This window comes from Onychostruthus taczanowskii, unplaced genomic scaffold (assembly GCF_017590055.1).
Source record: "Onychostruthus taczanowskii isolate IOZ18803 unplaced genomic scaffold, ASM1759005v1 scaffold30, whole genome shotgun sequence".
Taxonomy (NCBI): domain Eukaryota; kingdom Metazoa; phylum Chordata; class Aves; order Passeriformes; family Passeridae; genus Onychostruthus; species Onychostruthus taczanowskii.
Genome location: NW_024500350.1, coordinates 1,118,207 through 1,240,102, shown reverse-complemented (window position 1 = coordinate 1,240,102; position 121,896 = coordinate 1,118,207). Strand labels below are relative to the sequence as shown.

The window sequence follows — 121,896 nt, the reverse complement described above, 5'->3', positions numbered from 1 at the left end:
CGGGGCCGGGCTGCCGCTAGATGGCACGCGGAGCGCGGCGGAGGCTCCGCGGGGCGGTGCGGGGCGGAGCGGAGCCGCAGCGCGGGGTGCGCGGAGCGGAGCGGAGCCCAGCGGCCCGGCCATGGGCACGGCCGGCAGCGGGCAGGGGCAAGGCTAGGGCGGGGGGGTCCCCGCAGAGCCCCCGCCATGCGCCCCCGCGCAGCCCCGCGCCCCGGCCGCTGAGCCCCGCTCGCTGCCGCCCGCGCTGCCGCTGGGGGGGAGCGGGGCCGCCCCTGCCCGCAACTTTGAACGATGATCACTGTCAACGCGGATGGCAAGATAATGGTCAGAAGATGCCTCGTCACCTTGAGACCCTTTAGGTAAAGTTGGCGTTTCCTTTCTGGCAGCCTCGCCCGGCTCCTGCGGGCGGGGAGCGGCCGGCGGAGCGCGGATGGTGCGGGGGCTGCGGCTCCTGTGGGGCGTGCGGGGGTGCGGATGGAGCCCAGCCGGGCATGGCAGGCATCCAGGCAGGGCTCCAGGCAGGGCTCCAGACAGGGATCCAGGCAGGGATCCAGGCAGGGCTGCCCGCGGGGCAGCGTGCGGCTCCTGCAGCTCTCGCTGGCTGCCGCTCCCCGCTCGCCCCGCCGCCGCTGGCTCTGGGGTTATCGCGGGGCTGCTCGCCGCTGGCTTTTTTGAGAACGGTTCTCGGGGGTGTTGGTCCTTGGGGGGATTCGGCTGCTGTGGTTTAAGCCTGCTGGTGCGGCTGGGGATTTCGAAACGCACCCTGAGCTGGCAGCGGGGCTGGGGTGGATGTCCAGACCTGAACCCGCCGGCTCCGGCACACCCGTACCCACCCATTGCTTTTCCCCCTTGCCTTAACTCCTCATTTTTGCTTCCATACATTCCCTACCCCTCTCCAGCCCTTGCTCTCCGGCTTCTTTGCTTCGCTGGAGACGTGCTAGGGTTGGTCCCGAGCTTGAGACACCCGGGAGATGTTGGGAGACGTTGGCAGTTATGTGGTTTTCCGATGGGGAGAGGGACCAAAACCCCTTAGAGATAGAGGCGAACGTGCCGGGGGACGAAGCTCGAGGTGGGGCGAGCCCAGCCCAGCGACTTCCAGCGCTCCCCGCTGTGTTTGGAGCTCTGGGCTCACCGGAGGGACCTGCTCGCTGCCTTTGTGCTTAGCCCAGGTACCCTAGCCCTGCGTGGGGAAGGAGGACAGGCTGGGCTTGCACCGCTCGCTCGCCCTCGGGTGTGGAGAGGTTTTCTGCCTCTCCTCGGGAGCTGCTGGGCTCTGCTTGCCTGGAGCGATTTCTGCTGCTGGATGCCGCGGCACTGCCCTGGGGCTGGGGAACTTGGCCAAGGGGTGCCACAAAGCGCTGGCAGAGCTGTGAGGGTTCCCAGGGCTCAGGAGCGGAGCAGGGAGTGACTGCGAGAGACACGAGAAGGGCACACTCACCCCGGGGGTGCTCTTTGCCTGGCTGTTTGCTCTCTTAACTGGGTTTGAATTCCACAGTGAGGAGGTGACTGGCTGGAGCATCCCTGTGCCCTGGGCATCACCCCTGAGGCAGGGAACCCCATCTCCAGCAGTGATCTGGGGTCAGGGTGGGCGAGCACAGGGAGTGCATGGCAGGGGGATCACAAAGTCCCGTTAGGGATGAGGATGTGTGTGGATGAGGGGTTTGTGATGGCTGGATGGTCTCTGGTGCCCAGGTGGAGAACTTGCACTGTCCTGGCCGTGTGCCCTGGGCTGGCTTCTGCTCTCCAGCCAGTACAGACCAGTATTGGTGCCACTGGAACCAGCAGGGTTACCTTGTTGTTAACAGCCAGGCTCTCCCTGTGCAAGAGGAAGAATTCCCAAGACCCTCTCCTTACTGTCCCATAGTATCCAGGACCTCTGCACCTCCTCCCTGCTGCTGTCATGCTGAGTGTCACCCCCCTGGCACAGTCCTGTGTCACCTTGCTCCCAGCCCAGCGTGGGTGAGTGTTGGCACTGCCCAGCTCAGCCTTAACCCGTGCAGATCAGCTCTGCTCCCCTAACACCAGCACCCCCATCCTCAGCTGATGTGGGTCAGGGATAACCTCCAGCAGTGGGAGAAGGTCCTGGCAGCCAGGATGGGTCCTGTAAATGGACAGGTTCCCTGCTGCTGGCTGGGCAAAGCCTCACTGCTCCGGGAATCCCGTGGTGCCATGCCCTGCCTGATGGGGATTGGTGCCATCGGCAAACAGCACACAGGAAACCCGATCCTGTGCACCAAAACATTTCATTAACCACCTCCAGACACGCTTAGCAATGCAATGCAGAGCCCTGAGCTGGGAGAGCACCTGCAGAGAGGGAGCAGATCAGTCTGGAAAACCACAGGAATGTCCAAGGGTGGCTCTGACTTCATCCCAGCAGAAAAGGGGGTCTCACTTGTGATGGTGCTGGATCCAGGCAAGAATTCACCCAGGATCCCTGGTCCAGCTCGCACAGCTCTTGGCTCTGTAGTTCTGTTTGCCAGCTGAGAGCCAAAGCCAGGCTTTCAGTGGGATGTGACAGTGCTCAGTGAGAGTTCTCTCTGGTCCCTGCATGGAACACAGTGCCATGGCTGAGCATCAGTTTGACAGCACCACAACCCTGTTGGGCTCCAAGCAAAAAGGGTTTGAGGGAGAGGAGTCATTCATTAACCTGACTTCTGCTGGTAGGAATGGTGGCTCAGCTTTTGGGAGTTGAAAACTTGGTTGTTTAAATAATAGTTGAAAACTATTTAATACTTGAAAACTATTATTGTCTAATGAAAGGTGTTACCTGACTCTGTGGCCCTTGATTTCCCCCCACACCTGTGTAGGATCTCCCTGTGGTCCCAGCTGGGTGTTGTGGCACCATGGGCACAGTCCCAGTGCCACATTCCCAGTGCCACAGTCCCATCCTGCTGGGTGCTGCTGGCCTTCCTCCCCCCACCAGATCCCAGCTCTGCACTCAGACCATCCTGGTCATATCCAGCTTTCAGTTCCATGGGCCAAAATCCTCCATGACTGGGGGATCACTTCCAATTTTCATTTAAGACTTGAGGAATTCACTTTCTTTTCTTTTGGGCTCCAAGCCAGAGCCCAGAACTGAGACCATTTCAGTTTGGGGAGGGTGTGGAGAGGGACTTGGCACCAGAACTGTGCCCGAGTGATGAATTAAAAGTGACATGGGATGACAGGCAAAGCCAGCATGCAGGATAGGGGTTATTTGGTCCTTGGAACTCGAGAGTCTTCAGGGAGTTAGTTTTGATTTTGGGGAAGAGGACTCTGTCCATTTGGACCATCTGGGATCTGGTATGTTTTACCTACTTTGTGGTAAATTTGTTTTCTGTATAAGGAGTTTCCACTCAGGTGAGTCTGGGCCAGGCACTTTTATTCACCTGGAGAACAGGAGCAAAAGTAAAGTAAAGGAGTTGGGGTTCTCAGGCTGAGAGTCCAGCCCTGCACCATCCCTGCTCCCTGGAGCACTGCTCTGTGCTGGATCTACTGATTTCCCAAGGACAGCAATTCCAGTAAGGCTCCAATTCCTCTTTTTCTTTTTCTTTTTCTTTTTTTTTTTTTTTTTTTTTTTTTTTTTTTTTTTTTTTTTTTGAAAAAAAGCATCTTGCATTTCCCCTACTCTCTCTGTAATCCAGTCAAAATGAAAAAGGTTTAGTTTCCTAGGGAGATGGTAGAGCAGAGATCACCTTTGTATCTTTTTCTTCCCTTCCCCTTTTTCTTTCTGCTCAGTGTTCAACGATCCCTCCTTGCCAGACTATAATTATGAAAATTAAAAAGCGCCAACACGGTCTCGCATAATGATGAAGATATTGTCAATAGGAGGTGTGAGAGCAGAATCAGGGCTGAGTATTTGTTCAGGTGGTGCTTTGTAAAAATGCCCCTCGGGGGAGGGGATACCAGGGCAGGGTGGGTTTGTCCCAGGGTGGACCCTGGGCTGCAGGACCTGCCTGGGCTTTGAGCCCCTTCAGCTTCTTTCCTCTCCAGCCTGCTGCTGTCCTCTCCTGCCAGGGAAGTGCCATGGCAGACAGCATTCCCTAAGGGCAAATTCAGCCCTCCAGAGCCAAGCTGGGCGCAGCAGTCCCCTCCAGGGTGTTCCTGAGAGCCTTTCCCAGAGGCAGCACTGCGCTGGGCTCAGGCTGTGATGATGGCAGAAAATGCTCTAACGTCCCCAGATCACCCCCTCTCCAAGCTATTTATGGGACACCACGCTACTCTGCAGCATCAGGGACACTCTGCTGCCTCCACAGTCACCTCCCTGCTGGAGCTGGACCTCAGCTCTCTGCAAAGCCTTCTGCCAGGTCTGTCTGGGGAGGGGCTGGGGTCTGTGTGTGTCTGTGTGCAGGTCCCACAGCTCCACGGTTCATCAGCATCTCCTGGGGAGGGGTGGCTCTGCTCCACTGCTTGCTGCCTGTGGGGCTGTGCCTGCAGCCAGGCCTTTCGGGATGGGAGCCTGGGTTAGTGAGTGCACAGTGCTTTCTGTGTCTTGTAGAAACTGCTTCCCATCCCTCCAGGGGCGGCTCATTCAGAAATAAAGGGACCTGAGCTGGTCCAGGCTGCACGGGGATGTCTGCACAGGCAGTTCTAGTGATGCACTTGAGCATCCCCTCTGCCAGGTGGGTCAGCTCTCCCAGGTGGATCAGCTCTCCCAGGTGGATCACCTCTCCCGGGTGGATCACCTCTCCCAGGTGGGTCAGCTCCAGCTCTCCCAGGTGGGTTAGCTCTCCCAGGTGGATCAGCTCTCCCAGGTGGGTTAGCTCTCCCAGGTGGATCACCTCTCCCAGGTGGGTCAGCTCCAGCTCTCCCAGGTGGATCACCTCTCCCAGGTGGATCACCTCTCCCAGGCCAGCTCTGGCCAGGCTGTCAGGGAGGGTTTGTGCTGGTGCTGAGTGTGCTGCTGGCAGAGCTCCTTAGTGCTGACAAGCCCAGGGTGTTGCTTTCCCCCTTGATTAGGTGGGAGGTGAGGAGGGGATGGGGAGCTGGGCTGTGCTGTGCTGCTTGCCCAGAGCCAGGTGTCTCTGATCCACTGGGAATGGGGCAGGGCTGATCCACGGGGATGGGCAGGAGTTGTCTGCTGTGAGCAAGGCTGATCCTCCTCGGAGCAGGCAAAGAAACCCTTTGTTCTTGAACTGGCTGCTGCTGAGAGCCAGGCTGCCCTGGATGTGGGGCTCAGGTGTGTCTGTCTGTGTGACAGCAGCACCAGAGCTGCCTGGAGGGAGGCAGGGAGCTCGTAGATCCCCTGTAAGTGCCATGCCTTGCCCAGGAGTCTCTCCAGGCAAGGAAAGCCTGGCTATGCTGGCTGGGACAATAGGGAGCTGCCCTCACTGGATCTCCCTGGGGAAGCTCAGCCCTTCTTGAGCTGCTTGACCTGGCACTTGAGCTCTCCACAACATCTCCAGTCACTAACGAGGGCTTTGAAGCAGGTCACTTTATTTGTTAGCCCTTTCCAGCAGCAGATAATTGCACTGCTGGCGTGCTGTAGCCCAGAGTTGAAGGCTGGTTCTCACTCCTCTGCCTTTTAGCTGTGCAGGAATGCTGAGGTGGAAAGCATTCCACCTGGGGCTCCTCTGCCCCTGGCAAAGCCTGGCTGTGCTGTGGCTGTGTGCAGCTCCTGAGCCCTGTGGAGGATGCTGTGAGCTTGTGAAGGAGAGCTGCAGTCTGCTGTCCTCTGTGGTTTGCTTCCCTTTGGCTCAGGGATGCCGAGGCAGCGATGCCTGGGCGCCCCTGAGGGCTCCCTCAGCTCCCTGCCCCACACAGGGTTTATTCACCTGCTGGAAGACAAACCTGTTGTTTCTCCACGCTGGCTGGGGGTTGTCTTTTCTCTTGCTCCTCCTCGAGGTTTCCCCTGGGTCTGAGATCACGCTGCTGCTCTGGGAGCTGTCACAATGACACCTGGCAGTGGCTCTGCCAGGGCTTTTCCCGTGTGGCTGCTGCAGGCTGCTGCACCTCCACGGAGTCCCGGGGATGATGGCAGCAGCTCTGAGCAGTGGAAGGAGGCCAGACATCCATCCCTTGGCACACAGCACTCTGCTTTTCACTCTCTGGTGCACAACACCCAGCTGGCACAGAGCTCTTCCCCTCAGCCCTTCCACCCCCAGAAGAGGGACTGGCTGAATTTGGGCTGAGCAGGAGCAGTGCTGGGAGCTCCTGCCCCTCGCTGGAGGTGACATCCTGCCCAGGGTGTCCCCTGGGAGCCCTGTGAACAAAGCAGTGATGGGATGGCCCCAGGCCACACGAGTGCTGCAAGTCCCTCCTTGTCCCCTTGTGCACAGGGGACACAATGACAATGCCGGTGGCCTAGTTACAGGGGAACAAAAGGCTTTGTGTAAAAAACTAAAAGGGTTTATTTTAGCTCCTTTGGGAGGAAGGGAAGGTAAAGGTCTCTTTACTCCTCTCTCCCAGAGGAACACAGGCATTGTTCATTGTAGTGGTTCCTGTGGTCTGGGTTGTTGGGCTGCACCTGCTGGAGCATCACAGGGCAGCTGAGGTCTGGCTCAGCTTCCCTGCTGAAGATGCAGATCCCACTCCCCTTTGAGTGCAGTGGAGGATTCCTCAAGGCCTGCCCATTGGAGAGGCTGCAGGGATTTCAGAGGGGCAAAACCCCCTGCTCAGTGCCAGGGTTTGTGTCCTGGGCTCGTTGTGAAGGGTCTGGCTGTGGCTGGGGTGAGCTGCAGGTGGGGCTGGGGCTGCACAGATGCTCCCTGCCACAGCTGGGTGGGGTGAGCCACAGGGATGGAGCTGGGACTGTCCCAGACACCCAAACCCAAAGCCTCTCCTGCTGCTGTGCACAGGGATTACCCCAGGGGCAGAGGATGGTGGGGCTGACTCCTCATCACCCCTTGCTCCAGCTCTGCTTTCTCTCCTGCAGGATTTTCGTGCTGGGCATTGGATTTTTCACGCTGTGCTTCCTGATGACATCCCTGGGAGGGCAGTTCTCAGCCAAGCGCCTGGGGGACTCCCCCTTCACCATCCGCACCGAAGGTGAGCGCAGCTCCGTGCCCAGCCTGCCCCAGGGTCTTGGTTTGGACAGACAGCTATCTGCTAGGGAAGGCAGGAGCCTGCCCTGAAATGGAAAATGTAAACCCCCTCCCTCTGAATTATTACAATTTTGAAATTAAGGGGCTCTCAGGCAAAAATATCAGAATAGGAATAACAGTTCTTTACTAGGAAAATTAAAAATACAAATGCAATAGTACAAACAAACAAACCACTGCCAGTGTCAGAGTCAGAACATGCCCTGAGCCCTGTGTGTCAGGGTGGTGGCACAGTCCCATCCCATGGGGGCTCAGCCCTCCTGCAGTGCCAGCTGTGCTTCTGCTGGAGCAGGGATCCTGCACAAGGCTGCAGTTTTCCTCTGAAGCTCCAGGGCTGCTGGAGATGGGCCTGCTCTCCCTCTGGGAATGCAGGGCAGGAGAAAGCTGCTCCTCTGGGAATGCAGTGGGCAAAGGCTGCTGTGCTGTCCCAGGCTCAGATTGTATCCAGGCAGGAATGCTTGGCTCCTGCCCTGGGCGGAGCATCTCCCCATGGGATGATGGAATTTGATCAGCCCTGCAGGGACACTCCCTGGCCATGGACAGCAGAGATCTGCTGGAGGGAGGATTGGCTGTGGGAGAGATAAAGAAACTGCCCAGTGACCAGCAGAGAAATGCCCCAGCTCGGATAGATGGGGACAGGACACACATCCCCATTTCCAGCCCAAGATCCTTGTGTGGTGCCCCCACGTGCATGGTCCAGCTGACGTGATGAGTGCCAGGGATGCAGGAGGATGGTGCTTGGATCTTCCATTCCCACAGATCCTTCCTGGCCCTTTTTGGGATTATCAGGATGGCTCAGGGTCAGAGGGCTCTAAAGTTGGACTGAAATAATGGCAAAAAAACCATTTCTCAGCTCTTCACCCCCTTTCTGGATGCCTTGGAGTGGCTTTTCCCATCCTTATCCTTAAGTTAACCCAGACCTTTGAATCCACTGGCTGCATCCTTGTCTGTCTCTTGTTTCCTGGGAGCAGTGTCAGCACAGCCCTGGAGCTGGATCAACCTAAATCTCCTTTTTCAGGCACTCACACCTCAAATCCTCCACATTCAGGGGTTCAAGTGATTAAATCAAGGTGTGTAAATGTGTTCACCCTCTTGCCTGAGCCTCTTTGGCTCTGCTGAGGGCTGTGAGCACCAGCCTTGCTGGTTGGGAGAGGTGCTGCTTTGCTCTGAGGTGGTGCAGGTTGAATGTTGCTTCTGGTAATGCCTGACTGGTCTCATTTAAAGAAGAAAATAAGTAAATTATGACCTAGGTCCTCTAATTTTTCAAGGTTTTGGTCTCTTAGCTTTCTAACTGGGTAAAGCAAATCCTGCTTTGTTAGAAAGCTCAAAAATTCTATGCAAATCCAATTTTTTCCCCCCTATATTCAGTGGCTTTGTCAAACAAACTATTGCTTCCAGATGAATTGCTGCACATTTGGCTGTTGCTGTGCTTCTTATTGGGGAAGATGAGCTTCATTCACAGCCTCACACACTGGTTTTAAACACAAAGCATCCTCTCTCCTGTCTCTGGAGGAAGATGCTGGAGGAAGGTTGTGTTCTTTGTGCCCAGAGCTTGGCAGGCACAACCTGGGAGGCTTTTTCTCACTCTTTAACACCTGGTTCAGGCTTTTGGGGTTCAGCCTTTCCTATCACACTGTCACAGCTTTTACAGAGGCTGCTGTGGTTCCCACTGTGCTAGTTTTGTGTTCTGAAGCACCTGCTGCCTCCCAGGCTCAGGATGAATTTTTATTTTGGAGTGAAAAGGGGTAATAAAAGCATAAAGAGCCATTAACATTCCTGCTGGCCATGCTGGGATGTTTGTAGGGGCTGGCTGTGCCCCAGGGTGATATAGCTGTTCCCAGGGGTGAGTGACCCCCAAAGTAGAGTGGGACCAAGGCTCAGGGAATGAGCTGGCCAGGAGCTGGCCACTGTCACCTCCCTCTGTCACCTGGGAAAGGATGGGGCTGTGGGGGAGGATCTGATGGCTGGAAGGACCAGCTATCCCACCCATGGCAAAGGCAGGAAGGGCGGTGGATCCTGGGCAGCCTCCCTGGGGAATGGGAAAAGGGAGCCACAGCCTCTGGGGAGGTGGGAACTCCATCCCTGCAGACTCTGAGAGCACACCTGAGCTGAGCTGAGCTGAGCTGAGCTGAGCTGAGGGCAGGGCTGACCCCTCTGTCTGGAGCAATGTGAAAAACGCCAATCACTTGGTTTTAAAATTTTAAAAGTTTAATAACTGGAGCAGTGTGAAAAACGCCAATTGCTTGGTTTTAAAATTTTAAAAGTTTAATAGTAATAAAATGGTTATAAAAATAGCAATATAATTAGAGTAATAAAAATTTGAACGATTGCCATTAGGACAATACGAGACAATAAAAACAAAGAGTTACAGACAGTCTGGGTACCTCTTTCTGGAAAAAATAAGCCTGAAAAAGGACCCACGTTAACAGAGGATTAACCCTTAAAAACAACAGCCTGTTGCAGATTCATACACCTCATCCATGATGCATAAGTTCCATTCAAACAAAGGATTCTGTCTGGTCAGTGTCAACTTCTTCCTCTGAATCCTAACGGCATCAAGTTCGTTTCTTCTGATAATGGAGCAATAAATTCTCTTTCTCGGAAAGATTTAGGTGTCCTGTGGCTGCTATCTGGTGTGAGTGCCTCATTCCTTTCTTTAAAAAAATATTCCACATACACAGTTTCTATTTTAACATTATGTTGTATCCTAAAACTATATTTAACACACTACTTGAGAAAATGAATACAGCATAACTTTCTAACATAACACATACAATATTCATTTTAATATTTGCAAAAAGCCAATCACAAAATACGCATTTTTCACAAGCAGGAGCTGAGGAGGGCACTCAGAGGGCTCTCCTGGCTGAGGGGAGGTGCAGCTCACGTGGAGTGAACATCCACGTGGGGAGGGAGGCAGGCAGCAGGAGTGGATGTGCTGCTTATTAGTGCTGTGAAGTCTCCAAAGGTCTGTTTGAATAACAAACTGGCATTTAATTAACATGTGTTCTGGAGCACAGGGAAGCCCAGGAAATGTTCCTGGCAGTTGTGGTGGCTGTTAAGAACACAGTGCTGGGCTGGAGGAGCTCAGAGGGGCAGGTTGATTGTGCTGGGCTGTGCTGAGCTCTTGGTGTGATGAGGAATGGGAATCTGGAAAGGTTCATGGCCAGTGATTTGGGCAGAGTTCTGGGGTGTGGTCAGGTTTGGCATGCCCAGGCCTGAGTGTTTCCCAGGAATGGGCTAATGCTGCTGTTCCCTGCTCCTCCTGGACTCCTGGAAGGGCCCTTTGGAGCATTATTCATTAACTGATGGGTGTTGCAGGGAAGCTGCCATCATCATCCTCCTCCACGTGCTCTGGGGTATAAATGGGGTGAGCCTGTGGTGAGTGAGTGTCAGCTCCTTCCTGGGGCTGATCCCAGCCCTTGTGGCTGTGTGTGCTGCTCCTTGTTCCCAGTGTCCTGCCAGAGCCAGCTGTGCAGGGGAAGCTGCTCCTGCCCTTCAGTGCCTGCGGGGTTGGGCTGGCTGCAGAGAGCTGGGGGATGTCAAAAAGTCATTTGCTTTAAAATCATCTGCATCCAAAAAATCCTTTGGGTTGTGGATGGATGCTGAATTCATGATCCCTGGTCCAATTTAGACTGGGGCTGTTCCTGTTTCTCCCTGAGTGACCTGCCCAGCCCAGCCTTGAGCCTCAGCTTTTGCCATTCAAAGGGAGACATGAAAATGCCCCAGCCCTGCCCAGAGCTTTCCTGGCTCCTGAACTGGGTGAGCAGCCAGTCATAACCAAAATGAAGACAGATGCGAGGCAGGAGCAAGAACAGGAGAAATGCATAATGTCACAGTCCAGAAGTTAATCCCATTTAAAATTTGATTTTTGTATGTGAATACCTTTCTCAGAGGTTCTCTCCAAAAGCCAAGTTTCTTGTTGTGTGCCAGAAATCATTCTTCAGATGGATTCTCTGCTTGGTGATTCGCTGCAGCAGAGGCTTTGCATCTTAACAATAAATAAAAAAACCCTTCTGAAATGCAAGTTATTTTATCCTAATCCACTGCTGTCAAGTAAACACAGACAGAGGTTCCTTTGTTTTGAAATGGCCACTGAGAGAATTTATTCTGCAAACAAAGATGTAGATAAAAAGGGAAACAGAGAAGTCTATAAATTTTGAATGTGGGAGATGCTTTGGAAAGGGCTCTAGACTCAGGAGATTGAGTTTTCTGTGCCCTCCTCTCTCCTCTCATTTAGAATTTAATATGTTTGATGATCCTTTTTTTCCCCCAAGCATCTTTCTTGCGCTTGTTTTACTGCCAGAGTCAGGGGCCAGGAGGCTGCTGCTGAAAAAGCACCAAATTCTGTAATCATGGTGCTGGGAGGGACTCGGCTGTGGTCCCTCAGCCCGTGGCTGTGCCCCAGGCTGGGTTTGGTGGGATGTGCATCCCGCTGGTGGAGCTTGCTGCTGCAGGGGATTAGCCAGGGAAAATAGGTTATTAAGTGTTAAAACGTGATTAGATGGCTGGAATATTGCCTGCAACTGCTGTAGCTGGTTCAAAGAATCAAAAGCCTTTGGATTCCTCTTGTTGTTGATTCCTGCAGGGTTGGGTGTGAGGTGCTGGAGGAATTTGCTGCAAACCCAGGGGAGGTTTGGGACAGGTCCTGAAATGGCTGGAGCAGAGCTCTGCCCTCATGCTGGTCTGATTTGATTCCAGCTGACCTCGCTGGGACTTTGGCAGAAGCATCTGAAGTGGCTCTCAGGTACCTCAGTGCTTGGGGTCACTCTGCAGCAGTGGCTCTGGGGCTGTTGGGGTCCTGCAATCCTGCCTTTGGGAAATGGGGGTTTGCTGAGTGCCTGGGGTTTGTGTTTGCTGTTCCCATAACTGTTTTTTTCAACTTGTTTTTAAGTGTTTCCTGCTGCTCAGCTGCAGAGCTCAGCACCTGCCTTTCCCCACCCCAGCATCTCCAGCTGTTTTCCTGTGGCTGACCACAGCTGGGCTCCTGTGCTGCCTTTCCTCCACTGCTTTGGGAGCAGGAGTGGTGGGAATGGGATGAAGGAAGGACAAGGGTGGGGGAGAGCTGGTTTTAGAGCACAGGCTGGAGAACAGAAGCAAGGAGAGGTGAAGCTCAGCCTCTACAAGGCTGTTGCACCTTGTGCTGGGTTTCTGAGATGTGTTTTGGGGTCTGATCTCAGGGCTGCAGGATATGGACCCTGATGGGGTGATAAGCAGCTTGTGGGCTAGAACAGAGGTTTTTCCAGTCCTGCAGCACTGGGACATTGCAGCTGGGCAATGGTAACTCAACCTGGAACCTGTCTGGGGGTGGGCAGTGCAGCAGCCCCTGCAGGGACTTCCCGTGGTCTGTGATCCAGCAGAACTGCAGGTCACCAAAGAACAGCTTGAACAGATTGTCCTGCAAAAAGATTTGGTAATTTATGTTCATTTTGGAGGGAATAAAAACAAATGTGGAAAAGAAAAAAAATATAAATATATACATAAATATAATAATATATGAAATGTGGAAGGCTGTCCTTGCTGGCTTGGGGTGTCTTGTCCCACATGCAGACCATGGGGGAGCTGGGCTTCCTTGTGGTGGCAGAATGGCTCTGGTTTGCCACGCTGGGCTACAGGACTGTCAGGAGAGATCCAGAGCCAACAGCCAAGGCATGTTGTGCTGGAGATGGTGTGTAATGTCACCTGGCAGGGATCCTGCTCTGTTCTCCTCACACCCTCTCAGTATTCCAGCTCTGCCTCTCCTGCCGCTGCTGCTTGCTCCAGTTCCTGGAGTCTCACCTGCTTAAAGCGATTTCTTCCATCAGTGAACACAGAAGAGGAGAGAGGGAGATGTTTGGGGCTGTGCAGCACAGCTGTGAGCTTTGGTGTTTGTGGCTTCTGTTTCTCTCCAGAGCAGGGGTGTCGTGGAGGGGTGGGAATTGTGCTGCAGATGATAATGCTGAAGGTTGCTGGGGGTTTTGTAGGGCATTTTCACCATTTCAGAGCCACAGCACCGTGAAGCAACGGGATCTCATGTTATTTCAATGCCTTGGATTGCTCCCTGAGGAGCGGAGCAGCGAGGCCAAACAGAAATGTGAGAACCGACATGATCTCCTCAGAGGGGTCCTGCTCCTGCTCCCGGCTCTGCTGCTTTTCCTTCTGCTCCAGCAGCATCCCAGCTGGGTTAGCATGGCCAGGTAGCATCACCATTTGCTCTCACAGAGGAGGCAGAAAGGTCAGGCTCGGATTTGCTAACGATCAGAGTGAGCCTGAGGAGCTCTGTCATCCCCACTCGCAGTCAGCTGTGCCGGGAGGGCAGGAGGAGGAGGAGGAGGAGGAGGAGGAGGAGGAGGAGGAGGAGGAGGGAGGTCTGTCCACAGTCCTGACCCCCTGTGTGCTCTCTCGTTGCGAGGGCTGACAGCAGAGCAGGGCACAGCTCAGTTCAGCTCCATCCTGGCTGCACTGAGATGCTGCTCAGCCCATGACAGCTTTAAAGTAAAACACAGATGTGTTCACCCTCCCTCTCTCGGGAAAGGTAATTTTCAGGACCTATTTGCAAATTTGGGTTGATGACACTTCTGACAGACCCCAGTCTGCTTCTGGGCAGAGCACACAGTTCTTCTGACAGGAGCTTGGGGTGGGCAGAATACCCAAAAGTTGCTTTGTGGCTTTGGGAATCCCTTTTCCTTCCTGCTCTGGCTGGGGAGATCACCCGGGAGCGAGGGCTTGGGCTGCTGCATCCTTGAGACACGGCCCACAGCCCCGTGGTTCCAGGGATGTTCGTGTTCCCTTTGCTTTTTAGAAGTCATGTGAGTTATAAATTTATCTCGCTGCCTTTAACGCTCAGCGGAGGCGACAGGAGAACCATCGTGCAAGCAAGCGACAGTGACAGGGGAGGGAGGGAGCCGGGCGGGCTCTGCTCAGCAAACGGGGCACTAATTATCCCCAGTTTCTTCCTGAGTGAGTTACAACCCTCTCCCGGGCTGCTGGTGTCATGTTTTGATGTTGTCTGCTGAGCAGCCCTGGATAAGTGCAGCGTTTGTGAGCAGCTTGTCAGGATCAGCGGATGCTGCAGCGTGTCTCGCTGGCTGTGCCCGGGGTGCTGCTCCAGGAGGAGGGATGAGACTCTTCTCAGGGTCTGAATCCAGAGTTTGCTTAGGTAAAACTCCCTCAAAAGACAGGAGGTTCCCCTCTTGTGGGAAATGAATTTGTAGAAAATTTTTAAAACTTGATAGAAGGTTTATATAGTATGTGTTTTTATGTAAATTTTAAGATAAGAAATGTTGACTTAGAAATGTTATGGAGCAGGATAAATATTGTTAAGAGTATTAAGAGTAACACTACTGTTAGTGTTTTTAAAACACCTCTCAGTTACCCCATCTCTAAATAATAAAAAAAACAAACTGAATCCAACAATCCAACACCCTGTCCCATCCCCTCTTCCTGCACTGCCTGGGGGTTGTTATCCAGGCTGCTTTCCCAGGTGCCAGGTGTGGGTCTGAGTGTGGTGTCACCTCCCCAGCACCAGGACCTGCAGATCCTGCACATCCCCAGTGCTTCCCCTTCCTGCTGCTGCATCCAGAGCTGGATTGGGCTCTCCTGGAGCCTGTGGGTGCCAGCCAGGGGGAAGCCATGTGGAGGAGCATGCTGGGCAGCTCTTCAGTGCTTGGGGCTCTCTTCCAGCCTCTCTGCATCCGTCCCTTCCAAAGCCACTCCATGGATCCTCGGAGGCTGGAGCAGCCAGCTGATGCTGCAAGAAGTTGTCTGGTTGGTGCCAAGTGGAGCTGGCTGGCTCTGGGAGGATCTCCTTGGTGAGGAGCTTTGCTGGGAGCTGATGGGTTTTTGATTTCTCCTGGAGCAGCGGGGTTGGCTCCTGAGCTCCCCTGGAAACGCTGAGCTCGGCACCGTTCTCCTTCCTTGTCCAAGCATTGATGGGGAGAAAGGAGTTCAGGGAGGCACCAAAGCCAGGCAGAGCCCAGCTGCAGGGTGAGGGCTTTCTGCCCCAAGCATTGCCTTTTGGCAGCTCCTGCTGGATGCTCAGCTGCCCCAAGGGCTCTTTGAGCAGGTGACACAACGCCCACGAGTGCCAGCAGCGTCACCGTGCTGGGGTTTCACCCCACAGCCAACACAGGGGTGTCCTTAATCTGCAGGTTTCTGGGAGCAGACCATTGTTTTGTCTGGGTTGATTAAAGGCATGTGGCCTCTCCTTCTTCTGCTGGTGTCCCCACTTCAGCCCCAAGCTCTGCATCCATCGTTAGGTGCTCTGTGCTCCGTCCTTGACCGACTCGTGAAAAGGGAGCTTGAAGTGGAGGTGTAAAACTTTACTGCCCTTATTAAATTGGTGTTGCAGGCAGGGAAATGAGAGCCATTGAAATAATGAAAATAAAGGAATCCCTGGGGCTCCACATGACACTGGAGGTTCCTGCCTGCTTCTCTGGGGATGTGCTGGAGGAGCAAAATGCAAAATGCAGATGGGTGCTTTGCAGGGCACAGAGGGGTAAAGAGAAGTGTCAGGGCTGCTGTTGTAGTGGTTAAGGCTTAATCCACCCTGGGAAAATGTCTCTTCCTGAAGAAGTGCCTGTTTCATGCAATTACTGCTCAGAATTGAATGCCTGCAGGCTGCAAGAGAAGAAAAAAAATATGCCACCAAACTTATTGGAAAATGGAAGTGTGAATTCACGCATCTTGAAGTGGGGCAGCAGGGATGAGGAGCTCGGAGCAGGGATGTGTGCTGGCCCCTTCCCTGCTGGCCCTGTGTCAGAGGAGGCAGGAGCAGCTTCCTGCTGCCCTGGCACTCCGTTATCTCCATAAGCAGGGACACCCAGGGAATGATTAAATCAATTAATTGATTTTCTATAGCTCATAAGGAAGTCAAATGGCATTTCCATCAACTTGTGATGAGCCAACACCCCACCATGGCCAGGAGGAATGTTAATGGCTCTTTATGCTTTTATTACTCCTTTTCACTCCTAAATCAAAATTCATCCTGAGCCCGGGAGGCAGCAGGTACTTCAGAAAATAAAACTAGCACAGTGGGAACCATAGCAGCCTCTGTAAAAGCTGGGTTTTCCCATTGATTTATTTGTTTCTCTGGTTTAAACGAGAGAGCAGGGCTCAGTTCAGCTTGAGGAGAGATTAGCTGAGGCTCATCCTGCAGCTCTGCCAATGCCCCCCAGCTCTGGCCCTGCTTTGGGCTCTGCTGCTGCTTGGAGGATCCGGCCCCTGAGCTTGCTGGAGACTGATGGGTCTGGAGGAAGGGATGATTTATTTCCCCCTGGAAGCAAAGTGGCAGGATGCCCAGCACTGTTTGGCCAATCTTTTTGGCTGAAGGAGAAAGGGTGATCATTTTGGAAGTGTTAAATGAGTGAGTTCTGAAGAAATCACTTTTCAGGGCAGCTGTGAGTGTGGTGTGGAGCACTGGATGTGCAGGGCTGGAGGATTGGTGGGGGTGCTGACCCTTCCACTGGCTGGTTTTGGGCTGTGCAAGTGCTGGGTGCAATCCTTCCTTCCCTGCAATCTATGGGGCACTGGCTGCTGGCAGTGCAATTGTCCCTGGATGAGCAATGGAGACAATCAGGAGGAGAACCTAAAATGCTGGTGACCTTGCAGAGACTCCTCCTGTAAACACCAAGAACCCACATGAAGTTTGGTCCCTGGCTCGTGGGTCTGTGGAGTCACTCTGGGGCTGTCCCTGTCCTGTGGGACCTGTGTGTGCTGCTTTCACCTGAAACTGGGGGTCTCACCTGCAAATCCAGGCTCCAGTTCACCCCCAGTCCCAACAGCATCCACCCCAGTGTGGGATGCAGCCATGCCCCAGGAGCTCTGCTGTCCTTTGGGCTTTGCTACAGCAGCTGCCCTGCATCCATCCCTGTGCTGGAGCCCTTGTGTTTTAGAAAGCAATTTAAAATCAATGTTAATCTTGTAATTTGGAAGCCCGTCCTGCAGTGTGAGGTGTTTGAAGCGCTGCAGAACAGCTTAAAATGCAATTTAAAATAGTGCTGGCTGGCAATAGAGAAGCAACTAAAAACTCCCTGCTGCTGCTTTTTTAAAAGAAAAAGTGAAAGGGGGATGAGAAGGAGGAAGAAAGATGTCTTAAAAATATATTAAAACAAATAAAAGCTAAACTGCAGCTTGTGTTGGTGTTGTATGTATTCATCTCTCCTTCCCCAGCTTCCCAAGTCCCCCAGACCATCCCTGGGGGCTGTGGGGGAGAGGAGAGGATCCAGCTCCCTTTACCTGCAGTGATGGCTCATGGCAGGACTCCTGGGACTGTCCCCATGTCCCAGAGGGGACATCAGGTCTCTGGTGTGTGTATGGCAGGGTAAGAAGCAATAAATTTGGGGGGAACAGCCCTGGGCTCTCCCCTGCAGCAGTGAAACGCTCCTGGCGGGGAGTGTGAGTGTTTGTGTCGTTCATTTTCCTGCCTTTTCTTATTTGTATGGAAATAGGGAGCGGACATGTTTGGGTGGAGCTGCAGGCTGTAGGAAATCCTACAGGGTTTCCTTTGGGATGGGAGGGACGGGGCACCTGGAGGGGTGGAAAAGCATCAGGACCCTCTTGTGCATGCTCAGCTCAGGGTCCTGCGGGTGAGGAAGGGAGGAGTGAGACCCCAGAGCCAGAGGAGCTGGGACAGGGACAGCTCAGGGTGCTTTCCTCCTCCAGGAAAGCCCTGGGGCAGCATGCCAGCAGGAGAGGCTGCAGTGTGCAGGGCAGGGGCTGCAGGAGGGGAGCAGAGATGCAGCTCATTGCTGCTGAAGCTGCTGGCCGTGGATCCCAAGTGAGAGGAATGATGGGTTTGTCTTTACAAACAAGCTGTGGGTCTGCTGGTGGATAAAACCAGCACTGGGGGATAAAAGAAACAATGGGAAGGATTCCACTGATTAGTGAATGGAAAATGATATTTGCCTTTACAAATAAACTTTAGGTTTGCTGATAAATGAAATTAGACATTGAAAGATGAAAGAAACAATGGGGAAGAAAACCCCCTAAATTGTGTAAGAATTAAAAATTAAAAGGGAGGTTTATACATTAGAGGGGAATCAGTATCAGGAATTTCAGGAAGTCTGGACCTCTCAAATACCTCAGAAATGGGGAAAGAGGGAGGAAAACTGGGATAAAAAGGGGGCTGCATCCTCCAAAAATGTGGGAGGCCCCAGAGGAATGCCCCATGGCCTCCCCTTTCATTTGAATAAAGTAAAAGGACTCCTCTGTCTCCTTTTTGGACATAAACCTCTGCTGTTTGTGGATTAATTTTCCTAACACAAGGATGTGGCTTTGCTGTTGTTATAAGAGGTGGCTGACTCTCACAGTTAAGGTGTGAACATTGGGTGTATGGTAAGAGAAGTTTTGTAGATGTACAGTTAGTTACTGTAATGTGTCCTCCCCTTTGCATTGTTATCAAGGGATGGCCTTGGTACTCTGGGAATTTGGGAGGGTTTACTTGTTTCCATGGCAGCACCTGACCTCAAATCAATATGTAAAAAAGTGATTTCCACCCCTGGACAATGAGGAAGGAGTCACTGACAGGACTCTAGGAAGGGCTAGAGATATAAAGGGGGAGCATCCATTTTGAAGAGGAGCACCTGGCTGGTAGTCACAGGGGCTCCCAGTGGTGTAATTTTTCCTTATTTAGTCCTTTTGTCATAGTTTTTGTTAGAGTTTAATAAAATTTTAAAAAGTGAGCAGTTGTTTCTCACACTGTGACAGTCTGGGAGCGAGGTGGGCAGAGCAGTGCCTGGCTGTAGGGGTGGCATGAGGCTTCCAGGAGAGATTTTTGGGGCTGAACGGGGTTATTTCCCTCCTGCTGGTGCTGCTTTGGGCAGCAGGGTCCGAGCCCAGGGAAGGGTTTGGGATTAATCAGGGAAGGGCTGCAATTACTGCTGTCAAATGGCTGCACCTGCAGAGCTGTCTTGGTTTGGAAAGACAGGTATGTGCTAAGGAAGGCAGGAGCCTCCCCTGAAATGGAGAATGCAAACTCCCTCCCTCCAAATTGCTATAAATTTTAAATTCAGGGGCTCTCAGGCAAAAATATGGGAGCAGAAATAACAGTTCTTTACTAGGGAAGAAAATAAAAAGATAAAATAAACAATGCAGTAAACCAAAGCAACACTGACAGAGTCAGAACACACCTGACACCCTGTGGGTCAGGGTGCTGGCAGCAGTCCAGTTGGAATTGTGGCTGCAGCCCTCCTGCAGTGTCAGGGGTGGCTCTGCTGGAGCAGGGATCCTGTAGAATGGTGGAGTCTTCCTCTGAAGATCCAGTGGAAGAGGCAGCTGCTGTTCCTCTGGGAAATCCAGTGGAGGAGCCGTGCTGGTGTTCCAGAAACTCCAGATTATGTCCAGGTAGGAATGCTTGGCTCCTCCCCTGGGCTCACATCTCCCAGTGGATGCTGTAGTTCTTCTCAGCCATGCAGGGACATTCCACAGCCTGTTATCAGCAGATGTCTCCCCTGAGAGAGGAGTGGGTGTGGAAGAGATAAGGAAAACTGCCCACTGAACAGGAGACAGCTGCCATACAGATGGCAAATGGAATACATCTTGCCTTGCAATCTGGGACAAGAGCCCTGGGTCAGGTCCTGCCTGCCCAGGTCGTTGGGAGGGCACAGAGGGTCTGACAGGCTCTGCCTGCCCAGGGATGCAGGGAGAGTCAGGGAAAACACCCTGAGGCTGCACGTTGACACAGCAGTGCAACAGGGGAGGCAGAAATCCAGGAGTAAGTGATAGCAGGCAGGTGGGACATGATCTACTTTACCAGCCAGTGGCTTAAGGCTGCTTAATTTGGCTGATTACCAGGGAGCTGCTCTGCTGCAGTAACTCCCAGGGCTCAGCAGCAGATCGATGGTGCTGCTGGAGCTCTGCTGTGTCCACTTCACCAGCAGCCCCTGAGCTCCTTCACGGGCACCTCCAGCTGCGTGGCAGCTCCCTGTGTGCCTCCTGGTGCTCTCTTCCTTTGGGCACTGGCTAAGCAGGTCTGTGTTTTCTCTGTATAACTTAAATTAGTAAATCTGGAGCAGTTTAGTGGCAGATGTGGGTGGATTTGCTGGCAGCAATAACTGGCTGGGAGCTCATGCTGAGCAGTGGGTGCCCTTAAGGGGTGCAGCCACCCTGAGGGACATTGTCCATCCCTGGAGTAGCTTCCCCAAAGGGATGGAGACAGGAGGGGGCCATTGCTGCCCACCTGAGCCTGGCCTTGGGCTCTCTTGTTTGCAGTTAGAGCTGGGTCTCTGGGCTGTGATTGCAATGGATTATGTGTCAGAGTTAGTCCTTGGCTAGTTGGCTCTTTGGTCTTTTAATCTGCTTGAATCAAAATCGATGGTGAAAGTAAATAGAGGAGCATCAGAGGGGGAGGCAATCAAAGGGCTGGGGCTTTGCTCCCTGGGAACATGCCAGCCTGAGTGCCCTCATGGGAGGATGGGATCCCCAGGACAGCCCTGGGTACCACCCCGAGGAGCTGGGCATGAAGTCTGGGTCTGCCTCAGCCCCACTGGAGATCCTCTGGTTTCCTCTGCAATAAATTTTCCAAGACTGTGCTGCTCTTTTGAGGGGTTTAAGTAGCCTGGAGTTGTCCTTTAAAGGAGAAAACCACAGCAAATGATGCTTTAGATTGAAATTAATTCAGCTGGTATTTTCAATGGACATAGGCAATATCTCACTGTGTCTGAGCTCCAGTACCAGCAGGGGATTTGCTGTTGTGGGATGGCCAGGCAGGGCTGTGACACATCTGAGAAGGGGGGGGACCAACAGCCAACCAGCCAGGTTATGGATATTGGGAATACACAGTGGGATTGCATTTTAAAGGAGACTCAGGGGTGCCCTCATCACTCTCACAGCTCCTGAAAGGTGCCTGTGCTCGGCTGGGGCTGGGCTCTTTCTCCAGGCAGCACTGACACAACCAGAGCACACAGCCTCAAGCTGCACCAAGGGAAATACAGGTTGGATATCAAGAAAAAGTTTTCACAGAAAGGGTGATGAAGTTCTGGCATGGCTGCCCGGGGAGGTGGTGCAGTCACCATCCCTGGGAGTGTTTAACAAAGCCTGGATGTGGCACTGGGGGCCAGGTTTTAGTTGAGGTGCTGGGGCTGGGTTGGATTCGATGATCTTGAAGGTCTCTTCCAACCCAGTGATCCTGTGAGTTCTGTAAAGGTCAGGGAGATGCTTTGGTGCTGTTCACATGGGTCTGTGGAAATGTGGGTTGAGGCTGTGCCTTGGTCTCCCCACAGGAGGGCATGGGAGGCTTTTCCTGCCCTTGAAATAACTTGGGTTTGGGTGTAAATGTGTTTTTTTCCCATCTTCTCAGCACGGAGCTGTTGCTGAGCAGTGTGAGACACCCTGAACAGGATGGGGCTGAGTGACCCAGGGATGGGAGCTGCCATCAGGGAGGTTTCAGTCTCTCCAAGTGGCAAAAGGGGTGTAGTGATTTAAGCCCAGATGGAAATTAAGCACCACAAAGCCACTCTGTCAAACCTCCTCCCCCATCCCTGTGGAATGGGGAGGAAGATTGGAGTAAAACTTGTATGTTGAGAAAAGAAAAGTTTATTAATTGAAAATGAAGTTGTGGTGGTTTCAGTGGTTCAAATATTCAGAAATATTTCTTCTGAAAATACAGAATAAGTGGTTTACTTCTTCTGTATTTTCAGAAGTAAAATACATTAATATAATGATATAATTATAAAAAAAAAGGAAACAAACAAGTGTAACAAAGAGTGCAATTGCTCACCACCCACTGACTAATGCCAGAACCCCTTCCTCCTTCTTCCCCCACTTTATGGGGGTGCCTGACCATGATGTGTAGGGTGTGGAATATCTCTTTGGTCACTCTGAGTCCCCTGACCTGGCTCTGCCACCTCCCAAGCACCCCCAGCTTCCTCACCAGCCTGGCAGAGTGAAAAGCAGCAAAGGCTGTGGCTCAGCGTGAGCCCTGCTCAGCAAGAACAAAAACATCTCTGGAAAATCAACCCTGTGCTCACCACAATTCCAAAACACAGCCCCACACCGGCCACTGGGAACAAAATTAACTCTACCCCAGCTGAAACCAGCACAAGGGGACATGCCCCAGAGTGCTCTTTTTATTTTCCTGTTTATTTTGGACACCTCAGCCCAAGCATCCCAGAGCCTGGGTGACAGGGTGACATCCTCTGTGCTTGGGAAGTGCAGGATGGGGAGGGCTCCCACTGTGATCAGTGCTGGAGGATGCTCAGGATGCCAAAACGTGGAAAACTCAAGGAAACTCCTTCCTGTCTGCTCCTTTCCCTGTGGCACAACCTGGGATTTGCCAGTACCTCTTCACATCACCCTCACTGGTCCCAGCCCTGCGCTGCACTGCCCAGCAGGGTCTCCCCTGCGCTAGATATTAGGAGGAAATTTTTCACTGTGGAAGTAGTGAGACACAGGAGCAGAAAAGCCGTGGATGTGCCATCCCTGGAAGAGCTCAAGGCCAGGTTGGATGGGGCTCTGAGCAACCTGATGGTTGGAAGTTGTCCTGGCCCATGGCAGGAGGGTTGGAGCTAGATGACCTTTAAGGTCCCCTCCAACCCAAACCATTCTGATAACGTGAAGGAATGGCCAAGGAGGAAAGGAGATGCTCCTTTCTCAGCTGCTCTCCACTCCTGTATGGTCAGAGAACTGCAGAAACACAGAATATCCTGAACTGGGAGGGATCCACAGGATCACTGAGTCCCACTGAGCCTCACCTTTGAGTTCAGGTTGGCACACGCAGCAGAACTCCCCTGACTGCTCATCCTGGCTCCTGCTCTGGAGATTCCAGTGGCAGGGGGTGACGCCTGCTCACGGCTGCTTTCACTCCAGGCAGGTATTTTAAAAACAAGTGCATCATTAGTGAATTCCCTAGGGTTTCAACCCATCCAAATTTGAGCATATTGGCTGTTGACTATTCCGCTGGTTTCACAGAGAAGCTATTCCTTCTTCCACAAGGCAGCACCCTTAGGGGTTGCTTTCCTTTTTTCCCCTGATTTCATCCAATTACTTAGCTATGTGCTCTTCAGAAGCCCCATAAATAATTCTCCTCCCTCCGCTGTGTTTACCAGCGTGTCTCATGAAATCCAGTAAGATATGATTGATTGCAATCATTATTTCCTAGTGCTGCTATGAAAACCTCTGTCAGTTCAGTGATTGCCTGGAAAGCGTGGCTGCCACTCAGGAAAACTGTCAAAACCCTGTCATACTTTAACAAACTCCAATTAATCTATCAGTTGGGTTTACTTGTATTTGCTGTCCCATCATTGCTGATTATCAGGGGAAATTAGAATATTTTTCCTTTCTAATTAGCAGCATAGCAGCTTTGTTTTTTAAAAGAAAGTGTTTTTCAGCACTGTTTAATTTTTCAGAACCATTTTACTGGGGCTTTGCACTGTTAAGGTGGGTTTGGGTTTATCCTGGCTGCCTGCAGTGCTGTGGGTAAAGTCTCCTTGGGGATCTTCATCACTGGCTTTAGGGAGAAGCCTGAGCTCCTGGCCAGGATCTTCTCCATCCTCTGGATCCCCGTGCCTGGCTCAGGCAGCTGAGCAGCCCTGGGTGGGAGTCTGAGTCTCTGTTCCAGGTTAACAAATTAATCCTGGCTCTTGCATTTTTAAAAGAGTCGCTTCAGCACTTTTCCTCCTTTCTTCTGGTTTTAATGAGACACACTTTCCAAGAGATGTAATAATCATTGCCAAAAACGTCAAGTCGTTGTTAGCTTCCTTAAGCTGCTGGAAAAACAACAACAACAAAGACCAGGAACAGAAAGAGAGAGGTGTTGATGCGGAAGAGCTTCGACTTCATCTCCGAGTGCCAGGGGAGGGCTGGGGAGATGTGTCCTGCCTCAGCTCTGCTTTCTGGCAGGCTGCCCCAAAAGATAGTGCAGGGAAAGCTGGGATTTTTTTTTTTATTACTATTTTTACTTAGTATTTGGGATTTTTAAAAAAATTTCTTTATTTGAGAAGAAATATCTCGGCTCGCTGTTGACAGCAAAGCTCAGAGCTCTGCTCTCAAAGCATCCTGCAGTGGCTCAGAACCAGCTGGGAATTGGATGGTGGCAGTGACAGCAGGGGAGATCTCAGGGAAATCCAGGGAAGCCACTGGGAATGTCAGGGGCCAGGCTAGTGGTGGGTGCAGAGATGGAGCTGTGGCTCTCTGGGATCCACAGGCAAATGGATTTGTGCCCTGGTGGGAATATCCTCATCCCTCATTAGTGATTTGGGAGCAGAGCTGTCTTGTCAGCTGTGCTTCTGTGATGAAGCCTTGGAGCAGGCGTTCTTGCCTAGACTGCCAGGAAATCTCCATCTCCACTGCCTTCCCAGGCACACCTTTGTGTGTTCCTAGCAAACTGTTACAACCTGACCCCCCCAAACAAGCTGGGCTCCAAATCCCCAGGCCAGGATGGACCCACCAATGGGAATCTGGGGGTTGTGGTTTTAGCCTTTCTTGGCAGCTGTAGGGTTTGGGTCAGGTCTTTTTCCTGACCTCCAGCCTCACCCACTGCAGCACAGGAGCATTCAAGAGGGATCAGTAATCATTGTCTCATGCAAAAACCAAGTTTAAGGTCTAAGCTCTGACCTGCTGATCATGCTGGGGTGTCAGAGCAGGAGCAAATTCTGAGCAGAAATCCCTGTTTGGGGGATGGTCAGTCCTGGGATGGACAGAGGGTTCTGGGGGCTGCAACCCATGAACCCAGCCCAGCTGTGGGAGGGATGGCACTGGAATGGGTTCCATCTATGGACAAATAACTAAAGTGGATTTTCTGATTTAAGCCCATGTTAGAGTTCTTCTATTTCCCTTGGCTGTGCCTTTTCCTGATTTTCTCAGCTGTGTATGAGGCAGCCCTTCTCAAAACAGATCTCCAGGTTCCAAAATTCAATTTTTTTACCCCCACCCCCCCATAGCACCTTTTAATTGCAGGCTCATTAGTGCTGCTGCTCTTCAGTGGGACAGGCTGTGACTGTGGTATCACCCAGGGGACAGGGTGACCTTCCTGGTGGGTTTGACACAGGTGGCTCCTGCCTTCCCAAACCCAGCCAGGAACCTCTGGGGCTGCACAGGACCTTGGGCACCCACTGACTGAAGCAGAAGTCACTGACTTCTTGCCATGGAACTGAGGGAATGTTAGGTGAAGAGCCCAGTTTCAATCTCCATGAATGGTGGCTTGTCCTCTTTTTTTGAGGAATAGCTTTTGCTCTCAATGTTTCTTCTGTTTTGTTAGATAGCGTCAGGAAAAATAATGTGCTGCTGGTAATCTCAGCCAAGCGTGGAAGGCAGCCTTTGGCGAGGTCTGGCTGGCCCAGTGTCATCTTCTTGGAGGGGTTAAGGGCTGGCTCACAGCCCCGTGTTCGTGTGCCGTGCCGCAGTGATCCGATGTTATCCCAGCGCCCGCCGGGTGAGAGCCTGGCAGAGGAGCGTGGGGGGCTGCAGCCTCCAGTTCAGCTGCAGTGCCAGTGCTGCCTTCCCTGGGAAGCAGCTTTCCCAGTCCCTGGGAGTTCTGGCTGAAGAGTGGGTGAATTCCTGGGGGAGCAGGGATGGAGCTGGGGCTGCAGCTCTGCAGCAGCAGGAGCAGTCACGGTGCCCCCGATCCCACCATGGCCACACCCCGCTCTCATCTGAACACCCAAACATCCAAACACCCACACCAAGGCCTGTGTGCTGTTCCACGTGCTCAGCCAGCTCCTGTGGTGAGGAGGAGCCCATGCCAGGGCTATCCCTGGCACACAATGCTATTGGGATGCCCTGATGCATCCCGCCACCCTGGCTGTGCCAGGATAGGGAATCCCAAACTCCCTCCGGCTTTGCAAGACTGGTTGTGCATCTGTTTGGAGGTGCATGAGGAGTCCCTAAGTCCTGATAGCCACCTGATTGCCACCCAGGACATCCAGCAGCTTCTTGCCTTCCCAGTGTCACCCGCCTGGCTCCTGCTGCTCCCTAAATTAAATATGTGCTGCCTCTTGGAAAGCACATGAGAGTGGAACGGCAGAGATAAGCTAAATGGGAGAGGTTCAGGGGATTATGCACTGATTAAGTTATTACCAATGTGAAATGAGCCGAGCTGAGATGAAACAGGAGCTTTATTTTCTGTTCCCTGGCTCCGGGCTCGCTGCCTGTCACTAGATGGCAAATCAAGCTGGGAGCCAGGAGCTCCTGGATCCCCCTGTGCTTTCCATGTGGCAGCAGGTCAGTGCCATGCAAACCCACAGGACACAGTGTTAAACAGGGCTGGGAATTGGGGGCTGCTGCTGGGGGGGTTTCTGAGATGCAGCACTTGAGCTATTTCCAGTGCTGGGTCACCCACCCCGTTGCAGATTTGGGCAGAAGATTTCTTCTTTTCTGTAACAGGAAAATCTGGTGCTGCTGGGAGGATGTGTTGGGGGAGCACCACCGCTTTGATTAGTTTCCCATGTTTTTCCTTATGCATCCTCTGCAGGCTGCAGTCAAAGGCAGGATGCTGGGCTAGGTGGAGGGTGAGAAATAGAAGTGCCAAATGAAAGGCTGTTTATTTGGTGCTTGGGAATAAAGTCAGTTTGCCATGAGCCCTCGGGACAGGCTGGGTCAGCTGGATAAGTCAGGAGTTCATTCCTAGTGAGGGGGCTGGATCCAGGCTGAGATAACCACTGAGCTGGAGGAGCCCAGCTGGATCTGGGCAGGGATTTACCCTGCTTGGGCAGGACGACGGGGCTGTGGGGCAGAGCCAGGGAGGGGACACGGGGACAGCAGGGCACCGAGATGCTCCACACACCACCGAGCCCACCCGTGGGGGTGGGGAGCACAGTTCCAGGGGCAGCTGTGGGGCTGGAGCAGGGGCAGGGGGTCCCGTGGGTGGGATTGTCAGTGGCAGGCGTGGCTGTGTCTCAGCTGCTCTCTGTGTGCTGCAGTGATGGGCGCGCTGGAGTCCCGAGGGGTGCTGCGCAGGATGAGCGACATGCTGGAGCTGCTGATGAAGAGGATGGACATCCTGGCCAGGCTGGAGAACAGCACTGACTTCCACAAAGGGGATGAAGCACGATTCCCTCTGGACAGGTCAGTCAGACCCTGTGGAGCAGTGCTGGGCGTGGGGGCGTTGCAGGAGCAGGAGACCCCACTGTGCTGAGCTGCTCTGAGGGTGGTGGGACCCAACGGGACATGGGCCTTGGGGAGATCTTTGTTAGTCTCACTTGCCATGTCTGGAACCATTTCTTTTGGGATTTCTGAACTGACTGTGATTTTTAGGATTAGTGGTCACACCCCCAAGCTTGTCAGAGTTCAAGAAGCATTTGCACTACGCTCTGGATGCAGTGATCCTTGTGGGTGTCATCTAACTTGGGATATTCTATGATTCCATGATTTCCTGAAGCAGCTGTCCCAGCTGCAGGTGTGGCAGTGTCTGCACTGCTGTGCTGTGGTGCAGCTGGAGGTGGGACTTGCCAAGCAGCACCTGGCATATGGGATGTGCTCCCTGAGCTCAGGACACTTGCTCTGTGCCTGTACTCCTTGGGCAGCTGTGGAGCTGGTGGTTGTTTGGAATCCAGGGCTGATGTGCTCAGCCTTGGAGTTGAGCAAGGTTTAAAATGTGCAGAAGGGCTTAAAATGATGCCCTGGCTCCCTGTGATGCACATCTCAGCTGACAGCATCAGAGATGCCATCAGACCTCCCTGTTGTGGCACACTGATTCACTAAAAAGACATTTCCCTGTGCTCTGGGAGCCTTTACACATTCATTGATACTAATTTGAGTGTCAGTGCACAAATGGTAACTGGTGGTGGGGGAGCAGAGATGAAAAACCACAGGGGCAGCACTTGGGACAAACTTGGCAGTGTGGAAAAGATGCCAGTGTGGATTTTGCTCAGGTGGAGCCTCGGGTGACACAGGAGAGGTGGATGGCAGGGATGTGACGTGCAGGGGTCACCCCTGCCCTGTTCTGTGCTGCCAGCACAGGAGCTGTGCTTCATCCTGCTGGATCCCTCACAACATTCCCACCTCCACCTCCTGCCATCACTGTGCTCTTCCCTGCTCCCATCAGCATTTCCATCCCTCTCCCTCGCTTTCCTCACAAGCCTCTTTTGTGCCTATAACAGCAAACAGATTCAGTGAGCCTGTAATTAAAGGCTGAGCTCTGCCACAGTACCTGCACACCTGAGCTAGAGCTGCAGGGGCAGCCGTGGAATGCGTGGTCCTGCCTTTTATGTAGCATCATTTCCAGCACTGAGAAATTACAATTTGCCTTGTAGGTGCTGGGGATTTTGTTGTTCCAAGGCTGGCTGGTACCCAAGAGAATGAGATCACCAATAATTCCAGAGAGGAGTGGACAGGACTATTACAGCCAGCCACTGGAAGGTGCTTGCTCACATTGAACAATTTTCTTGGCCAGTCTTGTGTTAAAAGAACCAGTAATTTCAGGTGATGGTTGTTTCTCTACACCAGCAGCCAAGAGAGAAACTTAAAAGCGTTTCTGTGGGTTTGCAGCAATGACTGCAGATAGGATTTGCTGTTTCAGATCTGCTGTGGGAGTGATGGCTTCAGGGCCATCACCTGAAGAGAGGATGGGAGCTGATGGACCCACATCAAAAGGGCCTCAGGTTTTGTGTGTGTGCTCAGATGGGCCTGAGTGGCTGAGATCACAGATATCTTAATTTGCAGGAATGGAAAGTCAGGGGCAATGTGTTTGTCACCTTTTGCTCCTTATAAGTCACCCCTAAAGAGAAATATATTCTCTTCACCTGATTCTGCATTCAAAACCATCTGTCTCCTGTCCTTGTTCTCACCTGGCCTCTGAAGATCCCGTTCTGGTCATGGGGCAGAGCATCTCCAGGTGGAGCAGCCACCATGGGGGAGTTTTTTGTGGGGGGATTTTTCTGTGGCAGTCCCTAATGAAGCACTGGCAGCATTTGCCAACACTTGGGAAGCATTTCCTGAGTGCTCCCTTCCTTCCCTGCAGCCCTGGGTCTGGCTCAGGGCTGTGCCCAGAGGAGATGTGATGTGTTGGAGGTGTCACAGCTGTTCTGGGTCTCAGCAGGTTTGAGTGGCTCCACCTCTGCTGCCACATGTGCTGCCTCATGCAGGGTGACCTTTCTTGGCTTGTCCTGGTCCCTGCTGCCCTTTGAGGGGTGCATGAGGCAGCTGGAAGGGTTCAGAGCCATCCTGCTCTGAGCAGAGCCTGGCTCTGTGCTGATCCCGCAGCTCCGGGCGCTCTCTGGAGCTCAGCAGAGCATCCCGGGGAAATCCAAAAGCAGCTGGTGTAAAACCCTGTGGAGTCTGGGTGCTGCTGCCCCTTTGAGGGTAACCAGCTGCAGTCCTGGGACCCCTGTGCTGAGGTGGGATTGGGCACCTCCAGCTGCCCCTGGACCCTGCAATGACTCCTGGACCTGGATCAGCCCCATGGAGACACCCGAGTGTTGTTCCTCGTTAGGATCCCGGGATTCCACCAAGGGCTTGTCTCCTTCCCTCCCTGTCTCTGTCTCTTTGATCACCAGTGACCGACTTGAGGCTGTCAGGGAAAGATAATACAATTAAAGGGCGGTAATTTCAAAGGGATTTTAGTCTTCAAAGCGTCCCTGCTTGGCACGGCTGCTGCCTTCGTCTCCTTCCCGCTCTGCACAGCTGCCAGCGTGGGCTTTTGGTTCCAGTTGCCCAAAAGTGGATTAATTCTTGTTTTTACAAAGTGCTCTCCTGCTCAAGGCTGGATCTCCAATGGAATCAGGAGGTCTGGGTTTTGCAGAACTCCAGCTGAGAGGAAGGAGGTGAAGGCTTTGCTGAGCTTTATGGAATAACCTGTGAGCACTGTACCACTCCAGCAGAGGCTTGGCGTGGCTTTACCCCTTGGAAAGTGCAAGGAAAAGTCTGTGTATGCAGGGTGGCATTAATGGCCTGCCTTGGAAAGCCTCCTTTCCAAGCTGCAAAATCTTTCTTGCTCCACTGGGGCTGTCTGATCAAATATTCCACAGGTGCCTCCATTTCCAGCCCCTTGCAATGCTTTAGATAAAACTCCTGAAAAACCCAAATGTCCTGCTCCAATTTTCTTCCCTTTAGAAGAGCTGCCCAAAGGTTTTGCAGGATGGCACACAGGCTGCACCTGTGAACCCCTGGGGTTGCTGGATCCCTTCTCCAGCCCTGCCTGGGCTCCCTGCTGCCTGCATCCTGCCCACACCCTGCCCGTGCTGGGAAGGGAAGGATGGATTCCCTAACGAGGGCGAGCAGGCTGCCAGTCAGCTGCAGGAAAATCAATACTGCTGTTAATTGAATGCAACCCTCGTAAATCATCAGAGGGGAAGGAAATTAGGAGTACTTATGGAAGCCTCCTGGAGAGCTGTTTACTGGGCAAGGGAAATATTAGTTTGCAGGGGAAGTGTTGATCTCTTGCTGAAAAGTGCTTAGCAGGGAGGGAGGGAGGGGAGGAGGGGTCTGAAGTGGCTGACCCAAGCTGGCACCATAACCCAGCAATGCTGGGGCTTGGAAAAGCCCTTTTCCAGGAGCTGGGCTGCCCCTGCCCACCTCATCCCCCAGGGACATGGCAGAGGGGAAGGCTGGGGTCTGCAGCTCTGGCATTCCTGGTCATCCCTCTCCCCACGTGGTGGTTAGCCTGCAAAGGGTGTTATTTGCTAACGACTGATTAATCTTCAAGCTTAATTACTGCCAAGGCTCAGTTAATTTCCACACACTTTAAGTATTTGTTCTTGTAATCATTACATGACTCCATATTCCCCCAGTAATTAAAAGTCTCGCAATATGACACTAAATGGATGATGTTCCTGCATCCTGCCAGCCTGGCTCTATTAATTCCTGAATCGCTGCTGCTGGTGAGCTGGCTGCAGTGAAATCACTGCCAAGGCTGTGGTCTCCTGCTGCCCAGGTGAGCCTGGAGCAGTCCTGGACCCCTCTGAGCGTTGCCTCCCATCTCCTGAGGGGTTTCTCCCAGCCTGCATCAGGCTACTCAAGCCTGTAGATAAATATATCTGATTTATGCCCCAACAAAGTGGTGATCCCATAACCCTCCTTTTCATGATCCCCTGTGATCCCATAAATAAACCCACAGCTGCCCAGGCCTGTGGCTCAGCCCAGTTCTGCTCTGAGGGTCAGGAGGAAAATGAAGGTTTGGGCTTGTGGCTTCAGCTTTGTATTCTGCTTGGGGAAGATCTCAAAGCACTTTATAGCATTGATAAAATATTTTAATTAATGGTGTTGGTTATACTTTGCTGGCTGTGCTGGTGAGCTACAGGGTTTGGTTGTAAAGCTGGTTTTCATCATTTTTTTCATGAAGTTTATTGCCAGCTCACTGAAATGTCAGTGTCCCCCCTTGGGGTGTGCAGCCATGGGCTTTGGGTTGGCTCAGGCTCTCTTAGAAAAGAATTTGTGTGAGAAATATCACCCACAATCAACTGAAATGAAAATAAATGGAAGTGCTTTAGTGAGTTAAATGCTCCTCTGTTTATTATGTGATTTATTATGTAACTTGGTGTTGGAGCAGTTCAGTCAGGGCTCTGCCCATGCATCATCTGGTATTTGCTTCAAATGAGTTTCCAGGGAATGCTCCCATCCCAAGTCATGTTCTCTGGGATATTTTCCCAGGGTGAATTCCCAGTGAGCACAAACATGACCAGAGTGAGCTCAGGTCTTTGCTCAGGTGTTCGTGGAGGGGAGATGGAGCTGTTTGTGTCACCCTGAGGTGGAAAACCTTGGGGTGTACAGAGACCCCAGAAATTACACTGGGAACAAATACTGTCCTCTGTGTTTTTTTTTTTTTTTTTTGAAATTACACTGGGAACAAATGCTGTCCTCTGTTTTTTGGATTTTTTTTTTAATATTTTTATTTAATTTTAATTTCTCCTCCAGTTGACTGGCAGGAGCAACCTGTGAAGAATAAACCCACTTCTCAGTGGCAGGGACCTTCTCACATGTGCAAAGCCAGGTGCCACATCCCTGTCCTTGTCCAACGTCAGGAAAGGCACCGAGGGGCTGAGTGACCTGGCAGAGCCCACTCCACGGGGGAGCAAAGCAGCTGTGCCTCAGCCCCTGCACTTTTTTCCTCCAGTATGACTCTAAATTTCTACCATGCTGATGACAAGCAGAGCTTTGCTCTTCTCGCTTGGGGTCTGAGCCATTCCCAGGTGGGGCAGGATGTGGAACCATCCCTGAGCTTCCCATCACAGCACGGGGTGTGCTGCCCTCCCACCACCAGGACCAGCACTCAGACCAAGGCCTGGCTGCTCATCCAAGCCCAGGGAACAGCACTGGATGGTGAGGATTAAATCCAGGGTTACAAGGGCAATAAATAGAAGCTGCACAGCTGAGCCTCCCGAGCCGCTGCTGCCTCTCGTGCTGCGCCTCCTGTCTTGGGGTCACTAGTGTCAGGGGACTGTGACACAAATTTTAGACAAAGCATCAGCCTTCCAATAACCCCTCTGGGTCTGTCTCCTGCCTTCTCCCACGTGGGCAGCCCTGGCTTCTGGGGTTTTGGATACAAACCATCTCAGAGAGGATGTGGAGATACATACCAGGGCATGGATCTCCCAGAAATATTTTTCTTCCAGCATGGATGAGTTTTACTTCTATTTTCTTATATTAGTGGAGCAAAGCTTTTAATTTCTCCATCTTCCTGGACATTTTAATGAATTTTTTTGTTATCCAGCACTCGGATGAGAGATTTTCCCCACATCCCTGGGACCCCTCAGCCACCGAGGGGTGACTTCCCAGAGTTGGCTGACTCTGAGTGTTCCCCACTGGAAGGGGTTGGGGATGAAGAGACAGATGGATGGATGGGAAGAGCAGCCTGAGCCCTCAGGGTGACCTGCTGGTGTTGCCCTTGGGGCTCATTTTTCCTGGAGATGTCCCAGCTGTTTGAACAAGCAACACCTCACAAGCCGCAGCAGGAACCAGGAGGACAGGAAAGATCCTTTTGCCCCTGGCATTCCCTTTCTCTTCCCTGTGGGATTTCATCTCCCTGGCCTGGAGACTGAGGCTGCTGTGGGGCTGGATGTGATTTGTGTCCCCAGAGCAGTGAAACAGCAGCACCAGCCCTACTGCTTTCTGCTCTGCTTTGGGTCTTTGGGCAAAAAAACTTAAAAAAATATTTAAGGAGGCAAATGGCAGCACAGACACTGGATGTGAGCAAGTGGAAATCCTTTGGTAAACTGCTCTGTGCAAATGCTGAATTTGTTGATGTATTATCTTCAGAACATCTGCTTTTCTCCATCTGTATTGGTCTTCCCAAAGCCATGGCTTTCACAAGTTAATAGCAAGAAATATCGGATGAGCAAGCAAATATGTTTAGGGCTTGTATTATGAAGACAACACACAAAGAGAAAGAGATTCATCTTTTCATAATGTCACTTTTATCAAAGGCAATAAAAATACAGTGGCTTGTAAAGGGATAAACAGGCTGAATCCGAGCTGGTGCTGTGGAGTTGGGGACAAGAGCAAAGTGAAGGGAACCAAATTAATGCATAAAAAAGTGACAGAAAACCCAACCTCCGGCTATATTCTATGGCAAATGATCTGTCAGTGGGGAAAGATACATCTTAATAGCAGTTTTTGAAAGGAAATGAATACTGTATACAGAGCATTATAAGGCACAGTGTGATCTGAATCTTAATCAACGGGGGGAAATATAAATCTGAAAATAATAAAGACAAAATCTATATTGATGGTTAGGAGTAAAAATACTGTACTTGCTGTAGTAAACGCTTTTAAGGTCCCAGGGAAAAAAATTGTTCTAGAAAAGCTGTGGTAATTTAGTGTAGTTTCAATAGCTGGCACAGTGCCAGCACATTTTGGTGGCATTTAGCATGTCGCTATGGAAAAATTTAAAAAGCAGGAAGGGAAATGGCACAAATCTGCTCCCTGGGCAGTGGTGGTGCTGGAAGAAAGGAAATTCTTTTTCTGCTGGGCTGGCAAGGGCTGTGCTGGCATCCTGGCTTGGATCAACCACGGGGTGGGATATTCCTGCTGTTGTTTAGCAGAACAAACCACTTACCTTGTCCTTCCTGGTGTCTCCAGTTGCTAACAACAAGGCATCAAACTCCTACGAGGCACACAGAACCTTTTCACATTGCAGATACACCTTTAAATGCCTTATTTTCTTGTCCCCTGCCTGGGTGACAAATCGCTGTGCTGATAGTTGGTGTAACTTATGCTTAACCTGCTTGTCACCTCCTTAATGCCTTACAGGAAATTTGCTGCTCCCGTGATGGCCTTGTTACCCAGCAGATACAAACAGTGGGACCTGTCAGTGCTCCCAGCTGGGAGAGTGGCTCTTCTCCCCAGGTGTGAAATCCCTCACTCAGAAAAACCCCACGAGGGTTTGGAGGCATCCAGTTTGACACGCAAGGGTGAGGAGCATGGGAGATCTGAGCCTGGTTTTGTGTTTCAAAGGGGCTTTTTTACTTTTCTCCCTCTCCTTTTGATGCCTCAGGTTTTGGCTTTTATATTTTTCAGATTCTGTGCTGCTTTAGTGTGAGCTCTCTGCACAGAGCAGGGAGACAAAACAATTCCTGCTCTAGCTGGGGACCAAAGACAAATGATCCAAATCTCAGCCCAAGAGCACAAACACCGTGGGCTGAAGAGAGAAAAACAAGCAGGATGGGAGTGCAGGGGCTAAAGCTGTAACTGGACAATGAACTCCAATCTGCAAATGGAGCAGAGCTGATCCCAGTGAGAGACCCTGAGACCTCATGTCCATTTTTTGACCATTTTGGTTCATCTTGGGTGCAGCCCTGGCTGGGCTCTTGTGCTGCCCAAGGTGGATCCATTGAAGCCTTTTAATAAATTCCTACTTTATTCTTTAGCTCTGTCCAGTCTCTGTTCTAGGGCAGCCTGCACAAGGCATCACTTTCATATCTTCCAGGAGTCATGGTGGGCATTTTTAGTGTCCCTTTCCAGTAATCCTCTGTGTTTTGGGGAAAGCCCTGTGGTGCTCATGCGATGCCTGGCTTGTTTGGAGGACTGGAGTGTGATGCTCAGAAATACATTTTGCATCTAAGGGCTTTGAGGTGAAATCTCTGTGTTTGGGGAGCAGCTGTAACTTCACAAGAGCTGGGCAATCTGACACAGAGCCTGAGCCAGCTCCATCACCCAGCACTGTGGCTGCCTGGCAGGACAAGGCTGTGTGGAAAGAAAGCCATTTATTTAGGATTTATTTAGGATCCTGATTTTTGTTTCAGCATTGTTGTGGCTGCCCAGTGCTCAGCCCTGGCTGAGCTGAGGTCTAGAGGTCATCAGTGAGGAGGTGGGGACTGAGGTTGCTGTTGATTTTTGAGGCTCACCTTGTTCCTTGGGCGTTTGGGAGCAAGTGAGGATTAGGATAGCTTCTGGGAAGAGGCAGAAGATGGATTGTGAGCTAATCTAAGTGCTCTGAAGGGTGAGAGCAGTGCTGCTGGGGCTTTGGTCATCCTCTCTCCTTGCCATGAGTGATGGAGAAACCTGGGCTGCATCTTCACCAAGCCCACATCCTTTTCCTGTTGAAAACAGGAGTTTAGGCTCACTGGCTCTATAGTCACTGCATCCTTGTGATGTTTCCTCCTAAATTGCCCATCCCGTGTGTTTACTGAGTGTCTCTTCATCACCTGTAGGGTCTGAGGCTGCTTGCTGGGGGAAACAGGGTTGCAGAAATGGGGGTTTGGAGCTTTCAGACCAGGACAATTTTATCTCCTTGGAGCCATGCTGACAAGCAGAGCTTATCTCAGGTTATTTTTGTGCCCATATTTTCCCAGGGCCTCACGAGCAGCCTCCCTGCTGCAACGGTTACAGCAGGATACCTGGGGTTTATTTTCTGCAAAGGTTGGAAGTGACTTGGGGGCAATGGTGTCCTCTGCATTTAATTATTATTTCTTAAAAGCCCAAGATCAGTGGCTCCCTGTGGAGATATGCAGCCTGAATATTGATGGTCATAAACCATGCCAGAAGGAAAAATGTGGGCTGCTCACTCCTGGCAAATGGACTTTAAATCAACAACTGAAGCAGTGTCGGTTCATAAAACCAGGATTTTTTTAGCCTTGAGGACAGAGGTACTTTAAATCCCAGCCTTCAGGTTCACTGATCTGCTGGAGAACAAACATAAAACTTCACCACGAAGGACCTAATATCAGCACATATTTTTTATGCCACGAGTATTCAAGGTAGCCCTTTTGGTTTTGCTCACTGCATGTGAAATTCCCTTGTATTATAATGACCTCAATGGCAGCAAGAGGGAAAACATACAACCCAAACAGTGCAGAAGGGGAAATTATTTACTGGGATAACTCATGGAGACATGGTGGCTGTTTGTGGTGGAAGTGGCAGGTATCCTAGGTTGGAAATGCAAGATGTGCTGGGGGATAATAAATTCAGAGGGAGGGGGTTTACATTTTCCATTTCAGGGGAGGCTCTTGCCTGCCTTAGCAGACACCTGTCTGTTCAAACCAAGACACAGGAGAGGTGTTGAAGTGGGAGGGCTCGCTCCTTGTCAAGCCTGGCAGGGCTCCACTGGTGATGGATGGAGTTCTCTTTGCCTTTTTCCAGCTTACACCAGGTTTTTATTGACATTAAAAACGATGTCAAATTATGTCAGCCTCTTTACAGGGCTCTGTTTTCCTGTTCACACAATGTATTCCTTGGATCAGTTCAATGGGGCTGTTCACCCAGGGCAGTGTTGATTCCAGGTTTGATTCCATGGAAGCACATGGAGCAATCCAAGCTGCTGGGATCCAAGCCTTGGTGGAAGGTGCCTGTGGGCTTTCCTGGGGCTGCCATCCCCAGCTCAGCCCCTGCTCCCTGTCCCTGCACAGCCCTGGCTGCTGCTCCTTGCTGCAAATCCACTCACGTGAAACTCAGAATCACTGAGGTTGGAAAACACCTCTGATATCATCGAGTCCAGCCAATAACCCAGCACTGCCAAGCTCATCACTAAACCCTGTCCCTCAGAACCACATCTGGGTGTTTTTGGGATGCTTCCAGGGATGAGGATTCCACTGCTTCCCTGGGCAGGCTGTTCCAATGCCTGGCCTCACTTTCAGTGAAGAAATTGTTACTGATATCCAATCTAAACTTCCCCAGATGCAAATTGAGGATGTTTTGTCTTGTCCTATCACTTGTTCCTCAGGAGGAGAAACTGATCCCCACCTTTGGTGGATGGGCTGGCTCAGGAGATCCACATGTCCTGTGTGTTTTTCATCACTCTGCTCCAAGCCCATGAACTTCCTCAGCCATCCTCAGTTTTACCTTATTTTCTCTGTTTTTTTATTATTTTTCTCTCTCTCTTTTTTTTTTTTTTTTTTATTTTCTCTGTTTTTTTTATTATTTTTCTCTCTCTCTCTTTTTTTTTTTTTTTTTACTTCAGCACAGCTTCCTACTGCAAGACCAATTATCACCGCAGAGGATTTTCAAACACAGCACATCTGAAACAAGAAAAAACATTTTTTTGCCAGTCTATTTAATATTTTCCCCACATAAAATGCACAGGTGGATCCATGTTTAACAACACACTTCAAAAAATGTCAGAATATGTATAAAGCACTGATTTAAATAGGTTTTCAATCAAACCTCCTGGAAGGCAGTGACTCCTTTGCCTGCTAAATGCTGCACTAGGCATTCCCGTGTTTCATCCTGGAGCTATATTCAATCTGCTGGCAGCTTCCAAGGGCATGGATTTCTCTTTGAGCGCCTCTTAGTGTCACCACTGGGAGACATCAAGTTCTCAGGGTTAATTTGGTTTCTTTCCCAGGTTCCAGCCAGCAGCTGGGTTGATGGAGAGGATCCAGGCCATAGCTCAGAACGTGTCGGACATTGCAATAAAGGTGGATCAGATTCTCCGGAACAGCCTCCTGAATGGGAAAGGTCAGTGGCCCTGGGGGTCCCCGTGCCCCAAACGCCCTGTGTGTTGTGCTGTGCCCATGGGAAGGTCCAACCATGACGAATTTGGTAAAAGTCCCAGAAATGGAGGCTGATCTTGAGGCTGCCTTCCTTGGGAAACTCGTTCCAGCCAGGGGGGATGAGTGGTGACAAATCTGAATGGCTGTCAGGGATAAATGCTGGGGAATTAAATGCAAAATTAAATGTGGCCCAAGTGCCAGCACAAGCACTTGGATAGAAAAATTTGGTGGTTTGGATCCAAATTCACAGGGGCTGGGATTCAGCACCAGGAGAAACATTCCCATCCCACTGTGGCACTGCTGGGAGGGCAGCTGGGCTCTGCAGATATTTCCCCAAATGCCTGTGTAGTTCTTGGGGTTTAGGCTGAAGATCCTTCCACTGCCCCTTGCACCTCATGCTTTGCAATTGTGGGCAAAGGAGGGCTTAGAGGGCGGCTGGTGGCTTTTATTGACCCAGCCATGAGGGGAGAAAAGATCCTGATGCCATTTTTACCACTTTGTGGCTTATTCTGGAACTCACCCTGGGGGCTGAGTCTTCTTCCAGCAGCTCAGCAAGACAGTTTTTATTGCAAGTTTACAGCATAAAGGCTGTCAAGTACTTCCCTAGATCCTGCAGCCTGCTTGCAGGAGTGGGGATAGGTGGAGTTTGGGATCTGAACCAGGCAGAGGGTGCAGGGAAGTGCTGGAAATGCACCTGCTGAGATTTAGGGAAAGAGAACATTCCCAGCATTGAAGCAGGGTGGTTTCCTCTGTTTCTCCCCTGATTTGGGAAGGATGCTGAAGATGCTTCACATCTTGATGTCCTGCTCCATCCAGTGGGATGGGGCTGTCTGCCAGCCCAGCTGTGGCACCAATGAACATGCTTGGGGGCTGCCAGCTCTGTCCCATCCCATCCCATCCCATCCCATCCCATCCCATCCCATCCCATCCCATCCCATCCTCCTCACAGCATTTCTAGCTGCTCCTCTGTCACAGCCCAGCTCTCCCCATGCCCAAATTGTCTCTCTGCAGTGATGGAAGGCAGGAGGGATCAGTGTGAGGTGCCCAGGGATCCCAAGTACCCCGACTGCGCTGGGAAGGTGGAGGTGAGTTGGGGTCCCCTGTGTGGGAGAGGGTCTCCAGCTGGGATGGAAGGGCCCAAAGCAGTGACCCTGGGGGTTAAACTGGGAAGGGCAATGGGGAATTGGTTGTTTTCCAGAAAAAATGTTGTTCATGTTGGAAAGGTGCAGCCCATTGAAGGAGGAGGAGCAGAGCCAAAGGTGTGGAAAGCAAAGCAGGGCTGTGCTTTGAAGAGAAAACACAAGGGAGGTGTCCAACCTTCTCTGGCAGCCTTTGCTACAGAAATGGGATTGTTTTCCCGCAGTAATACCCTCCCCAAATGTACCTTTAGGTGGAGTGGTACAAAGCACTGGAGCCACAGGCTGCAGCAGAAGCAGCTGTGAGACCACCTCTGCCTGCAGCCCTCCCTGCCTGCATTCAATGCCAGAAGCACAGTGAGGAGGAAGCTTTGGCATCACCTCTGAATATCTGGAGCATTTCCTGGTGCCTGGGGAATAAGCCCAGCACTACCCAGAGCAGCAGCTCGTTCAGGTGGCCAGAACCTCCATCTCAATCAGTCCTGCCTCACCCAGCCTGCTCTTCATACTGGAATGCAGCCTGGCACTTGGCCCAGAGCATGATGGCTTTGTCAGAGAGCATATTTACATCAACTAATTAAAAGCATTGCCCGTTTCCCTCCTCTTCCCAACGTTGCAGAAGCTCAGGCTTCTGCAGGGCCCAGTCTCTCTGGAAAGATGTCGAAGGGTGTAAGAAAATTATGTGGGAGGAACAAGAAAATGATATGGATTTTTCACTTCCAGGGGTGTTAGCCATCCTTTCCTTCCACGATTGGAGTAAATTCAGAATGTAATGCAATTGTGGAAGGCTGTAACCCCATCTCCCCTCTTGGTGATTGCTGTGTTTTACAGATTGGGCACAGCAACCTGTCCCTGAGCAGATTTGTTTTTGTAGTTGAATTAGGAAGAGGCTGGCAAGAGCCGTTGTGGGGGATGATGAATCGCTGCTCTGGTCCCTGGTTATTCTCCTCTCTGTGAAATCATCCCTGGGGACTGCTGGCAGATCTGTCTCCTGCCCTGCTGCTCCAGGGCAATGAGATCAGCAGCTCCCCAGCAAAGCCAGCCAGAAGAAATCCCTGTGGTGCATCATTTCTTGGGGATTAATGGCTGTGCCCCTGGGGAAGGCTGGGACCAATGCTAGAAACCCAGGGAGCCTCCAGCAAACCTTCCTGCCTCTTCTTCTGCCCTGCATTCCCTGGAGGCCCCGAGTGGGTGAACACCAGCCACGTGGCACTGGGGCTGGGTTTGCAGCCCTTTTTCCACCCTCTGCCCCTCATTTTTATCTCCCAGGCAGAGAAAGGGGACAGAGAACAGATGTTTTCCATAGCAGGGGCAGCTGGCAGGGCTGGCACACCTCCTCCATGGGCCTCATGTGTTTCTTTGCCCCTTGCAGTGGATGAGGGCCCGCTGGACCTCTGACCCCTGCTATGCGTTCTTTGGCGTGGATGGCACCGAGTGCTCCTTCCTCATCTACCTCAGCGAGGTCGAGTGGTTCTGTCCCCCCCTGCCCTGGCGAAACCGGACGGTGGCCGTGCCCTCGCCGCCGCCGCCACCACGGGCGCAGGTAAGGTGGGCCCAGCCTGGCTTCTGCTGGGCCAGGGGTTTGTGTGGGGAGGCACCAGTGGAAATAAACACTCAGTGTCAGCAGGGCCGTGATGCCTGATGTGGGTTTTCACAGAACCACAGGGTGGTTGGGGTTGGAAGGGATTTTGTGGGCAGGGAACCTTGCAGTAGAGGAGGTTGTTCCAAGGCCTGCCCAACCTGGCCTTGAATGTTTCAAGGGATGGAGCATCCACCACCTCTCTTTGCAACCTGTGCCGGTGCTTTATCACCCTCACCACGAAAAGTTTCCTCTTTATATCCATTCTGAGTCAGCTCTCTCAGTTTAAAGCCATCACTCCTTGTCCTGTTGCAACAGGTCCTGCTAAAAATTCTGTCCCTGTCTTTTTGTAAGTCCCTATATGTAAGGAAAGGTTGCAAGAAGATCTCTCTGGAGCCTTCTCTTGTCCAGGCTCCCTCAGTCTCTCTCCACAGCAGAGATGCTTCATCCCTCTGATCATTTTTGTGGCTTCCTCTCCTCCACTCCAACACGTCCGTGCCTTTCCTCTGCTGAGGAATCTGGGTTCTCACGAGGAGCCCTGGGTGCAGTGGGATCCCTCTGGGATTTGGGGCATGAAGTGGAGGAGCTCCAGGGCAGCAGGAAGGGCTCAAATCACCTCTGCTGAGATGGACAAACCTCCCCCAGGCCGCGGGGCAGCCCAGGGGCTCCTCTGGCGGCCGCTTTCCCTACACTCACCATGCAGAGCGTGCTCCTTCCCTAGGCAGCTTTCCGGAGGGACCTGGCTCGCCTGCTGGAGCTCATCGGCACAGGCAAGGAGTCCCTGAGCTTCATGAAGAAGAGGATCCGGCACCTGGCCCAGCAGTGGCTGCGGGCAGCGCGGCGCCTGGAGCAGAGGCTGGCGGGACAGCAGCGGGACCAGAAACACGTACGGGGAGCTGAGCCCGGGGACAGCTGGGAGGGGAGCCAGCTGGGAGGAAAATTCCTTTATGGCAGCGTGTGGGTATTGTATTTGTGGGGTGCCCTGATGAAGGAAGGAATGATGAATCTGACTCCATGTTCTCAGAAGGCTAATTTATCACTTTATGATACTTTATTGTATTGTATCATAAAGAATACTAAATTATACTGTGCTAAAGAATACAGAAAGGATTCTGTAAAAAAAAGACAGAAGGCTAAAAAGATAATAATGAAAACTCATGACTCTCTCCAGAGTCCTGACACAGCTTGGCCCTGATTGGCCAAAGAGTCAAAACAACTCACAGCAGAACCCAATGAAACAATCACCTGTGGGTAAACAATCTCCAAACACATTCCACATGAGCACAACACAGGAGAAGCAAATGAGATAAGAATTGTTTTCCTTTTTCTGAGGCTTCTCAGCTTCCCAGGAGAAAAATCCTGGACAAAGGGATTTTTCTAGAGAATGTGAATGCCACATCTGGGTCTGTAGGGTTGGTCTGTTGTCCATGGGCATGACTCCACAGGCATTTGGGATGTGGCAGGACTGGTGGATTTGTGGCAGTGGGGTGAATTTTGAAAAAGGGTCCTGGTGGGTGGAGATGGTGTCCGGCTGCCATTGGAGTGTGACAGGTCTCCTCTGAGGATAAGCTGAGGTTCCTGGCCCTCCTGGTGGTGTTTCTGTTGGGGGGGTCCTGGTGGGTGGAGATGGTGTCTGGCTGCCATTGGAGTGTGACAGGTCTCTGAGGATAAGCTGAGGTTCCTGGCCCTCCTGGTGGTGTTTCTGTTGGGCCTTTGGCCCCTGTGTGCTGGGAAATCCAGCTCCAGCCCGTGGTTCAGGCTGTGATGTACATGGAGAGCACAAGCTAGGCCCTGGGACACAGAATGGCAGCCAAAGGGCCACGCTCTGGCCATTGGGTCTGTGCTAATTGGACATAGATAATTTGTCTGCACACCTGACTGAGCTCCCTGAGTAATCACAGCCTGCAAAGGAGCTGGAGGGAATCAGGGACCATAAGTCATTCTGGGCTGGAAAACCCAGACTGTCCCTTTCCCCAGTGCTGACCCCTCTCCTTGTCTCTGCAGATCCTGGTCCATATTGGCTTCCTGACGGAGGAGTCGGGGGACGTTTTCAGCCCACGGGTGCTGAAGGGAGGCCCTCTGGGCGAGATGGTGCAGTGGGCTGACATCCTGGCTGCCCTCTTCATGCTGGGACACAGCCTGAGGGTCACAGTCTCCCTGAAGGAGCTGCAGAGGTGGGTGCTGGGTTGCATCGAGGTCTTGGGTGGAAGCACCAGGTCTGAGAAGGCTGGGGGAGGCTCTTTGCCCACCTGCATCGCAGGCAGTGCTGGTGCTGTACTGCACCACCAGCGTCGTGGCTAGGAGAGATCCCAACCTTCTGCATCCCAGGAAAGTGGGAAGGACTGGTTTAAGGTGATGCTTTGCATGGAGCTGATGTGGACATATCTGGAGCAGGGTGCTGCCCTGTGGCTTCAGTGCTGGATCTGAGCAGAATGGTTGCCTGCTGCCAGCACACAGCATCACCTGTGTCCCCTGACACCTGCCAAGAGCTGGCCATGGAAAAGCTCCCTTTGCCACCCCATTTCCCAGGGATGCTCCCTGCTGGGCTGGCGGCCAGGTGCTGCAGGATGCAGGTGTCCTGCAGGTCACTGGCTCTCCCCACCATGCATGGCTGCACTCAGCCCCTGGGGCTTTGCTGGTGGTTGAGCAGTGACCTTCCCTTCCCTTCCCTTCCCTCCCCTTCCCTTCCCTTCCCTTCCCTCCCTTGCAGGGAGTGGTGGTCCCCAAGTTGTCCCACCTCAGAAGGTGCTGGGGGTGACTTGGGGACCTGTGTTGGGATTTGCTGCTGCTGGAGGCACTCCCCACAGATAGAGTGGCTCTTTCTGCTGTGGGACATGGGGCAACACAGGATGACAATCTCCAAGAGGGACCAATATTACATGGAAAAAAGGGAGAAGCTAACAGTGGGCCCTGTTCCTCTCTGCTGATGCTGTTCTGATATTACTGGGCTGACACTGCTGCCTTCTGTCACCTCATAAGGTTTGCTCCCCTCCCAAGTGGAGGGCAAGTACCAGGGAAATTGCAAATTAGATGGGTTATAAATCAAGAAGAGCCTGAAGCTGCCTCGAGGATTGGGCAGGCTTTGGGAGATGCTAAGCCAGCATCAGCCACATAATGAGCCATGCTGAAAAGGGAGTGAAAAAAACCCCAAAAATCCTGGAGAAAACCAAGAAAAAAGGCCAATCCACCCCTTGCAGCATTCAGAATTAATGGATGGAATTAGCTCCTAACTAATTAACTTTAAAAAAATCCCGGTCCTAATGCTAGAGGCAGCATCTCCTCAAAGAGGCGGGAGTGACATGCTAAATAATACCCGTGTAGTCAAGGATGAAAGGAGTTAATGGCTGGGAGGGTTGTGTTGTTGTTGCTGTGTGGTTCTTGTTTGTGTTCTATAATGACAAACCTCCTGGTGGTTGTTTAGGGAGGGGAAGGAGCTGCCGGCTCTCGCGGGGTGCTTCTGCAGCACCCGTTTCCCTCTGCGAGTGACTCTGGCGAGAGCTGCTCTGCTGCCTGTAGTATTTTGCCCTTGCCACAAGCCTGGGAGCTTCCACGTCACCTCTCAGTGATGAGAGCTCCTCCTCTGATGCAGATTTGGATGTCCCTTGGGATGCCTGGGAACGGCAGCTCCATCTCTTCCCCTGGGTAGCTGAGATGGGAAGTGAGTGAGCCGGGCTGGGGCTGCACATCTTGCCCTTCTCGGTGTCCCAGACAGTGTCCCCACCTTCCCAGCACGTGTCCTGTGCCTTTGGTGATGTTTTAAATGCTGGACACTCACATCGAGTGCTCACTTTCATGTTGATGGGCTGGGGTGAGTGGAGGCAGGAGCTGGGGATGTAACCAAGTCCCCTCTGTCCCTCTGGAGACCAAGCCCGGTGCTTGGAGGGTCACCACTGGCACCTTTGTGCAGCCCATCAGGAGATGGGTTAATGTGGGTGTCACACATTAACCAGGGGGCAGAGGTTCTGAGGGGAGGAACGAGTGGTGCCAGCAGTCCTGGTGCTGGATCCTGCAGATCTGTCAGTGACATCCCTGCTGCTGGGCTGCTGCCTCTAAGGAGTGCTGGGAAAAGCTTTTGCCTGACCAGGAGCGAGTGGGAGGCTTAGCAGAACATGGGTAATTAGTCCTGAGGTGTGCTAAGAGTTAATGTTGGGCTCTTCCTTAAAGCCTGGAGGCATTTTACCTGTAGCCACAGCTTTGGGCAAGGGTTGCAGAGAGCCAGGGATGCCCAAAGGGCTGGAGGATGCAGCAAAGCTAAATCCCTGTCCCTGGGGATGTGGCAACCCAGGCACTCTGACTCCTTGTCTCTCCTGCCCCCTGCACCCCCTTGAAACAGGTAAGCTTTGCACCTCTGTAGACTGAGCCTGAATTTGTCCTCTCCCATCCTGGCTGTCTCTTGCTGACCTTGCAGCAGTGTTGGGGTGGGTTTGGGGATATTTTGCTCCAGCAGTGTGAAACGTTGAATCCATCCTTGTGTATTTTTCTTTGGCAACCCCTGCTCTTTTCATGGCTGGGAGCTGTAGCTGCTCCAGCCCAGCAAAGCCTTCACTGGAGCCCATAAATTATTCAGCACAGATTAACCTCTCTCCTGGTTTGGTTTGGATTTTGTTTTTTTTTTTTTTTTTTTTTTTGGTCTCTTCAAATTTCTGAGCTGATTTTTCTGCGTTTATTGATCATTGGCAAGGGATCACTGGAAGATTTGCCTGCATGCACTTCAGCCAGTGATTATCTGAGAGCTGTTCATGATTAGCATCTGTATTGATTGCAATGCAGCAGTGCCTGGAGGTGGTCTGGAGTGGGTCAGGAATGCTGAGGATTAAGAAAATGAAGGAGAAGAAGTAAGGCCCTGGTCAAAAAAGCTGGTGGTGGAGGGCTAGGGGTGAAAACATGTTGGGAGTGTGACACCCATGTGTGTGCTGGGCACCTCTCCCTGCCCAGCAGTGAGGGCCAGGGATGTCAAATGCTTCTTCCTCTGGTTTAGGGACCGATGCTAATGTGGAACAAAGATAAGGAGCTCAGGGAATCTGCAGGCTTCATCCCCAGCCCCTGGTTTTTCAGGGCCAGTTTATTTGGGTTATCTTTTGCCCACTACAGATTTCAAGATCTGTGAATTCCACTGCTGAGTCCTATCAGGGGCTATTTTTTCTCCTGTAGTTGAGCTAAGTGCAGGTGTTTATTCTCCTTTGAACTCCCAGTGAATTTGTGAGCTGCTTCTGGTGCCTCTGGAGAGGCAAGGAGTGAATCACAGGGTTATCTGTTCCCTTCCAACCCAAACCATTCCATGTTTCTGTGTGCATCTTCCCAGGAGGAAAATGAACTGCCAAGCTGTAGCAGCGAGCCAGGAGCTGTTTTCTCTCTGAGATTTGTGCTGGGTGGGCAGCCAGCAGCATTTTGAGCCTTGTCTTGAAGCAGGGAGGGGGAAAAGCTGAACCCCAAATCTGAACAGCAACACTTGATTCTTGCTGAAGACCCCTGGTGCTGAGTTGGTAGCCCAAAAGTGCTTTCAGGGAGGTGAGAATCCAGGCCAGTGTTGGTGTTGTTGATTGCTAGGGGAGGAGTGGGAAGTGCCTGAAAGCTCTGAGCTGGGTTGTTAATGAGGCAGCTCATGAGTAAATGCTGGAAAATTACAAGCAGCACTTTGGAGCAATGGCTGTGCCCACAAAAAAATCTTTAATAAACTGAGGCTTTTTCTCTGGAGCACCTGTGCCCTGGGGTCAGGCAGGAAGGATCCTCTCAGCCTTTTTCCCTGGGAGAAGCAGCACAAGGGGCACTCCTGGATGCTCCAGCTCCTACCCTCATCCTTGAGCCATGGGAGTGGTCATCCTGGCATGTCCAGCTGCTTTTCTGGGGCTAAGGGAGAGGCTGGGGGAGAAGGGGCTGCAGAGCTGTGAGCTGTTCGGGAGTTCAGAAAAGCACTGAAAGGTGATTTTCTCAATGGTCCCCTCGAAATTAACTGCTCATAAAACAGGACAGAAAGTCGAAGAAAATGGGATTTGATGCCTCTTGGGGTCAGGGCTTTACAAAGCTTTCCCAGAGCTTAATTGCTCCTGTGTCAAGTTCTGGACTCTTAATTCTAGTCCTGGCAAAGTGCTGGATTTGCAGCACGTGTCTTACCCTGTGCTGGGAGCCCTTTCCTGCTGTAGGCAGCATGTGGTTTGGGTGCTGAGCCACCCTCCCTGTGCTGGGGTGGGGAGGATGGAGCCTTGGAGCTGTGGTGGGGCTTGGCTCTGCTCCCACTGCCCCATCTCCTCCCAGTGCCTGGCACACAACGAGAGCCGTGATTTTCCTGCTCTTTCTGCACTCACTGGGGTGTGCTCAGGCTGCACAAAGGGCTGTTCAGATGGAAACACGATGTCCAGAAAGCACATTTCTGATTGTCTCCTGGCAGATTAAAGCCATCTTTCTGTCTCACATCTGTTCACATGAAAACCTGTGCCATGCCCAGGCTCTGGCTTCACTCCCCTCACCAGCTGGCAAAACCAGTCCTGCTGTTGTGTGGGAGAGAAAGGAACTGCTTGTGGAAACAGCCAGAAGTGGCTGTTCCTTGTGATCCTGATGGAGCTGCAGGGGAAGGCTGTGGATTGATCAGCTCTGCACTGCTGGGGAGGAGCCTCCAGCCTTTACCAGGTGCTCCTGGTACCCCAGTCCAATGTGGCCTTGGGCACTTCCATGGATGGGGCAGCCACAGCTTCTCTGGGCAGCCTCTTCCAGGGCCTCACCACCCTCACAGGGGAGAATTTCTTCCTTTTATTGGAGCTGCTGGAGCAGCTGGGACAGCAGGAGAACAGCCCATCTGTCCCAGGGTCTACCCAGGCACTACCAGCACGTGAGTGCTCAGTTTCTGCTGCTCCCTGCAGGAATCCAAGTATTGATTTCTCCTTTCCTGGGAAGTTCCTTCATATTTGCTGAGTCTCCGACCAGAAAGAAGTGTTTGTTCTGGCACCGTCCTGTGCATCTCCAGGTCTTGGAAATAAATAAAAGAATTACTGAACTTCCTCCCTGGAAGGGGAGGGCTGTGTCATACAAGATCAATGATGAACCAGAGAAACAGTCCAGGTGCACCTTGCAAAAGTGAAACCATTGCAGGTGCTGAAATTGCTTGGAAATCCTCATTTCCAGTGGGTGTTCATTCCAGCAGGGGAAGAGCTGGGGGCAGAAGGCAGGCAGTAGGATGTTCATTTTGTGGACTTGGATTTGCACCTGTTGGTTGTGATGGGGTTGTCACAGACCCCTGGGAGGTGCTCAGGCCTAGCTCTGGCACCTTTCATCCCTGGATAACATCCCTGTGCCTGCTGGGCTCTTGCAGCTGAGGGAGCAGTGAAAACAAGATCCCTGCTCTGTTCTCAGCCTTGCTGATGGCAGCAGATGTGAGCAGAGAAGATACAATTAAATATAATACAAAATATTGGCCCAGGCTGCCAGGAGATGCCCACGAGATCCGTTTAGTGCTGGACTTCTCAGCTCCAGGAGTGATAACGTGGAAAGAAACGTTGAGTTAATTTGAAAATAGGTCAATGGGATGTAAAGATAACCCCGTAGTCATCTGACTCCAGAGCGCCCGCACCATGCCCAGGGAGGGGATGGTCCCCTGGCTGATTAAAGTACCTCTGAGAGGAAAATAGCAGGACAAGAAGCTGCTGGAGATTTATTCTGGAGTAGGCACAGCTGGTGGAGGCAGCTGGCGGAGAGGCGAGCTCGGCATCCACTTGGATCGGAGCCGCTCCGGCTGCTCCCTCCCAGAGAGGAGCCAGGGCTCAGCTGATCCACGATTTGGGATGGGACAAACCCCTGGATCACCAGCCAGAGGTGCTGAGCTGGTCACCACCCATGGCTGGTCTGGGAGGGGAGGTTTCCCCAGCAGATCCCTGGGCTGTGCTGGCGGCGAAGGCGGCGTTTGCGCTCATCAATTTTATTTGCGTAATTTCAAGCGCCATTAATAGTACATGGCACGAGGAAAAATCAGGGAAATTGCACTCCAACCATGAGTGAAATTGGGTTTAGTAGAAAATTAGTTGACTTAACTGGCAAATGATGAAAGCCTGAATAAAGAATGTTTAAATAAGGAGGAATAAAAAAAAAAAAATTCTCCCCCCGCCCCCATCTCAGAGGTGCAGGCTGGATTTGCATGAGTGGAATATTAAAATCAGTGGTTATAAAGTGTTTAGGGAGGATAAGGGGGGGGGGGGTAAATGGAGAGATGTTCTGCTCAAAGCCACTGCTCCTGCTGTCAGAGCTATTCCAGCCACGCAGCCATGGCACAGGGAGTATAAATGGATGTGGCTGAGAGTCCTCAGCACCTGGAGAGGGGATGTGTGGCAGATTGCAGTGCTGATGGGAGCTGGGAGAGTCAGACCTGCTCTTCCCAACTGGTGGGAACTTTTTTGGAGGCTTCAGTATGAGTTACACTAATTGCTGCCTCCTGCAGCCCCTCGTCAAGCTTGGTTAGGGCTTCCTTAAATTACAGATTATTTTGTAGTGCAGTGGCTTGTGTGACACGTACCAGCTAGAGGATGGTGGGTGCTGCAAGCACAGTGTAATGGTTTGGGGATTTTTAGTTAAATACAAGGTTTATGGATTGGTTCCACCACAGTGCAGGTTGGTGTAAATTACTGTTTGTCTGATGACTGAGGAAAAAGCAGCACTGTGTGAGCAAATGTGTTGTTTAGAATTCCATCTCTACAAAATCCTGGCTTAAAAATTCCCCTTCAGCCTTCCCGGGAGGTTGAGTCTCCTTGGTGCCCTATTTATTGTACCGAGGTGGCTGTGGGAGGTGAGAGCCTTTCTATTCCTGCCATCTTCCCAATCAGTCCTGTCGTGTAAAATTGTGCATAAAAGTGACAAAACTGCAACCTGTTCCCCCTGCGGCGTCCCCAGCCAGGCTGCCCTGAGCTGATGCTGAGATTCCTTGTGACAAGAGCAATGAAGCAGCTGCAAAAGCAGCTCTTTGTCTTAAATTGAAATTCTCTGTTTTTCCTCGCTTTGGCCAGCGAGGCTGTTCCACATTTACACATTTTCTGGTGTTCCTGTCGTTGTCAGGAGTTTGGGGTGACCCTGCATTGGTGTCAGGTTGGGATGGGGCTAAGAAGGATCTTGGTGTTCAGTGCTCAAGGACTTGGAGCCACATCAGAATCATAAAAAATCTGAGTTCAGAGGGACCTTTTAAAGCTCTTCTGGTGCACACTCCTGCAATGAGCAGGGGCATCTTCCACCAGGTCAGGTTCAGAAGAAGAGGGAGGTATGGCCGGGAGCCAACCAAGAGCCCTTTATCATATTTCTTATGTCCAACAAATTTCTGGCTCTGTGTGGCCCCTTCTGATGTTAGTGAGAGCAAATCCTTGTGACAATTGTGTCCCTTGGCCTTCCCTGGATGGGAAAGCCATCGATTCCCTCTGGAAGCAGCCATGGGATTGAAAGGTGAAGTGCTGGAGGGCTTGGAAAGGGCTGAGAACCTTCTGGAAGTGCTCCTCAGAGGATGGACCCTGAGACCATGGGTCCATTTGAGCTTCAGCTGGGAGACAGATTAACCCCAGCTAGGGCTGGAAAGGAAATTCTCAGGTTCAGAAGGGAAAATGCTGAGAAATTGAGAGAACCAGTAAGAGAGGTCAGAGAGAAGGAAAGATTCAAAGCGTGGGAGTGTAAAGACTGACCAGAACTTTTATTCTTAAAGAAGAGAAAATACCTACAGGCGTGGCTGGGATAAATTCCCATCTCCAAATAGGGGTTTGGAGTAAGTGAAGAGCCTAGAAGAAAACAAAGACAGACGTCCTGGCAGGCAGGAGCTAAGGGTGAGATTTCACAGTGTCTGAGTTCAGACTTGTGAAATAAACCAGGAATTCCTCAGCCTTGTTGGAAGGACTGAGAACGGAATGGGACAACTGCGTGGTGGGAGTGAGACAGCCTGGGTGGACCAAATCAGCTCAGCACTTTGGTTTTCCATGAGGACACTGCTGCTTTTTGGGTGTGAGTGGAGTTAGGAGGATGAGGAATTATCATCTTTAGGAGGAAAAACAAAATACAGGAGCATTAAACTGCAGAGTGAATCAGCCTCTGAGCAAACTGGCACTGGGAAATCACAAGTACAAGCAACATGGATTTTTGAGAAACCTGCTGAAGCTGGAAGGTGTCACAGGGATTTTTTTTTTTTTCTGAGAAGGAGGAAACATGGTCCAGACAAGCAGATGGGCTGTCAGGCTGACATCAGTGGTACACTTGGTGGAACAGCTTTGGAGAGAGGGATTCATCAGTTCACAGAGGTAATTGGAAATGGAAGGAGACATACCACAGGTTTAGCAGTCCTGTATCTTGCTGGATTAATCACATCTCACCCTGGCAGCGAGGTAACTGATGGTCTTGATAAAGAGATTACAGTCAGTCGAGTTTATCTGGATTTCATAGTGCATTTTATCCACTGGAGGAGGGAAGAGGAGCTGAATGTGGCTGTTTGTAAGGAACTGGCTGGAAGCCCCCTGAGTGAGACCCAGGGCCCAGCTGCCCCCTGTTTTATGGAATTATTTAATAAATGGGACCAAAAGTGAGAAATATGAATGAAATGTGCCCAGCGTCCAAGGACAGGTATTGCCAGCAGAGTCAAGGAGAAGCTGAGAGTGCTCTGGGATGTTGTGGGTAAGGACTGAAATAAGAGAGACATTCCAGGGTGTGCTGGGAGGGATGTGGAGCTGGGAACAGGGAGCTTTAGGCTCAGCTGGGAACCTTGCAGGCAGAGAGGAGAGGAAAGATGTGGCTTTACAAGTCTCACTGGTGTGACTGCAATGAAAGTAAACGAAATCTGGTGTCTTCAACAAGAGAGGTCCAAGGGAGGGTGTGTGTGGACTGGGATGCTGGTGAGCCCTGGCTGGAATGCTGTGCCTCACAGTCCATCTGGGAGGAGCAGCAACTCAGCTGGAGCAGGTGCAAAGATGGGGAGGGACCAGGACACTCCAGAGCTTTGGCCTGGGAAATAAAAACTGGGGTGAGAGGAACCATCTGCCTCCCCCTCCGTCACAGAGGAGCTGTTTGATGGCTCCTGCTCCATGCCCAGCAGGGAAAGGAGTGTTTGTGCTGCAGGGCTCTGGTGCTGCTGGGGGCTGATCTCTCCTACTTCTCCTCAGTCACTTAGGGGTGCCTCCAGGACGGGGGAACTGCCCCTTGACCAGTCCTCTGCCTTTCGACCTGATTTACACCGACTACCATGGCCTCCAGCAGATGAAGCAGCACATGGGGCTCTCCTTTAAGAAATACAGGTAAGCAAAGCCACTGCTTGCTCTTGATCTCCATTTCATTAATTAGCAAGCAAAGCCTAATGCTAATGACCAACCCAAGGAGCCAGACCCTTTTATTTTACCTTTGATTTTTGCCTGCCTGGTGCTTTGTTGTGTCCCCTGCTGCCACAGCACGAGGAGAGAGAGGTGGGGAAAGACCAAACCCTTCATGGGCATGCAGTGTGTCGCTGTGTGCTTCCATTCCATTCCTGCAGCCAGGGGTGGGCACAGCATGGAGGGGAGGGTGAGCCTTGGGAATTTGTAAGGAGCCCTATTCCTGGCTCCTTGAACATCAAGACAAATGTCATCATCCCCTGGTACATCACCAGCCTGGAAAATCTGCGCTTTAATTTAGTGCTGATAGACCTACTATTTATTACATTTTTTCCCATCTCTTCCACTATCCTACACAATTTTATTAGAGAGAAAAATGACAAGCTGCGTTATTGCTTTTATTATAAATGCATTTGCTTTTGCACTCAGCTTGTTTTGCTCTTCCCTTACTTGTTCCTCTTCTCTCCTCAGCCTTGTGCTGGTAGTGCCTGCCTCAGCATTCCCAGGATATTGGGAAAGGCATTAATAATAAGCTTTTGGGAGGTTCATCATTCTCACAGCTGTTGGGGAGCTGAGGGTCCTGCAAAGGGAAATTCTCCTGCAAGGAGGGAGACGTGCTCGGAAGGGCTCCTTGGGATGCTGCTGCACCCTCTTATCAGAAAAATTAATCCACAAACATCAGAGGTTTATGTCCAAAAAGGAGACAGAGGAGTCCTTTTTACTTTATTCAAATAAAGGGAGAGGCCATGGGACATTCCCCTGGAGTCTCTCCAATTTTTGGAGGATGCAGCCTCCTTTATATCCCAATTTCCTGGTCACATTTCCCTTCTCGCTTTCCCAATTTCTGAGGTACTTGAGAAGTACAGACATCTTGAAATTCCTGATACTGAAGATTTCCCTCTAATGTACAACACTCCCATTTAATTTTTAATTCTTATGGAATTTATGTTTTTTCCCCATTGTTTCTTTCATCTTTCAATATCCAGTGTAATTTATTAGCAAATCCGCAGTTTGTTTGTAAAAGCAAATATCATTTTCCATTCATCAATCGGTGGAATCCTTCCCATTGTTTCTTTTATCTCCCAGTGCTGGTTTTATCCACCAGCAGACCCACAGCTTGTTTGTAAAGACAAACCCATCATTCCTCTCACTCTGCTCGGGGTGCAGACGAGGGACAAGGCTCCTGGGGACAGCAGGTGTCCTCAGGGGGTGTGTGCCCCGCAGGTGCCGCGTCCGGGTCATCGACACGTTTGGGACAGAGCCAGCCTACAACCATGAGGAGTACGCCACGCTGCGCGGCTACCGCACCAACTGGGGCTACTGGAACCTGCAGCCCACCCAGTTCATGACCATGTTCCGTAAGTGCTGATGCCTGGGACAGCGGCTTGTCACCATCTGCTCGTACAAGCGGGGCTCGTGGTGGTTTGTTAACTGATCCGAGTGCAAAAACAACACAGAGGGGATTTCAGTATTATATCAAAATGAACACACCTCTATTGAGTGCCCACAGCAAATGCAATGGAAGGGTTAGAAAGGAGATAAAGGATAGAGAGAGAAAGAAAGAGGTGGGGAGTATAGCTACCAACGAAGAGACAAAAATCCTCGTGGTCTGGCCAATAGATCTGTCTTGTCACGTTGGGGACAATCTCAAAGTCTTGGTTAACTCAGGGGTCTATTATAGTCCTCTGCCTAGGGGCGATCAGGTGAAAGACAATGGAGAATGAGTTTATTGAAAATGAGTACAGACAGATCATGTTCCGAAAATAGGACAAGTCAATCTCGGCAGTGAGCAGGACCCATTGTTTCTTGGTCCAGCAAACACCCCTGCAGGCAACACCTGGCAAATATCCTGCTTCAGTCAGGCCAGCGCTAGAATTGTAAGGGTCTCAGTCCTTGGGAGGGGGCTTCAATTCTCCATCCTTGATGGTGGTCGTGAGGCAGACGAGGGATCTTCCATGGGAGGATCACCAGAGTTACCTCAGAAAGTTCATTTGGCCAAGAGGTGGGGAAATTCATGGGCTGTTGTGATGAGCGGGGATCGTGAAGCAGCTGTAAATGTACAGAACAAGCCGCTCCTAGCCAGGCCCTGCTCGAAGCAGTGAACCATGGCAGCACAGCAAGCACACCTCCAAACAATCACTGGGCAAGCATCCACCTCAACCAGGCCAGAACTCCAGCCAGGGTCCTGGTCTCTGTCCTTGCAACAGTCGTGAGGCAAATGAGGAAAACTTCCGACCGTCTCTTACAAGGCTAGACTGAGTCAGAGAATAAAGTGGGTATTCATTAAAGGCCTTCAATAAATACACCTTGGGCACTCAAAAGCCTCCCAGATGCTACACCCAAGATGGATGATGGTCACGAGTTTTTCAGACAATTATAAGTCTGGTCTTTTTGCTTATCAGGGGTTAATCCTCCAATTACAGCTTCAGGTAATGAAGTCACATTCCCCCAGTTCGCTTCTCCCCAGTTCACTTTTGTTTATATATTGGAATAAGTCACACAGGACTCCATTTTCCTCATGGTGGGAAAAGCCCATTCTTTATTCACATATACAGTTTTTATACAGTTTTACAGACCTGGTGTGTGATTCCAATTGATCAGGAGCTTTCTTCCCAATCACTTTATTGGTTAGTAACAAGTTGTTATTCTGTATTGATTGGTCACCCAAGCCCGGGGTGTGTATGTGCACGAAAAGTTGTTTGTGAGAGATAGTTTTCATTTTTCTAAAACCGTTTTTCTTTGTAAAACCAGTTTATACAGGTGCTAGTTGTTTTTCTCCCAGGAATAGATTGTTAAACTAATTGCTCACACCAGGCTTGCTTTCAGACGGGCAATTGCAAAGTGCTAGCTTGACAGGGCCAGCCACTGATACAACAGAGCAGGCCTGATTTTATGAGGCCTTTTTCTTATAGTTTTTCTACCTTACTGCAACACCTATACTTTTCAGGCCTGAGGCTGTGATGGTCACCGCTTTGTTCTCAGGCCTGGTAGGATTGTTTTGTCTCACCAAACTGAAGAGAGCTTACTAACATTCTATATGTAGTTCAGAGTTATACCCTATGCAGTACAAGATCTGAAAAATGTCAAAGCTGAAAACTTAAGGCATCAGTGGGGGCCTGCCAGGGTGGTTCTGGGGCTCTGAGATGCTCCATGAGGTGATGCTCGGGCTACAGAATGATCCAGGGAGAGAGACCAGGCTCCTTCCACTGGTCCAGCACAGTCAGGGCACAGCCTGAGCTTCCAGAGCTGCAGAGCCTGCTTTGCTTCCAGCTGGGATTCTGAAGGTGAGAGCAGCTCAGTGGTTGGGATTTGCCTGTGGCACGGACGGGAGACGTGCATGTCTGGAAGGAGCCCAGTGTCCCACTGGCTGCTGGGTGACCCAAGCATTCCTTTTTCTGGCTGGGTAAATCCCCTCTGGCAGCATTAAAATGCCTCACTGGGTGAAGAGCTGCTCGAGTGGGTTCTGAAGCCTGGATTTCATGAGCTGCTGGATAGGGATTCAAGCTCCATTCTTCTCCATGCTCCAGCAAGGCTCTGGAGCTGGGCTCCTCTCAGGCTGTATCCCCACCCTTGGGGACATCCCAAAAAACACCTGTCCCACCTGTTTCCTCCCCTTGGTGCCCACAGCTCACACCCCTGACAACTCCTTCATGGGCTTCGTGTCAGAGGAGCTGAACCAGACCGAGAGGGAGCTCATCAAGGCCAACAAAGTCAGCAGCATGGCCGTGGTGTATGGCAAGGAGGCCAGCATCTGGAAGGTGGGTGTCCTTGGGCTGGAGGGGACAAGCCAGGCAGGCAGGGGTAGGCACAGGCAGGGCTGGGAGGCAGCCCCAGCCTCTGGATCTCACCCTGAGCTGTGCAGGTGCAGATCTGGGTGTGTTTGTGGAGAGCCATCCTTGTCCTGCTCCTGGGGGAGTGATGGGACACATCCAGAGCCTCCAACAAACAGGGAGATGCTGTTGGGACACCATTCCCTGCTCCTTGCTCTGGGTGGTGCTTCCTCCCAGCAGGCTCTGAGGCTGAGGATTTTGTATCGATGATTTTATGTAATTAATTATAATGATTGCCACTAATTAATTGCAGTGATTGCTGCATTATGATGGGGATAGTTTGTGTCTGCTTTCAAGCACTCTGTGAAAAGGGGTCGTGCTCCCTGATCCTGGAACACCTGGGGGAGAGGGGTGGGTCACTGCATGGGGACAGCCCCTCCAGCCCCCCCCAAAACACCCCCCTACAACTCCAGAGGAGCTGTGCATGCTCCCCCCATGCTATCCAGAGCTAGCAAGCTGCTTTTCCTTCCAGGGCTGTAAAAAGGAGCTAATTCTCATTGTCTGTTGATTTATTTCTATTTTTCCCTCTGTGCACCGCCTGGGGCTGCTCCAGTTGCAGGTACTGTACCACACCAGCTGCTGCTGGGCTTTGCCTCTGCTCCTCTTCTCGGGAGAGAAAAGGTTTTTGTCAGAGTCGACTTTGCCATGACGTGGGCTGGGTCCTCTGGAGCTGCTGGGATTGATGTGGGTTGATGCAGTGGGGGCTGTGCCTCCTCCCCTTCCCAGCTTTCCTGATTAGCAGCTGCTAATTAGCAGCGATGCTTGTGGTGAGCCAGGATCCAGCCACTCCATCTCTTTACTGGGGTTTGTGGGTTTTCCATCCCTGCCCAGGTCTGACAGCAAATCGCCCCTGCCTCTGCCTGGCTCCAGGGCTCCCTAACAGCCCTACTGAAACCTACTAAAACTCATTTTAGAAGAACTGCAACATCTTGTCTTATTTTTCTACCATTCCCCTGCCCTTTCTTATCCAGAAGTTTCCTTGGAGCTTAGATAAGGTGATTTGGGAAGGCACTAAAGAGAGTTCAAACCCCAGAATGGACATTTCCCTCCACCCAGGGTGCTACAAGCATTTGCTGTTTTGAGTCAGAACTCACAAACAACATCAGTTTTCCCCCAACTGCGTATTTGGGGTCATTTATTGCTGGGTGAAGAGGCTGGGGCTGGGCCTTGCTGGTTCCTTGAGGCCAGGCTGCCTGGCCTTTGCTTCCCATCTTGTACACTCCATGGAATAAAAAGGGAATAGATGAGTTTTTCCTTATTTTGAGTGATTTTGAGGTCTAGAAAGGCACAGATCACCTGCACCTTCTGGAGCCAGGTGCTCATTTACCAGCCTTGGACTAAACACTCTCTCCAGAGCAGGATGTTTTTGACATTTAGAAACATTTCATTAAACCTTCCTTCCCTTTATTTCTCATTTCCTGCCCCTCTGAACTTCTTGCCTCTGGCTCACAATAGGAGCTGAAGTTTTAATAAGCTGGGAAAGCCTTAGAGCCTTGGAGGATCCCAGGGATCCATTGCTGAGGGCAGAAATATAGCATTTAAGGAGGCTTTAAGGCAACATACAGAGTTTTCTCCAATTCCCCATTTATAACTCCTTATTCCCCCTGGTCTTTGCTCTTTTGGGGCTGTTGCAGCACTGGAAAATCCAGCATCCAAAGGATGGGCCCTTTGTGTTTTTTTCAAGAAAAAAAAAATCTGCAGTAGAGAAATTGTTAAAAAGAAAGGCTGCTTTGGAGCAAAAGGAGGGAAGCCTCCAAGAGAAGAAAATTGATGACCCCCTTCATTTTCCAGGTAGTGAAACAGGATTAAATCTGAATGAGAAAATCCTTGGAGCTTGTTACTTGGAATAAGAGGCTATTAGCAAGCTCTGGTCTTTGCAGACTTCCTTCTGATCCCTCTGAAGCCTTTAATTCAGCAGCTCCAGAGTGGAAGTTGCCCTTGGAGGGGACAGGGGAGGCAGGAACCTGATGATCAGAGAAAGGATCCTGCAGCCATCGGGGCTCTCCAGGAGCCTGGGGCAGTGCAGGATGTGTTTCCAAGGACTGAGGAGGGACATGTGGGGGTTTTGCACTTCTGTGGGTTTGCCTGAAGCATGGCAGGTGCTCTGGGACAGCACTTTGAGAGTTAAACCCCACCCATAACCATGAGGAGGAGGAGGTCAGACCCATCCTTTGGTGTAGTTCATGTCTGCCTTCCTCCCCAGGGCAAGGAGAAGTTCCTGGCCATCCTCAACAAGTACATGGAGATCCATGGCACAGTTTATTATGAGACACAGAGGCCACCTGAGGTGCCAGCATTCGTCAAGAACCACGGGCTGTTGCCCCAGCACGAGTTCCAGCAGCTGCTGAGGAAGGCAAAGGTGGGTGATGCCATCCCAGGACCCTGTCCCCCTTACCTGTGCTCCTCCCAGGCCTGCAGGCACTCCCAGCTGGGATAATTAAGCCTGTCAGCCTGGATAATTAGGCAGGAGCCAAGCAGAGCACATTTCAGATCAAGATGTGTCTGAGGAGTTTCTCCTTGCAGACTATCCACAGGCAGAGTGCAAAGTTTCCTCATTAATTCATTTATTGCTGAGTGGGGTGGGGTTTGGGTTTTTTTTTCACCTTATAGCTGTGATAAAAATAAACTAGATTCTTGGAGTGTGTGGGTGTGGGCACATCCCCATCACCTTCAGCTGGTGCCTGGGGGAAATATTCCTGATTTACCATCCCAAACATCTGTGGCAAAGCAATTGTGCTCCATGCAGGGCCAAAGTGATGGCTGTAAGCATCATGGGGGAGCTTGCAGCTCCTGGACATTCCATGGCTGTGCAAAGTGGGCTGTGGTTGATGGACTGGGGGTGCTCAGCCTGGAGAAAAGGAGACTCAGGGGTGCCCTCATCCCTCTGCACAGCTCCTGAAAGGTGCCTGTGCTCAGCTGGGGCTGGGCTCTTTCTCCGGGCAGCGCTGACACAACCAGAGCACACAGCCTCGAGCTGCACCAAGGGCAATACAGGTTGGATATCAGGAAAAAGTTTTTCACAGAAAGGGTGATAAAGTTCTGGAATGGCTGCCCGGGGAGGGGGTGCAGTCACCATCCCTGGGTGTGTTTATCAAAGCCTGGATGTGGCACTGGGGGCCAGGGTTCAGTTGAGCTGTTGGGGCTGGGTTGGACTCGATGATCTTGAAGGTCTCTTCCAACCCAGTGATCCTGTGAATTCTGCGAAAAGCGGCAATTTTGAGCCCAGTTTGTTGAACCCCATTGGTGGCTTGGTGTGCAGGAGCAGAGCAGCAGAGAGGGGATGCTGGTGGGTTTATCTGTGGGGAAATCCACTCAGCAGCACTGTGTTTGTGCCTTGCAGCTCTTCATCGGCTTCGGGTTCCCCTACGAGGGCCCGGCCCCGCTGGAGGCCATCGCCAACGGCTGCGTTTTCCTGCAGGCGCGCTTCAACCCTCCCCACAGCTCCCTCAACCACGAGTTCTTCCGCGGGAAGCCCACGTCCAGAGAGGCAAGTGTGGAAAACTCGCTTCACTCTGCTGCAAACGTTCAGAAAGTTTAATAAAGGACAATAGGAGACAAAGCAAAGCTACAGAGCCGGGTGGCTCTTGGCTTTCTGCCAAGAGCACACCTGCTAATTTGGAAACGCCCTTTATAGACCATTTCTCTTGCATCAGCCTGTTACATATTCATACACAATATAAATATGATAGCAAATATAAAACAACAGAAGTATAATAGTAAATATATACAATATAATAAATATAATATAAAATATAATAGAAATAAAATATATTATATATGTCTATATAAATATAAATATAATATATTTATAATAATATTTAGATATAATAATATTATATTTAAATATAATGTGTTATAATGTATTTATAATAAATATATAAATATAATCGTATTAATTTATAAATATAAATAAAATAGTAAACTTTTCCCCAAACTACTTTACATATTCCCAGAATTGTTTAGCATGGCTCTACCTCAGATCCACCTTTCTAGAGCATGTGTATTCCTTGGCTCTGGTTTTAGTCCATTCCTAGCATCACCTTTAGTTTTGGGCCTTACTTTCTACCAATGGTAAGTGTTGGTATTTCGCATATCAGTAGCAGGGTCCTCATCATATGTTCCTTGGATATTATCCCATCCAAGCAATTATTTTAACACAAGCATATCTATATCAGCTATTTCTAAGTTTTAGCTAACAACAGAAATAAAAACTGTATCTTTATAGCAAAGTTAATTTAACACTACACATATAGAATCCATTTTAATATTTGCAAAAAGCCATTATTATAATATATATCTATAACACAGGTGTGGTGTGGGGGCTGCATGGAGCCACCCCGTTGGCACCTGGCCTTGGGCCAGCCAGGGGAAGAGCAGCTGCTAGGCTGAGGTTACTTTTTTTGGGCAAGATTTCCTCTGTGGATGTCTGCAGATGGGGATTTGCCTTGGATAGAAGGGGCTGTGCTGTAGGTTTGGGATTTCCAAGGAGAAGGTTGTGCAGGAGCTTCTGCAGACCCCCAGCCCCTTCCCCACCAGCCCAGACCCACATGTCCTCACACCCTGCTCCCAGCCCAGGGCAATGCCCCCTGCTCATCCCTTTGTCCCCCCAGAGGGACACCAGGACCTGCACAGTGTGCCAGGGCTATGAAATCCCTCCCAGGCTTGCACAGCGCTGGGAATTCAATCTAAGTAGAGCAGGAACTCTTTAAAAGTTAAAGGCTTGGGAAAATTGCCTCTTTTATTATTAATAAAGTGGATAATGCAGTGCAAGGCTCCCTCGCTGAGCAGGGAGAGAGCTGGGGGCTGTGCAGCGGGGCTGGGCTGTCCTGCCCCCCCTGAGAGCCCCATTCACCCCCTGAATTTGGTGTGAATTATGCAGCTGGACTGGGCTGTCCTGCCCCCCCTGAGTGCCCCATTCACCCCCTGAATTTGGTGTGAATTATGCAGCTGGACTGGGCTGTCCTGCCCCCCTGAGTGCCCCATGCACCCCCAAATTTGGTGTTAATTGTGCAGTTGGACTGGGCTGTCCTGCCCCCCCTGAGGCTGTCCTGCACCTTCTGAACTTGTTGTTAGCACCCATTTGTGTGGGGCTGGGGCTGTACCTCAGCCTGGAGCCAGGGTAACGGCTGTGGAATGCCTCGGGGTCTTTGTGTGCTGGAGGGGAAAGAGGTGATCAATCTGCCCAGAGAGAGATGAGGAAGAAAAGCAATGAGGGGGATGAACCACACAGCTCCTCTCCTCCAGCTGGCAGAGGTTCAGGCCCTTCTCTGATGTTTTGCGGTGCCCCCAAAACACATCCTCTGCTCAGCAACCTCTCTCTTCCCTTCCCAGAGGAGATCAGAGCTGAAAATGCACCTCAGGGCTGAAACAAAAGAGGTAGATCCCCGAAAATCACCTGTGTGGGCAGCCCAGGGAAAAGCAAGGATGTCAGTACCTGTGGAGTACCAGTGTGTGGGCTGCCCGTGGCATCAGGGGGATGCAGCTTCCAGCACTGCTCTCTCCCAGTGCCAGCCTTTCCCAGCCTTTCCCAGCCTTCAGTGGCAATGGATTTTCTCCCTGCCTTGCTTCTAGAGCTGGCAAGCCTGGGAGATGTGGTGCCTGCACTCCATTGCTGCCTTGGAGTGTTTTTACCATCCAGACCCACAGAATGGCTCAGGTCAAGGGTAAATTGTTCCTGTGGTACAGAGTGGAGATATTCCAGGCTGCCAAAGGAATTCAGTGTTGTTGGGAATGGGGCATCCCAACCCAGTGGGAATTATAGCACATCATCCTGTGGCTAGGGAGCAGCTGGGTTCAGAGGAAACCAATTTCCAGCCCTCCCTGTTGCAGTGGGTCAAACCCCACTGTGTCTGTGATGCTGCTGCTCCTCTCTGCCATCCAGCTGTGAGCAGGAAGCAGCAGCCATTCCAGCAGGGATTGCAAAATCCAGCTGGCACTGCTGTGTTTCAGGTGTCCTCCCAACACCCATACGCTGAGGACTTCATCGGGAAGCCGCACGTGTGGACTGTTGACTACAACAACTCTGAGGAGTTCGAAGCTGCCATCAAAACCATCATGAGGACACAGGTAGGGCTTGGAGCAGTTTTGAGGTGACCTCCCCACTGCTGGGTTTGGACAAGTGTCTTGGTTTGAACAGACAGGTGTCTCCTAAGAAAGGCAGGAGCCTCCCCTGAAATGGAAAATGTAAACCCCCTCCCTCTGAATTATTATAATTTTGAAATTTTGCTCTCAGGCAAAGATATGGGAGCAGGAATAACAGTTCTTTATTAGGGGAAAAAAATAAAAATAAAATAAGAAATGCAGTAATGCAAAACAACACTGCCAGAGTCAGTTTAGGAGCTGAGCCCTGTGTGTCAGGGTGGTGGCACAGTCCCATCCCATGGGGGCTCAGCCCTCCTGCAGTGCCAGCTGTGCTTCTGCTGGAGCAGGGATCCTGCACAAGGCTGCAGTTTTCCTCTGAAGCTCCAGGGCTGCTGGAGATGGGCCTGCTCTTCCTCTGGGAATGCAGGGCAGGAGAAAGCTGCTCCTCTGGGAATGCAGTGGGCAAAGGCTGCTGTGCTGTTCCAGGCTCAGATTGTATCCAGGTAGGAATGCTTGGCTCCTCCCCTGGGCGGAGCATCTCCCCATGGGATGCTGGAATTTGATCAGCCCTGCAGGGACACTCCCTGGCCATGGACAGCAGAGATCTGCTGGAGGGAGGATTGGCTGTGGGAGAGAAAAAGAAACTGCCCAGTGACTAGCAGAGAGCTGCTCCAGCTCTGACAGATGGTGACACAACACACAGCCCCATTTCCAGCCTAAGACAACAAGCAGAGCAGATGTTGGAGCCTGGCTCTCCTTTTCCTTTCCTTTCTCCATTGGATTTTTTGGTCCCTTCCTGCAGCTCCAGGGGGACACGTGCTCCCATCTTCCTTTGGCATTTTAGGTGTTTCCCCAGTGCAGAGCTGTGCCTTTGAAGGATCCCCTGGGAATCCTGTGGGTAGGCCTGGAGCAAGGGGAGGCTGAGATAAGGTTTGGGAGCAGGAGGCTGAGGTTGCTGCAGGTGGAGAGCAGTTCTAGGAGCTGGTGTGATAACAAAGATAAACCCAGAGAGCCGCAGCCCTGTGCACCTGCCTTTTCCCCACTTCACTGATTGTTTCCTTTGGACTGAGCAAATTGATGGGAATAACTTCAGGAGTTGCCTCTGTGAGGGATGTAAGGAAGGGGAGAGCCCCAGGGAAGGCAGCACTCCTGCTGTGCCCGCTCTGGAAACACTCCCTCATGAATATTCAGCTCCCACCCTGTGGCAGGAGCCTTTCAAGTTGTCCAGATTACTACAGTCAGTTTTCCTGGAGGGGAGGAAAGTGCTGATAGCCATTTTGCTGGCCATTTGCTTCACCTGGGATGAGCCATCCTGTCTGGAGGACAGGGATGTGCTGTGGAACCCGGGCTCTGCCCAGGGCTCTGGGTTCACAGTGCTGGGTGGGATTTGGGGGCACGGGGGTGTGATGCTGGTCAGAGAAGGGCCATCCTTGCCTTCCCCTGCATTAGAAGCTGCAGAGGTGGGTGCCTGTGGCAATCTGATTCAGGTGACCTGGCCATGCCATCACCCTGTGCCTCACCTCCTCCAGGGTGATTACTGCAGCTCTTCACCTCACGTTCATTTTCTCTGGGAGTTTGTAAAGACTCATCAAACCCAACTTAGGAAAACAGTTGTTGTTCTGCACATTCATTCCCGTATCTCGATTAGAATTAAATTAAAAATAATGACATCCCTGCTGCTGTGCTGCCAGGCCAGCTGTCAGAGCTTGACCCTCCACCATCTGGGCTGGAGACAGCCCTGAAGTGAAGGAATTACTGTGGGTGGGAGGCTGGCAGCTATTTTGGGAGAGAGAAGGAAATTTTGGGAGAGAGAAGGAAATTCCAAAGAGAAGAAAGAAAATAGTGAAGCCTGGTGCTGCTGAGCTGTTAAAATGATTAAAGAATGGTGAGACTGAGGATGGAGGAAAGGGCTGTGCTGGTTCTCCAGCAGCCGTGTTGTGCTGCTGCAGTGTTGACTGGATGTGCACCAGGTCATTTAGGTGCTTAATGGTCTGGTTAAAAATTAAAGAACTAAAAAGGATTTCAGGGAAAGGGTTTGTGGCATGATGGGCACTGGGCAGGAGGAGCTGGTGTCCAGAGCTGGGCACTCACTGGAGTGTGCAGCTGCTGTGCCCATCCCTGGTTTGCCCAAACCAAGCTCCTGTCTCAGCTCCTCTCCCCATTCCCACTGTCAGGAAAATTAACCCACAAACACCAGAGGTTTATGTCCAAAAAGCAGACAGAGGAGTCCTTTTACTTTATTAAAATAAAGGGCGAGGCCATGGGGCGTTCCCCTGGGGTCTCTCCAATTTTTAGAGGACGCAGCCTACTTTTTATCCCAATTTCTCTCCCTCTTTCCCCATTGGCTGAGATATTTGAGAAGTACAGACTTCCTGAAATTCCTGATACCGAAGAGTTCCCTCTAATGTACAACACTCCCATTTAATTTTTAATTCTTATGGAATTAAGATTCCCCTCTAATTACAACACTCCCATTTAATTTTTAATTCTTATGGAATTTATGTTTTTTCCCCATTGTTTCTTTCATCTTTCAATATCCATATTGAAATATTTATCAGCAAACCTGCAGTTTATTTGTAAAAGCAAATATCATTTTCCATTCATCAATCTGTGGAATCCTTCCCATTGTTTCTTTTATCTCCCAGTGCTGGTTTTATCCACCAGCAGACCCACAGCTTGTTTGTAAAGACAAATCAGGACCCCCACTCTGTAGTGCCCTCCCACAAAGCACCCCAGCCTCTGGAATTACCCGCAGCTGCTGAAAATCCTAAATTTGCCTCAGATGAACCCCTCCAGTCACTGAGGCCTCATTTACATTGTGACACGAAGTCACTCCGGAGAGGAGGGATTCCTTCCCACCAAGGAGTTAATCCACACCTCACCTCTCTGGGGTTTTGAAGACATTGTAAAAATCCTCCCAGAGCAGAGCAGGGAGTGAGTGTGAATAACTTACAGCAGCCTTTATTCCCCCTACCACCTTTTTCATCTTTTAAATAGAAAGGTCTGCTTTATTAGAGATGCTGTCAAGGCAATTAAGCCTAAAAATTGACCTACCTTACAGGTTTAAAAGCCTTATTATGGGTTTTGGCTCCAGGAGTCCATGGGTATCTTGTCTTTAAAATACTGTTTGTTACAGCAGGAATTGAAAACAAGGGCATTAGCAGGAGGAGCAGCAGAAAGATGGTAGCTGGGCAATTTAGTGTTCCTGTTCCCAGCCAGTTACTGGAGTTCAGAGAAATTATTTTACTGACTGCTTTTTTTTTTTTTTTCCCCAAAGGCAAAATGGGGTGTTCTGTTATTGGAATATCTAATAAATTTGTCTGTGTTTCAGAATAACCACTATCAATTTAATTTTTTTTCTGTCAAAACATTTCATTTCAAAATTACTGGAATGAAATACTATGGTTTTGTTTCCCATCTGCCTGTCTTTGTTTGGAAATACCCTGCCAATTTATTGAAAGGAATGCTGGATCTGAAATGATGCATTTCCCTTTGCTTCACTAACTCAGACAGATTGAACCTGAAACACAACATTTTCCCCCTCCCTGATGGGTGAAAACATTGATTGAAAATTGAAAACTGACCTGAAATTGATTTTATTTAGGGATTTTTTTGTTGTCATATGACCGAAAAATCACATATCCCAGAGATGTTTTGCATCTTCTAGGCCAGAACTGAGTAAGACATTTTTGGGGCTATGGCATCTTGTGGGAAAAGTGTCTCTGCCATCAGGTGGGAGCCGAGCTGGGGACCAGGGACTGGGAACCTGTCTGGGAATTTGGGAGCTGGTTGATGAACCTGGCTGGAATTCTGGTGTGGTCGAGCTGACAACAAGCTTTGGTCCTAGGGGGATTTGCTGATTCTCAGCAAAATTTCAGTGTCACTGCAGCCACCCCAGTTTCTCCTGCTGCAGCTTGGGGCAGGCTGTGCCATCCCAGAGCTCCTGCTGGGCTGGCAGAGCTCCCCAGGCACAGGGCTGGCTGCTGGCTGTGTGCAAACAGAGTTGGGATGCAGCCGGCGTCCCTCCCAACCTAGTTCTGCCTGAAAGAAACTTCTTCCTTCTGGAGGCAGAGCTGAATCATGCCTGGGACGTGGCTTGGGTTTGCAATCTGTGGTTTTTTTCCCCCAAGAACAGCCCTTGTGCTGCCCTCTCTCATCCTTTTGGAGGTGGCACCCGTTCCAGGTCACCCTCCAGCTGCTGGGCAGGGTTTTTTGGCAGGCTGTGTCTCTGCCATTCATCTCACTGGGAGTAGTTCTGGGTTCCCCTGATGGTTTGCATCCCTGAACTATTTATGAGGAAGATTAAAACCAGGCAAGCACCAAACCCCTCTACCCCAGAGATCAAATCTCAGCACAGGGACAGGGGGCAGAGAGACAAATGGTGTCCCTTTGGAACAGGGGATGCTGGAGGCTTGTCCCAGTGATGGATTCTGTCTGTTATCTTGGGGTTAGAGGCTGGAGAAGGAGAGAGGTTTGCAAGCACCACCATTTTCTGGGCCTTCAGCTTTTCCCATTGTCAAAACCAGTCCTCACACAAGCAATTTAATAGACCCAATATTCTGGTGTAGTGAAGGGAGAAGGCTTCATTATATTAAAGTCAAACATACAGGACTATAATGGAAAATTATACATTTCAGATTATGCCTGAAAGAGTGGCACATTAAACATCACAGTGAAAATAGCTGGTTAAAATGTTCCAGCCTGCTGTTACGTGCCAGCACAGAATTGCATTATTTTTCTACTTATTTGTCTGATGACGTTCAGATTTTTTTTCCACCCTGCTTTCTTTTCCTTTTGAATGAAGGAGACTTCATCCTCCCTTCCAGCTGGAGACTCTAAATGCAGGGTTCTCATGGTGGCATCCCCTTGGGACACCAGTGACTCCCTGCTTGGCTGATGGAGAGAGCACTGGGGCTGGGAAGCTCTCCCACCTGAGGAAAGGATGGCAAAGTCCATCTTACCTACCCCTCCGTTCCCTCCCATGCCATCCCGTGCATCATTCTGCAGTGGGATGTGGTGATCCCTACCTCAGAACCCCCCTCCTCCTCCTCCTCCTCCTCTCTCCCAGGGCTCTGGGGACGTGAGGAGTGCCATTAACAACGTGGCTGTTGAGAAGAGGCCGAGCCTGTCAGATTTTAATTAAACAATTATCTTCTCGAAATTGGCATTTTCTCAGTCCTGAGTGTACGAGCTGAATCCTAACAAAACCTGGAGAGGGGAGCAGAGGGAAGTGAGAGCCTTTGGGGTTCCCCTGAGAGGGAGAGGAGCTGAAGGAGCAGGAGCTGCACTGGGCTCCTGATGCCCAGGGATCCCCCTGGGAGCCTGTGGAGAGGTGGGATTGCACCTGCAGCATCACCTCTGGATACATGTGCAGGCACAAGGAGGGTTTGTGTGATGTGCTGCAGCGTTTTGGGGGATGGGGCTGTTTCTGGAATTGTCTGCACTATGCCTGGAAAAGGGGGTGCTGGGAAAAGCCCCCCCATGAAGGCAGTGGTGAGATGAGACTGAGCACTGGTGATGCTGAGCAAGGGGAGGTTTGTCTCCTCCAAACTGATCCCGGGCAGCCCCAGCCTGGCTCTGAAACTGAGACAGGCAATTTTGCTTTCAGAGGACTCTGCCCCAGTTAGCTGAGAGCCCATCAGGAATTCAGAGGCAGGATTGGTGCCTGTCACTGTGTCAGCCCTGATTAGCGTGCACATCTGTAATTAGATGAAGCAGCTGTGATTTCCAGCCTGGCTGAGATCTCAGGTGGGATATTTATGGCAGGGAAATGCTTAGAGGGTTCTCAGCAGACTGAGCCTTTGAGCTTGGTTTTGACAGGTACTTCAAAAGGAAATAGCTATTTTGGAGGTGCAGAGCTCAGCAAGTAGAATCAGCAGTGTTTTCTGGATTAATTATCTTTGGGTGGTTTTGCTTATAATCCTCCTGAATAAAGCTCTGCAGAGATACACCAGGGGGAGAGAGGTCCCAGGACTGGCACCAACCTCCTGCACCTCATGTAACATCTCTCTGGAAAAATAAGTGAGTGTGGAAAAATATGCCTTCCCAGGGCAGAAAGCTCCTTAAATATATATATATTTTTTAAGATTGCTCCTCCCTTGCCCACAGCTATATTGTGTTTTATGGGCTGGAACCGTTCATGCTGTAGTTTGAAGTGACCAGTTGGATGAAAACTGATTTGATTGTATAACTTACTAAAAGTGGAGAAAAGGGAGATTAAAGTGGAACAGGGATGATTTCATTTTCACCAGTAGGTTGAACCCAAAGTACTCCTCTCTCTTTATCACCTTATGGCTTGTGAGGTTTCTCCAGCCCTAGGATTCTTCCCTGCTTTCTTTGGTGGACAGACACGAGTTGTGGGCTTTGGTGGGTGGGAGAGCCATGCCCAAGGTTCTGATGTCTCAGGGACAGGGCAAGCTGTCCCCACCTGCTGCCTGTGCCCTGCTCTTGCCCTTCACAGGTGGACCCTTACCTGCCTTACGAGTACACTTGCGAGGGGATGCTGGAGCGGATCCATGCCTACATTCAGCACCAGGTTGGGGAGAATCCCTGTCCTCCCTGGGGAGCCATCTCTGTCCTCATGGCCAGCTTTCCCTCTTCTCCCTGGGGAGCATCCCTCTTCTCCCTTGGGCATTGTGCAGCCAGTAGTGCCCTAATTGCAGAGAGCACCAGGAGATGGGGCTGGGGGAGGTTTGTCATGGGCCAAAGGTGCTGGGGGTTGCTGGAGGACACGTGGGGGTGCTGGGGCTGGGTCAGGGCCTTTCTGCTGCAGAGAATAAGGCAGCACTGGGAGAAGAAGAGGTGAGAGAAGCAGAAGTTCATCCCCCACGGCACGAGATGCCATCTGTGCATGCAGGTGACCTCAAAGTCATCATCCCAAGTGTCCTCCTGTCCCACCAGCAGCCTCCTTTCCCCACTGTTAAAATCTCACGGCGCTGACCCATTATCTTCTCTGCCACCAGGATTTCTGCACCACGTCATCTCTTCCTCCATCTCCCAAGACCAAGAGTCCTGCTATGCAAAGCCCTCCGAGCCCGCTGGCCCTGTCCCCCAATTCCACCCACCTGGTGTGGTCCCCCAGTGCTGGGGGGGCTCCCCAGGCGTGGCCCCCGGTGGCCTCGCTGCAGGTGTGGGTGTCGGAGCCCCAGCACACGTGCACGGAGACGTGCCGGCGGCACGGGCTGGTCTGCGAGCCCACCTTCTTCAGGTTCCTCAACAAGGAGGAGGTGTTTCTCCAGTGAGTCGGGGCCTTCTCGGGGAGTTTGTGGGGGGCCACCAGCCAGACAATATTCCCTTTGCTCCCCCCACCCCCTGCACCCATTTTCCTCATGTTGCCCCTCCCAAAATCCCAGTGATGAGCCCTCATGCCCAAGGCAGTGCAGGCAGGGCCCAGCTTCACTCTTCAGCAGGCAACAACAGCGTTTCCAGGCATGGTTCTGCCTCTTTCCAACCCCATTCCTCTCCACCTCCCGCATGCTCTCTCCTTTTAAATGTCTCTCTCTATAAAACTGCATTTTGAACACGCAGTGGTGAAGTTTTAATAGAGTATAAATCTGCCACCGGGCTCTGTGCTGCTCTCTGGGCAATTTAAATGCGAGCGTTGCCGGAGCTGTCACGCTGGTCAGGCAGGCGCCGCGTGTCCCGCTGACATTTTTATGTGATAAATTACAGCTGGGGCCTGGCTTTCACTCTTTCCCCCTGCACGTCCTCCTCCAGACCTTAAAATGAGCTGGCTCAGGGACTCGTCAGTAGAGAAGGGTTGGTGGGAGGGCAGTGTCAGTGCTGCTGTTCCATCTGGCAGAGGAGGGGTGTTAAAATCCACACTGGGCATTTCTGCTGCTCCTCGGGGCTTTTGCTGATGCCCACCTCAGTTTTGTGGCTAATCCCAGCTAACAGGGAGCATGTGGGCATTCCCTGACCCCCTGTCCCTTCCAGGGAATGTTGTCTGCAGTAGGAGGTGTCCATGGAGACAGGTCATGACCATGGAGAGAGCTGTTGGTCAGCAAGGGGCTGTAAGAGAGCCATTGAACTTCATGAGCTGGAAGGGACCCACAAGGACCAACGAGTCCAACTCTTAAGATTTGGGTGGGGTTTTGTGGGAGATTCTGAGCCATCTGTGGGTCGGGGCGATCTCTGGGCTGCAGAATTGAGTTGCCAGGGTCTCCCCTTCCTGCGTGGCATGTTGGACTGTAACAAGCCCTCACGTGTAGCCAAGGGCTGGCAAACCCAGATCAGCAAAGCAACCTCCCCAGGAAGGACAAAACCCCTTCAATGACCCCCTCGGTGGCCGCTCACCTGCCCTGACCACCTTGCCTTGGCCCCCAGGCTCAGCATCGCGTGCGACAGCACCGAGTACGAGATGAACCATCTGTACCCCGCGGTGGCCGAGAACGTCCGCGAGTGCTACCTCCAGAAGGAGCCGCTGCTCTTCAGCTGCGCCGGCCACCACGCCAAGTACCGGCGCCTCTGCCCCTGCCGCGACTTCCGCCAAGGACAGGTGGCTCTGTGCAGGGACTGCTTGTGACACGGCGTCCCCACCGCCTTTGTGGCTCCGGGTGGCTTCTCCTCAGAACTCCGCAACGGCCAAGGAGATGGGACAGGTCCCTCCCGGCGGGTGAGCCGGGGCTGTCAGACTCTAGGGCTGTTTCCTGTCAGACTCTGGGGCTGTTTCCTGTCAGACTCTGGGGGCTGTTTCATCCACCAGCCAGCTGTGAATGACCACGTCCTGAACTTTGGAGTAATTTTCTTCCCGAGGAGCATCGTCCGACCGCATCCGAACCCACCTGGACCTGGTGGCGCTGGGATGGGGTGGTGGGGAGAGAGGGGCAGGGGACACCCTTCCCCTCCTCTGGCGATGGGACAAGCCACCAGCAGACTGCAGTTTCAGGGTTTTCATCTTCTTCAAGCATCCCGAGTTGTTTTATTTATTGATTTTTTTAACCCTCCCCCTGACAAGTGGTAAATTAAAGGGGAATCCACACCCAGCCCTTCTGTGGGAGTTCTTGGGCAGAGCTGCATTGCGGGTGGGACAGGGGTGATGCTGGTGGCTGTTGTGGGTGTGGAGCCGGGGGAGGACAAAGCACAAGGAGAGTGGCTGGGTTAGAATGGGCACATTGGGGACTGCCCCCCTGGTAGCCCCAGGAAGAACCAGCATGGGCTGGACAGTGGTGGGAGGGGGCTGGGGTGGGCTCCAGGGAAAGCTGCTGGTCCCCAGGCAGGACAGAGGTGCCCAAAGTGATCCCCCCCAGCCTCCAGGCTGCTCTTCACCCTGCTGGGCCATGCACAGAGCTGAACATCCCCCCAGGAATGGCTGGAGTTGGAGGTGAGGGCACAGGGGCTGCTCGGGGCTCTGGTGAGTGGGCAGAGGGGAGGATGTGCTGCAGCACATAAGGGAATTCCTGGAGGGCAGAGCAGCTGAAGAGCAACATCCTGGCTCTGTGTGCCCCAGATGTTCCCAGCATAGCAAGAGGTGAGCTCCAAGCAACCATCTTCCTAGAACTCTTTGCTTCTTCAACTTTCCTTGGTGCTGTTCCTCTTGCTTTGGGGGTGGTTTCCCCCCCACTGCCGATGTGTCCCCTCCTGGCATGTCCCCTGGCTGCCTTGGTGCTGGTTGGGGTGACCTGGTTTATTTTTGTAGGGTTGCTCACCAGGGCAAGGTGTTGCTGTAAGGTTGGTGCTGAGCCCTGCTGCTGTTTGTAAGGTTGAATGGGGAGATTCCTGCAAACCATAAAACATGTGGCTGGAAAATCAGGGGCTGGAAACTCCTTCTCAGCCCTTCCCTGCATGGAATCGCTCCTGGCCTGGCTGGTGAGGGAGGCTGGTGGGGTGGCAGCCTGACCTGGCACTGTCACTGCAGGATCCTGGTGGAATTGTCCCCTCTGCCTCCAGTGACTGATGGAGAGCAGTGGCAGGATGAGCGCAGGAGGTTGCCCTGGAGCTGTGCCACACCCCTGGCACCTTCAGCCTGTCCTCCCCGTGCCAGGTTTTGGGAGAAACTCCCATTCCTTCAGCTGAGCTGCAGCATCAGGCAGAGCCCAGCCACCCTCTGTGTCCCTGCTGTGTCACTACGGGGTGCTGTGTGACCATGGGGTGCTGTGCCCTCTGGGCACCCCCCATGTGAGCCTGGCCACATCCTGCCCTGGCTGAGCTGGAGACACTGCTCTTATCCCAGAGCAATTTATCATCTTCAGCTCCCAACTGCGTGGGCAGCCTCCATCCTGCCTGTGACGCCAGCCCAGGGGAAGGATTGATTAAGTAATTTTTGTGTCTTGCAGCCGGTGTGTGTCTAAACAAAAGCAGCACAAGCCTCTCTTTGCAGAGCTGGGCAGCAACACTTCTCCACAGCACCTTTCATCTCTGCCTCAAAACATCCCCTGGCAGACTGCTGCCAGTGCTGGGTGGGCAGGAGCTAGCCTGGGAGAGGCACGGGGGGTCTGCCAGCAGGAATCACCAGCAGTTCACTTCCCAGCATTGTAAAAACCAAATAAAACCGGATTTTATAGGAGATCTAAGCAAGTTTTAAAGACCAAGAGGCTCGGGATGCCTCGTGAGGCAGCGCTTGTTACACATCAGCTCCCTGGGCAGCTTTTTCCACAGTTTCTGCTCAGCTGCTTTTAAAATAGCCTTCACCTTTCAGCAGTGCAGCGCTGCCTCCCACTGCAGAGAGCCCCAATTATCCCCTGGCAGGAGAATTTTTCTCCAGGCTGAAATAAAAGGTGGCTGTCTCACCTTCGCTGCTGTCATGGGAAATAATGATCTGCCTGGAACCTGGCTGGATCTCAAGTCAGCCTGGAAATGTGGCTGAGTGGGGCTCTGCTATTGCCTGTCAGGTCTCTGCCCCATTAGTGGGCACCGAGTCCTGCTCAGGGAAAAAGCTTCTCCTTTGGCCTGTTGGTGGTGGAGCATCACTTGTGGATGTTGGATACAGCAGGGACCAGAGTGTGGGTGCTGGGGCAGCCCCTCCTGCCCCATCCCACATGCCTTGCTCTGTAAAATCCCTTGGTGGGGCAAGCTGGGGGCTGGGCTGCTTTGGGAATGCCAGTGCTGGGTTTTAGCATCACTTTTAGGTGCAGAATTGGCATAAAAATATTTGTAATGTGGTGGGTGGCTGTGTGTGTGTGCTAGGGGCACAGTGGCACCCTGATGTGGAGGTGGCACCAAGGAATGGAGCTGCTGGTGTGGGACAGAAGGGACTTTGTCATCTGGAAATGCTTTTCTGTGCCCAGGCTGTGCCTGGTGATCACTGGGGCATCCCAGCTGCCTTCCCAAGCTCTTCCTGAGCCTGGTCTCCAGCCTGGTCTCCCTGACCAGGAAACATTTCCATTTGGAAGGGAGAGCTGAGGATGCAAACATCAAATTCACAATTATAAAGCAGGAGCACAAAAGAGGTTTGAAGGGAAGCAGAGCCACTGCCATACGAAAGTGTTTCTAATTCCCACAGCTAATTGCAAAGAATAAATCCCCAGTGGGGAGGGGGAAATGGTGTCCAAACTGAGAATAAACCCAAACGAAATGGAATGAGGAGTTGTCAGCTGCACTCTCCGATGCTGCTGGCTGGGACAGTTTGTTTAACAGCCCGAGTGGGTTCATGGGGGGCCCCTGGGGTCCCCTCAGGGTGGGGTTGAACCTTTTGATTTTCAGATTTCTGGTGGCACCACCCAGCAGAGCCTCCTGGAATGTCTCGGATTTTTTTCCTAACCTGTTTTCTGGCAGCTGTGAAACCAGGACAGGCGTGTCAAAAGAATGATATTGTTCTGGAAATCCATTTTCCTTACCTAGAAATGAAGCCGGGGGCGATTTATGTTTCTGAGCCTCACTCTTCTTCTAAATAATTCCACCCAGAACTTTCTTTATGGAGTTGATTTGGGTTTTTTTTCCTCCCTATTTTTAATGTCGCTGGCACCAAACCCTTTCCCTGCCAGTGCAGTGGGGGGAGGATGGGTGGTCCCTGCCCTGTGTCCCCTCTCAGCATCCCGGGCACCTCTATTGTAAATGCAGGGCTACTGACAAGGGGAAAGAATGATGCATGTGACTCCATGTTCTCAGAAGGCTAATTTATCACTTTATTATACTATATTATATTAAAGAATACTACACTATACTAAAGAATACGAAAAGGATACTTACTGAAGGCTAAAAAGATAATAATGAAACTCGTGGCTCTTTCCAGAGCCCTGACACAGCTTGGCCCTGATTGACCAAAGAGTCAAAACAACTCACAGCAGAATGCAGTGAAACAATCACCTGTGGGTAAACAATCTCCAAACACATTCCACATGGGCACAACACAGGAGAAGCAAATGAGGTAAGACTTGTTTTCCTTTTTCTGAGGCTTCTCAGCTTCCCAGGAGCAAAACCCTGGGTGAAGGGATCATGCTCAGGGACTGTGAATGCCACATCCCTTTCCTGCAGCAGCTCCTGCCCCGTGGAGCCAGCCCAGAGCAGGATCGGGGCTGGGAATCGCAGCTGGGGAACTCTCGGGGCTGCTCCGCTCTTATCTCAGCCTTTATGAGCAAACGGTTCCAGCAGCTCTTCCCTCCCAATCCTCCGCTTCTCAGCGCCTGGGTAAAGCGGCAAATCGCATCCCCGACGTGCACAGGCCGGGCAGCAGAAAGCCATTTGTTTCCCCTAACGGGTTTATCAGCAGATCAGGGAGCTGCTGAAGATGTAAGCACGGCGGTTATTTCCCCAGGTGATGGATCTCGCTGCCACACAGCCCCGGGAGCCTGGCAGGGATGGCTGATGGACCCTGCTGCCTCATGCATCTCAAGGTCTCACTTTAATTGAGTCCTGTCTCCCTGATGGCAGGGTTTTTCCTACTTTTTTTTACCTTTTTTTTTTTTTTTTTTTAATATTAGTTTTCCCCCTTTAGGATGACTTTCCCAAAATAAACGAATGCCTTTAATCTCCTGTCCCCTTCCCTCATCTTCCTGTCCCCTTCCCTCATCTCTCCCTCCCTGTGGCAAATCCAGAGCTGTGAAGAAAGTGAACAAATTGAAAATCTGTCCTCAGACTCGCTGGGTGAAAAGAGCAGCAAAATCTTCTGCCTTTTTTTTCTTTCTCTTTCATTCTTTCTTTTATTATCTTGTAGAAGGGACATGGACTGGGGGTGAAAGTCCTTTTCAGAGCTGTGGGGCTGAGCACTCCCGTTTTTATCAGCTCCAGCAGTGGTGCCCAGCCACACTCATTGTGGCTCGTTAGTGGAAAGCCATTAAAACTCGGGATCGATGTTTTCTCGGGAGAGATAAGGCCCATTCCGTATCATTCCCGGAGGCAGGCAGAGAAAGACCAAGAGCCACCCAGGGAGCAGAAATGCTGAGGGAGCAGCTCCTCCTGCCAGTGCCTGAGGAGGGGACAGGATGGGACATCCCCCAGCCAGGGAGGGGGGCAGCTGGGCCAGGACCCAGCCCTCAGCATCCTCTGGAGAGGGGGGAAATTAAATTTGGGGAGGATGGGGAGAGAGGGGAATGTCTGGGGGGATTTGGTGGCTCTGTGAGGTTTGGCCTCCAGCCAGGGCTGCTTGGCACAGGTGCCACTGCTGCCTGCAAAGGGCATCAGGAGGGCAAAAATAAATGAATGAATGAAGTGTCCATTCCCAAGCCCTGGCTGCTGGCTCTGGAATGCCAGAGGAAAGGGGCTGGTGGGTGTCCCCATCTCCTCTCCATCTCTCAGAGGGCTCCCACCACCCTTCACCCTCTGGAACTGGGGTTCCAGCAGAGACCAGTGAGAAACAGGAGAGAAGTTTGTTTTTAGTGTTAGAGAGAGCTGCCAGAGGTATCAGCTTCTCTCTAAATATAAACCAGAAAACAGGAAATAACGATCTGTCCTAATTTAGTGCCTTTCATCTAAGGATTCAAAGCATCTGACAGCATCACCAAGAAGATGGGAAGACTTTGCAACCTGCATGGAAATGCAGCCACTCCAGAGCTTTGTATGCAGAGCATTTCATTTTCATTTTGTGCTGAATGTTGCATTGCAACCCCTCATCCCAGCCCAAATTCCTACCCAAATTCCCCCAGTTTGCCATCATTGGAACTGGGACCTGGAAGTTCAGCCTGGCAATGAGTGATGTTCTTGCAGCTTGACACTGTGCACAGCTGGCTCAGAGCGTGGAGGAGTGTTTATTTAATGAAATAATTGAATTAATTAATTTTCAGGAGAGTGCTGAGAAAAATAATAGGGAGCTCCAGCAGCTCTGCCAGCTGTCTGGCTGTGTGCAGCAGTGGGAGCAGGGCAGGGTCTGTACATGGAACAGGGAGCACAGCAGGCCTGGACAGTGCTGGGACAGATGGGAATCACAGAATCATGGGATGGTTTGGCTTGGATGCTTTAAAGCTCATCTCATTCCAACCTCTGCCACAGGCAGGACACTTTCCACTGTCCCAGGTTGCTCCAAACCCTGTCCCACCTGGCCTTGGACACTGCCAGGGATGGGGCAGCCACAGCTTCTCTAGGCACCCTGTGCCAGGGCATCCCCACCCTCACTATAAATACTTTTTTCCTTGTATTCAGTCTGAAATGACCTTGTTTTGGTTTAAAACCATCACCTCTTGTCTTGCCACAACAGCCCCTGCTAAAAAGTCTGTTCCCATCTCTGTTATCAGCTCCCTTCAGGCCCTGGCACACCAGGATTTCCTTGCATGGTTTGCTCTGGAAACAAAGGGGATCCAGGCTCGTGTGTGGGGGTTTTACATCCCCTGGCTCTGGAAGCAAATTCCCCAAGGAACGGCAAAGGTGTGCTGGGATGCTCCCACAGCAGCTTCCTGAGCAGGAGAGGGGGGCAGGGAAGAGGCACCACCAGATTTACCTGCAAGGTTCTCCAACCACCAGCCCCTCAGGGCATCAGCAAGAAGATGTCCCCAGGCTCCTGTGACATTCCTGTCCCTCTGCAAAACTCACACTGAGGTCTGAGCCCTCTTGGTTCCTGTCCCCACCCTTTGCCATCTCTGCTTCTGGGTCAGGCAGTGGCTGGGTGCTAAAGTGGAGCCCCTCTGGCTGTCACCAGCAGTGCCACCACAATCTCTGTGTCACCACACAGCAGTGCCACCACAATCTCTGTGTCACCACACAGCGGTGACAGTCCTCTGCCCCTCCAGGTGTGGCCAGGCTGGGACTGGGCTTGGGAGCAAGAAGTTCATAAAAGAAAAGTGGGAGGCAACAGATTTCCACACATAATTAACTCGCCAAATGAATCCCAATTAGGAGCTGTAATTGGGGTTATAATGGTTAATCATCTTTCCCCCACAGCTGCACTATCTCCCTTAACTGCATCACAAAGGGGAGAACGTGTCCACGACACCAGAGCTGCCACCCAGGCGTCCCCTGGGGGTGGGGATGGGGTCTGGTCCCTCGACCTGCTGCTCCCCAGGGCGGGGGACAGGTGGGGGGACACCCCTGTGTGACCCAGTGTCCCCTGAGTTTCATCAGCAGCGCTTTTTCGAGAGCGCTGCGAATTTGGCTGCTGGAGCTCCTGTTTGAGCAGGTTCCTACCAGAAAACCAAAGGGCAGGGACATTTCAGGGACTTCCCCACTGCTGCTTGGTGCTGCAAGGAGCCTGACTCAGAGCATCTGCTTGTCCTCCTTTTTCTGGGCATGGGAACCAAGCAGTGCCAGGTGGCCTCAGCAGGGATATGGAGCAGCCCTTTCCTCCTGCTTTGCTCTGGATCACACGAGGGGCTCTGGACCCCTCTGATCCCAGGGGCAGCTCAGGATTGTGCCCAGCCCTGCCTCCAAACCCTCCTTGTTTCACTCCTGCTCCCTAAATCCCACCACCAAAACCCCTAAATCTCTTCCCAGCACCCTTCTCCTGCTCATGAAGCTGCTGTGGGAGCATCCCAGCACACCTTTGCTGTTCCCTTGGGGAATTTGCTTCCAGAGCCATAGGATGTAAAATCCCCACACCTGCCTGGCTCCTCCTTGGGCACTGGGAAAGATTCTGCCAATGCTCTCCTGAAAACTGGCCAGGAGGCTGAATGATGAACTCCTGGAGAGGCTTCTCCCCAAGGGCTGGCTGTCAGCGTGGCCACAAGGGAATCCTGGATGCCCAGGGTCCTGGATGCATCTGAGCAGCCAGACAAAGCTCCATTAAATACACCAGAAAGGGCAAATTCACTGACAAAATCACACTGCCAACATTCAGCAGCACAGAAAATAGAGGATTATGCTCCTTACATTTGGCTCAGCGTCATCCAAAACTGCAGAGAATTGTGCACCACAGACGTCGGGGTTATCTTCCTTAGAAGCCTGCTCTGCTGCAGAGGAATGCTTCTTCTCTTCCTCCTCCTCCTCCCCCTCCTCTGGCCGCCCCAGCACAGGCAGAGCCTTCTCACCTGCCCACCCCCATCTCCTCCATCGCCCACCAGGGGCTCAGCCGGTTTTGCAGCTGCTATTTTGGCTGGGTGTTTTTGTTGTAAGTGTTGTTGAACAGGAAAAATAAAAAAAACTCGAGGCCCCCGGTGGTATTTTTAGTCCCGTATTGGTGACTGGCTCAAAAGCCTCAGCAGGACTGTAAAATAAAATTAATCTGCATCTGCCGTGCGTCACTTTTACAAAGCTTGTCTCCTTCTGCTACCACGGGGATGGTTTGCAACCCTCAGCTTGGGAGAGAGCCAAGTACCTGCCAGGCAGCCCCAGAACACAGGCAGCACCGGGGAGCCAGCAGGGATGGGCTGAGGGACGGGCAGAGGGAAGGAAATTGGATTTTCCTGGAATTTTCAGGAAGGCTGTGCCTCACCCAGCTGCTCAGGTACCCCCGGGCTCTGTCCGTGCAGGTGGAGTGAGCTGCACTGCTTGTACTGGTTTGCTGGCAGGGCAGAGTGCTGGGAGAGACTGGGGGAAACGGGGGGATCTGCTGGGAGGCCCTGGTAGTGCCCCACTGTCACTGTGATATTTTCTGAAAAATCCCTTTCCTAGGATTCTTTTTTTTTTTTTTTCTGGGAAGCTGAGAAGTCTCAGAAAAGAATGAAAACAATAATTATCGGATTGTTTTAGAATGTGGTTTGGACATTGTTTACCAACAGGTGCATGTTTGATTGGTTCCATGTGAATTGTTTTAACTTAATGACCAATCACCATCAACTGTGTCGGACTCTGAGGAGTCAGTCTCGAGTTTTTATTATTCATTCTTAAATGAATAATGAATCTTAAACCTTCTGATGTATCCTTTCTCTATCTTCAGTATAGTTTTAGTACAGTTTTTCTCTCTTCAGCCCACGCTGTTTGTGCTCTTGGGCTGAGATTTGGATCATTTGTCCTTGGTGCCCAGCTGGAGCAGGAATTGTTTTGTGTCCCTGCTCTGTGCACAGAGCTCACCATCCCCTGATGTGAACCCAGACCCACACACTAAAGCAGCACAGAATCTGAAAAATATAAAAGCCAAACCTGAGGCATCAGTGGCACAGCTCTGGCTGGCACAGGTGGGCTGGGGGGTCCAAGGGTCACCTGCCCAACACCCCCAGCAGCTCTGTGTCCTTTCCCCTCTTTTCCCCCACATCCAGCAGCTGGCAGAGGCTGGATCCTCCATGTGCAGGTTTGAGCACCTCCCCAGGGCTGGTGGTTCTGCAGCCTGCCCACTCCCCCATTCCATGGCCATGGAAAGCCCCTCTGGCATTCCAGCCCTTTCTTTTCTGCTGTGGCCCTGCCTGGTCAGACGCAGCACTGGCCGTGTCCCTTTCCTGGGGTGGGAGGATGCCCTGGCATGGGGCAATTCCCCCACCCCACACATGTTGTGGTGCACCAGTTTTCTTCACAGACAAGCCCTGCAGGGCCAGCAGATGTTCTGGCTGCAAATCCCAAGGCTGTCTCCCCTTGGGATGGGATGAATTGATGGCAAAGGGATGGGAGCTCATGAGAGCTAGGGGAGGGAGGAGAGGAGGTTTCCTCACAGCTGTGCTACTAAAAACACCTTTCTGCCCTTATTCCCCATTCCCAGGGGTCTGGGCACAGTAGGATGGGGCCAGCCTGGCCTCCAGCCAGCCCATTCCATGGTGCAGGAAGGCTGGGAGCACCTGGAGCCTCCGAAGTGTTGTTAGAGGTGAGATTTGGGCTGTGCTACTGTGGGTGGGGGGCTCTGGCGTGACCCTGGCTGCAGGAGCAGGGATGGCTGTGGGCTCTGAGGCTCCTCTGGGAGTTGAAATCTCCACCCTTGTGCCCTGAGGGGAGGCTTGGGGGTGCTGACAGCCACAGGGTGATGGTTTGGGGCCTCTCTCCTCAGGGAGGCAGCCTGGGCTGGGCAGGGCTGGTGGCCCGGAGCCCCAGGTTTTGGGGGTAGGTTGAGGGGCTGTGCCCCCCCAGAGCTGGGCTGGTGCCCAAGAGCTCAGCTTGCCCTTGCTGGGGCTGAACACAGCTCTCATGTTCACTGTAACCTCGGGATGCCCTTTAATTTTTAATGCTTCAATAAAACAGTAATTACAAACACTGGAATTGGTGTTTTTTCAGCAGAAAGTATTAACTTCCCAGGGTTTAATTATTCAACAGAAATTAAGGAGAGTGGGGCTGGATCCTGCTGGCACTCTTGGCTTTTCCTGGTCCCCATCTGTTTTGCAGGGAGGAGGGCTGGGGGCAGGATGGAGCCCATCTCTGGTGTGTCAGGGCTCCCCAGTGCCTTAAAAACCCAGGGCAGAGCTGTAGGGGGACACCAATGGGCTGGGCTGGGTCAGGATGGGGAGAGCTCCGGGGGAAAGAAGGAATCCCCCTCTCAATGGCTCCTTCTCTGTCCCCTGCAGGGTTTCCAGCCAAGGCAGGGCAGGGTCGGAGCTCTCTGGGAGGTTGGTGCCTGCTGGGATCTGAATTGATGCCACTGGGGTGTGTGCATTGACCCCAGCGGGGATCCTGGGGCAGGAGGTGACACTATCACCCAGTGCCTGCCCCCCTCCCCTGACCAGGAGCTCCCAGTCTTTGTTTTCTGGAGTTTTCCACAGCCTGGCTTTGCTCTGAGTTCCCTGGGAAGGTTTCAGTCTGGCTTTTAATCACTGTGCTCCAGCATGGTGTGGTTTAAAGCACCTGTGATGGGAAGGGTCTGGGGAGACCAGGAGAGCTCCCAGGAAATGCTGAAATGCAGCAAAGCGGGGTTTTGGCAGAGCCTGGGGATTTGGGCTGGCTGATTTTGGACCCCACCCTGCACGGGGCAGCAGTGGGGTTGGGAAAACCTCCATGGAGGAAGGCAAAAGTTGGGGGTGGGGGGAAACAGGAATAAAATATTCCCTGTGAGTGAGCGGAGGGGATCTGGGGGTGTCCTTGTGCTGGGATGGGACCTGTTGGGGTTTTCCAGGTCCTTGCACCCACATCTCACACCTCAGTGTGTTTCCACACCCACAAAGCCCCTTTTCTGTATAGGGCACCCTTGGCATTATCCCACCCTGGGCCACAGGGTGGTGGGCTGCAGGAGCTGGTGCTGGATGGGGGTTTAGGGACCCACGTCAGCTGGAAAAGCAAGTTGTTCTTGTAAATATTAGCAGTTTTAACTGCAATAACCTCATTGGTGAGCAAACCTGTCTGCAGTGAGATGGAGAGGTGGGAATGGCTTTGTCAGGGCTGGGGGATGAGCTGAAGTGAGTGGGGTGGGGATGATGGCTCTGCTGATGAGGTGCTGGGGATGGGGAAGGAACGTGGGCTCATTTGCAAGGGAAATGAAATTATCACCTGCTCTGTCTGCTGTCCTCACACCCCGGAGCCTGATGAGCTGTGCCTGGAGGGGGCTGGAGGTGGCCGTGAGAGCACCCCGGGGTGGGGGCCCTCTGCAGACCCGTGATGTGTCTGGGGTGATCCCCTGCCCTCCCCGAGGGGTCTGGGGTGACCCACTGCCCATGGGGTGGCCTTGTTGTCCCCTTGGCCACTGCTCTGCTCAGAGCATCACCAGGATCTGCTCTGCTGTATTTAGGGCAGGTCACAGCAGTGAATGGGGTCAGTCCCTCCTGGAAGAGGGGTGCAGGTGATGCTGATCCAGGGGGATCTCCACTGGAGCAGTCAATCCTGGTGATGCCCGGGGGTCTCATGTCGATGTGTTTGTGGGTCCCAGGACAAGGGAAGAGATGAATCTGACTCTGTATTTCTTAGAAGGATGATATTATATTACATTATATTATATTACATTACATTACATTTTTATATTATATTTTTATATTATATTATATATTATTATCATATACCATATCATTTAATTTCATCTTAGATAATCTTATATCATATTATATCATATTAAAAAGTGCTATACTAAAGCTATAATAAACTATATAGAGAAAAGAATACCTCAGAAAGCTAGGAAAGGAATGAATAATAAAAACTCTGACTGCTCAGAGCCTCGACACAGCTGGACCCTGACTGGTCATCAAGTAAAAACAATTCACATGAGACCAATCACAGATGCACTTGTTGGTAAACCATCTCCAGACACATTCCACAGCCATCAGATAGTTATTGTCTACATTTCTTTTCTGAGGTTTCTCAGGAGAAAATCCTAGCCAAGGATCTTCATAAAGTATCACAGTGACAGTCTGACACTGTGCTGTCACACAGGTTCCTGTCCCCAGGTGGGTCTCATCACGTGGGATGGTGGCTTTGGCATGTGCTGGGAATGGGGGGATTCTGCCCGTGGTGGGACCCAGTAGGACCTTCCCTGGGCGTGCTGCTCTGCCACAATGCAAATATTGTCCCATTCCCATCCCATCAGTGCTTCCCAGATGGGAACACAACCCTCTGTTTCTCAGGGTGGTGTCTGCTGGCCTGGAAAGAGAGGGAATTGGGCTTGGAAGGGGAGGGGGGAGCAGGGAGAGGAGGCTGAGCTGCCTCACTTGATGAGCTGCGGCCTGGTGAGAGTTCACAGCTCTGTCACCAATCATTTGGGGCGTTTTATTCAGCTCTAACTTTGATTTAACTTCACTAGATTATAAAGAACTAAAAGTCATTCCAAGGCACTTCACTCAGAGGGGAAAAAAAAAAAAAAGCCAGAACGGGTAGTTTGATGTTGTCAGAATGATTTTCCACTCCTTCAAAATAATCTCACAAAACTGACCCAGATTTTACAAGGCACTCCAACTTTCAAAGTCCTGCCTGCCTGTGCAGGAGATAGGTCTGTAAAATATATATATATAATTTTTTTTCTCTCAGTAATTTCACAGAACCTGTGCCTTCCTTCATTCCTGGGGGATCCCTAAAGCCATGATGCTTTGTGGGAAACACGATCCAGCCTCGTGGCTCATCCCAGAGCTGAAAGCTGCTGTGATGCTCCCAGGAGTGAGGTGAGATGCTGCAGAGTGGGAAGAATGGAAAACCCCAGGTCACAGCGGGGGTGACAGCAATGCCCTGCCCCAGCTGCCTTGTGGAAGAGCCTGTCCTTGCTTTTTGGGCAGCTCAGGCTGACTCAGGTGTGGGTGGAGATGAGCAGAGGGTGAACAGTAATTGGTGACCTTGTGCCCTGAAGCTGCAGGGCTGGGAGCTTCCCTTTGGAAGGGGCTGGGCAGCAGGCTGATGGAGAGGCCGGCTCAATTGCTGCTTCCTTGTTTATTCTGTTGATTGGTTGGGTGCTGGAGAAGGAGGAAAAGGCAGCCCTGGGTGAGAATCCAGAGAACCAGCAGGGCTGGCTGGCTCTGTGCCCCAGCCGTGGGCTGAGGGACCCGTGCTGCCCACTGGTAATATTAATGGCTGATTTTCATGAGTTGTCCCAAGGTCCCAGTTTCATGTCCCAATTTTGCTGAGTTAATGGTGGCTGTGGATGGAGCTGGCTGATCCTCCCGGGGTCCTGCAGCTGTGGGGCTGGCTGGATGTCCCAGATTGCAAGGCAAGATGTTTTCTGTTTGCCATCTGTATGGTAGCTGTCTCCTGTTCAGTGGGCAGTTTTCCTTATCTCTTCCCCCCCCCCTCCTCTCTCAGGGGAGACATCTGCTGATAACAGGCTGTGGAATGTCCCTGCATGGCTGAGAAGAGCTACAGCATCCACTGGGAGATGTGAGCCCAGGGGAGGAGCCAAGCATTCCTACCTGGATATAATCTGGAGTTTCTGGAACACCAGCACGGCTCCTCCACTGGATTTCCCACAGGAACTGCAGCTGCCTCCTCCACTGGATCTTCAGAGGAAGACTCCACCCTTCTCCAGGATCCCTGCTCCAGCAGAACACACCTGGCTTTCCAAACCAAGACAGTGGAGGAGGGCAGAGCTGTAGGAATGATTCCCAGAGCTCCCAGCTGAACAGCCCAGCTCATCCCGGGGTCCTGTGGGTGCAGAGTGGCAAAAGGCACAGCTGTGGGGAGGGGTGAATGGGCATGGTGAAGGCTTGGGGGCAGTCCCAGGCTGCTCTGTGCCCCACTCCCATCCCCACCTGGGCTGTCCTGCTCATGGGAACCCAAGCATTCCCTGATGCAGCTGGAGCCCCAAGGGGACTTTGGGCAATGACAGGAGTGACAGGACAAGGGGGGATGGCTTCACTGCCAGAGGGCAGGGATGGATGGGATATTGGGAAGGAATTGTGAGGGTGGGCAGGCCCTGGCACAGGGGGCCCAGAGCAGCTGTGGCTGCCCCTGGATCCCTGGCAGTGCCCAAGGCCCGGCTGGGCAGGGGTTGGAACACCTGGGACAGTGGAAATGTCCCTGCCATGGCAGGGGTGGGATGAGATGGGATTTAGGCTCCCTTCCAACCCAAAGCACCCTGTGATTCTCTGACAGCATTCTGCCTTTAGCAGCTAAAGATGCATGGATGTTTCCAAAGGAGATTGCTGTAGGCAGGTGCAAAGTAGGCAGCTACCTTCCAAAAATGAGGAAGTGGAGAGAGAGAGGAAGATAAAGGGGAGCCAGATGAAAGCAGGGACTGTGCCAAAAGTGCCTTCTATTTATGATCGCACAAGGTCAACAATAATCCCCACAGCTACGAGCACATAAAAATTGATTCTTTCCTGAAGAGATTGATGGATTCGTGGTCAGGACACATTCTCTGATCCTGCTGCCCTCAACACAGCTGGAATTTATGGAGATGGTGTGTGTTCCTCTGTAGAGGTCTAAATAGCTTCTCAAAAAGCAACCACTTTCAGTTCTGACCTGGGGTCCCGGGAAGTTGCTGTAAATAAGGGAAATGCCTCCTCCAGCTGCTGGGCTGTGTGTCCACAGCTCCCTGCTGGGGGTTGAGGCTCTTCATCCTGCCTCAAATGCCAGCCTGACGTGAATGGGGTGATGCTCACCCCACACACCCCTCTGCTCCTGCCCAAAATATTTTCTGCTCCTGCACAAAACCTTGGCACCTGGCACAGGTGACATTCACTGGGGTCACATCCACAGCTGTGTGACACAGACCCTGTGAGGCTGAGGGCTCTTTCACTCTTTCCCAGTGCTGCTGTGGCAGGGAAGAAGGGCTGAGCATTTCCAAAGCCTCCATCTCCTTCCCCAGCTCTTCCCAAGCTCATCTTACTGCTCCGATGTCAGCTGGAAATCTCCTTCACTTCTTTATTTTAAAAATACCCAGCTTTAAAAGTCGTGGTGTTTGAAACCACTTTGTTTCCCACAAGTGGCAGGAAGCTACCAAAAAAAGCCCATTTATTTTTCACAGCATCATCCCTGCAGCTATTAAATCCTCAGCTCTCCTGTGTTCCTGGGAAGTTTGCTGGGTAGTGCCAGGACCTGAGGGCAAAGAGCACACGCTGTAATATCCCTGTGAGTAGTTTGTGCCCCGTGTCTCCCATCTGGTGAACAAGCAGCTCTAGGTGTGCTCAGAAGGCCTTTCTGCAGGTGCCTCTGCAGAGTTTTGATGCGTTTTGAGTGTGTTACATAAACTGCTCACACACAAAGGGATCCCAGCGCTGGGGTTTGGGAGGTCAGGGAGGGATGGGCTGGCGGGGATGTGCAAAGAGAATCGATGCCAGGCTTTTTAACAACCACACAGGTATTGAACAAAGCTTTTTAAGGGCCTTTCAGGCAGCAGTGGGCTCCCTCTGTGTGATGTGCTGGGAATAGGGACCTGTGGAAGGGCTGGCTGCCATGCCCAGAGCCTCTTTGGTGTGTTTGTCCTCGCCGTGTCCAGGGCAGCTCTCCAAACTGCAGCGTGAGCTTGGATTGTGACAATGAAATGGTTGACTCTCACAATTAAAGGGCAAATATTATGTATATGCTAGGAGAAGTTTTATAGATTCATAGTTGTGTTCCCTCCCCTTTGCATTGTTATCTGGGTTTGGGACATTTGGGACGGTCAGCTCGTTACTGTGGCAGCACCTGACCTCCAATCAAGCTGCAAAAAAGTAAAACTCCACCACTGGGCAGTGAAGGAGTTGATGGACAGAACTTTGGGAGAGGCTAAAGGGTTAAAAGGCAGAACATCCATTCCAGGAGGTGGCCTGGGTTTGGGACATGTGGGAGGGTCAGCTCGTTACTGTGGCAACACCTGACCTCCAATCAAGCTGCAAAAAAGTAAAACTCCACCACTGGGCAGTGAAGGAGTTGATGGACAGAACTTTGGGAGAGGCTAAAGGGTTAAAAGGCAGAACATCCATTGTGTGGATGAGCACATGGTGATAGAATCCTCTGCTCCTGGTGCTGTAATATTTTCCCTATTCAGTCTTCTCTTGTATTTTTGATAAGGTTTTAATAAACCTTTTGCATTTTTTGGAAGTGAGCATCATTTCTCACAGTGGCACTGGTGGAGCTGCTCTGCTCTGGGCTGTGGTCCTGCACTCCCTGCCCTGCCCAGGGCTCTGCCAAGAGGATCCTGGTGGGCTTCCTTCACCTCTGGTGTCCGTGCTGCCTCCAGCCATCCCCCCGTGCTGCTGGAGAGAGAGCGCCCAGCGCTGTGGGGAGAGGACAGGGGAGGCAGGGAACAGGGAGAGGATTCCCCCAGGTCAGCTGGAAGCAGCTCAGAGCCAGGAGAGGTGAAAAACAAAGCAGCCTGAGCACGGGCAGGAGTGTCGGGTTCAGAAATCTCTGTCCCCATTGCCCCTCACCTGCCAGCTCGGCGTGGGCTCCCCTGTGTGGGATGGGACCATCCCCAGGATGTCCCCCAAGCTGCCCTGGAACTAGGATCCCTTCCTGTGCCCAGGGAGCCTCCAAATCTGCCCTCAGGTGGGAGGAAGGCAGGCAGCTGACTTGATCCCCTCTTTGACCCAAACTCCAGCCTCCTTGGAGCAGTCTGAGCTTCCTCTGTGAGCCCATGCTCACAAACTCTTCCTTGGAGGCTGCTGCCTTTTCCAAGCTTTCCTGGCTGGAAAATGCTGCTGTGGGGTGTGCTGCTGCCTCCATCCCTCCCTCCCTCCTTGCAGAACATCCTCACAGAGGCATCACCTCCTCCACACACCCAGCTGCCCTTCAGCTGTGAGGCACAAAGAGGGAAATGCCAGGGAGCCCCGGGCAGCCTCGGGCTTTAAAAAGCCATGTTTCCTCATCCCCTGGTATCCCCCTGCTCAGAACAAACCCTCCTGCTGCTGAGCAGCAATCCCACACAAATCCTTTGGTATAAAGCTGCTTCCCAGAGGGGGTTTAACAAAGCCTGGATGGAGCCTGGCTCTCTCTCCCAGCGCATCCCAGCACCAAGAACTCTGTATTTCCACCCTGGGGAGCAGCTCTGGCAGGGGTGAACACAGGTCAGCCCAGTGCTCCCTGCCAGGCTGTTGCTCCTAGTTTAACCTCCTCCTTCTTCCTACAAGAGAATAAACAGAGAAACCCTCTCCCCTTCACCCCAGCCCCGGCTCCCTGAGCTCTGGCTGGCAGATGGCAGCGAGCAGAGGCTGTTCTGCCCCTCTCTGCTGCCAGGGTGTCACGACTGTGCTGCTGCCAGTGGAGGGGAAGCTTTTCCCAAGCCTCTCTCCAGTGCTTTGCACCATCTGCAGCACGAGCCCAGGGGCTGGGCCAGTTGCTCAAGGCTCTGCCTGAATGAGCAGCATCTTTGCTAAGTGTAAAATTGGAAGCAAAGGGGAGCTGGAGCAGAGGCAGTGGGGGTGTGTGAATGTGCTGGCTCCCCTGCATGCAGCCAGGGCTCATCTCAGAGGATTGAGTCTCCTCTCCATCTCCTTTGGCTTTTTCCAGTGGCTTTTGATGGGTGTTAAAAGCAGCCTGGCCTCAGAAGATGCTGCACACAGATTTATGGGTGTTGTAAGTTACCTGCTGCAGAAGCCTTAGCAGGGATGTTTGCTGCCTGCAAAAGCTGTTTAACTAATTTTCTTGTAGACTGTTGCAGCTTCACAGGGTTTTGATGGGCCAGGGAAAGCTCAGCCTGGGCAGGATTGACCAAGGGAAGTTCAGCAGCTGTGAATCCTTGTGGGATGGCTGCTGGTCCCAACATCACTGAAGGAAGGGGACACAGGGGGTCCTGCCCCTCACCTTCCCCTTGGGGCTGAGCCCACAGCCATGGCCAGCTGTGGGGATGTTCCTGTGTGCTGTCACCCTGAGCCACATGAGGACATCAGAGAGGCCAGGACCACCCAGAGTAGGGAAATCTGCAGCCCCTCTTGGCTTATTTCCAGAAGGAAACAATCCAATTTGCCCCACTTGTTACAATTTGGCTCATTTTTGAACAGCTTTTTTCAGACTGGGAGAGGGGGTGCTCAGGAGATGCTCTGTGCAATGTGGTGAGAGCTGAGAGCTGCCTTCCCTGAGAGCAGCAGAGGGACCAGGCCCTGTGCTGCAGAGAGGATGGGGAGCCCTTCCCTGCTGTGTTCCCAGTTTTAAATGAAAGCTGGAGTGCTGCAGGAGGCAGAGATGGGGCCCGTGGCACCGTGCAAAGTGCTGCTTTGGCAGCTCCCCCAGGATCCACAGCTTGAGGGCTGGGACCCATCACAGGAAGGAAAACAAAATCGTGTCTGTGTCAAAAGCAAGAACTGAATCTGCTCCGCTGATTTCCCAGGTGAGGTCTCTGCCAATGTTTAAAAAGGATAAATGAGACGACCTGGATAATTACAGGGCTGTCAGCTCCACTTCGATCCCGGGCAAACTGATGGAGTGGCTGATGTGGGAATTGATTAATAAAGAATTAAAAGAGAATAACAGCAGTAAATGAAAGGAAAAGGCCTCAGTGTCTATCAACAGGTTGAAGACAGTGGGATTTGCAGAAGCAGCTTTTTGGGGCAGAGCTGCCTGCTTTGGAGGGAGAGGGTTTGTGTGAGGTGCTTCACTTGGAGCACAGAGTGGACATCAGAGTGACCAGCAGGGCCACAGCTGGACATCACCATGGGCTGCCAGCTCCCTGTGCCTGTACCTCCATCCCAGCTCAGCCCCTCTGGGCAAGCTGAGCTCCTTCCAGCATGGCCACATCCTCCTGGCCAGGTGTGGACACAGCAGAGCTGCTACCAGGGGAACAGAAAACACCAGGAAAACGTGTTCCTGCCCTGCTTGCTCCAGCGCTGTGCATCCCCCCAGCGCTGCCGTGGTCTCCTGGCAGGCAGGAAGGGATGGCAGCATCCAGGCAGGATCCATCCCCGTGCTGGCTGCAGTGCTTGCCTCCTCTTCCAGTTGCCATAGGAACAGACGAAGGCCTTTAAAGCATCGCAGTGGGGTGCGTGTCTAGGTCATGCTGTGGAGCAGGCAACCATTTTATAGTGATAATAAATTCAGGGAATTGGGAATTTGTCCGAAGTAGCATGCAAGGAAAGGACTTGAAAAGGCAGAATGGAGATAAATGAATGAAAATAATTTTATGACGAATGGCCACGCGCTGTGCTATACCTGACTGAAATCCTTCTCTGGAGTTCAGGCGAGAGGAGCTGGCAACACAGATTGTAAGGAATTATTTGTCCCTGAAGCCTGAAGATAGAAAGGCAAAGGCAGCACCTGAAAGAGTTTAGGGACTATTGGATTTCAAACCCCTTGGTTATCGTCAGTCTGGCTGTGAATTACTGCTGGCCAAAGATTTACCATCCCTCCATTTGCATGACAGCAACCAGAGAGGCTCCAAATCATCAGGGACAAGAGCTGGCCAAGCAGAGACAGCCCTGTGAAGGTCATCAAGAGCCTGCTGGAAGTGTTTGCACAGGGGGATGGGGCAGGTGGCCTGGGTGAGCTCTGCAGGTCCCTGAAGGTCTCCCCAAGCACAGCAGGGCTGGGGGGTCTGGGATGTCCCCTGGGATCTTGGGGAGCTCCTGGGGCAGCTGATGTTGGGAGCGGGTTGGGTTCTGGAGCTCTCACCCACGTGGCTGATGTTCTCTTGCTCTGTGATGTGGAGCTGCTCTCCTGCTCCAGCCTGGCACCCTGTGTGGGTGCTTCCCACCATCCTGCCAAATTCCCTCCCTTTCAGGCCAGATCCATGTGCTGTGCAGCATCTTCCTGGCTTTTCTTCCCCTGCCTGGTGAGGCAGAAGCAAAAACTCTGTGCCAAAATGTTCCTTGCTGACAGAGCCCAACCTGCCTGTGTTAGCAGCAGCTTTAACACACCCAGTTCCTACTGCAGAGTGTGGGCAGGGGGTGTGGGAGGGGGTGGCAGGTCACTGACACATGCCAGCAGTGTCCTTGCATGCCCTAAGGAGTTGTGGGGCTGAAAATGGGTGGAATCAGGCAAACCAGGCAATCTGTGTGTTTTCCCAGCCCTCAGAGCTGTGGGTAAATGCAGATCCCCTGTTTGTCCCAGCCTGGCACTGCTGGCATGGCACAGTGAGCTCTGGGAGGCCCATGCAGATGTCCCCCTCCCCAAAACCATCTGCATCCTTCCCCTAATTGAGCTGAGACTCGAAACTCGTTTTATGTCACCGCGCCCTGCTGGCTTGGAGCAGCAGAATTTCTCACGCTGGTTTAATCACCTTGTTATGTCAAACAAGTTTGGGTTATTTTGGGATGGCTAAAGGGTGCCAATTTGTACCTCCTGGCAGCACAAGGCCCGCGCTTTGCCTTAGCACTTGTTCTTGGCAAGACAAAGAAAGCCTTGAGCTGGTGGCTCACACGGCAAACAAGGCTCATGTGGGACCTGGGACAGCTGGTGCCGGTGCTGCTGCTTTCAGCCGCAGCCCAGTTTGGTTTAACAAGGCCAGGGGAAGGACTTGGAAGTGGCTGAGCTGGGGTTGGCCAGAGCCCAAGTCAGGCAGGCACCAAAAGCTGCAGCAGCTCCTCGAGCAGAGACTGGCAGTGGGCTCTGCTCCCTCCTGGGGAGGTGCACAGGGGCCTCTGACCCTCCCCAGACACCAAATCTCTGCTTGGGAGCTCCAGCAGAGGGAATTAGACTCTCCTCTTGCTTCCATTATCCCATCCACAGCCCAGGCTACCAGGCACCTTTGCTGTGCTGGCTGGAGGCATCTCCTCGCTTCCCTGGGGGCAGGAGGATGATGAGGAGAAGGGATGAAGCTTGGATGCTCAGGTCTCATTTTGGAGCCATGGCAGGGGACAGATGGAGGGGACAGGGCAGGCACAGCTCTGTGTGATCCCAGTGCAGGGACCAGGCTTCAAATGGGGCTGGAGTCTGCCCTGCCTCCCCTGGGGGGCCCTGGGGTCAGCACAGAGCCTGGGGCACACGGTGACTGCTGTGGGTGTGGGTGGCCCTGACCCTTGGCTCTTCCCAAGCAGGGAGGGTCTGGGGCAGCCCTGGGCCAGCCATGGAATCATGAAGGTTGGAAGAGACCTCTAGGCCCTTGTGTTGATGCCTCAGGTTTCAGCTTTTGTATTTTTCAGATTCTGAGCTGCTTTAGTGTGTGGGTCTGGGTTCACATCAGGGCATGGTGAGCTCTGTGCACAGAGCAGGGACACAAAACAATTCCTGCTCCAGCTGGGCACCAAGGACAAATGATCCAAATCTCAGCCCAAGAGCACAAACAGAGAAAGAAAAACAAGAAGGATGGGACTGCATGGGCTAAATCTGTAACTGGACAATGAACTCCAAGATGAAAATGGAGCAGAGCTGATTCGAGTGACAGACCCTGTGACTGGTTGTGCATTCTGGGACCATTTTGGTTCATCTTGGGTGCAGCCCTGGCTGGGCTCTTGTGCTGCCCAAGGTGGATCCATTGAGGCCTTTTCATAAATCCCCACTTTATTTTTTAACTCCATCCAGTCTCTGTTCTAGGTCAGCCTTTCATCAGTGTCCCAAAGTTAACCCAGCAGAAGCTCAGCTCCTGGAGCCAGCCTGGCTGCTGGAATGTGGGTGTCTCTCCCAGAGGAGACAGCTGTGATTTTAGGATTTCTCTCTCTGGCCCTTGCTCAGAGATTGCCTCTCCCCCACACCCAGCACCTGCCTGTGGCCTGCTGGGGTGCAGCAATCGATGCCACGCCACGAGGCTGTCCACATGTGGGTGGCTATGGCAGTCATATTTTCTGGAAGAATCCCTTTGCCCAGGATTCGTCACCTGGGAAGCTGAGAAGCCTCAGAGAAGGAGGAAAACAATATTATCTCATTTGCTTCTCCTGTGTTTTGCTGCTTTGGAATGTGGCTGGAGGTTGTTTACCCACAGGTGATAGTTTCATTGGTTTCATGTGAATTGTTTTGACTCTTTGGCCAATCAGTGCCAAGCTGTGTCAGGACTCTGCAGAGAGTCACGAGTTTTCATTATTATCTTTTAACCTTCTGTAAATATCCTTTCTCTATTCTTTAGTATAGTTTAATTTAGTATTATTTAATATAGTATAATAACATAATAAATTAGCCTTCTAAGAACATGGAGTCAGTTTATCATTCTTTTCTTCATCTGGGAACCCCACTAACACAATAGTGGGGGAGCTGAAGTGTCCCCACTTCCAAGCAGGTGTGACCAGGGAGGCCCTGGGCTCTCTGAGCTGCCCCTTGAACCCTCCTGTCTCTTCCCAGCCGCTGCTGGGGGCTATTCCCAAACAAACAGAAACACAGGGCACCTCACCCTGCTCTCACCCGAGCCCTTTCCTTGGAACAGGCATAGGGAAGGGGAATGTTTGCTCTATTTTGGGATTCCTGTGCTCCGGAAAGCTTCTCCAACTGCACAGAGTGGCTGCCGCTATTTTGAGGTCCCTTTCCTTCCCTGCCATCCCCAGAGGCTCCTTGCTGAGCAGTGGAATAGAAAACAACACATTATTGCTACGTTTTGCTGAGCTTCTCTGTTTCATATGAAGGAGGATGCTCTGGAAGCGAGTCAAAGCCAGAGATGCCAGGAAGGAATTGGATTTTTTCCTGTCTTCCCAGGATGCTGCCACAGGCAGTGGGGAGGTGCCCCACCCTGACCCTGCACGCCCTCTGGGCTGCCTCAGGTCCTGCTGAAATGCAAAATTCTCCCTTCAGACTTCTCTCCATCCACTCCAAAGGGACTCCTGCTCCTCAAGAGCTCGGGAGCCTGGCATGGAGGGGTGTGAAGCCTCCATTGCTTCACAGCTGTGGGAAACTCCCAGGTGGTGGCAAATCCAGGTGCCAGGGGGTCTTGGCATTCTGTGGGACATTGGGGTCCCACATCCCTGCTCCCCACAGCATCCTGCCAGCGATGGCAGCAGGAAGGTGGATCCATCTCCCATCCAGGAGGGATGGATTTCCAGCTGGGACACAACTGCTGCCCCTTCTCACCACATCCTGCTGGTGGGATGTCTCCTTGGGAGGATCCTTATTAAAATTTTCCTACAAAACTGCATATCCTACCCATAAAAAAACTCAGGGAGGGGTGGATTTGGTGGCTGCAGGGGGCTTGCTGGGTGTGTGTTCTGTCCCCATCTGTCAGAGCTGGGGCAGCTCTCTGCTGGGCACTGGGCAGTTTCTTTATCTCTCCTACAGCCAATCCTCCCTCCAGCAGATCTCTGCTGTCCATGGCCAGGGAGTGTCCCTGCAGGGCTGATCAAATTCCAGCATCCCATGGGGAGATGCTCCGCCCAGGGCAGGAGCCAAGCATTCCTACCTGGATACAATCTGAGCCTGGAACAGCACAGCAGCCTTTGCCCACTGCATTCCCAGAGGAGCAGCTTTCTCCTGCCCTGCATTCCCAGAGGAAGAGCAGGCCCATCTCCAGCAGCCCTGGAGCTCCAGAGGAAAACTGCAGCCTTGTGCAGGATCCCTGCTCCAGCAGAAGCACAGCTGGCACTGCAGGAGGGCTGAGCCCCCATGGGATGGGACTGTGCCACCACCCTGACCCACAGGGCTCAGCTCCTGCTCTGACTCTGGCAGGGTTGTTTTGTATTACTGCATTGTTTATTTTATTTTTATTTTTTCTCCCTAATAAAGAACTATTAATCCCATTCCCATATCTTTGCCTGAGAGTCCCTTAATTTCAAAATTATAATAATAATTATAATTATCATATAATTTCAAAATGATAATAATTCAGAGGGAGGGGGTTTACATTTTCCATTTCAAGGGAGGCTCCTGCCTTCCTCAGCAGACACCTGTCTGTTCAAACCAAGACAAGCTCCATGCTGAAGTCCCCTGCCACTGTCCCACCTCTTCCAGCTGCATCACTCAGTGTGCCAGGGCTGCTTCTCACCCTTCCCAAGCTTTTTTCGGAGGTGTAAGGAGTTGAAAGCTGAAAATTCCAGAGATGATTTATTTCAGCCACCTCTTTTAATGACGATTTGAATGAGCAAAGCAAAATGCTTGGTTTAAATTGCCAGCTTTTAATCTTGTTTCTCATTTGTGTGTTTTATTTATTCCCATAATTTGATTCTTTATTGGTAACCAGCAACCTGCAGCTTTGATTCTTCTAAAACGCCTCTGTTTTGCTAAACAGAAGAAAACACTTTGTATGTGGGAGGTTACTTAAGCAATTATGTAGCTTAATGTACATTTACAGCAATTCTTTGTGTTTGGGTTTTATTATGTTATAATATAGGGAATGATGCATTTCTTCTTTATGAGATGATTATTAAGTTTGGACTCACAGCGTGTGCCGTGGTCTATTTGGATGGAAATTGGTTTTCAATTTAAGATGCCCAAAAACCAGTAGCAAAAATGGGTTTTATTAGTTAAATAAAACCATTTAAAACGTGCTAGCCACAGATGAAAAAATTAGCTTATCTGAGCGTTCATTTAAAGCTGATTTCCTAAACAAGATACGCACTATCCACCAGGAGGGAGCTGAGTGCTTTGTTCCCACTTTTCATATTCTTTATGGGTTTAAAATTAATATAATACTTAGGATTTATTCACAGGCAGGAAAAGGCAAAGGAGCTTTGCCACTTTTCCTCATCCCAAATTCCTGTGGTTTGCAAGGACTGAATTACTGGGAAATGCAGAAGGAACTTTTTTTGCCTGCAGTTTTGGAAGGTAGGGATGCTGGGAAGTGCTGGATCCACCCAGGGTTTGCAATGACTGAATTACTGGGAAAAGTTAATGCAGAAGGAATTTTTTTTGCCTGCAGTTTTGGAAGGTAGGGATGCTGGGAAGTGCTGGATCCACCCCTTCAGCCACTAAAACTTCCATGGTTTTAGAGCTTCTTTATAGAGCTGACAGCACCCACGTGCTGCCTGATGTTTTTATACAAGCTACTTAAATTACAGGAGGGTATGCCTCAACAACTTAATTAAAAGGAAAAAAAGTGTATTTCAGGTAAAGAGAAGCCACTCTGAAACTGGAAACACTCCAAAAGTAAAGATAGAGAGCTGTGGCAGAGCAGGCAGGGAGCCCTTCAGCCTCCAGTCTTTCCCGTCTCAACAACAAACTCAATTTTTAATTAAAAGGAAAAAAAGTGTATTTCAGGTAAAGAGAAGCCACTCTGAAACTGGAAACACTCCAAAAGTAAAGGTGGAGAGCTGTGGCAGAGCAGGCAGGGAGCCCTTCAGCCTCCAGTCTTTCCAGGCACAGAGAATTATTGTTATTTGCCTTGCCACAGCACCGAGTCCAGTCCATAACTTCTCGTTCTCCTTCCTGGGAAGGGGAATTTTTCCCATTTGCAGGTCAGAGCCGACAGTAATTGCCCACTACTGCCTGCTCAGTGTTCTCACTGTAACAATCCCACACAAAATAAATGGCTGTGTGCTGTTATCAGCAGTTTTCCGCCCAGCAGATCCGGGGGGGGGGTTTGTTATCTCAAGGAAAAGAATTCCATGGACTGCACATAAACAGGGACAGGGCCATCCTCATAAAGATAACGGATTATGTGCATCATGCCAATAAAAACGCCCCCAGGGTGGGTGAGATCTTTTTGGAGAGGCTGGAGCTGTTTCAGGGCTGTTTCAGCCATCCTGTGGTGGCTGATGCTGGAATGGTCTCTGGGTGAGGGGGAATTATGTGGCATTTCCAGGGATGCAATTCCAGTGAGCTCAGGGATGCCAGAGGACCAGCCCCGGTCCCCACCGCATCCTGGGGATGTTTTGGGAGCTCCTGGTGGGTCTGGCTGCAGAGGCACCATCTGCCTCCATCCCTGGGCATCGCTCCCGCTGCAGAAATTTAATAATGAGAAAAGGCAAAAGCAGGAAAACAGGAAAACAAGGCACTTCTGTGCTTCCAGCTCTCCAGCAACTGGCAGCAGTTTCATGTGTATACATCACTAATGCTGCTTCGTGGGCTCCAATCCTACCGGCATCATTTTTTTTTTAAACCCCTTTTCCAGAGTAATTGCTGTTTGTTTTGTCATTTCTCAGTGGACAATTACAGCTGAAAAACAAGAGTGCCTTTGAAGATTGTGAGCGGGTGGAGGCTTCATTAACACACTATTAATGCTCCATCGAAACTCACTTGAACTCCACCTGCCTGGGGCCTGGGACACAAAAAATCTGGCTTTGCAAAGCGAGGATTATTTGATCTATTTAAAATACTCACAGTATGGTCTCCTGGATACATTTCAACGTCAGCAGTTTGGGAGGCTGAAATATCTCCCGTAGGTTTGTGCTGTTACTTATCATTCAAAAAAATATTCATTGCGAAGAATAATCCTCTCTTTTATTTTATCCCTGGAGAAGGGGAACAGAGAGACAAATCTGAACCTGGTTTGTCTCAGAATGGGGTTCTTTACCTGGGATTAAAGTATTAAGAAGAACAGAACAATTTTGATTCAAACAAGCCAAGAAGAGCCGGGGTCACCCCACCAAGCCTGCCAGGGACTCAATCCTTTTGGGAGTGCATTGGGAGAGTTTCCAAGGCCTGATGGTGCAGTGATGTCAGGAGAGAGAAGAGCTGTTAAAAATAAAAAAGAGAGAAAATCAGGAAGTTTCCTGCTTAGCTCATTTTTATAATTTTTTTACTGAAATGGAAGCCCTGGAAAATCAGAGGTTTGTGGCACTCACCACCCTTCCGTCCATTCATCCACCTGAGGTTACTCTGGTGTTTCATTGCTCATCAGGAATGTTCTTCTTCTTAATTAATATTATCCATCATCTGTTAATGAGGCTGTTTGCTGGGAGCGGGGGGTGCTGCCAGAGCTGGGCCCTGCTCCTGACTCTGCTCCCAGCAGGGTTTGGGAGGCTCCACCACCCAGAGCTCAATAGTCACATCTAGGAAAGATGCTAACGTGGCTCTGGGGTCACGTCCCAGGGCACAGAGATTTTCCTAAAGGGAAGGAAGGGTTTTCTTTCTGTTGTGCTGATCCCTTAGGATTTTAGCTTTCATATTTTTCAGATCCTGCACTGCATTAGTGCATAACTCTAAACTCCATATGAGGTGTTGGTTAGCTGTCTTCACATTTTGGTCAGATGAAACAATCCCTCCAGGCCTGAGATCCGAGGATACCCTACAGCCTCAGTCCTGATAAGCCTAAACAAAAGTGAATTGGGGGGAAGTAAACTGGGGGAATAGGACTTCATTCCCTGAAGCTGTAATTGGAGGATTAACCCCTGATATGTAAATGGGCTAAACTTAAAATTGTCTGAAAAACTGATGGTACATCTTGAGTGCAGACTCTGGGAGGCTTTTGACTGCCCAGGGTGTATCTACTGAAGGCCTTTAATAAATACCCACTTTATTCTCTGAATCTTGTCCAGCCTCTGCCCTGGGCAGCCACTCCAAGGCACCATGCAGACAGGAAGGTGGCCCTGAGCAGGGAGGGGTTTGCCCAAGGTGTTGGAGCTGGCACCAGCACAGGTGGGAGCAGGGCAGTGAAGGAATGCATCCCTGGAGATGCTGGGCTGGGATGTTTGTGTCAGCCCTCCCGGGGAGCTTGGGCACCATGGGCCAGCAGCACCAGGGTTTAATTTGTGTGTAGGCACCAGATTTTGGCCACTTTCCTGTGATTTCCAACCCACTCCTGTTGCAAGGTGCAGCCCTGGAGCCCACTGAGCATCGCTGGGCAGGGGATGGAAAAGGAGAAGTGTTGCAATAGGACACGAAATAAAACGACACACACGCTGGAACTCCAAGGTAAGAAGAAGGGAAGTTTATTTTCTGACTCCAATATTTATAGACTTTCAAAAGTGACAGTGGATTGGAGGATGAAATTGCCACCTCTCCAACGACACTGGACAAACCAACAGTCCATCAAATTTCTCCTCCTCCAGAAAGGAATGCAAAACGATAATTATCTACATAAAAGTGCCTGAGAAACCCATTACAAAAATGTAACCATCAGAAGGCTTAGAAGAACTTAGAAGAACAGGGCAATAGAGAAGGGAAAAGGGAGCTGCTGGAAACAGCTGCCATTAAGGCATTCTTTTAAACCTGAAGGAGCTTCCTCCAGCCCACCTGAGGAGCCTTAAGAGACTCTGTGCAGCAGGGAGGAGAGCAGCCCTGGAATTACGCCCTGGAATTACGGCGCAGTAATTGCTTGGTACTTACAGTCCAGGTCTAGAAGATCTCCAAGTCATAACTCATTGGGAAGATATTGAGCTCTCATCACAAAGAGGAAATATGGTCTCTAAACAGGCAGCTAATGGTGTGCAATTTATCTGATGGCAAATCACCCACGTTCATTACTCTGCAGCACAGCCAGAAAGAGAAATACAAAATTAGCTGAAGGGGAGAGGGAAGGAGGGAAGGACACATTTCCTTCCAGTGTTCCTTCAAGGTGGCTTTTGGAATTAGGCTGGCAGCTCTTTGTACCCAGCACAACCCAGCCAGGAAAACCCCCTTTTATATCCAACTTCCTTCCTGGAGACAACAAAAATGTTTTCTGTTGTTATTTTCATGCTGTTCAGAGTTCTTACAGAGAAAAGCCCTAACATTCATCCAGGAAAACCTTGGACTGGTGGAATTTTTATTGTTCTTGTTCATCTTTGCCAGTGCTGTGGCTCCAGGGGTGAACAAAGACCAGATACTCTTTCATGCCTTTCCAGCTCCTGAGTGTCCCTGTGCTGGGGTTGGGAATGCCTTCCAGCTTCCTCTGCTTTACAGCTTCCTTCCTCTCCACTTCTTCTACTCTCTTCCAGGTATTTCTGGTGGAGGAAATGGTTTGCTGACTGCACCAGGCTTTTCCTGAGGGGTGGGTGATGTTTTCCAAGCGTTGCTGTGCAGGAGATGCTGGGTGAGGAACAGCCCAACCAGGCACCCCCAGAAAGCAGCCACAGCCTCTCCATCCATCGTCCTTGATGTCAGCATGCATCTAATTCATCCCTGAGTGTTTTAGGAGCCGTGGTTTCCCTTTGCAGGGCTGAGTGGAGGTGTCTGAAGCAGCTGGGGAGGAGGGGGAGCGTGCAGGGTTTTTCAAAGCTGTCAGCAGTGCAGGACTGACAGACCACGGACACTTCTCCTTCCCTCTGCCTCAGGCTGGAATCAGTTCCTTCTGCCTCTGCTCAGGGTGGAACCACACAATTGTTGATGTTGGCAAAGGTCTCTAAACCCATGGAGCCCAAGCCTTAACCCAGCAGTGCCAGCTCACCACTAACCCGGGTTAGCATCACAGCTGCACAATTTTGGAGCCCTTGCAGGGATGGTGATTCCACCACAGCCCTGGGCAGCCTGTTCCAACGCCTGACCTTCCCATGGAGAAATTTTTTCCCTAGTATTGAAATAAACCTTCCCTGGTGCAAACTTGGAGCCTTTTCCTTTTGTCCCAGTGCTTGTTACGTGGGAGAAGAGACTGACCCCACTTGTCCACAACCTGCTTTCAGGGAGCTGTAGAGCACTTGGAGTTGAAATGTAGCAAAACTCACTGGCTGAACCTGAAAAATCCTCCTTTGTTCCACGAGCTGCTGTGGAAAGGCCTGAAGGACTGACCCCTGCCCCACACCTGCCCAGGATCCATCCCCCAGCAGCAGCCCCTGGGATTGCTGAGAATTTGTGGGTTGCACACACTGAAAGGGGAAAAAAAAAAGCTAATTTTAGTTTGCAGAGCAAGTGCCTTCATCAATTAATTATCCTTCATTGTGGAGTTATGGAGGAAGGTTGGGAAAAAGCTGTAGCAATTCTTAACTCTTAATTTGCCTTTCTTAACTCTTAATTTGCCTTTTCTAGATAATCAGAGGGACACAGTGGCTTGGGGAATGTTTGATTGAGGTTGCTGTGCACTTTGCCTCCTGTTTTTTGATGGCCAACAGGAAGTTATAAACCCCTGAAATAATCTTGATTTCTTGGGAGGGGATGCTTTGCTTCAAAGGATCCCTTCCATTTCCTCCCAGGTGACTATGAGAATGATCTAGAAACAATGTGAAATCTAATTTTCTGTTAGTCATACACAAAGCACATCCAAGTCATCGCTTCATGCTTGGAAATTTGTCAATTTAATGTGACTGGAGATCCTGTTGCAGGTCTGAGCTGTCACCTGCTGGTGCCAGGGCCAAATCCTTGCTGGGACTTTTGCTGCAGTGGCTCAGCCTTGAGCCCCTCTGTAGCTCTGTAATTCATCTGATCCTGTGCCAGGAAAAGAAACCAACAGCTCAAGGCATGGAAGGGAGGCACCTTTTCCTTCCTTTGCTTGGCCACGATCTGTTCTGCAAGGTGCTCTGCTCCTCTCTAGAGAGGTGGCTGCTGTTTTCTGCTTCTCAGCCCCTCTCCTCAGATTCCCAAGCAATTCCCACCACCTTCCCCTGGGACAGGTGCATTTCAGTGAAGGACAGATGTCCTTGGAGTCCAGAGATGGGAATTAATTTAAGATATATTTTGGTGATGGACAAATTCCGTCAGAGTGTGGAGCTGGGAATTAATAAATGAGGTCAAATCTGGGGGCAGATTTAAATTCTGAATTCTAACAGAGATTTTCTTGGAGATTTTCTGGGCAGGGCTGGCTGCTGGCAGGAATCCTGCCTGGCTCCATGTGGCACCAGCCAAGCTTCCCCAAAGGCTTCCCCACCCCACAGCAAAGTCCTTCACATTCCAACCCCATCTCAAAAACTCCTGCTTAACTTTTAGTCCCCCATGTCTGGGGCTTAAGAGACATCAGCAAGGGGGGGTGCCCTGGGCTCGTGGGGAGCAGAGGGACAGCCCAGGCCCTGGGCACTGCTGGGGAAGGCACAGGGATGCTGGCACCCGTGGTGGCTGTGTCCCCTCATCCCAGCAGAGCTGCAGTGGATCCACAACAGGAGCAATGATTTGCAGTTCCAAGCCAGGAACATTAAGAATAAATCACTCATAACTGGGAAGATGATAATAACAGAAGCCTCTGGGGAAATCTGTACTGCTGAACAGCAGCTTTTTTTTTTTTTTTTTCTTTTTTTCACTTGAAGTCACTTAATGAACCCTTGTGTTGAAATCTTCAGAAAGACTCACCTTAGGGGGTATTGGGAAATATTGATAAATAGTGTTTGGCACTCCTGGGGTTTTCAGCACCAATATCACCACAGCAGATGGAGAGTATGCCTCCAGTTTTTGTTTTCCCACCCTCTAGGGCTCTTCCTACCTGCAAGGGGCAGGCAAGGTCCAGCAAGAGGTCAGCCAGCCCCATCCCAGCACTCACACAGCCTAATTCCCAGGGAAAGGGGCTGTTAGCTCAGCAGGAAGATCCATTTAATCCCAAACTTTGCCAAGAAACAATATATTAGCTGTAAAACAGCTTCCATACTTTATTTGAAGGTAATTTACAGCCCACACCGTGAGACAGAGCAATATTTGCAAGCAATTAAAGAGAGGATGACTCAACAACAGCCACCTCGGGTCAGATTTTCAAGTGTTCATCGCTCATAATTAAGAAGGGATTTGGGAAGCAGTGGCTGCTGGCACTGCCCTGTCCCAGGAGCTCTTGCCATCAGGCCTTGGGGGCTCTGGGCAGATTTGCCACTGGAGGAAAAGGAAAAGATAGGAGGGATGGTCCCAGGGAGCTGTGGGCAGAGATAATCAGCACAAGGGAAAGGTTTGGATGCAGCCTGGGGTGGTGCAAGCGGAGCCTTGCCAGGGCAGGGGGGTGAAGGGAAGGGGCTGTGCTGGCTCTGGCACGAGCAGGGTGAACACAGGGTGTCACAGCACATGTCACAGCTGGGCTGGCCACGATGCACAGAGTGTCACTCTACAATTTCAGGAGGCTATCACCCAAACAGAGTAACACCAGACCACTTCAGAAGGCTGCAAACATCTGCCCTTCTTGTTCTTTACCCAGCCTTTTACACCCCTGGTGTTCCTGCTGCACCTACAGCAGGGGGAATTCCCATAAAATCCTTGGGCTGGCTCCTTGTCTCCTCCGGCAGCCTGGCACCTCTGAGCACCCCATGGCCGTGGGCAGGGCAGGGCAGTGAGGAGGAGCTGCTGAGCGTGGCTGAGCAGCGAGCACAGCCCCGGGGACACAGGGACACCTGCCATGGGGACACAGGGACACTCCGGGAGCAGCTGTGCCCTCCCCCAGCGGGGGCTCTGCTGCCAGAGCTCATCCCTGACTGCTCTCCCCAGGAGACACGGACAGCAAGAGTCTGACTCACATTTACATCCCTCAGCAGAGATTCTTGCTGTACTTTGGACGTGTGTGACAAGTCACCGCCGAGGCTGTGACAGCGCAGAGCAGCCGTGGGGCTGAGCTGGGAAACTGAGGCATGGCTCTGAAGTGGCACCTTGGCGTGAGCCAGCAGAGCTGGTGGCTGTGCCAGCAGCAGCCCTGGGTGTCACCAGGGCTAGTCCAAGCCCTGGACACAGGGGAGTTTGGCTGCTGGGTGGCATCCTGCTGGCTGGACTGCTCCTCTTCCACCGGAGGGATGTTGTTCCTCCCCTCCCTGCCCTCTGCCTCAGGCTTGGTGTGTGTCCTGTCACCATCTGTCAGAGCTGGGGCACTTATCTCTGTTCACTGGGCAGTTTCTTTATCTCTCCCACAGCCAATCCTCCCTCCAGCAGATCTCTGCTGTCCATGGCCAGGGAGTGTCCCTGCAGGGCTGATCAAATTCCAGCATCCCATGGGGAGATGCTCCGCCCAGGGCAGGAGCCAAGCATTCCTGCCTGGATACAATCTGAGCCTGGAACAGCACAGCAGCCTTTGCCCACTGCATTCCCAGAGGAGCAGCTTTCTCCTGCCCTGCATTCCCAGAGGAAGAGCAGGCCCATCTCCAGCAGCCCTGGAGCTCCAGAGGAAAACTGCAGCCTTGTGCAGGATCCCTGCTCCAGCAGAAGCACAGCTGGCACTGCAGGAGGGCTGAGCCCCCATGGGATGGGACTGTGCCACCACCCTGACCCACAGGGCTCAGTTCCTAAACTGACTCTGCCTGTGTTTTTTTGGTTTGTACTACATTTGTAATTTTTTAATTTTCCTAGTAAAGAACTGTTATTTCTACAGCCATCTTTGCCTGAGAGCCCCGTAATTTCAAAATGATAATAATTCAGAGGGAGGGGGTTTACATTTTCCATTTCAAGGGAGGCTTCTGCCTTCCTCAGCAGACACCTGTCTGTTCAAACCAGGACACCACCACATCTCCCACAACTCCTCGGTCCTTTAAGCAGCTCCGTTTGCTCCTCTGATGTTCATTGCTAAACTTGCTCCAGAAAATGACTCCATTTACCACCTGCTGATTTTCCTCAGCACTGCCTGCAGCAGCCAAACACCACCCTGGGAAGCGATGGGGGGCTGGGGAGGGAATAAATGGGGTGGGACCCACAAGGTGGAAACAGCTGGGGGAGGGAACTGGGCTGCAAGGCAGAGTGTCTGGGTGGGGAAGGGTTAATGGCCCCTGTAAAAGGCAGGGAAATGGGGTTTGCATCTCCTTTCTGTTTTGGGGGAGGGAGGAGGTGCTGCTGGTGAGCAGGGCAGGGTTTGGGCTGTGCCATGGTTTTATCCCCCTGCCCAGGGCTTTCCCCAGCCCCACGTTCCCGGGGAGCTTTGGTGCTGCTGGGGACACTCTGGTGCCTTCAGCTGGAGCCACGGCACACGTCTGTCCTGGAAATGTGGAAACCTGTCTCTGGAAAGATGGAGGCACCCCAGGCACATGGGGAAAGCAAACTCGCACACAAGTGAACCCGCCTTGCTCTGCCTGGTGCCCCCTTCTGTAAACAAACAGCTTTTCCCAGCCAGGGATAAGTGCTGGAATAAATCAGAGCAGCCACCAGAGCGGGTACAGCTCCCAGGCCACAGCAGGTGGCAGGGACATCGTCACTGTCAGGGCTCAGCCCCGTTGTCACCCCTTGAGGTGGCTTTGTGCCATTCTCCTGGGACCCCCTGCTTTCCAGCCAGCTGGTCCGTGGCACCTTGCCTGGCAACTTCCAGTGGTTCCAGGAAATCCCAGAGCTGGTCCACACTAGAGCTGCTGACTTGATGGTTTTGCCATTATCTGGGTTTCACCAGACGACCCTGGCCCTGTTGAGGAAGTGCTATTTCTTCTGTAGTCAGCTGTATTTTAATAAGTTCCATTGTGGGTAAAACACCCCCAGAGAAAATCCATGCATTGTTCCATTCATCAGCCACAGCAAGTTCAGGATAAAAATATTCCAAGGTGAGGTAATGTACTGTGACACTGTGTAAGTTAATTTATAAGAGAATTAACTGTGTTTAGAAGAGAGGATGAAACTTTCTCCAGTCAGCCAGGGCTGGGAAATGTACTGATATGAAAAAAACCCAGTTCTTCCTTAAAAGATGGGTTGGTTTGGGCATGTTTTTTGGTTTTTGTTTTTTAAAATTCAGGTGCTGAAAGTGGAAGTGCAGCTCCCTGAGCTGATCGAGCTGGGGAACCTCTGCTGCTTTGCTGATTCCCATCAGCTGGGAAATGGCCCTGGGCAGGTTTGGCCTTTGGTCTCAGCACCAGCAGTGATGGGGGTGAGGGCAGCTGGGGACACTGCTGCCCTGCCTGGTCCCCTCCTGGCTGTCAGCTAAGTGATGCTGAGGAGAGCTCTGGCATGGCTGAGGCTGCCAAAGCCTTTCCTGGGCTGTGGCATCCCCATGGAGCTGCCCTGGGATGCTCAGAGCAGCCCCAGGGCAGGAGGGCTCATCTGCACCAGGAGCTCTTGGGCTTCAGGCTTCTCCCAGCCAAAGTTCACAGGAATTTGGCCACCAGAAGCATCCCGTTGGCTTTGAGGTCCCCGGGCAGGGAGGGGACACGAGCGCTGCTGTGTGTCCTGTGTGGGCACAGGGAGCTGCAGGCCGTGGGTGCCAGCTGTAAAAGGCCTGGCATGCCATTATCCCAGGAGATTTCCGTGCTGCTTTTTGCAGCTGCACTTCCCTGGGTGCCTTTGGGACACGGGATCTCTGCTGAGAAACCCCTGGCACCTCCCTGGGCTGCTGTTCCCTCCCCATCAGATCCTGCAGGCACATCCCAAGGTGACACCTGGCTGCGGACACACATCACACCTTGCTGGTCCCCATGGCCTTTGGGTCTGGCTGCAGGGATTCCCTGGTCCTGCACGCCTGATCTCCCACCAGCAGCAAAGGATGAAGCCAGGAGGAACCTCCAGGCCTTTTATTCCAATGAATGTTTGCAAATTCTTCCTCCTTATCTGGCAGCTTTCACCTCAGCTTTGCAGAAGCAGCGAGGACTCTCCATTCTGTAGCTATTTTTCACCATAATGATTTATAATAGATGACAAAAATGAAAGTGCTGGAGGAAGAGAGGCCCAGCCTGGGCACTCGGATGGCCCTAATGAAGTCCCATCCAAGTTCCCATTTGTTGTCAGCTATTAATTCTCTCCCCAATTCAGCCCCCAAATTACTTTCCCTGAGAACTGAGTCTAAATATGAAAATCAATTAAGAAGGGAACAAGTAGCTACATCTGGGAGAGGAGGCAAATATAATGACAAATCACCTGGTTCCTTTCGAGCATGCAAATTAACATTTAGAGTGTATTTTGAGGAAGGGGAGCTTGGAAATGCTGCTTCACAGAAACTGCTAGATCAATTTTCCAAGCCTGAGTGCTGGAGATTCTTCAAAGTTACTGAGGGCTCTGTCTTGGGATAAAAATATAAAAAAGGCAAGAAATCAATGCTGATAATTAATTTAGCAGAATCTATTCGTTCTTTCTCCTTCCAGTCAATGCAAAGAAAAAATCATGCAGGAGCTGAATTTGACATTTCCACAGAGATTGTGCTGGGACAAAATGAATAAACGCTCATAAATTAGTTCAAAAGCTCTGATATGTTGCTGAAGTGGGGCTTTTTAATTAACTGGAGGAATTTGTCATCACTTTCCCCCCTGCCCTTGCGAGGGGAAGCGAGTGCCATCCACAGTGCCTGGGCAGCCCAGCCCTCTGGAGCTCCAGCAGCTCTTCCACCTGAGTGTGGAAGAGTTTTAAGCTGTGATTTTTTTGTTTAGGTCTGGTTTCATCTGGTGCTCAGTCTGATGTGCACAAAAAAGCCCAGAATCCACATCCCAGCCAGGATCCTGCCTGTGTCCTGCAAACAGGAGCTGGCTGGGAGTTTGTGGGATTCAGACTTTTTAAGTAGAGCTTGTGATGGGACAGGAAAGATGTTTTTTAAACTAAAAGAGCGTTGGTCCAAACTGGATATGAGGGAGAAATTTATTTGTGATGAGGGTGGTGAAATACTGTCACATTTTGTGTTTCTGTAATTAGTTTGGGGCTTTGTAGGGTTCCTAAAGAGTTTAGAGGAGCCTCAGTAAATATTTAAGGAGGTTGTAGGGTTGGTAAATAGCTCAGGAGGGTTGCAGGGTTACCAGAGGAGCAGGGGCAGAGCAGCAGCACATCCTGTGCTCTGTCCAGCAGCAGGCAGAGAGGAGCCACGTTTTAATTATTCAAAACTCATCTTCCCTCCCATTAGCAACAAATGGGAAGTGGATGGATTTGGGTAATGAATCCCCAGGAGGGTACTTGAGTTTAAAGCACAACCTGTCCACTTAAATCTATCCTGTGGAAATGGATTTAAATGCTCTGATCCTCCAAATTCGCTTCTGTGGAAGCACCTTGCCAGGGAGAAGGGCTGGGCAAAAATGTGAAAGTGGAAAATCAGAGGGGAAAATGGTCCTGGGCAGGTTTTGCCTTTGGTGTCAGCAGTGATGGGGGATGAGGGGAGCTGGGGACGGGGGGCTGCTGCATCTGGATGGATTCACCTGTGCCCTGGGACAGGGGAAGCTCTGCTTTGGTGTTTCAGAGCTGTCAGGGGAACCTCTGGTTTGGTGTTCCAGAGCTGTTAGGGGAAGCTCTGCTTTGGTGTTTCAGAGCTGTCAGGGGACAGTCTGGTTTGGTGTTCCAGAGCTGTTAGGGGACAGTCTGGTTTGGTGTTTCAGAGCTGTCAGGGGACAGTCTGGTTTGGTGTTCCAGAGCTGTTAAGGGAAGTTGGTTTGGTGTTCCAGAGCTGTTAGGGGAACATCTGGTTTGGTGTTCCAGAGCTGTCAGGGGACAGTCTGGTTTGGTGTTCCAGAGCTGTCCAGGGGAAGGTCTGGTTTGGTGTTTCAGAGCTGTCAGGGGACAGTCTGGTTTGGTGTTTCAGAGCTGTCCAGGGGACAGTCTGCTTTGGTGTTTCAGAGCTGTCAGGGGAAGCTCTGGTTTGGTGTTTCAGAGCTGTCCAGTGAGCCCTGTGCTGTGGCCTTGAGCAGCTGGGGCTGGAGGAGGGATGTGACCCTGCAGTGCCACCAGGGACAAAGCCCAGGGTGCCTGTGCAACAGGGGATGTGTGAAAAGCCAGGGCTGGTGTTTGCTGTGGTTCTTGAGGGTGTTTGGCCCTTGCTCCCTCTGCAAATGGTTGATGAGCTGATTCATTTCCATGGAAATATCCTGTTTGTCTTGCTTGATGCATGGCAGACTCAGGGGGTTTGCTGTCTCTGGGGTTTGTGGCCCATGCCAGGAACCCAAGGGTGACATCCCTGGGGTGCTGGCCCACACCTCCAGCAAATCCAGGTTTTGCCCAATGCTCAGGGAGTGAAAAATAAGATTACGCACATACACAAACAAAGCTTGTGGTTTTCACTTGGCTTGTGTAAGGACACAGGGATTTTCCCCCTGCAGCCCAGGGATGTGGGATGTGCTCCTGGATCCCAGCTCACTGTTATCACTTTGATAACATCCAGGAAGAATTAATGCACAGTATCAAAATCTAAATCCCTCAAAACACTTTTATTTTCAGCCTGGATATCCAGTGAGGAGTGGCAGCTGCTCAGACTTCCACCCTTTATGAGGCTCTGGTCCCTGAGAAAAAATCCTGCTGTGCCAGGTAGCTGAAGCTTCTGGGTGCTGGAAAAGAGAGAGAAAAAAAAAATCACTGGTTCTTTAGAGCAAGGGATGGTTTCTGGGACAGGAAGGACAGCTGAGGAAAGGTTCATTTATTATCCTTGTCATGGATTTTATTAGCAAAGCTCTGTGGTAGGCATTTTTCTCTTTCTGCTTGCTCTTTGTTTTTCCTGAGGAGTGGCTGAGCTGCTCCCCCCTGATCAGGTAATGAGGTGCAGGGAGCAAACCCCATTAATCAGAGGATGGGAACAGGGACATTGCACATTCAGCCTCTTTTAAACCCTCAGTGCTGGGACAAACCACCACCCCCAGTGCAGCAGGAGCCTGAGCCTCCCAGGACTGGTCCAGTGCCCTCAGGTCCCAGTGCACTCCGTGCAAACCCCCACGAGCCCCAGGGCCATTTCTGGCAGCAGAACTGAGCTGTTATTTTCCCTCCCTCAGTAACAAATACATCTCCTGGTGGATGATGTGTTTGTGATGGGTATTGGCCATGATCCCAGTAGGGCAGGCAGTCATGGGCAATTATTTAATTAGCAGGATGTGGCTCACCCCGGTGACTCTGTGCACCAGCTCCAGGCTGGGGCAGCAGCTTGGTGCTCCAGAGGGGTTGGATGCTGTTTGCTCCAGGTTTTCCAGCCTTGTCCACCCTCCCCAGGGCTTCTGAGCTGCCTCTGCCTCACCACTGGCCTGGGCCACACAGCAACTGCTTGAAATGAAGGCATTTCTATTTCCTCTTATGGTTTGGTTTTTTTTTTTTCTATTTCCTCTGATGTTTTGGAAAAAAACATAACTGATCTATCTGAAGAGAGGATGATCAAGGGTTAAGTTTTATTGGTGGCTGTCTCTGTGTTTGGAGCTCGCCTGAGTTCTGCCCCCAGTTTGATTATCATCAAACCCCAGCACGTTTGTCATGGGGAAGGAGAACATCAAGTGACATTTTTGGGCCAGGGCCAAATTCATCACCTGCCAGGCAGCTCTGCAGCCTGCCTGTGCACATGGAGGGGATGCTCCCAATCCAGGCAGGTTCTTGTGGGGAACAAGCTGATCCCACAGTGCCTGACGTGTCCCCATCCCACCTGCCACCGTCCCTTTGTGTCCCAGCACATCTTGTCCAGACTGACCCCGAGCAGAGCCTGTGGGAGCTGTCACAGAGGTGATGAGCTGGGTTTCCCCAGCCTGGGAGGGATCCTGTCCATGCCCTGCAGGGACAGGGCTGGTGCCCAGGTGGCTCTGCATGCTCTCATGGCCCAGCACAAATGGAAGTGTGTGTCTGAAGGTGGAGCCAGCTCGTGCTTGGCTTTCCCTGCACACACAGCCAAGGCAAAGACAAAACCCTCTCGGGGGGTGTCACCAGGGCTGGTGAACCCACAGGGGCAGGACCCTCCCCAGATGTGTTTTATCCTTTTTTTTCCTGCACCACCCATCCCAGAGGGCTCAAACAAAGCAGTTTTGGTCTCTTGCCACCCTGAAAGGAAGCCAGTGAGCCCCCAGGAGGGCCCTGCTGCTCCCACCCTGACCCCGGCTGGCTGGAGCATCCACACGGGGAAGGAACTCACCTCAACACGGCCCTGAGCTGGGCAGCAGGAGAGGAAAACGGGGATGCAACATCCTCTTAACAGCCTGAGTTTTACATGGCAGACAGCACGGGGCCTGGGAAGCCAGAGGATTTATTGGAAGAGACATTGTCAAGCTGAATAGCATCAGAGGGGAGGCATCGGGCTTTGGCATCTCGGCGGCAGCAGCAAAGTCTGGCTTTGAAGGAGCTGCTGCTCCCACACTCGCATTTTGGCAGGTCAGTCCCACTGATTTTGGGGAGGGCTGGACGGATGTTTTATGCTGGGGTTTTATGTCTGCAGCCTGGCTGAATCAGCTCCTTCCTGGGCTGCAGAGAGTGGCAGCTCTGGGATTTGTCCCCAGGTGTGTGACACCTCCTCCCTCTGGGGCAGCCACGGAGGGGTGAGTGCTGCTCACACTCAAGAAAGCAGAAGTTTGGAATATAAGAGATGTGTAAAGACTTGGTAAGAGATCAGCACTGGGTGAATGCTCTTCTCCCTGGAGGGAATCCCCCGTCAAAGCCCTGGGGTGATGCTCCTCTGCAGCCAGTCAGTCCCTGCCCTGATCTAGGGTGAGGCCAGCCCCAGGCTGCCAGTGGGGGAAAATTTTAACCCCATTTTAACACTTTCCTGGGTGTTATTCACAGCAATCACAGCACTTTTTGGTGCAGCAAAGATGTTCCAAGTGGGATCTGTCTGTCCCCTTTGCTCTGCCACCCTCACCCCCTCCCAGCCTGCGCACACTGGGGTTGAAATTCCTGATCCCCCTCCTCATCTCCAGCTCTGCAGGTTTGACAGCTCAGCCCTCATCTCGAGCAGCTCAGTGCTAACAGCAAATGGTTTGGGGACAATGGGACAACGGTTCAGGTTGATCATCAGGAGTTTTCCGTGGAAAAGGTGCTCAGACATTGGAATGGGCTGTGATCAGATAATATTGCTTTTCTTTTCCTCTGAGGCTTCTCATCTTCCCAGGAGAAGAATCCTGGGCAAAGAGGATTTTTCAGAAAATATCATGGTGACACTGGTGTGGGTGCTGGGAGCTCCCTGAGCTCTTTCCCCACCCTTGGGAAGATCTCTCCTGCTGGGAATGAGGTTCCAGGGCATTGCTCAGCCAGGATGCTCGGGCATGCTGACATCTCCCTGTCCCAAGCACACACCTCTTCACCCCACTGGGTTTAGGGTAATTTTGGGAGAAAAACATCTAAAGGGTTTTCCTCTAGAAAAGCAAATTCAAGTGGCCCATTCCCCAACTGGTTTGGGAAAAATATTTCCTTGGAGAGAAGTGGAAAAAACCAGTTTATTTAACAGGCAAAGCGTTTATTAGCACAAAAATTTAATAATATTAAACAATAAAACCTCTTGTTGTTTCAAAAGAGATGACAAACTCAGAAAAGAGCCCTTTGTGGGCTGTAGCTTGGTTATTCAGTCTCTGTGGTGTTGGAAATGCCGTGGCCCAGGCCAGGCCTGGTGGGCTGTAGGTGTGAGTTGTTGGTGTTCTTCTGGGGGTCTTCTGTGCCCTTAGGGGGTCTTCTGTGCCAGACCCCCACCCAGCAGCAGGGAGAGTCAGCAGGGCTGTTCTGGGCGTGGGTTTGGCCCCTGGTGAAGCTGGGAGGGGATGGGAGGTGGATAAACCTGACCAGCACCACAGGATCAGCACCAGTGCTGCTGGGCTTCAAAGCTCTGCTTAAAACCCTCGCAGGGAAACCACAAAAACCCAGCTCAAGTGGGCCCAGCTGGTGTCCTGCCCGTGGAGAGAGCCCAAAGGAAGCACCCAGCCCAGGTGGAATGATGGAAAGCCCTGGGGCTCACAGGATCCCAGTCGGATCCAGCACCCTCTCTGGCCTCAAACCACTTTCCTGGCTGTCTGTCCTGCCTCCTGCTTGGTCCAGCTCAGCAAATGCAGCTCCTGCAATGCTGTGACCCCTTCTGGGCGTGTCCTCCATCACAGCCACAGATTCCCATTTTCCCCTTTATAAATAGCATTTCTCTGTGTGTGTGTGCATTTATAGGTACACAGACAGCTTTGCAAGCTGATACCAGTCCTGCAGTGCTGGGCTAGCAGTTGGACTCCATGACCTTTAAGATCCTTCCCAACCTTAACTTTTCTGTGCTTCCATAATTATATACATTTCTTTATAAATCAAATAGATTTGCAAGCTGGTATCCAATCCTGCAGTGCTGGGTTAACAGTTGCACTCAGTGATCTTAAAGGTCCTTCCCAACCTAAATGATTCTCTGCTTCCATGATTAAATCTATATCTATATCTATATATCTATATTTATCTCTATATCTCTATCTCTCTATCTAATCTTATCTATCTAGATCTAATCTATATCTATATCTATATATCTATATTTATCTCTATATCTCTATATCTCTATCTAATCTTATCTATCTATATCTAATCTATATCTATATATATCTAAAGCTATATCTATCTATCTATATATTTTTATATATCTATATATAATGTATAAATATCTATATCTATATATTTTTATATAAAGCTATATCTATATATATATATATATTTTATATATCTATATATAATGTATAAATATCTATATCTATATATTTTTATATATCTGTATCTATATATCTCTATATCTCTATCTCTATATATATCTCTATATCTCTCTATAGATCTGTATTTATATACATAAGCACAGTTACAAGTTGATATCCACTCATGCAGAGTGTTGGGTTAATGGTTACACTTGATTTTAAAGGTTACACTTGATTTTAAAGGTTACACTTGATTTTAAAGGTCTTTTCCAGCCTAAATGATTCTGTGCATCCATGCACTGGAGGAATCAGCAGTGGGATTTTGCAGTAGGGGAAACTGAGGCTCAAGCTGGCTGTCAGGGAACCTGGAAAAATGAGAGCTTCTCACATTAATTCAGTATTTCAGAGAAGGGATGGATCACCCTGACTGCCTCTGTGCCAGCCCTGCTCTGGATTTCAGAGCAAACTGCTCATTTATTTCCCAAGTATTATTCTCCAATACATGAAAAATGAGATCTGCATTGGGCTCTTGTGGGGGTGAAAGGCAGCACTGGGAATTGGGATTAAGGTTTTGGTTTGGTTGGTTTTGCTTCTTCCTTTATTTCCATGAGGGATGACAGCAGTAGCACCGTGGCTGCAAAGGCTGAGCTTGCTTGGAGAAAATCCAGCCTGCTTTGACACTCTGTTGCCCTGAATGACAAGAATGAAATTAAAAAGGGAGGAAAAAAAAATAAAAAAGGGGGGAAAAACTGAAAGAAAGAAGTTCCAGCAGCCACTGCTCCTGCTCTGGCATTGCTAATCCAACAGCTGAAGGTTTATTTGTACTGACTAAACTGAAGCTAGCAACTTAATTCCCCTTTAATTCCCTTCAGAAGGCTTCAAAAAGCTAATAGCTGTTTTCCTGCTTGCTGGGAGCTCTGAGGCAGCCCCCAGCCCACCCAGGCTCTGTGGATCCCGGGATGGTGGCTGGATTTGTGTCAGCCCTTCCCAGGAAAGCCTGGAGCTGCTGGGATGGAGCTCTTCCTCCTGGTGTTTATGAATCATTCAGCCTGGGCAGGGCTGCCCTGGTGGCTCTGCCAGGGGGGCTCAGGGCTGGCCTCGCTCTGTCCCCCTGCCACCCTGAAATGTGGCAGCCACAGCTTGGCCAAAATGTCCCTTCAAGCCTCCCCAGGCCCCGGTGGCTCCAAAAGCTTCTCTGGGGAGGTTTAATACACTGCAAATCCCACTCAGGCTTTGCAGCATCCCTGGGAGCACCCCCAGGCCTGGGTGTGGATGTGGCACAGCTGCACAGGGCTGGTTTTACCCTGGAAGAACTGCCCAGGGCTGGTTTTAGCAAAGCTGCCCAGGACTGGTTTTACCCTGGCACAGCTGTTAAAGGTTCATTTTACCCTGCAGAGCTGCCCAGGGCTGGTTTTACCCTGGCACAGCTGTTCAAGGTTCATTTTACCCTGGCAGAGCTGCTCAGGACTGGTTTTACCCTGGCAGAGCTGCCCAGGACTAGTTTTAGCAGAGCTACTCAGGGCTGATTTTACCCTGACAGAGCTGCCCAGAGCTGGTTTTACTCTTGAAGAGATGCCCAGGACTAGTTTTAGCAGAGCTCCTCAGGGCTGGTTTTACTCTGGCAGAGATGCCCAGGACTAGTTTTAGCAGAGCTCCTCAGGGCTGGTTTTACTCTGGCAGAGATGCCCAGGACTGGTTTTACCCTGGCACAGCTGTTCAAGGTTCATTTTACCCTGACAGAGCTGCTCAGGGCTGGTTTTACTCTTGAAGAGATGCCCAGGACTGGTTTTACCCTGCAGAGCTGCCCAGGGCTGGTTTTACCCTGCAGAGCTGGTTTTACACTGCAGAGTTGCCCAGGGCTGGTTTTACCCTGGCAGAGCTGCTCAGGGCTGGTTTTACCCTGCAGAGATGCTCAGGGCTGGTTTTACCCTGGCAGAGCTGCTCAGGACTAGTTTTAGCAGAGCTACTCAGGGCTGATTTTACCCTGACAGAGCTGCCCAGAGCTGGTTTTACTCTTGAAGAGATGCCCAGGACTGGTTTTACCCTGCAGAGCTGCCCAGGGCTGGTTTTACCCTGCAGAGCTGGTTTTACACTGCAGAGTTGCCCAGGGCTGGTTTTACCCTGCAGAGATGCTCAGGGCTGGTTTTACCCTGGCAGAGCTGCCCAGGACTAGTTTTAGCAGAGCTACTCAGGGCTGATTTTACCCTGACAGAGCTGTCCAGGGCTGGTTTTACACTGCAGAGCTGCCCAGGACTGGTTTTAGCAGAGCTGCCCAGAGCTGGTTTTGCCCTGGTAGCCCAGAGCTCAGAGCCACCAACACCCCCATCCATGCACATGCTGCCTAAAATCCCAGGAAATACAGCAGAACACCTCCCTGACTCTGCCCTCAGTTGGCACCAGGCGATTCCAGCCCAGCAAACCTTTTTCCATCCACCCCTGTGGGTGCAAGGCAACCTTTATCTGTAAGAACATCTTCAGCTAATAAAGCATGAAAAAAAATGGTTTATTTATAAAATAAAAATCAAACTGAACCAAAATTTAAAAAATAAGCTCAAAGAAAGTGGAATCTTGTAATCAGTGTGGAATTTCAGGAGGATTTTGGGGTGTGGGCCCTGCTGCTCCTCTGTAGCCTCTGAGTCTTGGAACATATTTGGAAGAACAGAAACAGAATCGGAAATGGAACTTTTTGTATTTGAGGGATGGATGCCAGGTCTGGAAACGGAGGACAAAGGGAGCTCCAGACTGGCAAGATAATGGGAGTTTTACCCTCCTGTGCCATTTAATATCTGTGAACCTTCAGCCACAACAAGAAATAGCTGAGAATTTGATGCAAAGCACTTTTTTTTTTTTACTAGAAAATGGAAATTGCAGGGTATATTTGCTGGGAAAAGGCGATCTTGAAGTGTTTTGCTGGGAAAAGCTGCAGAATTACTTCAAACTCTGTCTAAATAGTCATCCACTGGTGATGTGAAACTGCATCTCATTGGGAGGTTGCCACTGATGTGTCATAATTCAATGAGCACAAAATCAAATCTCTCTGCTTGGTAACATCCCCATTCCTTATTTTCCACAAAAATAAGGCATTTGGTATTTATTTGTTATGTGTCAAAGCTGTGAGTGAGCCCAGCCTGCTGGAGAGGGTCCCAGGTGGACGTGGCAGTGGGAGGCAGCAGCAAAGCTCCTGGTGCAGAGCTGAGGAGAGGGAGAGGAGCTGGGAGAGTTGGGATGGGGGCTGCCCTCTGCTCGGAGCATCCCAGCCTGGCTGTGCTGTGATGTTTCCTCTGGGGAAAACCAAAATAATCCTTCACCTGTGGGGCAAAGCCTGTTGGAAAGGGAAGCAAAGGATCCACAGGCTCAGAGGATTTCAGGAGGGTCTTAAACAGGGGTGGGGGATTTTAGGGGATGTCACACAGTTGGTGTGGGAAGGGGTGGGGGATTTTAGGGGCAGGTTAAATGGCCAGTGCATTTGCGCTGGTGACAGGATTCTGGGGACAGTGCAGAGCTCGGGCTGGGGGCACAGCTGACCCCACAGCTGACCCCACAGCTCAGTCCATGCCACACGGTGCTCCCCTTGCACACCAACAAGGAGAGTATAGCACACCTTTCAAAGAAAGGCCCTGATTTCTTTCCCCTGCTGTTTCCACACCCCATTTATTACCTCACCAGGAGCAGCTGCCTGCTTGGATGGGGGATGCTCCCTGCTCAGTGCCAGGGATGGGGACTTGGAACTCCAGAACCTGCTCTGGACATGTGGGGGAGACTTCCAAACCAGTGCCTGGGGGTGGCAGGTGACACAAGGTGTCCCCAAGCAGTGCAGGAAGGGGTACAGAGGGATGTCCATGTGCTGGACCCTTCCTGGGTGCAGATAACTCCCCAAGCAGGGTTTGTCTCCCACATTCACCTCTCCTTTCTGTCCCCTGCCTCCCCTCTCCTTTACTAACGTTGTTTTACGGAATTCTTCTTCACCCCTGACCATGAAGTTCCTTTCCTTTCTTTTCCTTTTCCTTTTCCTTCCCAGTCTCCAGTGACATCTAGTGGCACTGCGGGCGCTCGGAGCTGCAGCCACAGGCAGGGCTCTCTCAGCCTTTCCTTGCCCATCCTCGCTGGGGATCTACTATCCAGTCTTTTTTTACAAGGCCACCTATTGTATTTGCGGGGTTCCCAGACAAAGGAAGGAATGATGAACCTGCCTCCATGTTCTCAGAAGGCTAATTTATTATTTTATGATACTACATTATAAGAATACTAAACTATACTAAAGAATACAGAAAGGATACTTACTGAATGCTAAAAAGATAATAATGAAAACTCGTGACTCTCCCGACACAGCTCGGTCCTGACTGGCCAAAGGGTGAAAACAACTCACAGCAGAACCCAGTGAAACAATCACCTGTGGGTAAACAATCTCCAAACACATTCCAAAGCAGCAAAACACAGGAGAAGCAAATGAGATAACATTGTTTTCCTTTTTCTCTCTCAGCTTCCCAGGAGAAGAATCCTGGGTGAAGGGATTTTCCCAGAAAATATGACTGCCACAACCACCCTTTGAAATTTGTTTCTAGCTCCATTTCTCTCTCAATAATGTTTATCCTATTCCATGGCATTTCTAAGTCAGCATTTATCTCAAAGTTTGCATGTGGATGAATACTGTGCCGGCCTTCTGTCAGGTCCTGAGAACTCTCTACAAATCCACTTCCAGCCATTCCTTTTCTGCAGAACCAGGAGGGGAATTTGCAGCTCAAGAGCTCCACGGCAGGAGGGGCAGAGCAAGGGGAGCCTGACAGGATTATAAAGGAAAGATGGAACTCTCGGAGAGCTGGACTCCCATCCCCACCCAGGACTCCTGATCTACAGAGTTTCCTAACCTAATTTGTTGGTTTTCAAGTAAATTAACTCCTGGGCAGGTCTGTAGACAGTGGCTCTGTGTAGTTATTCCTGCCTGGGAGGAAATGGTTTGCCAGGGAGGCAGGAGCAGCTGGCAGGCACCGATCCCCTTCCTCTCCACAGCCTGGCTCCTGTGGCTCGAGGTGTGCAAAGCTCAAAGCTAAATGCTTTTTTAATGGGATAACATAGCTGTGGCATTTATTTGAGGATCATGCTTTGCATGCAGGATGGGCTTTTTTTCCTGTTTACTGGCTTGTTTTGTTTTTTTTTTTTTTCTCCTGCCACTGGAAAGAAGAAATAAAAGCCTGTAATCTCCAGCCAGCAGACACCAAGCAGATAAACTTCAGGTGCCTACCAAGGCTCCTGGAGGAGTTTTGTGCTCCCTCCTTATCTCCACCTGCAAGTGGCATCTTCCTGGGGATTAGCACAGCTCCTGGGGGAGCAGAGAGCTGCTGTCCCATCCCTGCTGGGGCAGGGCTCCCAGGGTGGGCTGCAATCCCAAACCAGGAGGCAGCAGCGTTTCTTCCAAGGAGAGCCTTTGTCCCAGCTCAGCCCCCTTCAGACACTGCCAGAGACAGCACAGAGCCTGGCCCTAAACCCATCCTGCCAGGAGCATCCCTGGAGGGGCTTGGTGAGCATGAAGAAACCAATTTTCCTCATCTCCTCAGGTATTGCAGCTTTCAGTGCTAATTACTGTCTGGTTTAATTAATCCGTAACTGATATGGTCTTCAAAGCTTAAATGTCTTGCTCTAACGTTTCCAGTTTTTTTATTCCTTTTTTTCCCTTGGAACTCCTGCAAGGGAGCCTCGGGAACTCCACAGCTCTTGCTTTTTGTTTGCTTTTAATCAGCTTGCTTTTCTTCCCAAAAACAAAGACAAACAACTCTGCCATGGTTTCTCCTTGGAAATTTCCCCACATGGAGGAGAAGGGAGAGGAAAAGTGTGACTTGTTACAGGCTGAGTTTCTTGATGTCTTACCATGTTTTCATCTGGTTGGCTGCAAGAAAAACAACTCTCTTAATTTAACTGAGAAATTGAAGGGCACACATATAATTTGGGAGCAATCCAGGCTGTGAGACTGTGGTGAGCAAATGTGGTTGTCTTGGTTTGAACAGACAGGTGTCTGCTGAGGAAGGCAGGAGCCTCCCTTGAAATGGAAAATGTAAACCCCCTCCCTCTGAATTATTATAATTTTGAAATTAAGGGGCTCTCAGGCAAAGATCTGGGAATGGGAATAACAGTTCTGTACTAGGAAAATTAAAAATACAAATGCAATAGTACAAAAAAAGAAAACAAATCACTGCCAGTTCTGTAGCTGCTGGAGGCTGGGTTGTGCTGCTCTCTGTGGGTTGGGGTGCTGCTCAGAGAAAATACCCACGGGTGCTGCTCCTCCTGGCAGCATCTCAGCTCTGCCTGGGATTATTCCAGAGGATGGATTTGTTGGCCAAAAGCACAAACCCTGTGCCAGACTTGAGGGTAGTGCTGTGGCCATGCCTCCTCTCCAGGCAGGAATAAGGAATAAGGAATAAGGAATAAGGGAGTGGCTACTGAGTGCACCCCTGGCACCCCCAGATGGCTCCTGGGGCACAGCCCTGGCCCCTCCCCAGCTCTGGGGGACAAATCCTCCTCGTCCTGCAGCCCAGGTGGGCTCCGGGAGGACAAGGTGCTCATGTGGGCATGGACAAGAGGTGATGGAAGGACAAGAGGTGATGGAAGGAGATGTTGGAGGTCCAGGCAGGGCTCAGAAACCACAGCACAGCCCACACAACCCACACCAGGAGGGCATTTACCCCCTCTCCCCTCCTTCCGGAGAATCCAAGTAGAACATTTTGGATGTTTTTTTCTGCTTTTCTCATCCTTGCTCCCTGCTGGAGCTGATTTATCCCTCAGGCTCGCAGAGCTCCATCCAAGAGGGACATGTTTTGCCTTAGTAGTACATGAGATTGCTATAAATTATTGGCTGCTTTGTGTCAGCCAGAGCCCGACACAGCCCATAAAACTTTCTGGCCATGATACTGCTCTTGAACCTGGCACCAGGCTGCTGCTGGTGAGCTGGCACAGACCCAAAGGAAGGAGTTGGAGCTCCAGGCATGTTGTCCCCAACGTGACACCTCAGTCTTTTTCCTAAGTCACATTGGGGACATTCCAAACCCACCTGGAAGTGTTTCCATGTCCCCTGTTCCAGGTGACCCTGCCTTGGCAGCAGGGTTGAATTCCAGAGGGCCCTTTCCAACCCTGACTATTCTGGAATTCTGAGTCTGGCCACCTCTCTACTGTGGACAAGTGGGCAAAGAATTCAACAGCAATAATAATAACAATAATAACAATAATAACAACAATAATAATAATGATAATAATAATAATAATAATAATAGTAATGCAATATTTATATTGTTATTATTATTATTAGTAGTAGTAGTAGTAGCAGTAGATTTATTATTGTTATTGTTCACTGAGCACAGAACCAGTGAGGTTAAAACTCAGCTGTCTCAAGGCCAGGCTGCTGCCTGTTCATTTTATTAGCCGTAAGTGATGTGTGCAGGAGGGCAGTGGGAAGCAAAGGGGGCCTCTTGAGAACCACAAAAACTGGACTTTTAATTTAAAACTGCCCTTTCCCGTTGGAGTGTCTCTCCTGCCAGTCCATTTTTTATTCCTGCTATGCAGCAGTGATCAGCAGGTAACAAGGGAGAAAGGAAACGGATGGTCTTGCAGCGCTGTCTGGCCGGTTCCAGTGCTGTAAATTATAGATATAGATGGTACAAAGGAGTGCTGGGATATTAATTTCTGTTGTTGAAAATCACAGAACCTCTACTTTAATTTACTGCTAAATAATAAATGACTTAGCGAGATAGTCGGCAAAGATAAAGACACCTCGGTAAATCAAACAGCTCATAAGCACTTGGGGCTCAGTCTGTCTTGCATGTGTACTTAAGTGGTTTATATTGTTCTCAGAAAGCAGAAATAAGCAGGCGTTTAACTGATGCTATCTGCCAAAATAAAGGATGAACCCGTGAATCAAATGGCTTCCTGCAAATCCTCATTTGCATTTGAAGAGTGGAACGAGGAGCGGTGCTGCAGGGATCTGGAAAGGTTTAGGGACAAGGCTCAAAGTGTCCCGCAGGAGCCATGGGATGCTGGCCCACCGGGAGAGCAGCAGGTGGGTTTATGTAGGATTTGTATGGGGTTTATGCTCGGCTCAGCAGGAGAGGAGAGGAGTGCACAGATAAGTCTGGAAGGTGCCAGGATTTGAAGCTGTCTCTCCTCACCCTGCATTGCACCTGCAAAAATTTTGGAAAATCCACATCTTCCCATTCTCCTGGCACTTGACACGGTGCAGAGCAAGGAGGGACAACGGTGGCACTGGGGACCCTGATCTGCAGCGTGGGTCTGCCATGGAGAGCCAGATCCCTGGCTGGTTCTGCCTCAGTTTCCCTCTTGGCACGGGGAGGAGCCCCTCCACCTCCCCTGGCTGCCATCCAGCTCTGCCTCCTGGCCAACACTTCTCTCCTCCCTGGGCCCACTTGTGCCAGGCAGCAGTGACAGAGCCATGAAATTCCATCTGCAGGGAAGGCAGGAGCTCTGGGGTGCCCCAAGGACGTTGGGTGTTGGCTCTGCAGCCCAGCCCCACGGATCCAGGAAAGCAGCAGCCGCAGAGCGCCAGGCTCCAGCTACTTGCAAAGGCAAGTTAGAGCCAGAAAGATGCAATCAGAGCCTGAACTGAAAATAAGATGTGGATGTGGCCGATTTTGACATTTATAGCTCATGTTTATTATGCAAATTGGCCACACTCTATAGGAATGCAGCAGAAGGAGATTGCAAAGGGCACCAACTCATCCTTGACGTCTGTGTTGGAAGCGTCTCCCGCGCATCTGTGGCCCTGTTAAACAGATTTTTGGGGTGGTGGGGAGGCAGCTGGGGGTGTGGGAGCTCTGTGAGCGGTGCTGTTAGGAAAATTAATCCACAAACATCAGAGGTTTATGTCCAAAGAGGAGACAGAGGAGCCCCTTTACTATATTCAAATAAAGGGAGAGGCCATGGGGCATTCCCCTGGGGTCTCTCCAATTTTTGGAGGACTCAGCCTGCTTTTTATCCCAATTTCCCACATTTCCCTCTTGTTCCACCAAACCCACATCCCTAAAAATCCCACAGCCCCAGACAGGCATTGGCACTGAGAGGAATGGCGGATTTGTCTTTACAAACAAGCTGTGGGTCTGCTGGTGGATAAAACTGGGAGATAAAAGAAACAATGGGAAGGATTCCACCGATTGATGAATGGAAAATGATATTTGCTTTTACAAATAAACTGCAGGTTTGCTGATAAATGAAAGTGGATATTGAAAGGTGAAAGAAACTATGGGGAAAAATCCTAAATTCTGTAAGAATTAAAAATTAAAATGGCGGGTTGTACATTAGAGGGGAATCTCTGGTATCAGGAATTTCAGGAAGTCTGTACCTCTCAAGTACCTCAGAAATGGGGAAAGAGGGGGGGAAATGTGGGAAATTGGGTTAAAAAGGAGGCTGCATCCTCCAAAAACTCGAGAGGCCCCAGGGGAATGCCCCATGGCCTCTCCCTTTATTCGAATAAAGTGAAAGGACTCCTCTGTCTCCTTTTCAGACATAAACCTCTGGTGTTTGTGGATTAATTTTCCTGACACCACCCTCAGGCACCAGGTGCTGCTCACCCTGGAGCCCGTGTCCTCTCATGCCATGGGATATTCCACGTGGGGACAATGGATCAGCTGTGGAAGGCAGTGACCCCACCAGGAATATCTGTGGTCTGGCATATCCCACACCACAGCGGCGACCCCGAAGGCAGCAGGACCCAGCCCCAGCAGGACCAGGCTCCCAGATCCACGTGCTGTCCAGTTTTCCTGACACTGCTGAAAGCCAGGGCAGCTCCAGTGTGCCCAGAGCTGCTCAGGTGTGATGTGGCACCATGGGCAATAACCAATGCCCACGTCTGATGGTGAAAGCATTCTGCTGGAGCACAGCATGAGGAAAGCAAATTACTGTGGAGTAAAGCA

At 51.3% G+C, this 121,896-nt stretch overlaps 1 protein-coding gene across 1 annotated transcript; it reads left to right on the top strand.

The window, feature by feature from the left end:
- The first annotated feature begins 280 nt into the window (after positions 1–280).
- On the top strand, positions 281–70,700 carry MGAT5B (alpha-1,6-mannosylglycoprotein 6-beta-N-acetylglucosaminyltransferase B). The gene is made up of 17 exons (XM_041409218.1): positions 281–359; positions 6,854–6,966; positions 26,852–26,996; positions 37,645–37,757; positions 38,804–38,877; positions 40,301–40,471; positions 41,229–41,393; positions 42,512–42,681; positions 51,613–51,744; positions 53,041–53,174; positions 55,444–55,574; positions 57,850–58,005; positions 58,987–59,133; positions 61,596–61,712; positions 68,188–68,262; positions 68,690–68,964; positions 70,053–70,700. Exons 1-17 carry the CDS (start codon positions 292–294, stop codon positions 70,249–70,251), a joined length of 2,385 nt encoding a protein of 794 aa, XP_041265152.1. The 5' UTR covers positions 281–291; the 3' UTR covers positions 70,252–70,700.
- The last annotated feature ends 51,196 nt before the right edge of the window (positions 70,701–121,896 follow it).

Excerpts from the sequence above, each read along its gene's own strand:
- MGAT5B (XM_041409218.1), top strand. The coding sequence starts at position 292 with ATGATCACTGTCAACGCGGATGGCAAGATAATGGTCAGAAGATGCCTC. Across the intron at positions 53,175-55,443 it reads CCAGTTCATGACCATGTTCC|CTCACACCCCTGACAACTCC; the intron begins GTAAGTGCTGAT and ends TGGTGCCCACAG. Across the intron at positions 61,713-68,187 it reads AAACCATCATGAGGACACAG|GTGGACCCTTACCTGCCTTA; the intron begins GTAGGGCTTGGA and ends TGCCCTTCACAG.